Here is a 111,848-nt window from a genome sequence, read left to right as displayed (position 1 = left end):
AATATACTACGTGGCTGGGCAATATACTACGTGGCTGGGCAATATACTACGTGACTGGGCAATATACTACGTGACTGGGCAATATACTACGTGACTGGGCAATATACTACGTGGCTGGGCAATATACTACGTGGCTGGGCAATATACCGTACTACGTGGCTTTGCTATATACTTTGTGGCTGGGCAATATACTACGTGGCTGGGCAATATACCGTACTACGTGGCTGGGCAATGTACTACGTCACTGGGCAATATACTACGTGGACATGCATATTCGAGACTACTCGATGCGTTAGAATCGGGCCACCATCTAGTGTGTATGTATGTATGTATGTATGTATGTATATATATATATATATATATATATATATATGTATATATATATATATATATATATATATATATATATATATATATATATATATATATATATATATATATATATATATACCGTAACTTTGGATGAAAGTGACACAGTAGCTTCTGTATTAACCAAGAAATCAAATCACCAATATTATCACTGAACGTCCGTCCGCTGCAAGACCCCGATTCCTTGTGTGAATGGAGCGGTACTGAGCATGTGCGACCACTGTTCCATATAGGAGTGATGGTGACACATGCTCGCTATCGCTCCATTCACACGGGATTTGTTCCCTTCATTCTCGATATTGTTGGGGGTCTTAGCAGCCGTGCCCCACCGTGATCCTACATGCATCATTTATCCGGTGGATTGGTGATAAATAGATATGAGCAAAAATCTTGATGCAGAGGCCACTTCAATATTTCGGGAGCCCTGCAATCCACCCCTTCACTGACTGAATCCCGGGCTCCTCTTCTGATTTTGGAGTCCTGGCATGATGTCATCGTACGCATCATAGTACCGGGACCACAAATCAAAAGAGTAGGAAGGTAGTCCACAACACTCCCACTTTTGTTCTTACTTGCTCCTTTTTTTTTTTTTTTAATTCTTTCCTTGGTGATTGATGAAAATAAACCACAATCGATAGATGGAGTCAACTCTTCCCAAGGAGAAACCTAAAATCACTTCTTACCTGAATGAAAATGCTGATATTTCCAGCATTACCTGGCTGAGGAATCTGTGAAAAAAAAAATGTATACCGGTAATATATATATATATATATATTTATGTGTTGTGTTATTCCAATGTAGCAGGCAGAAGTTAGACGTGCACAATATGCATCACTTCAGACTGATTTTTAAGGTATTTTGCCAATTCTGAATTTAATTTTCTCTTTGTATCCCAAATTCCGTGCTCATTATTTAAAAAAAAAAAAAAGAAAATGTCATTATAGAGGTCCATGCTCCTAATTTCCAGCATCTCTTTATTATCACAGTCAAATGATAAATTTCTCTTTACCTGCAGCTGCCACCAGAGGGAGCTCACTTGTACGGAATTTCTATTGCCTCCATAGATATCAGTAGGCAGTAAACCCCCAGGCTCCCCCTGGTGGTGGCTGCTGGCAGACAAAACTGTATTTTTTTTTTTTTTTTTGCCTGAAATTTAGAGCTCAATTTAAGACTCAACCTCCACATTTTACCCCCAGATTTTAGAAAGAAATATCTTTGATAACAATGTTTTATACTCTATTACCCCACTTATTCGAAATACTTGGACTGTAAAGATACTGTGCTCTATATATTCATCTGTGTGTGAGCATGATACTGCACAGCATAGAAGTGCCACCATCTGCTGTGAGCTGCTGGGACACGAAATTGGGGAGTGATTACATGGAGCTGCCTGGTACTAATATTATAGTACCTCCTGCAGTTATCTATGAAGATATAAGAGAAGCCGTATACTGTAACTGCTGCTCGTCTCTCGTGGCATCCACTACATTTTTACATTGTGACCAAGATCCAGAAGGTAAAGGATATCATATGAACTTTTTATATTCTGGTTGTTTAGCTATTTTTCTAATATTATTATTATTATTATTATCTATTATTATAGCGCCATTTATTCCATGGCGCTTTACATGTGAGGAGGGGTATACATAATAAAAACAAGTACAATAATCTTGAACAATACAAGTCACAACTGGTACAGGAGGAGAGAGGACTCACAATCTACAAATACCGACATTTATGTAGGATTTCACACTTTACTTGTAAGTAATTATTTATGTAAATGTGTACATGAATTTCATGTGATGGTGCAATGCTTAAAAATAAAAGTAAAAATATATACTATTAAAGGAAGTTTTGTCATCAACAAAATGACCTATTAATTTAATCAGGTTTTTGTGTTATGTATTTTTTTCCATATCACAATCTTTATTTTAATAAGAGATTATAGGTATATATAATACAGATTACAAAATATGTATAATAGGTAAAAATCAATATTATTCTTGCTATTCTCAGACAGGTCACTGTGGATTTTTCAGACTTTAGCTTGCTATTTTTTTTTTTTTTTTAAAGGAAATTCACATGTTCATTAGCAGTAATACACAGACCCCCATCTTTTCTATTGAAGCATCTAATGCGCGTATGCAAAGGTCATTGTGAAAGTAAGAGGGAGCGTGTGAGCTGTGACATCACCTATTGTGAATGGTGGACCCTGTGTTATCTACTGTATATAGAGGTGATATCCGTCATTGTACAGGAGGAGGAGGTGAGCTGTGACATCACCTATTGTGAATGGTGGATCCTGTGTTATCTACTGTATATAGAGGTGATATCCGTCATTGTACAGGAGGAGGAGGTGAGCTGTGACATCACCTATTGTGAATGGTGGATCCTGTGTTATCTACTGTATATAGAGGTGTTATCCGTCATTGTACAGGAGGAGGAGGTGAGCTGTGACATCACCTATTGTGAATGGTGGACCCTGTGTTATCTACTGTATATAGAGGGGTTATCAGTCATTGTACAGGAGGAGGAGGTGAGCTGTGACATCACCTATTGTGAATGGTGGACCCTGTGTTATCTACTGTATATAGAGGGGTTATCAGTCATTATACAGGAGGAGGAGGTGAGCTGTGACATCACCTATTGTGAATGGTGGATCCTGTGTTATCTACTGTATATAGAGGTGTTACCAGTCATTGTACACGAGGAGGAGGAGGTGAGCTGTGATATTGATTGTTGTGAATGGTGGATCCTGTGTTATCTTCTGTATACAGAAGAACTATCTGTCATTGTATTCCTGCCTCTGATGACAGTGAGACTACTGAAAACTCTTCCTGGAAAGACAAGAATATGAGTCTAAAACATTCCCCGGGGCCAGTGAGGAAAGTTGTAAGATTACTGATTTTGTTTTCTAATACAGATTGTAATATGAAGAAAAAAAAATCCATATTGTCAACAATTGTTTAAAAGTTACACGTTGCATTGAAGACTGAGGTCAAGCGTTTACTGACAAAAATTACACTTCTTTTTTTGGGCTGGCAAGATAGCTCTCTTCAAAATAATTAGTGTACACCAACCAAATTCTATTTCATGCGTACAATACCTATTATAATTAGTAATCATTTCTTACAAGGAAGCATTAATTCCTTCATATGGTCCCAAACATATTGAAGAACTCTATCCTCTATTACGCTTCACAATTAGAAATGGGGCAGAATGTAAATCCGTCCCGGATGATGAAGAATAAGACTCTGGGAGAAACACGATATCCGTAAACTGATGATGTAAGGGCACCTGAACATCTGTAGCTTTATAACCCTTAGATCTGTGCATGATTTACCAAAATGTGACTTTTAGAAATGTGAAACCGCAAATTTTAAGGAAATTTTGATTCGAACTTGTCCGGGTCTGATGAATGTAGACGTACAGGTCCGTCACTTAGCCAAGGAAGAGATAGCATGAGGATGCGCTAAGGGAAGAAGACAAGACGGCGGCAGTGTGATGTTCTGCCGGGAAATCTTGGGTCTTGGCATCATGTGGATGTGACATTGGACGTCCCTTCATGGCAGTGGCATTCATTCGTGGTGTTGTTATGGGAGACGATAATCCCCCTGTCACTCTGCAAAAAAATGTTCAGGAAAGAAGGAACATATCAAAGAGATCAAGATGACTTGTCTCCAAGTTCTCCAGATCTTCTATGGTTCCATCTCACAACTTAGAAGACCTTGACGATCTGTTGGAAACATCATGGTGCCAGCTACCAAGGACAACGTCCAGTTCTGGTGGAGTCCATGGCTTGACAGGTCCGAGGTGTTTTGGAGGTCGGCACAACATTAGGTGCCCTGTCCATTTTACGAGCCTGTGATGTGAAGTCCAAGCTTCCACCTCTCACACTGGCGCCTGTCCGCTTGTTATGGATGATAGGCAGGGGAAAGGTTTCATAGATTTCAACATGGCTTGTTACCTTGCTGTTTCGAGCAGAGAGATGGTGGGATGAGATGGAAAGAAGTTTCTAGTAATATCTCATCATCAGGAGAACAGGCTGCAAAACAGGATGTAGCTATTACTATAGAAACGGCGTTATGTGCCATCGCTCGGAGGGTAAGTGGATCGGATGGCGCTGAGTGCTCGCGGAATTCAAATGCAAAATACACATTCTCCCGAAGCGCATAAAATGACGCCGCTAGATAATAGATCCTCTGTAGGTCGTGACGCCTTATTCCTATCTCATGTGAGTGTAATAAGAGCTTCAAAAGCCGAGAAGAGCGAGGAAACGCCAGGAAAACAAGTTGTTTGTTTACAATAATACATCAAGATTCATTGAGACGTTCACGGTGCGGAACGAGAAGAAATGCGGATGAAGCACGAAAGTGACTCTAAAACAGGAAAAATACATATCCTGTATAATCACCCTCCATAGGAGCAATCTGTACACTACATAGGTTCTACAAGAGCCGAGGAACAGTGTTGGGGCAGCCGCTGAAGGACCCCCCCCCCCCCCCGCCATGCCGTCTGCCTTTACTAACGTGTCGCCACGATCCGTGGGGCCGAGCTCGCCGACACTAGTGCGTACCTGTAATAAGAGCCACTGGTGTAACAAGTCCGTTCATCATATTTCTTTCTCCTAAATCTTCCCCCCATCACTTGTGAGGGATATTACTGAGACGTGGAAGCAACCGCAGCAACTCGGCCACAAAGTGGAGACCCCGTAACGTTACAGAGTGGGGGGCCGAGCGCGGAGGAGCAGAGGGCAGAAAGTCACCACCAACCTACTGATTTCATAACTGCACAGTCCAGACCTCCTCTGGTGTTAACATCACCACAAACACTGCGCCCTCGCCCGGAGCTTCATGGCCGAGCCGTATGGCAGCCATACATCACCAAGCACAATGCTGAGTGTCAGATGGAGTGGTGTAAAGCCTCCATGCACCAAAAGCACTTCAGACTCTTGCGCATATCAATCAAACGTTGATTTCTCAGTATCAGAGGAACGGCGCTGGACAATTGAGGAAAATGGCGAGCAGTAAATAGTTTGTGTTTGGTCAGGTTTAGGGAATAAAAAAAATTGGAAGTGTTTCTTTAATAAAAATTATACTATGCTGCAATGGTTCCTGCTCAGTACACATCGGCCTTGCAAGAAGCTTATATAGTGCAGCGACTTTTCATACACCTTCACCTTCACTGTCCTGCAGTTTTAAACGTTGTCCAGCAGACGGCGCCATTGTCAGTAAAGTTTCATTTAAGGCTTAATACAGGGAAATGCTGATCAGCAGGTGTGTGTGTGTGTGTGTGTGTATATATTACACATCAAGCTACTTTTTGCAGATGGATCTGTGAAGACTGCTGTTGAGTGAAGGAGTATACTGTTAGAATTCGATCTATAGCAGGCTGGGCTGCAGTTGAATGTGAGTCTACTGGGACTATGGGAAGGAGAAGCCCAGGTGGCACATCCATGTAAGTCGCTGTGCTTGAACCATACTTGACATCTTTGGTTGTTTTCCAGAACTCTGGATCACAAGACACCCTGTAGATTCGGTGACTTTGGGTTAAATTGTGATGCCTCTGTGTTCCATTTATTTTTTTGGAGTAGTATATAGATAATGCAGAATTCACAGTTCAGAATAGGTTATGTCACAGTTCATCTCCCGCCCTGTACAATGATTCATGACACAGGATCCACCATTCACAATAGGTGATGTCACAGCTCACCTCCTCCTCCTGTACAATGACTGATAATACCTCTATATACAGTAGATAACACAGGATCCACCATTCACAATAGGTGATGTCACAGCTCACCTCCTCCTCCTGTACAATGACTGATAATACCTCTATATACAGTAGATAACACAGGATCCACCATTCACAATAGGTGATGTCACAGCTCACCTCCTCCTCCTGTACAATGACTGAGAACACCTCTACATACTGTAGATAACACAGGATCACTATAGGTGATGTCACAGCTCACCTCCTCCTCCTGTACAATGACTGATAATACCTTTTATATACAGTTGATAACAGGATTCACCATTCACAATTAGTGATGTCACAGCTCACCTCCTCCCCCTACCTGCACAATGATCTATGCACATGCCAAAGAACATGCTTTAATTAATGTCAATGAATATTTCCAGGTTACCGTATTGTTTCTTAAGGTCCATGTGGCTGCAGTAAACTTAAAGAGGTTGTCCATTACTTTTACATTGATCGCCTATCCTATGGATAGGTCATCAATATCTGAATATCTGATCATCAGGGGTCCAAGACCCGGGACCCCCACCAATCGGCTGTTATCGGTGGGGGACAGAGGTACTGTCGTGGCCACGTCTGGGTACTGCACATCAATAGGAGGCAGATGTGCATCATCCTGCGGCAGCCACTGCAGGTAGACGGCAAGTGAGTGCTTCCGGCAGGCGGCCGCCACCTTAATACTATCTGGTTTTGTAGAAAATGTGATATATTTTCATGAAATGGCATGATGTCATATCCGTGTTTTTGCAGGTTATTTTGAGCCTTTAAGAGTATGATTTAACATGAGGGGCTACTGAGCCCCAGGGATTTTATATCTTTAGGCTGCCCATACATATCAGATAAATATTCTTGGATTTACCAACAATCTAACGTGTCTGACGATTTTTGACTTGGACGTGGAAGATGAACAGTCACAGTCAGAGGTGTTTTGAAGCATCTGTCACTCTCCCCATTGAGATAAACAAGCATATATAGTTGAGTCAAGTGTGCATGTAGAGATTGTCGGCGATTCATCCAAAAACTATAACTTTTGGCTTTTGCAACTTAATGCAAAACTTATAACAGGGACCGACCCCAACTACCACGTGCCACTTATAATATTGCTGTCTTATGTGATAAATAGGTTTCCTCGTATTCCAGTCTGCAAATTTACCAAGAAAATAAAACAAAGAAATATTGCCCAAACTAATTTTCTATACAAAATATAAGTATTATAAACATTTTTTAGGAAGTTAGCAATTGATAAATGCCCTTTTATTGTGGACTGAGGCCATCATTAAAATTCCCGTCCAATTTCGGTGGGGTCTGCAGGTCGACAAATATGTATAGAAGCTTCCTAACCCTTCTCCGAGAGATGATGTTATGGAAGATGACAGTTTTGATTTCAGTTGCTTGACCCTTTTGTTCTCCATACATATAATTTGCTGGCAGATAAGTGTGACATCAGCTTACTCCGCTCTCCCCATGAAGGACACAAATGCTCGGCCGAGTGTTGATTTATATGGAGGAGTTGGCGGAGATAGCTGCCGGCTAAACAAGAGTTTGGCCAACCGTTTTCTAAGGCGTGTGGGCATCGGCCGATAATCCGTCCTATTCTAACGATAATGACCCATCGTTCATAATTGTGTACTGTGAATGGGTTGAGTGACCGAACGATGAGTCCAAAAACACTCGTTCATTGTGCGTAAAATTGTTTACGCAAACAAAAAAAAAATCTCATTCATCTCTTGAAGATTGTGTAACGTAAATGGAGATCGTTCGCTCGGTCAACGATGAGATTGACCAAGAAGAGGAGTGGAACCATCGCTATTCAACCGCTTCCTTCACGATTCTTGCCAGTTACGATCGCGTCGTTCATACGATTGTCTGCTCGTGTGAACGATCCTTAAGTGTGCCTTTACTTATCAGATTTGATACTCTTTTGCTCGTACAAATTCCCTTTGGGTTTGGAGTGAACTATCAGGTTACTTAGGTTCATTACCCGCTGGAGTGACATAACACCGTGTGATGCAAGCACATAATTAATAGAATGGAGGTGGGTGGTTGTAGCTCGGGAGATAGCTGCGCTCACAGAGAGCGCTATACAATCACATATAGTGGAAATACTAAAAAAAAAAATAAAAGAAAATGTCTTTTCAACCCACACCGGAACACAGATCTCTTCCTGCTTCCCTGGCGCCCCGTATTGTGCGCTCCCTTTTGAACACAACAAAACCTAATTTTACATATAACAAAAAACCTTTTCTTAACAACAACCCAACACTTTCCCCAGTGTATGACGACATTGGAAGTAAAAAGTGCGAGAATAGAAGCTGCAACATCTGGCCGGTGCCGAGAAGCTGAATTTGCGATGTAAATGTGGCTATTGAATGTGTCTACCTTTCCTTTCTTTATGTGTGGCAGCCAATAATGTATTCTTTTGTTAAGAGCCCCATCCACGTCTTTTCTTCCTAGCGTTCGCCGTGCATCCTGTCTTGTGTTTGTGTCACGCTGCTGTCTTTGTGGGTGGTGATTTACCTTAATGGCTCCTCTTTAAAACACACTACCGGCTGCAAAATATGATTGATCAAGTGGAGTCGGACTTCACAACAAGCCTATTGTGACTCGAGGCAAACAGACATCAAGTAAAGTCCATCAACCAAATTGCATATGATCAGATGAGTAGAGGAATGGGTTGCTGGTCAACAACATGTTGGCAGTTTGGACACCAGGGTGGAGTTTAGCTGCATATGGGTCAGAAAATGCCATATTCTGGTCCAGCCGATACCAAAATTATTTTGCCAGGGCGATAATCCATTTAAGAACTCTTTGTAAATAGTCTTCTGACTCGGTTGACCACCACTTCTATGCAATATGCTTCAGCTCTCTTGGTTTTCCTACCTCTCAGTGCCTTCAAAGAGTTGACAAAAATTTACAAAAACCAGATTAACTCTTGGTGGGAGCTGCCGAGCCTGGAAAGTTACATAAAGTCTGGAATTGTTCACTGCCACTTGAGGATAACTCTGTCCACGTGTTCGATACAAAAATCCCAAATTAACAGAAAAATGGGAAAAAGAGCTACATCTAGCTCACTTAGATTTATGGAACTTCTTTTGGAGGATGAGAAGAATACTCTATCTGCTCTTAAGAAGCAAAAAATATTCTCATCCCAATCAGACTTCTCTTCAAAGGAGCTGACCCTCCAGAATACTTTAGAGCAATTCCATTTAAAGGAGATGAAACATAAAAACTTTGTAAGAGATTTACAAGAATTTTAAGGACAATGAGGCCTACCAACTTTGCATCAATGGGAACGTGGCTAGAAATTTTGATACAGAGCTGTCATCAACTGACACAGTTGACACTGATGTAGACAATCATCCTAGAACCTCACGAGGCAGACAGATGGATCGAGGCAGCAGAAGAGGTAGATCAAACAAGATTTTTGCCGACACGTTTTTTTTTTTTTTTAGACCATTGGTATTTTCTCAGAAACTGAACGAGTCCCAACAACTAGGTGCCACCAATTCACTACAGGTCATCAACCTCTCCTCAAAAAATCTTAAGAGAAGTTGATCTGTACGTCTTAGGTAAGTGTCTCTTTTGTCTCTACATCGGAGTTTAAGGTCTTTGCAGGAGTCGGGGATCTCCATCTGTTTGCTAGAAAGCTTAAGTGGCATAAACATTGCATCAAGGAGGACAAACGTCTTAGTCAGGATATGAGGATCCCGGACTCCCTCCTACCTGACATAAGATTCCTATACAATTTATCTGATGTTCAGGGGCACAGCCATGGGCAGCCCATGTGCACCCTCATATGCGAACTTGCTCCTGGGCTGGTGGGAGGAGACTTTTTGGTGAGACTACAATGGTGGACGCTCATACAATTATTATGTAGTCACTTTATGTTGACGATGTTCTGGTTGTCTGGAAGGGTGATCCAGCCAGCTTTTCTCGATTTCTTACTAAACTAAGTCACAACTCCTTAGGCTTGTCTTTTACATTTGAATGTCACCACTCTGAACTTCCATTTTTGGACATCACTATATGTAAAACATCTGAAGGAATTTTACAAACCAAAATCTTTAGGAAGCCCATTTTCTCCATTGCCCTACTACATTGGGATAGCAATCATCCCACTCCATTAAAGAAAGGAAACCCAAAGGGCCAACATTTCAGAGTTCAGCGTAACTTCCCATTTGACATAGATTTTGAATATCAGGCAAGGGATCTCTGCAAACTATTCTTGAAGAGGGCATACCCTGAGTAAATTCTAAGAAAAGCCTATAATGAGACAAAAATAAGAATAGAACCACTTTGGGGGTAATGGGTCCAAATACGTCCTTTCAATTTTGCAGAAATGGTCAATTCTACAGATGGATGGAGACATTGGTGAGATGGTGGGTTCACGTCCTCTCATCACATTTAAAAAGGGCTGATCTTTAAATAACAGACTAGTACATAGCCATTTTGTCATATACAAGGCCACATGCCACTGTCCATACATACGGAATACATGGGGAAGACAACCCGTGAATTGAGAAGGATTGGTGAACACCTTAGGGATATTGCCAACAAAAAAGATACACCTCAAGATACATGAACATGTCTCAATGGTGACATCTCACGTTTGAGCTTTATGGGGATCGATAAGGTGAGCACCACCCCAGGAGGGTAAGAAATCGGGACCAACGTGTCCTACAATGTGAGACCAAATGGATTTTTCATCTCAAAACCCAAACACGGCTGAGACTTTAATGAGACCCTCACATATAGTGGTTTCTATAAACTGGAAAATACTAGGGAGTCCCAGGGATAGTTGGTGTGGAGTGGGGGCTCCACAATGCTATTTTATTGTGCGAAACCCCACGGTTAGGTAGGTGTCCAGTGTTCGCGATAACAAGGGGATACTAGTGGCTTTTCGTAGAGATTTCCTCCCCTCCCTAACCATCTCCCATTGTAACCACCCATCTGCCCTTTTTTTCCTTTTTCGATTTGATTTTTTGCATATCCAATAAAATCTTATAAGCCCTTTATATTTAATTGCCTCCAATACAATTTTTTTTTATTCTTCCTCACCATGTGGTTGAGAGCTGCCAGAATAATTCTTATCCCGGGACGGGAGGTTGAAATAACTTTTGTGTCCCCTCTCCCATTAGTATTGCAAGGGGATTGTGGGCTCATTTTTTCTACATTTATTATTGCTAAGCCCTCCCCTAAGCATAAAAACTCCTTCACGTGATGTCTTTGTTATTTACATACAGTACGTTACCCTGATGCAGGCGCCAATGATGACTCATGCGGTTCACCTGTACGTTCAATGCTCAGTCCACATCGCCTTATGGAAGCTCAACATTACATCAGCGTTCCACTTATACGCTCCAATGCGCGGCGGAAGTGACGCATATGCTTCAACTGATGTTTACGCCTCAGTCGTGCTTTACCCTATACTAGGCACAGGAAGCAATGTTTCCAATAGCACGGGTTAGGCATGAAAATGGATGCCGGCTGCCATACTAGACACCAGGCATTTTTCTCAAACACTTGGCTGTGGAAATCCATATTTATTCGGACTCCCATGACAGTACACGAGAGAGGGGATCCGCCCTTAAGGAACAGGAAACCTACAGATACAAAAGGGCGGCACCTCTCCCCATGCATCAGTTGGTTTCCTGTTCCTGAAGGGACTGGATGCCTATAGAATCTACAGGAGTCCAGGCCGGCCGGACCGATTCTGGTGGCGAGGGGGTCTCCCACTTCGGCCGGTGCGGGTACCTGAAGTAGTCACGGTGGCCCTGGCAGGGCGGCACGGCGGTGACTAGACAGCGTGGAGCGGTCGCCAGGGGGTGTCCGGTCTCCGGGGCCAGCATATGGTAAGTCGCTCTTCCCGTGTGCTGTGGGTCTCTCTGTGCAGGGGGGGCGCGGCAGCGTCTAGGGGGCGCCGATCGGAACGTAGCTGGCCGGCCTCGGCGTTCCACGATGGCTGCAGCGCTGACAGGAGCGCTGTAAGCTGTGGTGACGTCGGGGGGCGGAGCCGGCGACGACTTCCGGGTCGGTGAGCTCCTGCGCATGCGCAGGGGCTCCAAGATGGCGGCGCCCACCGGAGATCATGCCGCAATCCCTCCTGAGCGACGATTGATCCCTCACAGCTGCGGGAGGGCGGGAAAATTAAACGAGCAAGCTGGGCAAGGTGCGCTGACCGAAGGAGGGGCTTTATAAGGCGGCTCCAGCGGCATGTTCCCGGGTTCTGGCTCCAATTTACTCAAAATGGATTCAGATCAGGATCAGCAAGTGGTGCTGCTGGAACAAGCATCCCAGAAACCCAAGGAGAAGGAACATGAAAAGAGGAGCGATGGTTCGGGCCGCAGAAGCTCCTCCAGACAGGGGTCTGGAGGATCAGCCAAAAAGGATCCCCCTCGTGCTTCGGTATTTCTGGGTGTGAACAGCCACTGGTAAGTGATCTTCGAGAACGTTCACTTAGTGACTAGTCTCCCCTCATATGTCTTATGCAGGGAAGGAAAAACGTCAGTAAGGCGAAGCATAGGGAATGTGCCATCTGCGGGGTTCCCTTGCCTGACTCACACCCTAAAAAACTATGTGACCCCTGTATCCAGAAGACGGTGAGGTTCTGGAAGGAGGGGATGGGGTATAGCATGTAGATTTACACTCTAGTCTACCTTACTTATCCCCGTAGGTAGCCGAAGAATCCTCCTCTATTACGGCCAGTCTCAAAGAGATGATTAGAATGGAGGTTAAGGAGTCCTTTAAAAACCTTTCACAGTCAGGAGGTTCTAGGCAGAGAACTGAGTGGGCATCTGATTCATCTGTGGAAAAGGACAAGTCTGAAGAATCGGACGATTCAGCAGCATCATCCTCCTCTTCGGAAGAAGACGCTGCTCGGTTTTGCCTACCCATAGAAAGAATAGACAAATTGGTAAAGGCGGTCAGAGGCACAATGGGTATATCGGAACCCAAGCCTCAACTATCCAAAGAACAAATGATGTTCAGTGGATTGGAGCAGAAAAAGCGCAGAGTGTTTCCTTTAAATGAGAAAATACAGGATCTTATTAATAGGGAGTGGAGAAAACCGGAGAGAAAAGGCTCCTTACCACCTGCGCAAAAACGTCGGTACCCTTTTGATGACCCAGCAGTAGGTAACTGGGAGAAAGCACCAAAGCTGGATGCAGCAATTGCCAAGGTTGCGAAACGATCTTCTCTCCCATTTGAGGATATGGGAACGCTTAAAGACCCCCTGGATAGGAAAGTAGATACCTTCCTAAAGGGGACCTGGGAAATGGCAGCTGGCTTCTTAAGACCTGCGGTAGCTTCAACCTGCACGGCAAGGTCAATGATGGTCTGGCTAGACCAGTTGGAGACCCAATTAAAACAAGGGGCCTCTAGAGAGTCCATACTCGCAGCATTACCTGTAATCCAGGAGGGGGCGGCTTTTTTATCGGACGCCTGAATTGACTCCGTAAAATTGGCAGCTAGAGCAGCAGGACTTTCTAATGCTGCAAGGAGAGCCCTATGGCTGAAATGCTGGCCGGGGGATATGCAGGCAAAAACAAAGCTCTGCGCTATCCCTTGTAAAGGCGAGTATTTGTTTGGGCCTACCCTGGATGAACTCCTGGAGAAAGCAGGAGATGATAAGAAAAAGTTTCCCAACCTGTTCAATCCATACCGTCGTCCCTTCAACAAAAGAAGGTTCAACCGGGGAGGAAAGCACACCTTTTCACCAGGGAGAGATCGTCCCAGATGGGAGGATAGGCGAAAACGAGGTACAGGTCTCATGTTTCGCCGTAACCAAACGGAAAACAAAAAACAAGACCAATGACTGGCAATTCCAGTGGGAGGGAGACTATTGCAATTCTCGGCAGAGTGGTCGAAAATTACAAACAGCGTTTGGATAAAAGACACTGTTTTCCATGGTCTCAAGCTGGAATTTGTTCATATTCCACAGGACAAATTTAGTTTAACACCCTGGCGCTCATCTCCCACTGAACAATTCGCCCTAGAAGAAGAAGTGAGGACTCTTTGCTCCAAAAATGTTTTGGTAGAAGTGCCGTATTCTCAGGCAGGGAAAGGGTTTTACTCTCCCCTGTTCCTAATCCAGAAGCCTGATAAATCTTACAGGACCATTATAAATCTTAAGGGTCTCAATAAGTTTTTGGTGAAACATACTTTCAAAATGGAGTCCATTAATTCGGCAATTAAGATGCTTTTCAACAACTGTTTCATGGTAGTAGTGGATTTGAAAGATGTCTACTATCATGTACCCATTCATGCTGATTTCCAACGATACCTGAGGGTAGCGATACTAATGGGGGGTAGGATTCAACATTTTCAATTCAGAGCGCTCCCCTTTGGGATCACCTCGGCACCTAGGGTGTTTACTAAAATAATTGCGGAAGTCATGGCGCATTTAAGAGAGTCAAATATCCTTATAGTCCCCTACTTAGACGATTTCCTCATTATAGGTAACTCGGTAGATCATTGTCTGTCACAATGGGAGATTGCTAGAACCAAACTAGAAAGGTTGGGTTGGATCATGGTGCCTTCTGGGAGAAGCGAAGTCTCCCTAAGCTAGAAGATCGTTGGGTACAGCCGGGACCAGCTGCTTCGAAAGCATCACCAAACCAGGGATTCAAGCTTCAGGAGGCTAATTTGCATATTCCAGGTGCCTTCTGGGAGAAGCGAAGTCTCCCTAAGCTAGAAGATCGTTGGGTACAGCCGGGACCAGCTGCTTCGAAAGCATCACCAAACCAGGGATTCAAGCTTCAGGAGGCTAATTTGCATATTCCAGGTGCCTTCTGGGAGAAGCGAAGTCTCCCTAAGCTAGAAGATCGTTGGGTACAGCCGGGACCAGCTGCTTCGAAAGCATCACCAAACCAGGGATTCAAGCTTCAGGAGGCTAATTTGCATATTCCAGGTGCCTTCTGGGAGAAGCGAAGTCTCCCTAAGCTAGAAGATCGTTGGGTACAGCCGGGACCAGCTGCTTCGAAAGCATCACCAAACCAGGGATTCAAGCTTCAGGAGGCTAATTTGCATATTCCAGGTGCCTTCTGGGAGAAGCGAAGTCTCCCTAAGCTAGAAGATCGTTGGGTACAGCCGGGACCAGCTGCTTCGAAAGCATCACCAAACCAGGGATTCAAGCTTCAGGAGGCTAATTTGCATATTCCAGGTGCCTTCTGGGAGAAGCGAAGTCTCCCTAAGCTAGAAGATCGTTGGGTACAGCCGGGACCAGCTGCTTCGAAAGCATCACCAAACCAGGGATTCAAGCTTCAGGAGGCTAATTTGCATATTCCAGGTGCCTTCTGGGAGAAGCGAAGTCTCCCTAAGCTAGAAGATCGTTGGGTACAGCCGGGACCAGCTGCTTCGAAAGCATCACCAAACCAATTTTTGCCTGTAGGACATTATTGCAAGAGAGCTTGGCTGAGTAGATTACACAAGAAGGAAAACACACAGCAAGTCAGCAGGATCTAGGAGCAACATGGCAGATGTGACAACCTACATGGTGAGCTGCAGCATGTGCTACATGTTCACAGATCGACCAGAAGAAGAATCCAATTTCACCTGTCAGAAGTGTAGACTAGTGGCCCTTTTAGAAGAAAAGGTGCGGGGTCTGGAAGAAAGAATAGCAACTTTGAAACTCATCAAAGAGAATGAAGACTTTCTAGACAGAACAGAAGCATCTCTACTGGTCACAGAAGGTGCAAAAAGTGTCAGAGAACCTCCAAAAGCAGATGAGTGGAAGCATGTGACCAAAAGAAGCAAGAAGACCATGGAGAAATCACCAACCACACAACTGAAGAACCGATATCAAATCTTTGTAGAGGATGAAGATGGCACACCTAAGAATGAAGCAATACCAGCAAGCAAAAAAGAAAAGGGCACACAGCAACAAGTGACAGCAAAAACTACAGCCAAGAAGCAACGAAGAGTGGTGGTGGTGGGAGACTCACTACTGAGAGGCACCGAAGCAGCCATCTGCAGACCGGACATAACTGCAAGAGAAGTATGCTGCCTTCCAGGTGCGATGATCAAGGATGTGACCGATAGGATACCAAAGCTCTTCAGCTCCAAGGACGTCCACCCATTTCTTCTGATACATGTTGGCACCAATGACACGGCAAGGAAGGACCTACCGACAATCTGCAAGGACTTTGAAGAGTTGGGGAAGAAAGTAAAGGAACTGGATGCACAGGTAGTTTTTTCTTCTATCCTTCCAGTAGACGGGCATGGCACCAGGAGATGGAACAGGATCCTTGATGCAAACAACTGGCTAAGACGATGGTGCAGACAACAAGGATTTGGATTCCTGGACCACGGTGTGAATTACTGGTATGATGGACTCCTCGCCAGAGACGGACTACACCTCAACAAACCTGGGAAACACACATTCGCCAGAAGACTCGCTACACTCATCAGGAGGGCGTTAAACTAGAAGAAGAGGGGACGGGAAGAAAAACATTAGACTCGAACAAAGACGACCCAGGAAAACATACTCAGAAGGGAGGTAAGAACATTTCTAAAACAATCCACAGTGAGGAGATTGGAACAAAACAAAATCCTCTAAACTGCATGCTCGCAAACGCCAGAAGCCTGACAAACAAGATGGAAGAACTAGAAGCAGAAATATCTACAGGTAACTTTGACATAGTGGGAATAACCGAGACATGGTTAGATGAAAGCTATGACTGGGCAGTTAACTTACAGGGTTACAGTCTGTTTAGAAAGGATCGTAAAAATCGGAGAGGAGGAGGGGTTTGTCTCTATGTAAAGTCTTGTCTAAAGTCCACTTTAAGGGAGGATATTAGCGAAGGGAATGAGGATGTCGAGTCCATATGGGTTGAAATTCATGGAGGGAAAAATGGTAACAAAATTCTCATTGGGGTCTGTTACAAACCCCCAAATATAACAGAAAGCATGGAAAGTCTACTTCTAAAGCAGATAGATGAAGCTGCAACCCATAATGAGGTCCTGGTTATGGGGGACTTTAACTACCCGGATATTAACTGGGAAACAGAAACCTGTGAAACCCATAAAGGCAACAGGTTTCTGCTAATAACCAAGAAAAATTATCTTTCACAATTGGTGCAGAATCCAACCAGAGGAGCAGCACTTTTAGACCTAATACTATCTAATAGACCTGACAGAATAACAAATCTGCAGGTGGTTGGGCATTTAGGAAATAGCGACCACAATATTGTGCAGTTTCACCTGTCTTTCACTAGGGGGACTTGTCAGGGAGTCACAAAAACATTGAACTTTAGGAAGGCAAAGTTTGAACAGCTTAGAGATGCCCTTAATCTGGTAGACTGGGACAATATCCTCAGAAATAACAATACAGATAATAAATGGGAAATGTTTAAGAACATCCTAAATAGGCAGTGTAAGCGGTTTATACCTTGTGGGAATAAAAGGACTAGAAATAGGAAAAACCCAATGTGGCTAAACAAAGAAGTAAGACAGGCAATTAACAGTAAAAAGAAAGCATTTGCACTACTAAAGCAGGATGGCACCATTGAAGCTCTAAAAAACTATAGGGAGAAAAATACTTTATCTAAAAAACTAATTAAAGCTGCCAAAAAGGAAACAGAGAAGCACATTGCTAAGGAGAGTAAAACTAATCCCAAACTGTTCTTCAACTATATCAATAGTGAAAGAATAAAAACTGAAAATGTAGGCCCCTTAAAAAATAGTGAGGAAAGAATGGTTGTAGATGACGAGGAAAAAGCTAACATATTAAACACCTTCTTCTCCACGGTATTCACGGTGGAAAATGAAATGCTAGGTGAAATCCCAAGAAACAATGAAAACCCTATATTAAGGGTCACCAATCTAACCCAAGAAGAGGTGCGAAACCGGCTAAATAAGATTAAAATAGATAAATCTCCGGGTCCGGATGGCATACACCCACGAGTACTAAGAGAACTAAGTAATGTAATAGATAAACCATTATTTCTTATTTTTAGTGACTCTATAGCGACAGGGTCTGTTCCGCAGGACTGGCGCATAGCAAATGTGGTGCCAATATTCAAAAAGGGCTCTAAAAGTGAACCTGGAAATTATAGGCCAGTAAGTCTAACCTCTATTGTTGGTAAAATATTTGAAGGGTTTCTGAGGGATGTTATTCTGGATTATCTCAATGAGAATAACTGTTTAACTCCATATCAGCATGGGTTTATGAGAAATCGCTCCTGTCAAACCAATCTAATCAGTTTTTATGAAGAGGTAAGCTATAGGCTGGACCACGGTGAGTCATTGGACGTGGTATATCTCGATTTTTCCAAAGCGTTTGATACCGTGCCGCACAAGAGGTTGGTACACAAAATGAGAATGCTTGGTCTGGGGGAAAATGTGTGTAAATGGGTTAGTAACTGGCTTAGTGATAGAAAGCAGAGGGTGGTTATAAATGGTATAGTCTCTAACTGGGTCGCTGTGACCAGTGGGGTACCGCAGGGGTCAGTATTGGGACCTGTTCTCTTCAACATATTCATTAATGATCTGGTAGAAGGTTTACACAGTAAAATATCGATATTTGCAGATGATACAAAACTATGTAAAGCAGTTAATACAAGAGAAGATAGTATTCTGCTACAGATGGATCTGGATAAGTTGGAAACTTGGGCTGAAAGGTGGCAGATGAGGTTTAACAATGATAAATGTAAGGTTATACACATGGGAAGAGGGAATCAATATCACCATTACACACTGAACGGGAAACCACTGGGTAAATCTGACAGGGAGAAGGACTTGGGGATCCTAGTTAATGATAAACTTACCTGGAGCAGCCAGTGCCAGGCAGCAGCTGCCAAGGCAAACAGGATCATGGGGTGCATTAAAAGAGGTCTGGATACACATGATGAGAGCATTATACTGCCTCTGTACAAATCCCTAGTTAGACCGCACATGGAGTACTGTGTCCAGTTTTGGGCACCGGTGCTCAGGAAGGATATAATGGAACTAGAGAGAGTACAAAGGAGGGCAACAAAATTAATAAAGGGGATGGGAGAACTACAATACCCAGATAGATTAGCGAAATTAGGATTATTTAGTCTAGAAAAAAGACGACTGAGGGGCGATCTAATAACCATGTATAAGTATATAAGGGGACAATACAAATATCTCGCTGAGGATCTGTTTATACCAAGGAAGGTGACGGGCACAAGGGGGCATTCTTTGCGTCTGGAGGAGAGAAGGTTTTTCCACCAACATAGAAGAGGATTCTTTACTGTTAGGGCAGTGAGAATCTGGAATTGCTTGCCTGAGGAGGTGGTGATGGCGAACTCAGTCGAGGGGTTCAAGAGAGGCCTGGATGTCTTCCTGGAGCAGAACAATATTGTATCATACAATTATTAGGTTCTGTAGAAGGACGTAGATCTGGGTATTTATTATGATGGAATATAGGCTGAACTGGATGGACAAATGTCTTTTTTCGGCCTTACTAACTATGTTACTATGTTACTATGATCATAAACTTTGAAAAATCGAAATTACAGCCCCTAAATGTTCAAAAATTCCTAGGGTTAATGTTGAATTCAGTGACACAGCAGTGTCTCCTCCCTATAGAGAAAATAGACCAAATTCAGAGTTTTGTATTAAGAGCAATCAATGCACCTTCCATGACACTTAGGCAAGCAATGTCTCTACTTGGGTCACTCACATCTTGCATTCCAGCAGTTAAGTGGGCTCAGTTCCACACCAGGTCCCTACAAAAAGAAGTCCTGTTCCATGACAGAGCCTTAGGAGGCGCATTGAATGGAAAATTGACGTTGGGGCCGATAACATTGAATTCCCTTAGGTGGTGGCTAGATAAACGGAATCTATCAGCAGGGGTTCCCTGGATGGTAGATGTCACCCACGTGATAACCACAGATGCCAGCTCTTCAGGGTGAGGAGCCTATATGGGGGACATGGTGGTCCAGGGACAGTGGGAACCCTTCACAACATTCTCATCAAACCAAATGGAGTTGTTGGCGGTTGAATTGGCTGTTAAAAAATTCCTCGTATATCTGCAGGGCCAGCACGTCAGAATTCTGTCGGACAACAGAGTGGCGGTCGCTTACATAAACCGGCAAGGGGGAACTCGTTCCGAAACTTTAATGCAGATCACGGGTCGGTTGTTCCAGGTGGCAGAGCTCAATTTTCTATCTTTGACAGCTCTTCACATCAAAGGAAAAGAAAATGTGGCAGCAGATTTCCTCAGCCGAAATGTGTTAAAACAGGGAGAATGGTCTCTCAACGAGGACATTTTCAAACTTATCGTCTGCAGATGGGGTCAACCAGTGGTGGATCTATTCGCCACCAGAAACAACAGAAAAGTAAAACTCTTTTGCTCCCTAAATCCCAGGGAGAATCCCCTGGCGGTGGACGCGTTTCTGATAAAATGGGATTTTCCACTGGCCTATGCTTTCCCACCACTGAACCTGATACCTCTGGTGGTGAGGAAAATCAGGGAGGATCGAGCGAAAGTCATCCTTATCGCCCCCTTTTGGCCCAGAAGAACCTGGTTTGCCTGGCTCAAGACAATGTCCGTAGCGGTCCCCTGGGTACTGCCAGAGATCCCGAACTTGCTTTCTCAGGGACCGATCTCCCATCCACAAGTGGCGGCGCTCCATTTAACGGCATGGAGTTTGAACGGTCACTATTAGTGGGGAAAGGCTTCTCTCCAAACTTAGTAGAGACACTCCTAAAGAGTAGAAAGCAAATAACTACGAGAATCTACTCTAGGACTTGGAGAAAGTTCTTGACTTGTTCAAAATTTAATATCCAAGACGGGGTGCCAATACAACAAATCTTAGAGTTCCTACAAAAGGGGTTCGAGTTAAAACTCTCTCCTAGTACCCTTAGAGTACAGGTCTCAGCTTTGGGTGCCCTGTTTTCCTGTAATATAGCTAATAACTACTGGATAGCGAGGTTTATGAAGGCAGTTAGTAGATCTACACCACTGCATAAAGACAGAACAGTTCCATGGGATTTAAATTTAGTTCTGTCCTCTCTCACTAAACCCCCCTTTGAACCTCCTGCAGGAGGCCTCGATCAAAATGTTGACACTCAAAACAGCCTTCCTGATTGCCATAACCTCAGCTCGCAGGATATGGGATATACAGGCGCTTTCCAGAGCTCCTCCATACACTAAAATCTTGTCAGACAGAGTAGTCCTTAGACCAGACCCAGCATATCTACCAAAGGTGGCGACACGTTTCCATAGATCACAGGAGATAGTTTTGCCGTCCTTTATTCCTAATCCCTCTAATCCTAAAGAGCAGGAGCTTCATACGTTAGACGTCAGGAGATCTCTTCTTCAGTATATTTCAGCTACTGATAATTGGAAGAAAGATGGGGCACTGCTTCTTTCCTTCCAAGGTCCAAGGAAAGGGTTTAGAGTATCAAAATATTTACTGGCTAAATGGATTAGGGAAACTATCTCTCTAGCTTATACAGCAGGTGGGGGGCCAGCTCCGCAGAATCTAAAGGCACATTCCACCCGGGCCATGGCGTCATCCTGGGCGGAAAGATCTGGAGTGTCAGTGGAGCAGATATGTAAGGCGGCCACATGGTCATCCCCTTCCACTTTCTTTAAACATTATCGGTTGGATTTGGGGTCCTCCTCTGATCTTTCCTTTGGGTTAAGGGTGCTAGAATCTATAGTCCCTCCCTAAGGTAGCTTACATCTCTGTAAATCTCTCGTGTGCTGTCATGGGAGTCCGAATAAAGCATTAAGCTACTTACTGGTAGCGGCATTTTTCGGAGGCCCATGACAGCACCCTTAGTTCCCTCCCTAATCACTTGGGGGTAGCACTTCCTGATATGTATATAGCGTAATATGTAAATCTCACGTATGGTGTCTTATTACAATAATGGGTTATTTTGTTTCAAAATGTATATAATGTATATTTGTGTACCACTAACCGCGGCAGTCCTCTCAGGCTCTGAAATACAACTGATGCATGGGGAGAGGTGCCGCCCTTTTGTATCTGTAGGTTTCCTGTTCCTTAAGGGCGGATCCCCTCTCTCGTGTGCTGTCATGGGCCTCCGAAAAATGCCGCTACCAGTAAGTAGCTTAATGCTATTCCAGCCACCATGGTATTGCAACCACCCTTCTTGGTCTTTACCTCCACCGAAGAATTGATGATGAAATGCGTTGGGAATACCTTGGGGCACTTGTCTATTTGACCATTGTTGAACACTGTGAATCCAGTGTGAATGAATGTATGGAAGGAGAATAAGAGCATGGGGTAATAGATAGATTGTGACGGACCATGGATCTGCAGCGCCCCAGAGTCCTGGTCGTTGCAGTAATGTCGTTCTTCCACCAGGGGGAGTGATGTTACGTCTGATGGCACCAAAGGAGTTCACCTTACCAGGTATCACACAACACACAACACACGTCACACTCCAGTCCACCAGGGGGAGCCTTGCTCCTATCTACTAGGGCACTCCTCACATTAGGGTAAAACTTGTGGATTGGATAGTAAGTTAGTCAGAAGCTGACTGGGCTTTGCCCAGGCAAGACCTGTCAGGCAGGCAGAGGGAAAAGGAGGAACATTGGAGCTGCAGACAGAGGGTCCCTGTCAGGGGTGGGATCCTGACAGAGGCCTAGCAAGACAGAAAGACACGGAGCTGCGCCTGCCCCACGTGCAGCAGCATCCTAAGAAAGGACACGAAGAGAACTGTATTGTAGGGAGTGAGAAACGAAGTCATAGCAAAAGGAGAAGAAAACCAGAAGGAGTCCTGTCCTGTGAGAGGCTGCCTCCTTCTGGAGCACGGACCGGTAGCCAGAACACCGAGGGAGTAATAGACTACGCTTTACTTCAGAGACTGGCAGGACAGTCAATTCCAAGTTGGCTGCCCAACCATACACCCAGGAGGCACGGTGGCAATTGAGGGGGTCGGGGCGTCTCTAGTGTCCCTATAAACAAGCCTCAGGCCATCAGTCATATGAGTTGTCCTATCCATACCATCTGGGGGACAGCGAGGAAGACATAACATCTACAACAGTTGTGAGGACCTTACCGAGTTGCTCAGCAGGGAGGTGCTACAACGCACGAGTGCTTTAGGAAGGCTATTGAATTCCACCTGGATAAGGGATCTCTGGACTTGCCTTCAGACCGGCCGGACTCTGCCTACCCTGTAATCCGGTACCCTGGACTGTGGATGCTGAAGCCTTCAGTAAAGGTAAAGAGACTGCACCCTTTGTGTCCTCGTTATTAGGCGGAGGCATCTATTCTTTTTCAAGTTGGCATCCTTCAATTGATAGGGAAGGACACATCCATTTCTTCTGAATATTAATAAGAATAGAGAATACCCAATGCACCAAGTTATTGTATCCCCACAACAGTTCTGCCACAGAGAGGAAAAAAAGGAAGAGAAAAAGAAAGAAGAGTTGAACTTTTTTTTTTTTTTTCTTTTCTTTCTTTTTTTCTTGTTGTTTTCTTTCACTTTTTCTCGTTATTTTTCCTTTTTTTTTCCCTCTTTCTTTTTTTTTTTTTTTTCTCTCCATTTCTCTTTCTTTCTTTTTAACTGCAGCAGGCAGGGATGCCTGGACGCCTTACATCATCCACCATCACCATCTACACTTCTGGGAAGCCCTGGGGATACACTTCACCTGTCGGAAGGTATATCATCTAGCTGCCATTCCATCACCCCAGCGGACCCCTAAGCAGCGTCGGTCACCCTGACCGAATACCACAGGTGGCGTCACAAACACTATCAATCCATCCAAACTCTGCCTTTTATTGGGCGCCCCTCATAGGGCCACGGGCCGGGTCGGGCCACCGTGACATCCCCGCTGAAGAACCGAAGGACCCGGTACCGAGTACCCCATTGCCCTTACGTGGGGGCGATCCAGACCCCTTTGGAATATTTAGGTGCTATGACTAGATTTAAATTAGGATAGATTAGCAATATGAGGAGACCTGGAAAGTGATACAGGACAAAACGCGTCATAAAGTCACGAAAACCCTTCTTAATAAAATTTGTCGCTCAGCCCCCTCATCCTTCGCTTAGTTGAGTCACAAGTTAAGGTTCAACTGAACATGAAGGATATAGACCTCAATATAAAGCAAATTTATAAAAATTCATTGGAAAAAAATATATAATTTATGTACTAGAATATAGTCAAAGATCAATGTAAGCGAGATGGTCTGAGAAGATCCCAGAAGAACATCAATACTCCTACCTAGAACAATAGCCGGCTGGTTATTGAGATCCCAGCCTAGTAGACATTGACCTATGGATAAACGCAAGAACAAAAACAGGACTTGTTCTTCCCGCACGCTTGCTGTGAACAGACGCATTTCACGGTCGTGGTTGTTCACAATAGACGTTCCTAACAGCGAGTCTTGTCGCACAGTAACTAATGGCATGTCAGTAATTTTCCATCTTTTTAATCCAACAACCACAGTCAACATCTCACTTGTTGACTTTTCTTCAAGGACACTTTTTCTGTAAAAGCAATTCTGCAGGGTCACATGTATTCATCATGTAACCATCAGAGAATAAAAGATCTATGTATAGATGACCTGGTTGCCAACACCACCAATAAGGGGGGTTTCTCTGTGGGACTGATGCAGGTTTTTAATTTTGTTAAAGGAGAAGTAGCACTTATATAAACACATGGTAGATCACTATTTCGAAAAGGCAGTAACCTTCACTAGAGAACGACGTTCTCCTTCCCACGGCACAATAATGAAAGGAGATCTCCACAATGCAAGGGTACTGTGCTGTGTCCGAACAATCCGCTGTAATCTATGGAGAAGCTTAGAGCTGAGCGTTTGTTTTCCCACACTGCCCCCGCAGTGGAAATGGAGCATTACACTATCCACATTGAAATCACTAGGCTATCTCCTATCTCCTGAACAGCAATCATGTGTGAATCCATATTCATCTGCCTCTCACCACGTGCTCTCCTTTCCCTGTCGCTCCTATGGTCACCATTGCTTTTGTCCAAGGTAATATAACAAAAAAAGTCTTATCACGACCATAAAAACGTCATCTGCCGAACTCAAGTTTTCCCCTATTTCGGCTTCATCGTGGGTAATCATAAATGAGTACACCCTCTTTGAAAAATAACATTTTATTCATTATCCCACTAAACACAAGAACCATTTCCAAAATTTTGTCAAGATTGTGCTTCATACATTTTTTTTTGAACCCCTAACATGAATGTAAAATTAATAATATAACTTGATCCAAACAAAGTAAGATGAAAGTGGCACTCACCCCAATGTTGCTGTCAAGTGAAGTCCTTTATTCAAGTATATACATGGACAAACATGAATTGAAGAGACGGCTGGTAGTAAGCAGGGTGCGGGGAGGAGGAAGGGGGACGACGGCCGTTTCGCGCGTGTGCGCTTCTACGGGTCCATGAAACGGCCGTCGTCCCCCTTCCTCCTCCCCGCACCCTGCTTACTACCAGCTGTCTCTTCAATTCATGTTTGTCCATGTATATACTTGAATAAAAGACTTCACTTGACAGCAACATTGGGGTGAGTGCCACTTTCATCTTACTTTGTTTGGATCAAGACGATATTTCTCATAGTTGAGCACCACCCACTAGTTGCGATTTTGGATTGTATGCCGTAGAGATCCCATATTGAATCTCACGTTTAAGAGATCAAGAAGTGCCTTATGATCGCCTAGTTGCCTTCCCACCTCTATTCTTATTTTAATAATATAACTCATTACAAAATCTTCAGTTTTACTCAAATTAATCGATGCAAAAATGAGTACACCCCACATCAAAATCTGTTACATCTTGTATTTGTATGACCTCCATGATTTTTAAGTACATCACCAAGTCTTCTAGGCCTGGATTTAACAAGTTGGCGACATATTGCACAGCTCACCTCCTCCCTCTCCCCCTTTGCCCAGAATACAGCATGCCTAGAAAATATTTCTATAGAAGTCATTAAGTCAGAGTATTGCTTCCTAGATGCTATATGTGACTGCTATACAGAATTGGAAGCATGAGACCAGTGTTATGCTAGGTATAGACAGGGATATGAAAAATAAAAAAATATATCAATATGTCATAAATATCAAAAATTAAGAAAAAAAAAAACACGATTTATACAATAGAGCAATTTTTATGACTTATTCCCTTTTAGGAAACAGTTAAGTGGCATGGTGGTACTATCCAATGCTGGTACAGTATTGCACAAGGGCCTGTAATGGAAGAATATTTAGACATAGTGCAAAGGGACATGTGATCTGTACATGAGGCCCTGAGATAGCTGTAAGTGTAACATGTTGGGTTTAGAAGAAAAATGTCCGTGGCAGCTATTCTCTGCTGGATGAATAGAGGCCTCCTTTACAAGACAGTGCCTAATATGTTACCTCCCTTGGCTTTCCACATCTTTAGATTTTAGTTACCTTTTAGAAATTACTTTTATTGTTTTTCATACCCCCTGTTCAGTTTACAGCCTGAAACAAATGTCAGATTTTTCTCTGGTGGGAGTGTCTCTCCCAGTAATACAGATACAAAAACCGTGTGCACTACTGGAGAAGAATGGTGCTAGGTTAGGTTCCCACACCTTCATAGACTATAAAGAAAAAGAACCCAGCACTCAACTGATGCTTTAGTGCAATTTTAATCGTAGTAGTACCCAATAAACGTTTCGGTCCTTGAATGGACCTTCGTCAGTAACGTACTGTAGAATAATAGAATAGACCGTATGGTCATAGGGTACAAAAAAGCAGCGTCTTATGTGTGAGTCAGATAGGAGCGGTACTGAGGAGACCGAGCTGGATGGTGGTGCTGTCAGACGCGGTGGACAGCACCACCATCCAGCTCGGTCTCCTCAGTACCGCTCCTATCTGACTCACACATAAGACGCTGCTTTTTTGTACCCTATGACCATACGGTCTATTCTATTATTCTACAGTACGTTACTGACGAAGGTCCATTCAAGGACCGAAACGTTTATTGGGTACTACTACGATTAAAATTGCACTAAAGCATCAGTTGAGTGCTGGGTTCTTTTTCTTTATAGTCTCCCAGTAATACAGGCTGGATGTGAGGTCTGTGTGTATTCAGAGTGCTGTTGTCTTCAGCATCCACAAAGCTTAGCTGTCTGCGAAGAGACATAGACTCACACGGAACCGCTTCCACATTGGAATCGGCGGCTGGCTGCAGAGTTTCTACTGGAGCTGCAAAAGGGGACCAAGGAGGATGCAGGAACTGACTAAAGTGGGAGAGCCGCGGGTCCCACTGGGTACCTCCACAGACTTCCGGTCTTCAGCAGATGGTGCTATCTTGTTTTGGAAGAATGATTGCAAAAATACAAGCACTTACTACTAGTCATTAGTTATTATTCCAATAAATTTATGGTGGCAGTCCCCGCTAAGGAGTCTGCACCCTGAGCCTTGTGGAAGCATGTTATACTGCCATAAGGCCTTCCAGTGCATCTGCACTCAGACCAAGGTCCTATACTTTGAAGGTAGAGTATTGAAGGTGGTGTAATCCTTTCCAGTCCCATACTACACCCTACATCATCCACAAAGTTCAAAAGAGAAATACAGGAAAAAAAAAAGAAAAAGAGAGAAAAAAAAGAAAGGGAAAAAAAAAATAACGAGAAAAAGAGAGAAAGAAAAGAAAAAAAAGAGTTCAACTCCTCTTCTTTCTTTTTCTTTCTTTTTTTTTTTTCTCTCTGTGGCCGAACTGGTGTGGGGATACAATAACTTGGTGCATTGGGTATTCTCTGTTCTTATTAATGTTCAGAAGAAATGGATGTGTCCTTCCCTCTCAGTTGAAGGATGCCAACTTGTGCTGAGAGATTAGATGCCTCCACCTAGGATGGAAATGCTTGCAGAAAATGTTAGAGAAATTTAAGGTACAAGATAAGCATGACTTGACAGAACAGCAGTAGGACCCTTGCAGTCATTGTTTGAGAAAAAAAAATCAAAGGAAACTGAACCGAGGACCCATCTGGACTATAAATCAGAATATTCCTTGGCCATGTACGTTGGCGAGCTAGTCTTCAGAAGTGGCAAGAGTAAGATTTACTCCCGTGCTAACCAGAGCCACAGAAAACAAGAAGGAACTTGAATGACCAAGGAGAAGTAAGAAGCTCCCTACATCTTCTCAGAAGGCAGGAGTTGGAAAAGCTGCCTTGGAAGATGGGTCTCAGGGGCAACAATGGCAAAAGCCAAACTATGGAAAGCTGTGATGTGATGTACTCTGAGGTTATTCGAAAACCAAAAAACAAACTGGAAAGCAGATGTAAGCTGAGAAAACGGCTGTGGTGACCCATGGTATTCTGTACTGGTAGAAGGTGGCTCTTCCGTCACCATCCAAGGGATGGATGCCCAGCAGCGGCAAACTCCTGTAGGTACACGAGGCTAAGATGACCCAATTGAAAAAATTACATGCATCCCTGACATCTACACAAAGATTGAAGCCAGCATGTACAGCGAGAGGGACTGAATATTGTTTTTGTTACCTTGAGAAAGGCTCCGAAACGCATTGGAACAATAAAGAATCTTTTTTGGAAAACAAAGAGCTTCTCATTTAGCGCAACCTGTTCAACGTGATATCATCCTCCTCTACCCGTGATTTCATTGTTGTCTCCAAATAACTGATATCCAGAAAAAAAAAAAAACGAATAAAGGACAAAAGAGAATCTTTGGGGTGACCAGGTGACAGAGGAAACCGCCCTATGAGAGCAACATGGCCGACAATGGAAGACTCAGCAGACAGCTACTTCCTTTCCTGGAAACTGGAGACCAAAAAAAAAAAATTGGAGCCCCGGAAACTGAACTAAGAAAGAACGAAGGACAATGACTGCTAATAAGGAGTTCATATTTTATTGAGTAACATAATCAGACAGTGAAAATCTAACAATCTGGATATTTGTGCCATCATAGAACAGTAAAACAATGTGATATTTGTGAGACAAAATCCCCGGTTGCAAAATATATTTACAAATGCAGCAGGGTTGAATTTGCGTTGCAATGTCCGCTCTGGGCAGAAGATCACCGATGTATTGGGCTATCTGACCAGCCGAGCTCCACCTGAAGATCTCAGGAGCTCACTTACGTCTACACATGCAGTAAATGGACAACCATCCTAATTTGACCATTTTGATGCCTCTTCCATAGACGCTGTTGCAGGTCTAAGGCCTCGATCACTTGAGTCTCCATTGATAAAATCCCCCCGGTTCCCCCAGGATGACCGCCGGTACCTGTGCTTGTGTCCTTGGAGCTGGGAATGATTGACAGCTACCTGGATATAATCAATGCATCAAACATTCACTCACATCATGGCTGTAAAAGAGCATTTCGCCCAGTGATTCCCAGCCCCCGGAATGGCGCAGCAGCGGGCAGATAGCTGGCACCTATTTACTGCGAGGATATCCTATGGATTAGCGGGGAATATTAGGGAGCTGGCGGCGGTTGTCAGCCCGGTCTGCAGTGCTGGCTACAGTTTTCATTCATGCTTCTCTTTCGCTCCCTCCTCTCCCATCTTCTCCCTATGTCTTTTTTTTTTTTTTTTTTTTTTCCTATTCAGTAAAAAAACACGTGTGGGTGGGCTCTGCAAGCCTTTCCTATCAATCAAGTCACTGATCTGAGAAGGAGCAGGGGGATAGAAGGGAAGAAGCAGAGGGGGAAGATAGCAGAGAGGTGGGTGTGTAATGGTGGTGGTGATGGTGGGGGGTGATGATGATGGTAGGGAGGGCAGGCAGTAGGAACTCGGAGGGTGTAGTATAGGATAGAGCATCCTTTTTTCGAGCAGAGACTGCAGTCCTGGTTCCTAAAGGATGAATCCCATTCCTGACATATGAGGATCAAACTTCTCACAAGGTAACGTTGCCATCTGATTCCTATTAGGTGCCATCCCTCTGTGTCTGGCGGGCATGGAGATAATGCTCAACCTAATGCATCCTCCACATCCATTTAATGCAGGATTGTATTCACCATATTCACCGTCTACCCATCGCACCATCAGGTGATGCCCATTACCCTGCTCGGTGCCCGGCTTGGGATATGACCTGTGGCTCCATGCACCGGAGGTCCTCTGTGCCATCTACATCTCTGATTAATATTAAGGTCACAGGCGATGAGATTGTCGCTTCTCCTTTACTGGAGGGGATTATTGATCTGTAGGGATCAATGGGATTTTTCCTGACGGCTCAATGTATAGGTGCAGTTATAGGATGCTTATCTGTTACCCCCCGGTTCCTATGGGGGAGCAGCCTGTATATATCCACAGGCAGCTAATTGAGTATTCCCTCCACAGAGGCACCTCCGCAGTGTTGTCTTCTGCTGGTTACATGGCTCTTCTTGCCGTCAGAGAGGTGAGAACATGGTGCAGTAAGTCGCTCTTCATACCTGGTGCCTATGGATGTGACCGCTTTATATGTGACATATAGGATGTAAAGGGCTCTTATGTAGCGTTCCCATCTGTGGTCCCTCTTTGTTACTCTTCACTGTAGTTCTGTCATTCTATTCATGAACAAGGAGGCACAGTATGAACAGGGCTATCAATAAGGTGATACATCAATATATGGTTACTAGTGAGCGCTGCTGCATTAATGGCTGCAATCGGTGGGGGCTCCTGGGATCCATCCAAAATGTAAGACGCTGTATTATGATATGTTGTAAGGCAGGGGGTGGTTATTTATGCAATGGGTGTAAAGTTTATTGCATGTGTCCGGTATCATCCGGGTCAACCGTGCCATATATATGATGATGAGAGGGATCCCAATGTACACACAATGCTATCTGCCTGTCACATAATAATGGCACATTGCTAATTCCCCCGGGGGTAACTTTCTCCTCAAAATGTGCAGCTCACAAGAGCTCAGTACAACCTACATCCTCTCTTCAGTACAACCTCTATCCTCTCCTCAATGTAACCTCCATCCTCTCCTCAGTACAACCTCCATCCTCTCCTCGGTACAACCTCCATCCTCTCCTCGGTACAACCTCCATCCTCTCCTCGGTACAACCTCCACCATCTCCTCGGTACAACCTCCACCATCTCCTCGGTACAACCTCCACCATCTCCTCAGTACAACCTCCATCCTCTCCTCAGTACAACCTCCACCATCTCCTCAGTACAACCTCCACCATCTCCTCAGTACAACCTCCATCCTCTCCTCAGTACAACCTCCATCCTCTCCTCAGTACAACCTCCATCCTCTCCTCAGTACAACCTCCATCCTCTCCTCAGTACAACCTCCATCCTCTCCTCAGTACAACCTCCATCCTCTCCTCAGTACAACCTCCATCCTCTCCTCAGTACAACCTCCATCCTCTCCTCAGTACAACCTCCATCCTCTCCTCAGTACAACCTCCATCCTCTCCTCAGTACAACCTCCATCCTCTCCTCAGTACAACCTCCATCCTCTCCTCAGTACAACCTCCACCATCTCCTCAGTACAACCTCCACCATCTCCTCAGTACAACCTCCATCCTCTCCTCAGTACAACCTCCATCCTCTCCTCAGTACAACCTCCATCCTCTCCTCAGTACAACCTCCATCCTCTCCTCAGGACAACCTCCATCCTCTCCTCAGTACAACCTCCATCCTCTCCTCAGTACAACCTCCATCCTCTCCTCAGTACAACCTCCATCCTCTCCTCAGTACAACCTCCACCATCTCCTCAGTACAACCTCCATCCTCTCCTCAGTACAACCTCCATCCTCTCCTCAGTACAACCTCCATCCTCTCCTCAGTACAACCTCCATCCTCTCCTCAGTACAACCTCCATCCTCTCCTCATTACAACCTCCATCCTCTCCTCAGTACAACCTCCATCCTCTCCTCAGTACAACCTTCACCAACTGCTCAGTGCAACCTCCACCATCTCCTCAGTACACAACCTCCACCAACTGCTCAGTACACAACCTCCATCCCTCTTCTCAGTACAACCTCCATCCTCTCCTCTTCCCATTAATGGACATCTTATTAGGCAGCTCCTTTCATAGTGTATAATTTAATGTAGAGTGGGCACGGAAAGTATTCAGACCTCTTTAAATTTTTCACTCTTTCATTGCAGCCATTTGATAAATTCAAAAGGTTAAAAAAAACAACCTGAAATATCACATGGTCATAAGTATTTAGACCCTTTTCTCAGACACTTATATTTAAGTCACATGCTGTCCATTTCCTTGTTCCTCCTTGAGATGGTTCTACTCCTTCATTGGAGGCCAGCTGTGTGTAATTAAACTGATAGGACTTGATTTGGAAAGGCGCACACCTGTCTATATGAGACCTCACAGCTCACAGCGCATGTCAGACCAAATGAGAATCATGAGGTCAAAGGAACTGGCCAAGGAGCTCAGAGACAGAATTGTGGCAAGGCACAGATCTGGCCAAGGTTACAACAGAATTTCTGCAGTACTCAAGGTTCCTAAGAGCACAGTGGCCTCCATAATCCTGCAGAAGAAAGTTTGGGACCACCAGAAGTCTTCCTTGACCTGGCTGTCCAGCCAAACTGGACAATCGTGGGAGAAGAGCCTTAGTGAGAGAGGTAAAGAAGAACCCCAAGATTACTGTGACTGAGCTCCAGAGATGCAGTAGGGAGATGGGGGAAAGTTCCACAAAGCCAACTATCACTGCAGCCCCCCACCAGTCAGGCCTTTATGGCAGAGTGGCCCGACGCCTCTCCTCAGTGCAAGACATATGAAAGTCCGCATAGTTTCCTAAAAAACCACATGAAGGACTCCCAGACTATGAGAAATAAGATTCTCTGGTCTGATTAGACAAAGATAGACCTTTTTGGTGATAATTCTGAGCGGTATGTGTGGAGAAAACCAGGCACTGCTCATCACCTGCCCAATACAATCCCAACAGTGAAACACGGTGGTGGCAGCATCATGCTATGGGGTGTTTTTCAGCTGCAGGGACAGAAAGACTTGCTGTCATTGGAGGAAACATGAATGCGGCCAAGTACAGAGATATCTTGGATGAAAACCTATTCCAGAGTGCTCTGGACCTCAGACTTGGCCGAAGGTTCACCTTCTAACAAGACAATGACCCTAAGCACACAGCTAAAATAACAAAGGAGTAGCTTCAGAACAACTGTGACCATTCTTGACTGGCCCAGCCAGAGCACTGACCTAAACCCAATGGAGCATCTCTGGAGAGACTTGAGAATGGCGTCCACCAACGTTCACCATCCAACCTGACGGAACTGGAGAGGATCTGCAAGGAAGAATGGCCGAGGATCCCCAAATCCAGGTGTGAAAAACTTGTTGCATCATTCCCAAGAAGATTCATGGCTGTACTAGCTCAAAAGGTGCTTCTACTCAATACTGAGCAAAGGGTCTCAATACTTATTAACATGGGATATTTCAGTTTTTTATTTTTAATAAATTTGCAAAAATTTCTACATTTCTGTTTTTTTTTCAGACAAGATGGGGTGCAGAGTGTACATTAATGAGAAAAAAATTAAATTTTTGGAATTTACCAAATGGCTGAAATGAAACAGAGTGAAAAATTAAAAGGGTCTGAATACTTTACATATGTGAGACTTCTCATTATCTCGTCTACCAGGGTTTATACCATCCATTGTATATAGCTGAGTGCTCACTATCACTTCCGTAGTCTATATAATTCTTTGTATATAGGCGAGTGCTCAGTATCACTTCCATATTGTTTATCGTTCTTTGTATATAGGTGAGTACTCCGTATCACTTCTATAGTCTATATACTTTCTTGTATATAGGTGAGTACTCCGTATCACTTCTATAGTCTATATACTTTATTGTATATAGGTGAGTACTCTGTATCACTTCCATAGTCTATATACTTTATTGTATATAGGTGAGTACTCTGTATCACTTCCATAGTCTATATACTTTATTGTATATAGGTGAGTACTCTGTATCACTTCCATAGTTTATTGTATATAGGTGAGTACTCTGTATCACTTCCATAGTCTATATACTTTATTTGATATAGGTTAGTACTCTGTATCACTTCCATAGTCTATATACTTTATTGGATATAGGTTAGTGCTCCGTATCACTTCCATAGTCTTTGTACTTTATTGTATATAGATGAGTGCTCAGTATCACTTCCATAGTCTGTATACTTTATTGGATATAGGTGAGTACTCCGTATCACTTCCATAGTCTATATACATTATTGTATATAGGTGAGTACTCTGTATCACTTCCATAGTCTATATACTTTATTGGATATAGGTTAGTACTCCGTATCACTTCCATAGTCTTTGTACTTTATTGTATATAGGTGAGTACTCCGTATCACTTCCATAGTCTATATACATTATTGTATATAGGTGAGTACTCCGTATCACTTCCATAGTCGATATACGTTATTGTATTGTAGTGCAGCGGTGTCCTTGCTGTGCAGTGAGAAGGCAGTGACCCAGGCAAAATTCAAAAACAAAACGTGTTTAATGTCCAAAAACTCTCACACAGTGCACAGCACGCTGTATCCTCCGGATCGTAGCCGGGAAAAACAAAAGACAGCCCGCGACCAACTGCCATGAAGGAACTACACCACTGTGTATGCTGGGGTGTCAGGCTTTAGACTCTGCTTGGCCCCGTGTTGCTTCACACAGAAAGAGCTCTGCACCAGTCAACTGCTCGGTCTGCTTCCAAGACCAACACTGACACACCCAAACCCTTCCTGCAGGGTTTTTTTCCTTTCCTCCACTCTGTGGCCATGGGCCACTTATAAGATCTTGGCTGGAGGGGCATCCGCATTTCCCTGTGACTTCCCCGCCCGATGTTCCACTGAAAAACTAAAGTTTTGTAGGGACCGGAACCATCTGGTGACTCTGGCATCCCTCTCTTTTGCGTTTCTCATCCAGATGAGGGGTGAATGGTCCGTTACCAAACAAAACTGACGCCTGAGCCAATAGTCGCGTAGGGACTCCAAGGCCCATTTAATCGCCAAGCACTCCTTCTCCACTATGCTATAATTTTTCTCTGCCGGGGTCAGTTTCCTGCTCAAGTAGGTGACTGGATGCTCATCCCCGTTCACCTCTTGTGACAGCACTGCTCCTAGGCCTACCTCTGAGGCATCGGTTTGTACAATAAAGGTCTTCGTGAAGTCGGGGCTAACGAGGACTGGCTGGCCACACAACGCCGACTTCAGGGACCAGAATGCTTCCTCCCCTTGAGGATTCCATCGGACCATCGCTGTCTTCTTACCTTTTTATTAGGTCTGTTAGGGGTGCTGATTTCCCCGCAAAATTTGTTATTAACCGGCGGTAGTACCCAATGATGCCAAGGAATGCCCTCACCTGTTTGGTACTTAAGGGCTTGGGCCAGTTTTGGATGGCTTCGATCTTGTTTACTTGGGGTTTGATCACCCCATGGCCAATCACGTAACCTAAGTACCGAGCTTCCGTGAGCCCTATCGCGCATTTCTTTGGGTTTGCTGTTAACCCCGCGATTCTGAGCAACTTTAGCACTGCCTGTACCTGGGACAGGTGGCTCTCCCAGGTAGTACTAAAGATGACTATGCTTTGCAAAAAAGAAAAAAAAGAGCATGAACCGCACATCCCAAAATCATACATTGATCTAAAGCCGCTAGGCAAAAATTAACATAACTGAATATAAGGTTTTCAGTTTAACATTCTGATCAGACTGTATGAAGCCCACTGCCCCTTCACGGCAAACCTCGTAGTGGGTCCTATCGCCCTAACGGAGCGGAGCCGTGCGGCGCCCACCGCCACAGCGGCCATGCACCAGCAGGGCGGACGGCCTGTTGCCCCACAGCACCCATGCTGCAAGAATGAGTCCCCAAGACTCCAGACCGCGCCGCCCCACCAGCACAAAGCCACAGCAACAATGGCCGCCACACAGCACCAACACCAAAATGAAAGGAGCACTTAAACTCACCTTCCTCCAGCTCTTCAGTGAGAGCCAAAATGGGCTAGACCCCTTACTTTGCAGTCTCCTGCTAATTAAAATCACCTGAGCCAAATGGGAGGAGTGCTGGTCCAAGAAGAAGACTAGAACATGCTTTGCTGGTGCATGGCTGCTGTGGCGGTGGGCGCCGCACGGCTCCGCTCCGTTAGGGCGATAGGACCCACTACGAGGTTTGCCGTGAAGGGGCAGTGGGCTTCATACAGTCTGATCAGAATGTTAAACTGAAAACCTCATATTCAGTTATATTAATTTTTGCCTAGCGGCTTTAGATCAACGTATGATTTTGGGATGTGCGGTTCATGCTCTTTTTTTTTCTAAAGATGACTGTCATCCAATAGGCCGATGCGTATTTCCGATGTGGTTCTAACACTATGTCCATCAGCTTCTGGAAAGTGGCCGGGGCCCCATGTAACCCAAAGGGCAAGACAACATAGTGAAATAGACCCTCTGGCGTGATAAATGCAGTCTTCTCTTTAGCTGATTCTGTCAGGGAGACTTGCCAGTATCCTTTGGTGAGATCGAGCGTAGTGAAGTACTGGGCCTTCCCCAGTCTTTCAGTTAGCTCGTCCACCCGAGGCATTGGATAAAGGTCAAATTTTGACACTTCATTCAACTTCCTAAAGTCATTACATAAGCGTAATGACTCATCTGGTTTAGGTATTAATACAATGGGGCTTGCCTACTCACTCCGGGACTCTTCAATGACTCCCAATTGAAGCATGGCTTGCCTCCGGGCTTCTGGTACTCTGTATGGTTTCATCCGTACCCTTACCTGGGGCTCAGTGACTATGCCATGTTGTATCACAGAGGTCCGTCCCGGCAGCTCTGAAAATACATCTGTATTCTTCTGCACCAGGGCCCGAGCTTCCCGTCGCTGCTGTTTGGTGTGAGCATTATTTATCTTAACCGGACTCCCTGCTGGGTCTTTATCCAGTGCTGGAGGGTCCCCTATTGGTACGACCGGCGTTGCCTCCGTGACCAAACATTCCCGGTCCTTCCAAGCTTTTAGCAGGTTTACATGGTACAGTTGTTCGGGTTTCCTTTTCCCGGGTTGGTACACTCTATAATTCACTTCCCCCACCTTCCACCATATCTCTTAAGGCCCTTGCCACTTGGCTATGAGCTTACTCTCTGGGGTGAGCACTAGTACCAACACCCGGTCTCCTTCTTTAAAGGTCCTGACAATGGCCCTTTTATTGTACGTGCAGCTTTGCGCAGCCTGGGCATTCATTCGATGCTCTTTTACTATGGGCTGTACGACCGCAATCTGGTCCTGCATGCTTGCCACGTGCTCAATTACGCTTCGAGTGGGCTCCTGTTCCCACGTCTCCTTAGCTACATCGAGCAATCCCCTCGTATGCCTGCCATATAACAGCTCAAATGGAGAAAAACCTGTGGATGCCTGTGGTACTTCCCAAATGGTGAACATCAGATAGGGCAATAACATGTCCCAATCCCTCCCATCCTTGGCAACCACCTTTTTGAGCATGGCTTTGAGTGTCTTATTAAATCTCTCCACCAGCCCGTCAGTTTGTGGATGATACAATGACGTACGAAGCTGTTTAATCTGGCGCAGTTTACATAGCTCCCTGGCCACCTTGGACATGAAAGGAGCCCCCTGATCTGTAAGGATCTCCTTTGGTATCCCAAAACAGGCAGATATGCTTACCTGTCTAACTAGACCTCAATACAAATTCACTAACAGGGTGCAGCGGACCCAAGTAAGATGGCAACTGCACAGGTGCAATAATACCAAATGAGACAGTCAGCCTTCAATATGGGATTGGCCGTGTGGCACACCAGTGCAAAAAAAAAAAATCAGTATGTGGCAATGTTCACACAAGGAATGCAGAGCATCTGGTTCTCAGCCTAGTAATGACGCCCTATGGCAGGCTGTCCAGTGCTAACTATAATGCATCCTGTGTGAACAGAGGCCACAGTTTACAGAGCCATTTGGGTCCAACTGCATCCTGAAAAGATATATATATATATATATATATATATATATATATATATATATATATATATATATATATATATATATATATATATATATATATATATATATGTGTGTGCACAAAAACATATCAATATATGTAAGGTATTGTTTGATATTCTGGCCATAATACGTAAGCAGTTGCCATTTTACTTGGGTCCACTGCACCCTGTTAGTGCATTGGTATTAAGGCCTAGTTAGACAGGTAAGCATCTCTGCCTGTTTTTTCTTGAATATTGGGGGATTTTTTCCTCTTTTTGTGGTTTTTATCTCCTTTGATATCCCCAGGCGACAGAATATTGCAAATTGCTCACGGGCTATTAGTTTGGCCGAGGTGTGTCGGAGGGGTATCGCCTCTTGGTACCGGGTGGCATAGTCTACGACTACTAAAAGGTGTTGGTGGCCCTGGGCAGATTTTACTATTGGCCCCGCCAGATCCATCACAATCCGCTCAAAAGGTACCTCTATAATGGGCAGAGACACCAATAGACTCCAGTAGTTTAAGGTAGGTGAGGTTAGTTGGCACTACAGGCACGTAACGCAGTACCTTTTGGACCTACGCGTAGATACCAGGCCAAAAAAGACGCTGCAGTATACGCTCCAGAGTCTTTTTGACCCCCAAATGCCCCCCCCAGCATGTGAGTGTGGGCCATGTCGAGCACCACCCAACGGTAGGATTGGGGCACTACTAGTTGTTCTACCACCTCATCCCGGATTTTATCAACCCTGTACAGTAACTCCTGGTTGATCGCCATCCATGGGAATTGTCTCCACACCCGGTTGCTGAGCCACCCCATTTACCTCGATTACTCTTTCTCTTGCCCGGGTCAGAGTGGGATCCTGGAGCTGAGCCATCCAAAACTTACCAGGGGACACTTCCAGCTCGGTAATCGGTGTGGTCTCCTCGACCTCTCCTGCCAATACCTCTAAGGGAAACCTATCGGGGTTGCACTCTGTCCCTAGGTTGGCGACCCCTACGGCAGGTATCCCTGATTCGGGATCTTCAGGCTCTGCGCTCAGAATACCAGCTACCCTGGGAGGGTTAACCCTGGTCTCCCACAGGGACCAGAACAGGGGTAAGTCTCTTCCCAATACAGTCCCATACGGAAGAGTCTTTGCTACTCCCACTACATGTTTTATCTCTCCACAAAGAGTGGAAAACGTAACCTCCGCGGTTGGGTACTTTTGGAGGTCCCCATGTGTGCACACCACCCCTACCTTCTGTCCATTGGCATTGTCCCCAGCAATCAGGGACCCATGTACCAGAGTCGCCAGACTCCCCGAGTCCAAGAGAGCATCCGTCTGGTAACCATTAACGTGTACCTTGCATAGCTGGGGTTCGGTATCAGCAGGGCCTGTGGTGGCGGTGCAAACTGGCTGGACATGCATAGATACACGGCGGGTATACCCGCAGTCCACATGGGTTTGGTTGTTAGGGGGCAGTTGGCAATCACATGTCCAGGCTCTTGGCATCCCCAACACTTAACAACTGTGGCACGACGGAACCTTTGGGCTCATTTAGGGGACACTGGTCGGTTGTCACTCTCCTTCCGAGATATCCCCTCGGTACGGGCATGATCCGTATTGGCCCTGGTGGAGGACCATGGACTTTTCCCCAACTCCTGGGCCTTACATGACAGCCGAAGCGGAGCAGTGTCCCATATAAAGTCCTGAGTGGCTTTATATCACCCTATCAGTCCTACCACCTGGTCCAGAGTGCCTGGGTCCCCTTACCCCACCCAATGCTGAATGGCTACTGGCAGAGCTCTCACCAGCCGATCGACCACCACCCTCTGTACCATCTGGAACGGGGTTAAGGTCTCAGGCTGAAGCCATTTTTTAACCAGTTGCAGCAACTCATAGGCCTGAGACCAGGCTGGGCGAGACTCAGAAAAAGACCACTGGAACACCTGTTGGGCCTGTACATATGTATTACCCCCAGTCTGGCGAGGATCTCACCTTTGAGCTTCCCATAGTACAGGGCATCGTCCCGACTGAGGTCCAGGCAAGCCTTCTGGGCATCTCCTGTCAAGAAAGAGGCCACCACTTTTGCCCACTGGGTCACCAGCAAGCTCTCCCGCTCTGCAGTGCATTCGAAGATGGTGAGGAAGGCCTCCATGTTGCCCTCCAGCGCCATCTTCCTCAGTGTTGACCGGACTCTGTCTCGAGCCTCCAACAGGTACGGAACCGTTGTGGTGGGTGCCTCTTGTAGAGCCGCGATCTGCCGCAACAACAGATTATTTGCCTGCTGCCATTGGTTCTGCTCCTGTTGCCGTAGCTGCTGCTCCTGCTGCTCTTTCTGCCTTTGCTCATGTTGTTCCCGCTGGAGCTGCAGTAGCTGCTGCTGCATGAGGGTCAACTGCTTAAGTATTTCCTCCATCTTGTCAGCCGGCCTGAGCTGCAGCGTTGCAGACTTAATAAGCGACATGCAGCACGCTTTGGGGTATGCCTAAGTTCACACTGCCCGCATTCTCCACCATATGTAGTTCAGCAGTGTCCATGCTGTGCAGTGAGAGGGCAGTGACCCAGGAAAAGTTCAAAAACAAAATGTGTTTAATGTCCAAAAACTCACACAGTGCACAGCACGCTGTATCCTCCGGATCGCAGCCGGGAAAAACAAAAGACAGTCCGCGACCAGTTACCGTGAAGGAACTACACCATTGTGTATGCTGGGGTGTGAGGCTTTAGACTCTGCTTGGCCCGGTGTTGCTTCACACAGAAAGAGCTCTGCACAAGTCTCCTGCTCGGTCTGCTTCCAAGTCCAACACTGATACCCCAAACCCTTCCTGCAAGGTTTTTTTTTTTACCTTTTACTCCACTCTGTGGCCATGGGCCACTTATAAGATCTGGGCTGGAGGAAACGGACCGGACCCCACTACCTTCCTGCAGTCCGTTTAAAAAATAAGAGCCCTGCTGGGTTTTCCTGAACAAGCTCCTTGGTCAAAAATAACTTGACCAGGTTCAAACTTCCTTTTATTCTGCCTTGTGACTCACAGGCACCCTGCTGTGAAACAAGGCACTCCAGTGGATCTAATAAGCTTCTGAGCACATCCTGGGGGACACTGTCATGATTCCAATGGCAGGGAATCACAAAAGGACAAGCACCAACGAGCTCTAGGGTGATGGAACCTGAGCTGACCGCGACCCTAAACCTGAACACACAAATAACAATAGCCGGGGAACGTGCCTACGTTGATCCTAGACGTCTCGCACCAGCCGAAGATCTAACTTCCCCTATTAGAAGAAACACAGACCTCTCTTGCCTCCAGAGAAATACCCCACAGAAATAGCAGCCCCCCACATATAATGACGGTGAAATGAGAGGAAGGCACATACACAGTATGAAAACAGATTCAGCAAAATGAGGCCCGCTAAAACTAGATAGCAGAGGATACAAAAGTAAACTGCGCGGTCAGCAAAAAACCCTTAAAAAAACCATCCTGTAATTACTTGAACTCATGTTCCAACTCATGGAACATGAGGAGCAATTACAGCCCACTAGAGCAACCAGCAGCAAAGAAACAATTACATGCAAGCTGGACAAGACAAAAATAAAGCAAAACGTGGAACAAGAAAATCAAAAACTTAGCTTGTCCTGAAGATTACTGAAGCCAGAAGCTGAGGTAACAAAACACTGATAACCTTGATAGCCGGCGGGGAAATGACAAGAAAGCCCGGTTAAATAGGAAACTCCCAAATCCTAATAGAACAGGTGGACACCAGAGACAGCAGAACACAAATCACCCAGTACCATCAGTAACCACCAGAGGGAGCCCAAAAACAGAACTCACAACAGTACCCCCCCCTTGAGGAGGGGTCACCGAACCCTCACGAGAACCACCAGGGCGACCAGAATGAGCCCTATGAAAAGCGCGGACCAAATCATCAGCATGAACATCAGAGGCAACCACCCAAGAATTATCCTCCTGACCATAACCCTTCCACTTGACCAAATACTGGAGTTTCCGTCTGGAAACACGAGAATCCAAGATCTTCTCCACAACATACTCCAATTCACCCTCCACCAGCACCGGAGCAGGAGGCTCAAGCGAAGGAACAACAGGTACCTCATACCTCCGCAACAACGACCGATGGAACACATTATGAATAGCAAACGATGCCGGGAGATCCAAACGAAACGACACAGGGTTAAGAATTTCCAAGATCCTATAAGGACCGATGAACCGAGGCTTGAACTTAGGAGAAGAGACCTTCATAGGAACAAAACGAGAAGACAACCACACCAAGTCCCCAACACGAAGTCGAGGACCCACGCGGCGACGGCGATTAGCAAACTGCTGAGCCTTCTCCTGGGACAACTTCAAATTGTCCACCACATGACTCCAAATCCGATGCAACCCATCCACCACCATGTCCACTCCAGGACAATCAGAAGGCTCCACCTGACCAGAGGAAAAACGAGGATGAAACCCCGAATTACAAAAGAAAGGAGAAACCAAGGTAGCAGAACTAGCCCGATTATTAAGGGCAAACTCGGCCAGCAGCAAAAAGGTAACCCAGTCATCCTGATCAGCAGAAACAAAACACCTCAAATAAGTTTCCAAGGTCTGATTAGTTCGCTCCGTCTGGCCATTCGTCTGAGGGTGGAATGCAGACGAAAAGGACAAATCAATGCCCATCTTAGCACAGAACGTCCGCCAAAATCTAGACACAAACTGGGATCCCCTGTCAGAAACGATATTCTCCGGAATCCCATGCAAACGAACCACGTTCTGGAAAAACAGAGGGACCAACTCAGAGGAGGAAGGCAACTTAGGCAAAGGTACAAGATGAACCATTTTAGAAAAGCGGTCACACACAACCCAGATGACGGACATTTTTTGAGAGACAGGGAGATCCGAAATAAAGTCCATGGAAATGTGCGTCCAAGGCCTCTTCGGGATAGGCAAAGGTGACAACAATCCACTGGCTCGAGAACAGCAAGCCTTAGCCCGAGCACAAACCTCACAAGACTGCACAAAAGAACGCACATCCCTCGACAAGGAAGGCCACCAAAAAGACCTGGCCACCAAGTCTCTAGTACCAAATATTCCAGGATGACCTGCCAACGCAGAAGAATGGACCTCGGAGATGACTCTACTGGTCCAACTATCCGGAACAAACAGTCTCTCAGGCGGACAACGATCAGGTTTACCCGCCTGAAACTCCTGCAAAGCACGTCGCAAGTCTGGGAAGACGGCCGACAAAATCACCCCATCCCTAAGGATACCAGTGGGCTCAGAATTTCCAGGGGAGTCAGGCACAAAACTCCTAGAAAGAGCATCCGCCTTCACATTCTTTGAACCTGGCAGGTATGAAACCACAAAATTGAAACGAGAGAAAAACCGTGACCAACGAGCCTGTCTAGGATTCAGACGCCTGGCAGACTCAAGGTAAATCAGATTTTTGTGATCAGTCAAGACCACCACACGATGTCTAGCACCCTCCAGCCAATGACGCCACTCCTCAAATGCCCACTTCATGGCCAAAAGTTCCCGATTACCCACATCATAATTCCGCTCAGCGGGCGAAAATTTTCTAGAAAAGAACGCACATGGCTTCATCACCGAGCAATCGGAGGCTTCTCTGTGACAAAACCGCCCTCGCTCCAATCTCGGAAGCATCAACCTCAACTTGGAAAGGAAGCGAAACATCAGGCTGACGCAACACAGGAGCAGAAGAAAACCGGCGCTTAAGTTCCTGAAAGGCCTCCACAGCCGCAGGAGACCAATCAGCAACATCAGCACCCTTCTTAGTCAAATCCGTCAAAGGCTTAACAACACTAGAAAAATTAGTTATAAAACGACGATAGAAATTAGCAAAGCCCAAGAACTTCTGCAGACTCTTAAGAGATGCAGGCTGCGTCCAGTCACAAATAGCCCGAACCTTGACGGGATCCATCTCAATAGTAGAAGGGGAAAAAATATACCCCAAGAAAGAAATCTTCTGGACTCCAAAGAGACACTTTGAGCCCTTTACAAACAAGGAATTAGCCCGCAGGACCTGAAACACCTTCCTGACCTGCTGAACATGAGACTCCCAGTCATCAGAAAAAAACAAAATATCATCCAAATTCACAATCATAAATTTATCCAGATATTCACGGAAAATATCGTGCATAAAGGACTGGAAGACTGAAGGAGCATTAGAAAGTCCGAAAGGCATTACCAAATACTCAAAATGGCCCTCAGGCGTATTAAATGCAGTTTTCCACTCATCACCTTGCTTTATTCGTATAAGATTATATGCACCCCGAAGATCAATCTTAGTGAACCATTTAGCCCCCTTAATGCGAGCAAACAAATCAGTCAACAAAGGCAAAGGATACTGATATTTTACGGTAATCTTATTCAAAAGACGATAATCTATACAAGGCCTCAAGGACCCATCTTTTTTGGCCACGAAAAAAAAACCTGCTCCCAAAGGGGACGAAGATGGACGGATATGTCCCTTTTCCAAGGACTCCTTAACATAATCCAGCATAGCAGTATGCTCTGGCACTGACAGATTGAACAAACGTCCTTTAGGAAATTTACTACCAGGAATTAAATCTATAGCACAATCGCAATCCCTGTGAGGAGGAAGCGAACTGAGCTTAGGCTCCTCCAAAAACATCCCGATAATCAGACAAAAATACAGGAACCTCAGAAGGAGTAGATGAAGCGATAGAAATCGGAGGTGCATCATCATGAACCCCCTGACATCCCCAGCTTAACACAGACATTGTTTTCCAGTCAAGGACTGGATTATGAGTTTGTAACCATGGCAGACCAAGTACTAGAACATCATGTAAATTATATAATACCAGGAAGCGAATCACCTCCTGATGAACGGGAGTCATACGCATGGTCACTTGTGTCCAGTACTGAGGTTTATTCATAGCCAAAGGTGTAGAGTCAATTCCCTTCAAAGGAATTGGGACTTCCAGAGGCTCAAGACTAAACCCACATCGCTTGGCAAATGACCAATCCATAAGACTCAGGGCAGCGCCTGAATCCACATAGGCATCGACGGAAATGGATGATAATGAGCAAATCAGAGTCACAGACAGAATGAACTTGGACTGTAACGTACTAATGGCAACAGACTTATCAACCTTTTTTGTGCGTTTAGAGCATGCTGATATAACATGAGCTGAATCACCACAATAAAAGCACAACCCATTTTTCCGCCTATAGTTTTGCCATTCACTTCTAGACTGAACTCTATCACATTGCATTGTCTCAAGTGCCTGTTCAGAAGACACCGCCAAATGGTGCACAGGTTTGCGCTCCCGTAAACGCCGATCAATCTGAATAGCCATAGTCATACTCATTCAGACCCGTAGGCGCAGGGAACCCCACCATAACATCTTTAATGGCCTCAGAAAGGCCATCTCTGAACTTTGCAGCCAGGGCGCACTCATTCCACTGAGTAAGCACTGACCATTTCCGAAATTTTTGACAATATATTTCTGCTTCATCTTGCCCCTGAGAGAGAGCTAATAAAGCTTTTTCAGCCTGAATCTCCTGGTTAGGTTCCTCATAGAGCAAACCCAATGCCAGAAAAAACGCATCCACATTAAGCAACGCAGGATCCCCTGGTGCCAATGCAAATGCCCAATTTTGAGGGTCACCCCGCAGGAAAGATATAATAATCTTAACCTGCTGAGCAGGGTCTCCAGAAGAGCGAGATTTCAAAGAAAGGAACAGCTTGCAATTGTTCCTAAAATTCAGAAAACTAGATCTATCTCCAGCAAAGAACTCTGAAATAGGAATTCTAGGTTCAGACATAGGAGCATGTACAACAAAATCTTGTATATTTTGAACCTTAGCAGCAAGATTATTCAAGCTGGAAGCTAAACTCTGGACGTCCATGATAAACAGCTAAGGTCAGAGCCATTCAAGGATTAAGAGGAGGAAAAAAAAAAAAAAATCAGCCAGGCTGCAATTAAGGCTAGGCAGCAACCTCAGAGGAGAGGGGAAAAAAAAAAAAAAACTTCCTCAGACTACTTATCCTCCTACTTCAGCCCAAACATTTTTGGGCCGGCTATACTGTCATGATTCCAATGGCAGGGAATCGCAAAAGGACAAGCACCAACGAGCTCTAGGGTGATGGAACCTGAGCTGACCGTGACCCTAAACCTGAACACACAAATAACAATAGCCGGGGAACGTGCCTACGTTGATCCTAGACGTCTCGCACCAGCCGAAGATCTAACTTCCCCTATTAGAAGAAACACAGACCTCTCTTGCCTCCAGAGAAATACCCCACAGAAATAGCAGCCCCCCACATATAATGACGGTGAAATGAGAGGAAGGCACATACACAGTATGAAAACAGATTCAGCAAAATGAGGCCCGCTAAAACTAGATAGCAGAGGATACAAAAGTAAACTGCGCGGTCAGCAAAAAACCCTTAAAAAAAACATCCTGTAATTACTTGAACTCATGTTCCAACTCATGGAACATGAGGAGCAATTACAGCCCACTAGAGCAACCAGCAGCAAAGAAACAATTACATGCAAGCTGGACAAGACAAAAATAAAGCAAAACGTGGAACAAGAAAATAAAAAACTTAGCTTGTCCTGAAGATTACTGAAGCCAGAAGCTGAGGTAACAAAACACTCTGATAACCTTGATAGCCGGCGGGGAAATGACAAGAAAGCCCGGTTAAATAGGAAACTCCCAAATCCTAATAGAACAGGTGGACACCAGAGACAGCAGAACACAAATCACCCAGTACCATCAGTAACCACCAGAGGGAGCCCAAAAACAGAACTCACAACAGGACACATAGCGACCCTCGCATATCACACCGGTAACTGCCTCACAGTATATAAGTGAGCGCTCAGTATCACTTCCATTGTGTACAGGTGCATTTCACAAAATTAGAATATCATCAAAAAGTTAATTTATTTCAGTTCTTCAATACAAAAAGAGAAACTCATATATTATATAACAAACACTTGTATGACGATAACACATGTTGCAACAATCTACCCTAAATAATTAACAGGACCATGTGTCTAAATAGTTAGGACTAGTGTGACCTATCATCACATATTGCATAGAAATACCAACAGAACAGATGATCCTAAGGTCTATATTCATATAAAAATACAACTTTATTATTAAAATATAACAGACTCCAGTAATGGGGGAATAGTCACTAGGAAATGTCACACACAGTATAGTGCAAAATTGGCCACACAGGGAACTGAGCTGTAAATAATAATAATAATTTTTATTTATATAGCGCCAACATATTCCGCAGCGCTTTACAAATTATAGAGGGGACTTGTACAGACAATAGACATTACAGCATAACAGAAATACAGTTCAAAACAGATACCAGGAGGAGTGAGGGCCCTGCTCGCAAGCTTACAAACTATGGGGAAAAGGGGAGACACGAGAGGTGGATGGTAACAATTGCTTTAGTTATTCGGACCAGCTATAGTGTAAGGCTCAGGTGTTCATGTAAAGCTGCATGAACCAGTATGTAGCAGTACAGACAGAGGGCTAATACTGCATAAAGTGCATGAGAACATGATGCGAGGAACCTTTTTTTTTTATTATAAATAGGCCACACAGGGATCGTTAGGTTAATGCACTGAGGCGGTAGGCCAGTCTGAACAAATGAGTTTTTAGGACACGCTTAAAACTGTGGGGATTGGGGATTAATCGTATTAACCTAGGTAGTGCATTCCAAAGAATCGGCGCAGCACGTGTAAAGTCTTGGAGACGGGAGTGGGAGGTTCTGATTATTGAGGATGCTAACCTGAGGTCATTAGCGGAGGGCACGGGTAGTGTTGTGAGTTCTGTTTTTGGGCTCCCTCTGGTGGTTACTGATGGTACTGGGTGACTTGTCTTTCCTGGGTTTCTGGGTTCCACCTGTTCCATCAGCATATGGGAGTTTCCTATTTAACCTGGCTTTGCTGGCATTTCCTCGCCGGTTATCAATGTATCCAGTGTGTCTTGTTACCTCTGCTCCCTGCTCCTAGAACCTTCTGGACAAGCTAAGTTTTGATTTTCCTGTTTTGTGTTTTGCTTAATTTGGTTTTTTGTCCAGCCTGCAGATATGTGATTCTCTGCTGCTGGTTGCTCTAGTGGGCTGAAATTGCTTTTCATGTACCATGAGTTGGCACATGAGTTCAAGTAATTTCAGGATGGTTTTTTGAAGGGTTTTTCGCTGACCGCGCAGTTCACTTTTGTATCCTCTGCTATCTAGCTTTAGCGGGCCTCATTTTGCTGAAACTGTTTTCATACTACGTATGTGCTTTCCTCTCATTTCACCGTCATTATATGTGGGGGGCTGCTATTTGCTGTGGGGTATTTCTCTGGAGGCAAGAGAGGTCTGTGTTTCTTCTGATAGGGGAAGTTAGATCTTCGGCTGGAGCGAGACGTCTAGGATCATCGTAGGCACGTTCCCCGGCTACTTTTATTTGTGTGTTAGGTTCAGGGTCGCGGTCAGCTCAGGTTCCATCGCCCTAGAGCTTGTTGTATCTGTGCTTGTCATTTTTGTGATCCCCTGCCATTGGGATCATGACAGGGTAGGGTGGTAGACTGATACCAGGGAGGAGATGTAGGGTGGTGCTGAGCCATGGAGTGCTTTGTGGATGAGGGTAGTAGTTTTGTACTGGATTCTGGAGTGGATGGGTAGCCAGTGTCATGACTGGCACAGGGTAGAGGCATCGGTGTAACGGTTTGTGAGGAATATGATCCTGGCTGCAGCATTCAGGACAGATTGGAGCGGGGAGAGTTTTGCAAGAGGGAGGCCGATTAGTAGAGAGTTACTATATGAGGTATTAATCGTCTCCCTAAAGTATATTACGTTCCAAATTATGTCCTATAGGGTAGATTCCAAATAATGTCATATAGGATACATTCCACCACATATCACCTCAATCGTGCCCATAGAGGCCGCCAGACAACACACTATAATTTATCTGAAGGTAAATCTTTAAATACACATGCAAAGTGCAAAATATAATTAGCAAGAATAATTATTACCAGCAGTCCTGGGCACGATACACAGCTCAGTCTGTGCACGTCCACCCCGACGCGCGTTTCGGACCTTCCTTCTTCGGGGGGCCTGCACACCTCTTGTATGCATCTTGTTTTATATCCCAATCGCCATTAATCCGGTTTGAGCAGCATCACCGTGTGACCGGAAGTTCCTGGACGGAAATGACGCGCCCGTCTCCATGCCAACCGAGGCGGCAGCGTCACGTGGCAGCATGTCCTTTAAGAACACTACCCACAACAGAAAAACGCCGAAAGCCGCCGGGGCAGCAGAAGCAGGATAGATGGGCGCGTACAAGCCGGGAATGCCTTCATCATACCGCTGTCACACAAATACCTAAAAATGTGAGGTTATCATCAAATATCAAAGGAGATGCACAATATATTAACCATAATTAACAATTGATAACTAAATTATAATAATAGCACATTTATCAAAACCGCATCAATCACTTAATAATAATATAATCCGATGTTTGGTATGGTCATAATTCATCCGTCAGATCCGGAACTCCATTGGTACAAATGTATATCCTATTTTCCACATCATTCATATTTTCAAAGGCTGGATATGTCCCCGAATGATGTATTGCAAAAAGAGTTGACGCTGATAATTAAACCGCACAGCAATGGAATTGCATATATTTATATATACGAGGAATATGGCTATATCTGCCAATATAAAATAAACAGTAAAAACAATTAAAACCCATGTACACACACTGGGTAACATTCCAATAAGCAGCAGAGGACCATGTCAAAATTATCCATAAATTAATGGGAAATTGATCATAAGAATGGGGAAAAGGTCATATTTTCATTGAGTCCAGATGGATGGACCATATGAAGGGCCCAAATCCATCTGGACTCCATTTGGGCAAGTTTTTTTGAGATTCCACCGCCGTGGATACTGGCCTCAAGTTTATCGATACCACGGACCCTGAGAAGAATGCCGTCACAGCCATGATAGTCCCTAAAGTGGCGGGGGAGGGTTTTTAACATGGATACGTCAGTCTGTGTCGCTGCGGCTGTGATGCCACGTACATGTTCTCTAATACGTACTTTAAGCTGTCGTGTGGTCAAACCCACATATATTTTATTGAACGGGCATACAGCATAATAGATGAAATTTTTGTCCGTACACGAAATCCGCTTCCTAATCTCGAATTGTCGAGAACCATTTGAATCCATGAATGTATTACAACAGTCAACATTAGGGCAGGCCACACAGCGGCCACACGGAACGCATCCACATCTCTCCACCGCCGCATCAAGAAAGGTAGTTAAAGGCTCACCTATATCGTGACTATGGACTAAATGGTCCCGTAGATTTTTTGATCGCCCACTCAGCCCACTCAGGTAGGAATCTTGAGATGATGGGGTCAGCCTTTAGGATATGCCAAGATCTATCAAGTGCACGTCTCATATGTGGAAAATGATAATGGAACTTGGTTACAAAACGGACAATATCCTGATCTTTATTTACGCTGGCCCCATATAGTAATGTGTGTCTTGAGGAGTACCTCGCCCTATTATATGCTTTTTTAATTTTACGATTACTGTATCCCCGCTCAAACAACCGACGTCTCAGATCTTCAGCTTGTATTGCAAAATCCTCGTCGGTCGAGCAGAGTCTACGTAAGCGCAAAAATAGTCCAGTGGGGATGGATTGAATCATATGCCCAGGGTGGGAGGATGTAGCATGCAGCAGCAGCATTTTAGTGGAGGTGGGTTTACGGAAAATATCTGTTTGTATCTGGCATATTTTTTGAGGAGCCATGTCATCTCCTGGTGTAGGTCCACTGTGTTTTATCAAGGCCAAAGTCAGTTCAGCTTTCTACCAGGACATTTTGGAGCACTTCATGGTTCCCTCTACCGACAAGCTTTTTGGAGATGGAAATTTAATTCTCCAGCAGGACTTGACCCCTGTCCACACTGCCAAAAGTACAAATTCTTGGTTTAAAAACTTTATCACTGTACTTTATTGGCAGCAAACTCATCTGACCGTAACCCCATAATCTATCGGGTATTGTCAAGAGGAGGATGAGAGACATCAGACCCAATAATGCAGACGAGCTGAAGGCTGCTATCACAGCAACCTGGGCTTCCATAACCCCTCAGCAGTGCCACAGGCTGATCGCCTCCATGCCACGCTGCACTGATGCAGTAATTGATGGATGCAAAAGGAGCCCCGACCAAGTGTTGAGTGCATTTACTGAACATACATTTCAGTAGGCAAAATTTCAGATTTTAAAATCATTTTTCAAACTGGTGTTATAAAGTATTCTAATTTACTGAGATTATGATGATTGAGTTTTCATTGGCTATAAGCCATAATCAACATTAACAGAAATAAACACTTGAAATAGATCACTGTCTGTAATTAATCTATATAATGAGTTTTTTGTATTAAATAACTGAAATACATGAACTTTTTGATGATATTCTAATTTTGTGAGAAGCACCTGTATGTCTGAGGCAGGGAATTAGAACAGCACTCCAACTTAGAAGTTTCTGTGGTTCGGTTGATGGCAGTTGAGAAGAGAAGAAATACACAGGCATGTAATTTCCAACAATCTCCAGAGGGTTCTGGAGTGTTCATGTATTTTATACCCTTCATGAATATAGGTGTTCTAGACATATGTGAAGCTGTCGGGTCCGGAGTTCTGTGCCGCATAATCAATGAGGTTTCTCAAATCTTATACACTTAGTCTTTTCCCACCTGTTTTTGGATCCCTGCTGCGATTTTGCCAAGACGCAGAATGTCAGATCTTTCAGCATTTTTGCAACGCTTTTCACCCATCCAGATGAATGGGTGAAAAACACAAGTAAAAACGCTTCAAAAAAGCACATAAAAATTCTAGAAAAACATTCTTATTGTACACAGCGTTTTTCCTGTCACCACCTTTTTTTTTTTTACATGTGTTTTTATCTTATTTTTGTCTCTTTCTGCTATGTCACATTTTAAATAAAGTTGCTTTCTTTTTGATACTGTACTTCCTGACACTTGGCTTTTGTTTGACAAAGCTTTATTGATACAGCCATGTGTGCTTTATATGCTTTTTTAGTGCGTTTATTTTTTATGCTATTCTATGGGGAAAATCTACATAGAAAACTTCGCTCACCCCCAGGAAAAATTAACGTTTCAGATTTCAAACACGCACCGCAGATCAGTTTACGGTGAATTAATAAAAGAAGCACAAGTGGGAAGGAGTTTCTAAAAATCTCATCCACTTTTCTGGAACTGTAAAATTTTCCTTTTTTTATGCGCAGCAGAATTACACAGCGTCAAAAATTGTGAGAACTTATCCTAACAGGGTGAACAAATTGTTACTATATTTTGGACAGTCATCTGATCTCTGTCCCATGTACGTTGTCAGCAGGTCCTTCCGCAGGTCGTAGGATTTCTTCATATGAGTCGCCCACCAGGGCAGTGGGGTACTCAGTACCAGGTTCGGTCGCTTTTAAAGGGGATGTCATGGTGGCTGTAACCCGGTCCGTGGCCCTGGGACTCAATTAAAGGGGAACAGTCTTTAAAGGGGTTTTTGAATAAAGTTTGTTGTGACGCCACCTGTGGTGTTCGGTCAGTGGGGACCGACGCCGCTTAAAGGGATCCTCTGGGGAGAAGGTATGGTGGCTAGATGGTGATGCTTCCCACAGGTGAAGCTGGGTCCCCAGGGCTCCCAAGGTGTGTGGCGATGATGGTGTATGCCGGTGAATGAGTAAAGGACACATCGTTGCAGTCTTTACCTGGTTTACTGAAGTTGTAACAGGCCTCAGTCCAGGGTACCGGCAACATGTGCATAAGAAGTCCAGGCAGCCCAGAAACAAGTGAAATTCCTTTGGCAAGTCAGGTTGGGAGCCTTCCACTTTGCGCTCACTATAAGGCCCTTGCTGCCTGAAGTGTCCTAACAAGGTCCTCGTCCTTTATCTGTCCTGGGACAGTGCCTGTATGATAGGCAGCTTGAGCCTTTCTTTCTGGGGTTTCTGCACAGTGACTCCAGGCTCCAGAATGCTGCTATACTACAGGCTTAATACAGGCAGTATACGTATAGTCCTATGCCCTCCAGTTCTGCTGTGGGGCTTGCAGCTCCCCACAGCCTCGGGCTCCCGGTACCCGTCTCTACGCTTTGGCTCACAGGAGGCCCACTCGCAGCCTCCCTTAGCCCTAAATCTCCTCTTCTCCTTTCCTGTCTCTACTAGATGTCTGTTCTCGCTGGTCTCCTAGGAACAACTGTCTGACTCCTCCTCCAGATTGGGATGCTTATTCAGGGAAGCTGCCCTAAAACTGGGTTTTGAGCTCCCCCTCCTGGCCTGGAGTCAGAAGGTATTGTGTGTGTGGTTACCTGCCAAAGTGAATTCCTCTTGTTTCTAGGTATAGCACTACCCTCCCCGAGAGGAAGGCAGCACTACTGTGGTACCCGAACTCCTAGGGTGCCACACATACCCCTTATAATGTGTCATGGCAGTTTTCCTTCCATTATGAGACTCAGGACCTGACCTACTGCTCATTCTTTCCTTTACCTTGTCACATAGGGGTCTCTGATCATTCGCCTCCCTTTCGGGGGCAGATCTGACCCCGGTCTAAACTGTTCTGTTTATCTTCTGTCTAAACCAGTTTGGTTCCCTCATAACAAACCAATCTTCAGAGATCCCGAGGGCCGAGCTTCAGGAGACGTCTTACACGCTGTGACATTTCATCCCTGATTAGGACACAAACAATTTAAGACGTGTTCTCGCTAACTGTGCTGGGAGGAAGTGGTATCCAATTTTTTTTCCCATTTATTTATTTATTTTTTTTAAAGGCTCCAATTATTGTCCAACACCCCTCTCCAGGAATATCCGCTGGCAGCGGCATAGCTTCACATTTATGTAGCACAAATAACTAAGTATTTCATAAAACTGTATAATTCATCTGAATTCTCTTTTCCCGTGTGTATAATATTCGTGTTATTGGCACGTTCTCTAATTTTTAAAAATCTCGTATTTTGTAAATTTGGGTAACAGATCTCCTTTTATGTAAAAGTGTCCAAAAATCAGTGCCCTCTTGGGGGCTTTGGGTGTCCTGTGAATAGGGATTTGACTGAGTGGGTTTGCTTTACGACAGGTTGCAAATATATTAATTGTTCATAGTCTAGGGCCCTGGGAAAATCGGTCCGATTCCTGCTAATCTCACTCTGATCAATCTCGAATCAGCGTATGACAGCTTGATCAGAGTGTAATCCAATTTTCTCAAATGTGGAGGAAGAAAAAAATCGCCATTTTCTCTATTCTGTCAGTCCGTGAAAAGTGGCAAAAAAGTCACCCCCAGGCATATATAATTAGTGTAATGTGTATTTGGAAGACTGATATTTGTACAAAAAAAAGAGAAAAATCTAACAGTGGTGAAGGACAGAGTGTTTCTTAAACCCGACGCTACAGTCTATGGGGGTGCAAAATTTCACCTCTTCTTCCCTTTCTCCGTCCCACACTATGCAAACCCGCAGTGAGTGACCGCAGTGAGTGAATTTTTCGTGTATTGCTGCACTCTGCATAGGCAGCAACTGAAATGACAGTTTAATTAAGTGAGCTTTGCCTATGTGGAGAGCAGCAGCCATTACCAATATCATCTCCCTGCTGCGCTCTGCATAAGGCCTCTTTCACACGTCCTGATATTTCCGGTACCGGAAAAAAACGGTCCTGGAGATATGTGTGTCCGTGTGTGTAATACTTGCCGCACATGTGTGGCATCCGTGTGCTGCCCTTGTGCTGCATCAGTACCACACGGATGGCCGCCGGGGAAGAAGCGCTGCAGTAAGCATTGTTCCCCGGTGGCGGATGCTGAAGACGGCTCTCATCATGCTCCCCTGCTCTGCCGGCGATCGTCGCGAGCAAAGGAGAATGATGAGAGTTATATTAAAGTCACAAGTATGACAGCAGGTGGGGGCTCCTCACAAACCGCCTGCGATATAGCGAAATAAATTAATGAAAAACCCAGGGTGGGTTCCCCTTATTTTCTTGAACTGACGAGGCAAAACCCTCAGCTGTCAGCTTCAGCAAGGTTGGTTATCAAGTATAGAGGGGTCCCCACGCTGTTTTTTTAATTACTGTATATACTCGTGTATAAGCCGATATTTTCAGCACTTTTTTTGTGCTGAAAACGCCCCCCTTGGCTTATACACGAGTAAGTTGTCCAGTACGCTGGCGGGGGAGCGGTGGAGCAGCGGCAGGAGCTGGCGGCTGTGGCTCAGTGACAGCTGCAGCCGCCGGCTAGCATAAGACCTCATTCTCACCCTCCGTCGCTGCATCTCCATCCCTGCATCTCCGTTGACCCAGCGCCAGCAGCTCTCTTCTCCTTTGCTGAGTGGTCACGTGGTATTGCTCATTAAGGTAATGAATATGTACGCATCTCCACTCCCATAGGCGTGGAGCGCATATTCATTACCTTAATGAGTGGTACCACCTGATCGCTCAGCACAGGAGAGGAGAGCAGCCGGCGCCGGGACAACGGAGATGCAGGGACAGAGATGCAGCGACGGCGCGAGGAAGGTGAGTAGGACGGGGGATGTGAGCCATGCATACAACGCTGGGACGGGGGCTGCTGAGCCATGTGGGATCGGGGGAGCCGAGCCATGCGGAACCGGGGGAGGCATGCATACAACAGCGGGAGCCACACATACCAGAACAGGACGTGGAAGCCACATTTCAGGATAGGACGGGGGAGCTATATATCTGGATAGGACGGGGGAGCCACTTACTAGAACAGGACGGGGGGAGCCACGCATAGCAGGACAGGACATGGGGAGCCATGCATAGCAGGACAGGACAAAGCGAGCCATATACCAGGACAGGGGGAGCCACGCATATTAGGACAGGGATGAGGGGACAATGCATACCCGGTTTATACTCGAGTCAATAAGCTTACCCAGTTTTCCATGGCAAAAGTAGGTGCCTCGGCTTATACTCGGGTTGGCTTATACTCGAGTATATACAGTATTTAAATAAATAATTTAAAGAAACGGTGAGGGGTCCCCCCCTTCATTTTTGACAACCAGCCTTGCTAAAGCTCACAGCTGGTTCTGGTATTCTCAGGCTGGTAAGAGACCATTGATATAGGCCCCCATCCTAAAAACAGCAGCCCGGAGCTGCCCTGAAAAGGCACATCTATTAGATACGCAAATTCTGGCGCTTTGCCTGGCTTTTACCACTTGCCCTGTAGCGGGTTTATATTTGTGGGGTTGATCACACCTTCGTATTGTCAGGTGACATCAAGCCCACGGCTTAGTAATGGAAAGGCGTCTATAAGACACCTATCTATCCATTACTAATCCTATAGTTATATGGTAAATAAAGGCACAGCCAGAATAAAGTCCTTTAATTGAAAAAATGACACAGACTCCTTTAATGATCTCAATTAAACCATACTTACGACCTCGCCTAATTCCACCGAAGCCCTCGATCTCCTGAAATAAAACTAAAATAAAAAAACAACAATATACCATACATATCTGTCGTTCTGTACCACGCCGTAGTCCATGTTTGGGGACTAAATAGTTTTCAACCTGGACGCTGCCAAGAAGCAACCATCCAGGCTGAGAAGCACTGATGAATGAGCTGCTGCGAGTGCAGCATCATTGACCAGCAGGGACAACATCGAGGTTCCCAGCCGGGCTGAACTGCTGTGACCTCAGGACCGTTGGGAAAAAGTCAGTGATGAGGTCACAGCAGTTCAGCCCGGCCTCGATGACGTCACCGCTGGTCAATGATGCTGCGCTCACAGCAGCTCATTCACCAGTGGTTCTCAGCCTGGACGGTCGCATTTTGGCAGTGTCCAGGTTGAAAACTATTTAGCCCCCAGACGTGGATTACAGCGTGGGACAGAATGACGGACAAGTGTGATATATTGTTGTTTTTTTATTTTAGTTTTATTAAAGGAGATCGGTGGAATTAGGCGAGGTCGTAAGTATGTTTTAATTGAGATTATTAAAGGAGTCACTCACTGAATGTAGTATTATTATGGGGGGCACTGACTGTGTTTAATGATGTTATAGGGCACTCACTGCGTGTAACATAATGGGGGCACTGACTGATAATGATGTTATGGGGCACTGACTGCATGTAATATTGTAATGGAGGCACTAATTGTGTTTAATGATGTTATAGGGCACTCACAGCATGTAACAATATTATGAGGGCACTGACTGTGCTTAATGATGCTATGGGGCACTCACTGAATGTAGCATTATAACGGGAGAACTGACTGTTTAATGATGTTATAGGACACTCACCGAATGTAACATTATTATGGGGACATTGACCGTATTTAATGATGTTATGGGGCACTCACAGCGTGTAACATTGTTATGGGGGCACTGACTGTGGGTTTCAATGTTATGTGGACACTAATAGTAGTATTATGGGGGCACGGACTGTGTGTAACGATTATATATTTTTTTTCTATAGCACCGATTACATTTTAGAGGGGACTTGTACAGACAATAGAAGACATTACAGAAAAACATATAAAATCAACAGATACCAGCAGGAGTGAGGGTCCTCATCACGAGGTACAATCTATGAGGAAATGGAGACAGGAAAGGTGAATGGCAAAATAAGCTTGTATTGTACCTTCCAGCTATCAATAAAATACATAGGGGGATTCACATGAACCGGTCACCAGCCAGTATCCGTACAAGTACAGACGCAGAGGGCTATTAAGTGAGTGGAGGGTGTGAACAGATGCCAAGCGGGTCCTGATTTGGAAGAAAATTTAGTGTGGGCAAAACAGGGATAGTTAGATAAGTGAGGTGGGACGATAGACCAGTCTGCAGAAATGCCTTTTCAGGGCACACCTAAAACTTCATATTGGGGATAAATTGAATTGACCTGGGTAGAGCATTCTAGAGAATCGGCGCAGCACGTGAGAAGTCTTGGAGACAGGATTGGGAGGTTCGGATTATCGAGGATGTTAGTCTTAGGTCATTAAAAGAACAGAGGGCGCGGGTATGGTGGCAGTCTGAGACAAGGGAGGAGATTTAGGGTGGTGCTGAACCGTGGAGAGCTTTGAGTGTGAGAGAAATAAGTTTGTATTGCATTCTGTAGCAGATGGGCAATCAGTGTAATGACTGGCACAAGGTGGAGTCATCGGTGTAGCGGTTGGTCAGGAATATGATCCTGGCTGCTGCATTCAGGATGGATTGGAGCGGGGAGAGTTTAGTAAAAGGGAGACCGATTCGTAGAGAGTTACAATAGTCCAGACGTGAATTAATAAGAGCTACAGTAAGAGTATTTGTGGAGTCAAAGGTAAGAAAAGGTCGAATTCTAGAGATATTTTTGAGGTGTAGGTGACATGAGCGAGCTAGTGATCGGATGTAGGGGGGGTGAAGACAAGATCTGAACCAAGAGTGACCCCAAGACAGCGGGCATGCTGCAGGGCAATAATAGTGGAACCACACACAGAAATGGCAATGTCATGCATAGGTGTTAGTAGAGGGAGAAAACACGAGGAGTTCAGTTTTTGACAGGTTCAGTTTCAGATAGAGGGAGGACATGATGTTAGAGACAGCGGTAAGACAATCACTTGTGTTTTGCAGTAATACAGGGGTGATGTCAAGAGACGATGTGTATAATTTGGTGTCATCAGCATAGAGATGGTACTGAAAACCGAATCTACTGATTGTTTTCCAAGAAAGACAGTATACAAGGAGAAGGAAGAGGGGACCTAAGACTGATCCTTGAGGAACCCCAACATTAAAGGGAAAATGAGATACAGTGAAGGAGCGGTCAGAGAGATAGGAGGAGAACCAGGAGAGAACGGTATCTTTGAGCCCGATGAAGCAGAGCGTAGTGAGGAGGAGCTGGTGATCCACAGTGAGAGAGAGATCCAGGAGAATCAGCAGGGAGCAGTGACCATTAGATTTAGCTGTTATTGGATCATTAGAGACTCTAGTGAGGGCAGTTTCAGTGCAAAGAGTGGAAACCGGATTGTAAGGCTGTGTTTTTCGCGATAAAAAACGCATAAAACACGCATACATATGCATCCTATCATTTAGAATGCATTCTGCAATTTTTGTGCACGTGATGCGTTTTTTTCCGCGAAAAAAACGCAGCATGTTCATTCATTTTGCGGGGTTTTTTTCCGCGTCTTTCCTGCTATATAATGCATTGGGAAAGCTCTGGAAAAAAATTCGAAAAAATGCATGCGGATTTCTTGCATAAAATGTCCGGTTTTCTTCAGGAAATTTCTGCAAGAAATCCTGACGTGTGCACATACCCTAAGGATTCAAGAATCAAGTGATCTGAGACAGAGGATCAGCCAGGAGTGGATCAAGCGTTCCAGGAGTTTAAAGATGAAGGGAAGATTACAGACAAATCTATGGTTCGCAGCAGAGTTCTAGTCGAGTGATGGTATTTTAAGTAATGGGTGTAGGTGGTGTGTTTAAATGAGGAGGGAAAGATATCAGATGAGTGAGAGATATAGGGTACGTGCACACGGTCAAGAATCGGAAGCGCTGTGGACGAAGCACATGTCCGCTGTGTCCAAATTGCTGCTGGATAATTGAACACAGATGATTCTGCATGTGTTCATTGAACAGTGCGGTTTCACCGTGAACAATACATCGTACGGGTGAATATACCTTGCGGAGGCTCGCGTCCACAAGATAGACATGCTGCGGTCTGGAAAGGCGTGCCGCATGTCCGTCTCAGCAGGGAAGCCACGGGCGCCGCTGCACGCTTAGTGGACATTAAATTTCTTAAGATCCCATCCACTATGCTGTAACATCTGGACGCTGCGGGTTGGACACTGCTGAAGTACGCAACGTCCAACCAACAGCATTTACTGACCATGTGCACCTACTACCCTAAATATTTTAGTTAGGTGATTGATGACAGTTGGGGAAAGGGACAGGAGGAGATGTGAGGAAATAGGGTCACTTCTGCAGGTAGTAGGACGAGAAGATGCAAGGAGCTTGTTTACGTCTTCAGTGACCGGTTCCAAGACAGAATGTGAGCTAGATGTAGTGCAGGAGGGAGGAGAAGGCATGGCGTTAGGGGATTGGGAGGAATAATATTTTGTGTTATGAGATCACTCGGCATCAGGCAATGTTATGGGGGCATTTCCTATTTCTGTCAATATTAAAACACTATTCGCTGTCTGGTGAAACTTTGGTAAACTCTATGGAGAAATGCCGTCGCTCCACCTTTTTTTTTTCCTGAGAAATTACTGCAGCAATAATCCATTAACGTGGATTGTAATAATCAGAATTAGAATAGGAGTGTTCCTCTTTTAATAATGTCTCTTCTTTCGATTGGCTTGAAATTGGGAAAAAAAAAAAAAAAAAACACATTCATATATGAATGACGCAGGGACCTAATTTACCCAGTGTTGATTTTCCTCTCTGCGGGGTCGCTTTAAATTTACACTGTTGACTCATGACTTTAATGGGACCCTGCTCCTGGGCTGAGTCAGTCTCCGTCTGTAGAGCAAACACTACACATGCATCGACATAAATAGACCTCAATCTTCTGTGCCAGATCCTGAGCCGCAGAGGGACATCAGAGGAAGCCGTGAAACATAAGCAGATCATTCTATACAGCTTTTTTCTAGGGATTCAAGCATGAAAAATTTAGCAAATCATCCAATTCATAAAAGGTTTACCCACTTTTTTTTTGTTTATTAAAATTCATATATTTGGGGCTAACAAATCATTTTTGCTTAAAAATTTTGCACTATTTGGCTTCATTTTTTCCCTGCACATTCATCTTTTATCATCACGTTTATCATGCCACATGCTTAATATTGTTAAATTTGGCAGAATTTGCAGCATTTCTGCAAAACTATAGATTTAGACTTTTATAATGATTTGATAAATCCCCTTGTTCCTTTACATGCAAACTCTAAAAGCAAAAATCCGCACCCCTCCATGTACAGTGAGGATTACATTGTGCTCAGTGATCACTCTCATCCAGATCTGACCTCAACCCAAAGAAGCATTCTCAGCTTCCATCTAAAAGCAGACAGAAAGCTTTGTGGTTTTTGTTTCTGGAAATGCTGCAGTTCTGGCAGTAATCAGCTCAGTCACCTTAGTAATGTACCGGTCATTGGCACAAATGGTGACCCCCAATGTGACGGTCAGTGGGTGACCCCCAATGTGACGGTCAGTGGCTCCTCCTTAATACTAGAGCAGAGATGTAATGTAAAGCATGGAGAAGAAATGCAGAGCGGCAGACTACAAGTCCTCATACACTTTAGGTGAAAGTTGGTGGAATTGGCCAAAAATCTGATGGGTATGAGAATCTTCTGACGTTCCCACAGTAGATGATGTTGGGGGAGAGAATGAAAGGGCAGGTTACATTTCAGCACTTGATCCTGTTGTTGTGAGGGGACATAAGCAGTTGCAAGAGGGGACAGAGGAGTGTAGGGGGAGACAGAGGAGTGTAGGGAGAGACAGGTGAGCAGAGGGGAACAGGTGTGTAGGGGTGGACAGAGGTGTGTAGGGGGAGACAGGTGTGCGGAGGGAGGCAGGTGTGTAGGGGTGGACAGTGGTGTGTGGAGGGAGACAGAGGTGTTTGCTTGATTAGAAGAGGTGTGCGGAGGGGGATAGAGGTGTGTGGAAAGGGACATAGTTGTGAAGTGGGAGGATAAAAGTTTGCGGATTGTGACAGTTGTCTGGAGGGGGGACAGAGGTGTCTGACAATGGCTTTCTGCCCTACACCTTCACAGTGCTGAAATAAAGGTGTGTGTGAACGGTGACAGAAGGGGGAGACAGAGGTGTGCGGAGGGAGACAGGTGTGTAGGGGGAGACAGAGGTGTGCGGAGGGAGACAGGTGTGTAGGGGGAGACAGGTGTGTAGGGGGAGACAGGTGTGTAGGGGGAGACAGAGGTGTGTAGGGGGAGACAGGTGTGTGGAGGGAGACAGGTGTGTAGGGGGAGACAGGTGTGTGGAGGGACACAGGTGTGTAGGGGTGGACACAGGTGTGCAGAGGGAGACACAGGTGTGCGGAGGGAGACAGGTGTGTAGGGGTGGACACAGGTGTGCGGAGGGAGACAGGTGTGCAGAGGGACACAGGTGTGCGGAGGGAGACAGGTGTGTAGGGGTGGACACAGGTGTGCGGAGGGAGACACAAGTGTTCGGAGGGAGACAGGTGTTCGGAGGGAGACAGGTGTTCGGAGGGAGACAGGTGTTCGGAGGGAGACAGGTGTTCGGAGGGAGACCGAGGTGTGTAGGGGGAGACAGAGGTGTGCGGAGGGAGGCAGAGGTGTGCGGAGGGAGACAGGTGTGTAGGGGAGACAGAGGTGTGTAGGGGTGGACAGTGGTGTGTAGGGGAGACAGAGGTGTGCGGAGGGAGACAGGTGTGTAGGGGAGACAGAGGTGTGTAGGGGTGGACAGAGGTGTGTAGGGGTGGACAGTGGTGTGTGGAGGAAGGCAGGTGTGCGGAGGGAGGCATAGGTGTGTGGAGGGAGACAGGTGTGTAGGGGGAGACAGGTGTGTAGGGGGAGACAGGTGTGTAGGGGGAGACAGAGGTGTGTAGGGGAGACAGGTGTGTATTGCGAGACAGAGGTGTGCGGAGGGAGGCAGAGGTGTGTAGGGGTGGACAGTGGTGTGTGTGGAGGGGGACAGAGGTGTATGGAGGGAGACAGGTGTGTAGGGGTGGACAGTGGTGTGTGGAGGGGGACAGAGGTGTGTGGAAAGGGACATAGTTGTGAAGTGGGGGGATAAAAGTTTGCGGATTGTGACAGTTGTCTGGTGAGGGGACAGAGGTGTCTGACAATGGCTTTCTGCCCTACACCTTCTCAGTGCTGAAATAAAGGTGTGTGAACGGTGACAGAAGTGTGCGGAGGGGGATAAAGTTAGGCAGAGTGTGACAGATGTGCTGAGGGTCACATAGGATAAAGGTGTGCAGAGGGTATCAGGTGTTTAGAGGGGCACAAAGGTGTCTGACTGAGGCTTTCTACCCTACATTTTCACAGTGAAATATAGGCGCTGTAAAAGTCCAAAAAAATATCACCAGTGTCCAAATATAGAGGCGATTATAGTGCCCACGTGACTGTGCCATATAGTGTTCAGATAATATTACCATACAGTTTCCATACAATACTGCCATAGTGCCTAGTGATCGTGCCATACAAATATTATCACTTTCTCCATATAATAATAATGCTGCAGTGTCAATTAGAAGTGTCATACAATATTCCAATAATATTATCATAGTGCCCAAATAATGATGTAATAGTGCCATACAATACGCAAATAACATGACCACTACAGCGGCCTAATAACAGGACTGAAGCTAAGTCTTCAAGTCAAATCTTTAATAATACTACCATAGATTGCCCATGTAGAAACTCCATATAGCAGTCAAGTAATAATGCCATATAGTGCTGAGTAAAAGCCTAGAGGTAGTGATGGGCTACTGTCCTGATGGGAGTTGTGGGGCTTTTATCTTGTGACTGTATTGCGCAGTGTGCGGCCATCGTTCATGCTCCGATACTCATGTCCTGGAGCACGTGAACGTCCTTGAGGTCCCGGCCGTATTCTTGAATTACGATAATGCTTCCCTCATGTTTAATTCATAATCGTTTTGGGTTATTGCTTACTCGTGCACTGAACCAATATGGTGACTCCTGTAAGCTGAGGATATCTCCCCGAGGATTGGAGAAAGAATTACTCTTACTGCAAAACAACAACACTGATCATTAGAGTTAATTACAAACACTGGTAAGACGGGCCACCATCATCAAGACAACAACATGATCTTAAAGGAGGGGTCCGAGATTATACAAACATGGCTGCTTTATTCCCAAAACAGCGCCATGCCTGACCACTGGCTATGTGTGGTATTACAGTTCAGACTTATTCACCTCAATACTGCTGAGCTTTAATGCCAGACACAACCCATGGACGGGCAGAGAAGCCAGTCTGAATTATTATTTATCCAAAACTTGAGTGTATGATAGTAGACATTCTGAATGATAGTGGTCATACTGGAGGATAATGGTCATACTGGAGGATAGTGGTCATACTGGAGGATAGTGGTCATGCTGGATGATAGTGGTCATACTGAATGATAGCAGTCTTGGTGGAAAATAGTGGCATTGCTGAATGATAGTGGTAATACTGGAAAATAATGGTCAAACTGAATGACATTGGCCATGCTGGATCATAGTGGACCTACCGGATGACAGCATTTATACTGGGAGATGGTCATAATGGATGATAGCAGTCATACTGAATGATAGTGGTCATAATGGATGATAGCATTTATACTGGGAGATGGTCATACTGGATGATGGTCATACTGGATGATAGCAGTCATACTGGATGATAGTGGTCATACTGGATGATAGCAGTCATACTGGATGATAGCATTTATACTGGGAGATGGTCATAATGGATGATAGCAGTCATATTGTATGATAGCAGTCATACTGGAAGATGGTCTTACTGGATGATAGCAGTCATACTGGAAGATGGTCATACTGGATGATAGCAGTCATACTGGAAGATGGTCATACTGGATGATAGCAGTCATACTGGATGATAGCGGTCATACTGTATGATAGTGGTCAAACTGGATGATAGCGGTCATACTGGAAGTTGGTCATACTGGATGATAGCGGTCATACTGTATGATAGCGGTCATACTGTATGAGAGTGGTAATACTGGATGATAGCAGTCATACTGGAAGATAGCATTTATACTGCGAGATGGTCATAATGGATGATAGCAGTCATACTGAATGATAGTGGTCATACTGGATGATGGCAGTCATACTGGAAGATGGTAATACTGGATGATAGCAGTCATACTGGAAGATAGCATTTATACTGCGAGATGGTCATAATGGATGATAGCAGTCATACTGGATGATAGCAGTCATACTGGATGATAGCAGTCATACTGGAAGATGGTCATACTGGATGATAGCAGTCATACTGTATGATAGTGGTAATACTGGATGATAGCAGTCATACTGGATGATAGTGGTCATACTGGATGATAGCGGTCATACTGTATGATAGTGGTCATACTAGATGATAGCAGTCATACTGGATGATAGCATTTATAGTGGGAGATGGTCATAATGGATGATAGCAGTCATACTGTATGATAGTGGTCATACTGGATGATAGCAGTCATACTGGAAGATGGTCATACTGGATGATAGCAGTCATACTGTATGATGGCGGTCATACTGTATGATAGTGGTCAAACTGGATGATAGTGGTCATACTGGAAGATGGTCATACTGGATGATAGCAGTCATACTGGATGATAGTGGTCATACTGGATGATAGCAGTCATAGTGGATGATAGCATTTATACTGGGAGATGGTCATAATGGATGATAGCAGTCATACTGAATGATAGTGGTCATACTGGATGATGGCAGTCATACTGGAAGATGGTCATACTGGATGATAGCAGTCATACTGGATGATAGCGGTCATAGTGGATGATAGCGGTCAAACTGGATGATATCGGTCATACTGGAAGATGGTCATACTGGATGATAGCGGTCATACTGGATGATAGCGGTCATACTGGAAGATGGTCATATTGGATGATAGCGGTCATACTGGATGATAGCGGTCATACTGGTTGATAGCTGTCATACTGGATGATAGTCATACTGGAAGATGGTCATACTGGATGATAGTGGTCATACTGGATGATAGCGGTCATACTGGAAGATGGTCATATTGGATGATAGCGGTCATACTGGATGATAGCGGTCATACTGGTTGATAGCGGTCATACTGGAAGATGGTCATACTGGATGATAGTGGTCATACTGGATGATAGCGGCCATACTGGAAGATGGTCATACTGGATAATAGCGGTCATACTGAAAGATGGTCTTGCTGAATGATAGTGGTCATACTGGAAGATGATCATACTGAATGATAGTGGTCATACTGGATAATAGCAGTCATACTGGAATGATAGTGGTCATATTGTATGATAGCAGTCATACTAGAATGATAGTGGTCATATTGTATGATAGCGGTCGTCATACTGGAATAATAGTGGTCATATTGTATGATAGCAGTCATACTGGATGATAGCGGTCATACTGGATGATAGCGGTCATACTGAATGATAGTGGTCATATTGTATGATAGCGGTCATACTGGAAGATGATCATACTGGCCGATAGCGGTCATACTGAATGATAGCGGTCATATTGTATGATAGCGGTCATACTGGAATGATAGTGGTCATATTGTATGATAGCGGTCATACTGGAATGATAGTGGTCATATTGTATGATAGCGGTCATACTGGAAGATGATCATACTGGCCGATAGCGGTCATACTGAATGATAGCGGTCATATTGTATGATAGCGGTCATACTGGAATGATAGCGGTCATATTGTATTATAGCAGTCATACTAGAATGATAGTGGTCATATTGTATGATAGCGGTCGTCATACTGGAATAATAGTGGTCATATTGTATGATAGCAGTCATACTGGATGATAGCGGTCATACTGGATGATAGCGGTCATACTGGATGATAGCGGTCATACTGGATGATAGCGGTCATACTGAAAGATGGTCATACTGGATGACAGCAGTCATACTGGATGATAGCGGTCATACTGGATGATAGCAGTCATACTGGAAGATGGTCATACTGGATGACATCAGTCATACTGGATGATAGTGGTCATACTGGAATGATAGCGGTCATACTGGAATGATAGCGGTCATATTGTATTATAATGGTCATACTGAATGATAGCGGTCATCCTGGAAGATGATCATACTGGCCGATAGCGGTCATACTGAATGATAGTGGTCATATTGTATGATAGCGGTCATACTGGAATGATAGTGGTCATATTGTATGATAGCGGTCATACTGGAATGATAGTGGTCATATTGTATGATAGCGGTCATACTGAATGATAGTGGTCATATTGTGTTATAGCGGTCATACTGGAAGATGATCATACTGGCCGATAGCGGTCATACTGAATGATAGCGGTCATATTGTATGATAGCGGTCATACTGGAATGATAGCGGTCATATTGTATTATAGCGGTCATACTGAATGATAGTGGTCATATTGTGTTATAGCGGTCATACTGGAAGATGATCATACTGGAAGATGATCATACTGGCCGATAGCGGTCATACTGAATGATAGCGGTCATACTGAATGATAGCGGTCATACTGGAAGGATGTCTATCCCAGGTTTTACCTGTATATGACAAAAACCTTGAGTCGTCCGCATTGATGAAATAAAATATAGCGTATATTGTAGAATGTGTGTGACCTGATTTAATCACAGCCCCTTAAAGATTAGCACTAATTACCCCATCTAATGTCATTGTGTGAACAGATACTGAGACATTCTCTGCTGCTAATGAGTTTCAAGTGTGAAAAGCAAAAGCGGCAGTGATGAAAGTGGTTTTAAATGCTGCAAATTTTCAAGACAGCAGGTTACTCTAATATATACACTATATGGAGAAAAGTATGTGCCCCCTCCACATCTCACCTCCAGGAGCTTTTCTCACCTCCTCTCCTACATCCATGGACATTAATATGGAGTCGCCGCTCTGCAGATATAACGGCTTCCGCTCTTCTGGGAAGGATTTCTACAAGATTTTGGAGGGGCCTGTGGGAATTTTTGCCCCTTCATCCAGAAGAGCATTTGTGAGGTCAGACCCTGATGTTGGGGGGTGGTCGGGGACACAATCTCCCATCTAGGTGATGAATGCTGTCAGGAGGTAATGTTCTCCTGGAATCACAAAACACAGATTCCGCCATCAGATGTCAGATAGAAAAGTGCGATCCATCACTGCACAGAACATGTCTCCTCCAGAGACCAATAGTGGCGGCTTTACACCACTCCATCTGACGCTCGGCATTGTGCTTGGTGATGTACGGTTTCAATTCAACTGTGGAAGGAGCTATAAAAAAAATTGCAGACTTAGGTGTGTCCAAATACTTTTGTCCATATACTGTATACACATATATTTATATTATCGGACTATCTGCCATAGATGACGGTCATCACTGGACTTGTTTCACCACCTTGCAGCATTATATGGCAGCCATTATTTTGGTTTTCTTATACCCACGTATAATTTGATCCATAAACTACAAAGAAGGCCTTTCACTCTGGACGACTCATGTTTGCTGCGAACCTTTAATGCATAAACACAAATGTACATAAATTAGCTTTAAAAAATAAGTTATATAACTTACTAGCAGTTCAGTGTATAAAGCAGGAAACTCCTTTAACATCACACTTGCCCTTTATTAATTAACGCGCTCTCCTTGATGAGATCATTTTGTCCCCTGGTCCATCGTACAGAGATATCAGTGCTATAAATGGGACATATAGGCTGGGTTGGGAGCGCTTCAGCAGCTTCCGGTTAACGAGAGGGTACTTTTTTGGGTTGTAGCTTCCCCCTTTAAGAGCGTGAATCATGTCACTGTACAGATCCTTTCACGTTGAGGGTCATGCTGAGCGCCAGTTGTGGAACCATTATCTGTCCTGCCGCCAAGAGCTCGTTCAGATCTGCCAAGAGAGTCCTAACAGAAGGCTGCAAAAGACAGCTTGAACCAAGAAAACCAGGCACTGCCGGCTGCTGATTATACACTGTGTATGTAAAACACACTAAATTGGGGACTGTCTTCTTTGCTGACATGAAAAACGAAATGCACTCTGTCAATCACACATGCCTATTAGATGACTAACCCGGCTCCCACACATGACGTGTAGGCTGAGAATATGCTGCCATCGCTGTGCGCTGGTTGTGCACAAAACAGATACCATCTTTTATTTACCTCATCACTGATAAAAATACCAACTTGTGTCATGAGCAGCTTTACGGATGTATCAAAAGTCGGGGATGTTACCAGGATGTCGGTGTCATGGCGCAGGTGGTTTTGAGGACATCAGAGAGCAAAGGAAGAAATATGCGCTTTGGCATTTGCTATTACCCGCTTTAAGTCCAGGTTAGGACTCTCGTCACCTTGGAACTTTACTGGAAGTTTTTGATCTGTCATATTCTTTACGGATAACACATGTTTTACTGACTGTCTAAATTTTATCCAGTTGCCTTCTAGACTGGGAAAATACAATAAGTCTTTTACTGGATGACGAAATTTTATCCAGTCTCCTTCTAGACTGGGAAAATACAACACGTTTTTTACTGCCTAAATTTTATCCAGCCTCCTTCTAGACTGGGAAAATACAACATGTCTTTTACTGAATGGCTATATTTTGTCCATGGGCCACATACCGATTCCATGTGCAGTCCCTTATGCAGTTATTTTGGGATGAATGGAAATTTAACGTAGTTTTCCACCAGTCCTGTCATTAGGACAAGCCTTAACTATGTGATTGATGGCATGTCCAGCCTAAAATCCAAAAAAGACCACAGCGCTTACTGTAGCTTCTTTGCTCCTTCTGTATACTACTATGCCTTGTAATTTCGCTCAGTCCCATTTCTTTAATGATGGGGGTTATAGGTGGCCAAATGCCTGCTGATCAAACAATAATGGTCTATATTAAAAATAGTACATCAACGCGTATTCCTAATCCCAATGGGCTTTCATCAGGGTCATCAGTGACTTTATCCACTTGGTTATCTCTAGTCGTTCTTCTAATTTTAGACTAGTGGTATTGTTATTTATTTATTTTACTCGCTTATATTGCACCATTAATTCTACAGCACTTTACTGACATCATTATACATTATATATGAAAAGTCAGTGCTGGGAACAAGAACGGTACTTGGGTTTTAGCCCACAATGATTATTAGTATGTGTCTAATTTGTAGGATAAGAGTATCTTTGAGCTGCAATACCTTTTGAATAATTTCTAGAGCTGGAGTCGCACCCGGCAAACCCAGGCAAGTGAGCAAGTCCACTACCACTCGGGCTGACTTGGCCAAAATTTCCATTGATGATATGTATGTAGCAGCACTGATGCTGGCTGTGTTAGCCAGCCTGCACCCAAGTCCAATAGCTGGCTCCTGTAGCAGCAGTTTAAACCTTTAGACATGACAGTGGCATGTAAGAGGTTGGAAATGGGAAGTTGGTAACCCCTCTGGGGACAATTTCCCCTCTAAGCTTGCCATCAAAAATGGGTTCTTATGAGATTGGCAATTTTACAATATCACAGTATTGCATTGTATTGCACAATTCAAGTCCCCTAGAAGGACTAATAAAAAATATGTACAAATCAATCAATAAACAATATTTAAAAAAACGTAAATAAAAGTTACTATCACCCTCCCCTTTTATCAGGTTACATAAAAATACATATTTGTCACGTGAGTTAACTGTAACAAGATATAATATGTATCCCATGTGGTGAATGCAAAATGGAAAAAAACAATATGGCAGAATTGCTGCTTTTGGGCTTGGGTCAGTTTGCTCCCCGACCCCCCCCCCCCCCCAAAAAAAAAAAACAAAAACAAAAACAAATAAATAAATAAATAATACATGATATTTCGGTGCTCGGCCCGGATTCAAATACCTGATAGCGGAGCTCGGTGCCGCTGTACACATAGGATCCAATGTCTCTCTCCACTGACACTAATATGGAATTTCTCATTTGTTTCTTGGCAGATTCTTGATCTGAGGACACTGCTCACGTATATGAGGAGCATGGTGAGTTACCCTATTCTTGACCATCTTGTCAATATTTCCATTAACATCTACACAAAATATTCAGTAACTTTCGGAATGTTGCACTTTGTTTTTACTCCAATTTTTTTTTTTTTTTACATTTTTCGGGTTTTTGAAAACAGACTCTAGTTTAGCTGCACCCACTGTCAGACGCCGTGTAACTCAACTCCCCTAATGTCTCATATACTGTTCTGGGTGCACAGTTAGGGCATAACAATGTGTGGTGCGCAGTGTCGGTGCATTGTTTTGTGGTGTTGGGCACTGTGGGGACATCATACTGTGTTGGGGCGCTATGGAGACATACTTTGGAGGGAATACATTGTGTGGCATACTGTGTGAAGGGGTCACTGTGTAGACATCATACTGTGTGAAGGGGTCACTGTGTAGACATCATACTGTGTGATGGGTCACTGTGGGGACATCATACTGTGTGATGGGTCACTATGGGGACATCATACTGTGTGAAGGGATCAGTATGGTTACATCATACTGTGTGATGAGTCACTATGGGGACATCATACTGTGTGAAGGGGTCACTGTGGAGACATCATACTGTGTGATGGGTCACTGTGGGGACATCATACTGTGTGAAGGGGTCACTATAGGGACATCATACTGTGTGAAGGGGTCACTGTGGAGACATACTGTGTGATGGGTCACTGTGGGGACATCATACTGTGTGATGGGTCACTGTGGGGACATCATACTGTGTGATGGGTCACTGTGGGGACATCATACTGTGTGATGGGTCACTGGGGACATCATACTGTGTGAAGGGATCAGTATGGTTACATCATACTGTGTGATGGGTCACTGTGGGGACATCATACTGTGTGAAGGGGTCACTGTGTGGACCTCATACTGTGTGATGGGTCACTATGGGGACATCATACTGTGTGAAGGGATCAGTATGGTTACATCATACTGTGTGATGGGTCACTATGGGGACATCATACTGTGTGAAGGGGTCACTATGGGGACATCATACTGTGTGAAGGGGTCACTGTGGGGACAGCATACCGTGTGAGGAGTCACTGTGGGGACATCATACTGTGTGAAGGGATCAGTATGGTTACATCATACTGTGTGATGGGTCACTGTGGGGACATCATACTGTGTGATGGGTCACTGGGGACATCATACTGTGTGATGGGTCACTGTGGGGACATCATACTGTGTGATGGGTCACTGTGGGGACATCATACTGTGTGATGGGTCACTGTGGGGACATCATACTGTGTGAAGGGGTCACTGTGGGGACATCATACTGTGTGAAGGGGTCACTGTGGGGACATCATACTGTGTGATGGGTCACTGTGGGGACATCATACTGTGTGAAGGGGTCACTGTGGGGACAGCATACCGTGTGAGGAGTCACTGTGGGGACATCATACTGTGTGAAGGGGTTGCTGTGGGGACATCATACTGTGTGATGGGTCACTATGGGGACATCATACTGTGTGAAGGGATCAGTATGGTTACATCATACTGTGTGATGGGTCACTGTGGGGACATCATACTGTGTGATGGGTCACTGTGGGGACATCATACTGTGTGATGGGTCACTGTGGGGACATCATACTGTGTGATGGGTCACTGTGGGGACATCATACTGTGTGATGGGTCACTGTGGGGACATCATACTGTGTGAAGGGGTCACTGTGGAGACATCATACTGTGTGAAGGGGTCACTGTGGAGACATCATACTGTGAAGGGGTCACTGTGGGGACATCATACTGTGTGAAGGGGTCACTGTGGGGACATCATACTGTGTGATGGGGTCACTGTGGGGACATCATACTGTGTGAAGGGGTCACTGTGGGGACATCCTACTGTGTGATGGGTCACTGTGGGGACATCATACTGTGTGAAGGGGTCACTGAGGGAACATCATGCTGTGTGAAGTGAAGTGGGCATTCTGGGACATCTTACTGTGTTTTGGACACTGACATAGGCGTTAAACTGTGTAGGGGGGATTTTTGGGGTGTTATACTGCCTGAAGAGTCATTATACTGTATGGGGGCCATGAAGGAGGTATGAGGAAAGAGGGAACACTATGGACTTCACTAGGGGACTATTCTGTGCAGGAGGACATAAAGGACAGTGCGGGATAGGCCTGCGGTTTAGCACACTTCAATATATATTGCTCTTACCAGTCTTTAAAAGTTGGGTGGTATGTCTATGGGGGTATGTCTATGGGGGGATACATCCATGGCCCAAATTTTAGAAGTGAAGACACGTGAGCATTTTACTAGTATCTTGGGTTTTTATTAATTTATGACTTGTGTAAATCTCGTATTTGTCAGTAGCAGACATCGCCAGAGCTTCTTTCACCAGTGATCTCTTAGTAAAATTGCAGAGTATGTGATAATGAACTACAAGTTATGGAGAGAAAGCCGAGGTGTGATCATAATTGCTCCTTCTTCTCTGCAATTAATGTAATGTCAGGAAATAACACATTACTTATCTCATTTACACTGTGAGTAATTCCCAGGCCGTCCCCATGTGAAGCTTCTCCTGCACCCGCGTTAGGACAATTAAAGGGACCTTTTCCGTAAGGTAATAAGCTGGAATCACCCAGTATCCCCTGCTTGTTCAGTGTCTGCAGAGTTGCCTACTGGAAGTCTCCTTTATATACCAGATACTGCTCCAGGGACTTGAAATGTAACCAAAAGACTCCTTGGATGCTTCTCTAAATTTTCTTGGCCAACCCACTGGGTCCACGACGCAACGCACAACGCAAATAAAAACGCATGCAAAACGCATTGTTTTGTGACGCATGCATCCTTTTTTGGCATGATTTTGGACGCAAAAAAAAAAGCAACTTGCTGTGTCCTCTGTGCCCTGACGCTTGCGCCAAAAAAGATGAATGCGTCACAAAACGCAAGAAAACGCATGTCCATGCACCCCCATGTTAAATATAGGGGCGCATGACGCATGCGTCGCCGCGGCTGCGCCCGACGCAGCCCCGCAAAACGCTAATGTGAACGTAGCCTAGCACTTCTATTTCTCAAAGAATTCTTACTTTGCCTCATGTTTTCAAACCTGCCTTAAACATTTGCATGTACAGTATACACTAAGTCCACCATCAGAACCCTGACTCTAGTTCTGAAGTATATTCTAGAACGTAACGTAGGATCAGTACAGGATCAGTAATGTAATGTAATGTATGTACACAGTGACTGCACCATCAGAATAGTGAGTGCAGCTCTGGAGTATAATACAGGATGTAACTCAGGATCAGTAATGTAATGTATGTACACAGTGACTGCACCAGCAGAATAGTGAGTGCAGCTCTGGGGTATAATACAGGAGGTAACTCGGGATCAGTAATGTAATGTATGTACACAGTGACTGCACCAGCAGAATAGTGAGTGCAGCTCTGGAGTATAATACAGGATGTAACTCAGGATCAGTAATGTAATGTAATGTATGTACACAGTGACTGCACCAGCAGAATAGTGAGTGCAGCTCTGGGGTATAATACAGGATGTAACTCAGGATCAGTAATGTAATGTATGTACACAGTGACTGCACAAGTAGAATAGTGAGTGCAGCTCTGGAGTATAATACAGGATGTAACTCAGGATCAGTAATGTAATGTATGTACACAGTTACTGCACCAGTAGAATAGTGAGTGCAGCTCTGGAGTATAATACAGGATGTAACTCAGGATCAGTAATGTAATGTATGTACACAGTGACTGCACCAGCAGAATAGTGAGTGCAGCTCTGGGGTATAATACAGGATGTAACTCAGGATCCGTAATGTAATGTATGTACACAGTGACTGCACCAGCAGAATAGTGAGTGCAGCTCTGGAGTATAATACAGGAGGTAACTCAGGATCAGTAATGTAATGTATGTATACAGTGACTGCACCAGCAGAATAGTGAGTGCAGCTCTGGAGTATAATACAGGATGTAACTCAGGATCAGTAATGTAATGTATCTACACAGTGATTGCACCAGCAGAATAGTGAGTGCAGCTCTGGGGTATAATACAGGATGTAACTCAGGATCAGTAATGTAATGTATGTACACAGTGATTGCACCAGCAGAATAGTGAGTGCAGCTCTGGAGTAGAATACAGGATGTAACTCAGGATCAGTAATGTAATGTATCTACACAGTGATTGCACCAGCAGAATAGTGAGTGCAGCTCTGGGGTATAATACAGGATGTAACTCAGGATCAGTAATGTAATGTATGTACACAGTAACTGCACCAGCAGAATAGTGAGTGCAGCTCTGGGGTATAATACAGGAGGTAACTCAGGATCAGTAATGTATGTATACAGTGACTGCACCAGCAGAATAGTGAGTGCAGCTCTGGAGTATAATACAGGATGTAACTCAGGATCAGAACAGGATCAGTAATGTAATGTATGTACACAGTGACTGCACCAGCAGAATAGTGAGTGCAGCTCTGGGGTATAGTACAGGAGGTAACTCAGGATCAGTAATGTAATGTATGTACACAGTGACTGCAGCAGCAGAATAGTGAGTGCAGCTCTGGGGTATAATACAGGAGGTAACTCAGGATCAGTAATGTAATGTATGTACACAGCGACTGCACCAGCAGAATAGTGAGTGCAGCTCTGGAGTATAATACAGGATGTAACTCAGGATCCGTAATGTATGTACACAGCGACTGCACCAGCAGAATAGTGAGTGCAGCTCTGGAGTATAATACAGGATGTAACTCAGGATCCGTAATGTATGTACACAGTGACTGCACCAGCAGAATAGTGAGTGCAGCTCTGGGGTATAATACAGGATGTAACTCAGGATCAGTAATGTAATGTATGTACACAGTGACTGCACCAGCAGAATAGTGAGTGCAGCTCTGGAGTATAATACAGGATGTAACTCAGGATCCGTATTGTAATGTATGTACACAGTGACTGTACCAGCAGAATAGTGAGTGCAGCTCTGGGATATAATATAGGATGTAACTCAGGATCCGTAATGTAATGTATGTACCGTACACAGTGACTGCACCAGCAGAATAGTGAGTGCAGCTCTGGGGTATAATACAGGAGGTAACTCAGGATCCGTAATGTATGTACACAGTGACTGCACCAGCAGAATAGTGAGTGCAGCTCTGGGGTATAATTCAGGAGGTAACTCAGGATCAGTACAGCTAATAAGAGAAATGCTAATAAGCAAATTTATATACGGTAAATTAGGAAATTGCAAATATTCTCTGAGTGGTAAAGAAATGCATTGTAACTTTAAATATCTGCAGCAGCTCCATCCTCCTCATCCCCCACCTGGTCTAATCATCTGCACCTCATTGTACAGAGTCCTCATCTGCAGATAATGGAAAAGAAAACACAGCACCCAGTGTCAACACAAGACACAAAGCCTGCAAAGTGATGGCTCAGGGATGAGCTGTGCCAGGATAAATACCGCAAAGTATTTATGGCTTTAATTAATTTTGGAATCCATGCAACAATAAACCAAAAGACAGTTAGTACAGACGCAATGTGTTAACACTTTCCTGCAATTAGCAATTTACATAAAGTATAATACTTGTGAATACATAAAACTTTCTATTATACACTCATCAACATTGAATTTACAACATAAAAAAAGAAAAGTCGTGGAATTATAGAAATCACAGGATGGAGACGTTACTGATCTGCAAATAATGAAAAATGGAAATGCATTTTTTTGAAACATCGGGATTTCGTCAGTCTGGAGTACGAGCCCCGTGCAGAAATCCCGGCACTTCCAGTCTCGGCTGCTATTAGTGAGGTTATTAATGGTCATCTAACGAATGTTTTGCAGCTGAAAACGCTTGGGAAAATCATCAAGATCCTCTGCTGGCAGCTCCTGAGTAATCACCAACCAATGACGTCCCCAATGGGCTCGATGGGAGACAAGTTCGGATACGCTGCAGCCATGAGAACACGTTTAGGCCACGCAGGATGCTCACAGTAGTACGAGCAAGATGTGGCCTGGGGTTGTGTTGAAAAACGGCTCCTGGGATATTGGAGAAATGGCTGAAACACTGGTTCCACCATCAAATCAGTGTAACACTGAGGAGTTAGTGACCCGGAATGAAGACTAGAGGGAGTACGACCAGAGGGACGATCCTTCATGAAGGTCTTTTCCGTCATGACAGATTAGTTTTACAAATAACTTTCTTAGTAATCAGTTGACATATTTGCACTTTGTCCCTCCCGGTCCATTGGAGTATATCATTTATTGGTGGTGGTGATGGTTCAGTAATTTATTCAGTGTCCATATATAGTGATACGGGAAAAATATCTGTTTCTACCGTGTTAGCCAGTAGATTGCAAAATATGAAAAGTGCTCAGGGGTTGATACCTTTGAATGGCTAACTGAAAAGATGGTAGCAAATAGCAATATCAGAGTAATCTCGGAAGATTGCTATTAACATTTTTTCAATTTTCCGTTAAAAGCTATCAACCACTGAGGACTCTCAAATTGTAATAATTTTCATATACATCGGTTCAGTAGTATATAGACGAGGCTCCCAAATGCACAGAATCAAGAATAGCCATGGGAACTGTACAGTTGTCTCAGAAATTACCAGTCTTAAAGAAAATGTGTTATCATAAAATTACCTCTTGATTAAATCAGGTTTTTATGTTTAATGTTTTTTTTTTTTTCTTAGAACTATCTATATTTAAAAATAATAATAAAGTAAAATAAAATCTCCACGTTGGCCTTTTGCAAGACTCACACTTCCTGTTCTGTACAGACAGAAAACAGTGACATGTAAAACCTCAATATATAGTAGACAACACAGGATTTCACAGCTCGCCTCTTCCCTCTCCTGTACATTGACTGATACCTCTGTATACAGTAGATAACACAGGATCCACTGTTCACAATAGGTGATGTCACAGCTCACCTCCTCCTCCTGTACAATGACTGATAACACCTCTATATACAGTAGATAACACAGGATCCATCGTTCACTATAGGTGATGTCACATCTCCCCTCCCCCTCCTGTACAATGACTGATAACACCTCTATATACAGTAGATAACACCTCTATATACAGTAGATAACACAGGACCCACCATTCACAATAGGTGATATCACAGCTCACCTCCTCCTCCTATACAATGACTGATCACACCTCTATATACAGTAGATAAAACAGGATCCACCATTCACAATAGATGTCACAGCTCACCTCCTCCTCCTGTACAATGACTGATAACTCCTCTATATGTGGTGGATAACCGAGGATCCACCATTCTGAATAGGTCATGTCACAGCTCACCTTCTCCCCTCCTATATAATGATATAATTGCTTTTAATATTCATGTGCCCAACGAGAAATAAAAATCTAACATTAGGCCTGGTGGTCAGTGCGACAAATGCAAGATTTGGTTTCTTCTATAGAAAGTGGTATGAAATATAAAATCTGATTTAAACAATAGATCATTTTGTTATGACACAAGAGACTTCTGAATGCTCGAATGAAAAGAAAATGGGGCTCGGTCATTGAAAAGTTAAGGTGCTGTCTGGGCAATGTTACTGTGTACATGCAGGGCCGGGATAAGGCATTTTGGTTCCCTAGGCAAATGTCTGCCATTGTCAGATATACAGGTGCTTCTCACAAAATTAGAATATCATCAAAAAGTTAATTTATTTCAGTTCTTCAACACAAAAAGTGACTCATATTATATGGAGTCATAGAGTCATTACAAACAGGGTGATCTATTTCACGTTTATTTCTGTTAATGTTGATGATTATGGCTTACAGCCAATGAAAACCCAAATGTCGTTATCTCAGTATATTAGAATAATTAGCAAAAAACACCTGCAAAGGCTTCCGAAGTGTTTAAAAAGGTCCCTTAGTCTGTTTCAGTAGCTCCACAATCATGGGGAAGACTGCTGACCTGACAGATGTCCAGAAGGCGTCACTGACACACTCCACAAGGAGGGCAAGCCACAAAAGGTCATTGCTAAAGAAGCCGCTGTTCACAGAGTGCTGTATCCAAGCATATTAATGGAAAGTGGAGTGGAACGAAAAAATGTGGTAGAAAAAGGTGCACAAGCAACCGGGATAACTGCAGCCTGGAAAGGATTGTTAAGAAAAGGCCATTCAAAAATATGGGGGAGATTCACAAGGAGTGGACTGCTGCTGGAGTCATTGCTTCAAGAGCCACCGCATACAGACGTATCCAGGACATGGGCTACAAGTGTCACATTCCTTGTATCAGGTCACTCATGACCAATAGACAACGCCAGAAGCGTCTTACCTGGGCCAAGGAGAAAAAGAACCGGACTGTTGTCAGTGGTCCAAGGTGTTGTTTTCAGATTAGAGTAAATTTTGGAAATGAAGGTCCCAGAGTCTGGAGGAAGAGTGGAGAGGCCACAATCCAAGCTGCTGGAGGTCTAGTGTGAAGTTTCCACAATCAGTGATGGTTTGGGGAGCCATGTCATCTGCTGGTGTAGGTCCACTGTGTTTTATCAAGACCAAAGTCAGCGCAGCCGTCTACCAGGACATTTTAGAGCACTTCATGCTTCCCTCTGCCGACAAGCTTTCTGGAGATGGAAATGTCATTCTCCAGCAGGACTTGGCCCCTGTCCACACGGCCAAAAGCACCAATACCTGTTGTAAAAACAACAGCTGACCTGCTTTACTGCTGGTTGATTTGGTCACTGCGGGCACTGTGACTCCCAGTATCCAGTCACATTTTACCAGTTTGGCCTCCACCAATTAAGTTTGTTACCTCGTCTGTCAATTTACACTCTATTATGTGTTACCAAATTATACAACGTCTGCAACTGCAAATAACCGACTGTGGATCAGGAGGAGACGAGCACAGGGACGGCGTGATTCATAGTTTCGCCCGCAGAATGACTAATTGTGCCTAATTAAATAGTATTCAGATGACTGTGGCATTACACATCGGATATATGTGGGGAGCGGGCACATTTACCTTATTCCCACACAATTTACATAATAACATTACACTTTCTCCAGATTGTGTGGTACCAGGTTGCATCAGTGGCATATATAATGCCCAGGTTATACCATCATGCTCCATATCGCTATATACAAAAGATGTATAACTTATACCAGCTGTACATATATTATTATATGCAGGAGATGCCCAGGTTATACCAGCTGCACATATATAATTATATAAAGGAAATACCCAGGTTATAGCAGCTGTACATATACCAAGATACACAGGAAATATCCAGGTTATACCAGCTGTACATATATGATTATATATAGGAAATACCCAGATTATACCAGCTGTACATAAATATATACAGCTAATTAATAAAGTACATAAGGAGCTTAAAGGGAATCTGTCACCACTTTTATGGCATAGCAGTTAAAGATATCGCCTTATTAAAGGGAACCTGTCACCCCGTTTTTTCAGTAACAGATAAAAATACCGTTAAATAGGGCCTGAGCTGTGCTTTATAATAGGGTATTTTTTGTCCCCTGACTCCCTACCTATGCTGCCGAAATACCTTACAAAAGTCACCGTTTTCGCCTGTCAATGAGGCTGGTCAGGTCAGATGGGCGTGGTCACAGCGCTGTTTCTCCCCCACATCTTGCTTATGTTCCCGTTGGTGGCGTAGTGCTTCTCGCATGCGCAAGTGCTGAATGCACTACGCAGCTGTAGAAAAAGAGCGCGCTCGCCGCTATTCAGCGGTTTCTCGGTGGGCGCGGCCATCTTCCTGAGGCAGCGCGTGCGCAGATGGAGTCTCCTGCTTCCCGGGGCTTCAGGAAAATGGCCGTGGGATGCCGCGCGTGCGCAGATGGAGATTCGAACTCGGCTTCAGGAAAATGGCCGCCGCGATGTCCATCTGCGCACGCGCGGCATCCCGCGGCCATTTTCCTGAAGCCCCGGGAAGCAGGAGACTCCATCTGCGCACGCGTGGCCTCAGGAAGATGGCCGCGCCCACCGAGAAACCGCTGAATAGCGGCGAGCGCGCTCTTTTTCTACAGCTGCACAGTGCATTCGGCACTTGCGCATGCGAGAAGCACAACGCCACCAACAGGAACATAAGCAAGATGTGGGGGAGAAACAGCGCTGTGACCACGCCCATCTGACCTGACCAGCCTGATTGACAGGCGAAAAAGGCCACTTTTGTAAGGTATTTCGGCAGCATAGGTAGGGAATCAGGGGACAAAAAATACCCTATTGTAAAGCACAGCTCAGGCCCTATTTAACGGTATTTTTATCTCCTACTGAAAAAACGGGGTGACAGGTTCCCTTTAAGTGTCTATGCATTCACTACATCATTATAGAACCCCCTGACTCCCCTTGTATACTCACAAAAAATTTTTTTTAATGTGTCCCAGCTGTTTTTTTGTTAATTATTCTAATTTACTGAGATAATGACTTTTGGGTTTTCATTTGCTGTAAGCCATAATCATCAACATTAACAGAAATAAACAGTACATGAGTTACATGAGCTCATGTACCAGGACTACGTTTGCCAGCGCATGCGCACTTCTGTTTTTCGGCTTTGCCCGCAGTTGGACAAAGCGTATTGCGCAGGCGCACAAGGCTATATTTCTGAGCAGGCGTGAGTTGTCGCACAGGACAAGAGGCGTTATTGATGAAGCTGGACGGCGACCAACAGCCGATGGGTGTGATGTAGAGACCCGAAACCCCACCCATCGGACCGGACTGAGAAATTAACATACAGCATGGGACACATTAAAACACGTTTTTCTGTGTATACAAGAGGAGTCAGGGGGTTCTATAATGATGTAGGAAATGCATAGCAGACGCTTAATAAGGCGATATTTTTAGCTGCTATGCCATAAAAGAGGTGACAAATTCCCTTTAAACACCCCAGTATAAAGTACAGGTGCTTCTCACAAAATTAGAATATCATCAAAAAGTTAATTTATTTCAGTTCTTCAATACAAAAAGTGAAACTCAGATATTATATAGAGTCATTACAAACAGAGTGATCTATTTCAAGTGTTTATTTCTGTTAATGTTGATGATTATGGCTTACAGCCAATGAAAACCCAAAAGTCATTATCTCAGCAAAAGATAAGCAAAGGCTTCCTAAGCGTTTAAAAAGGTCCCTTAGTCTATTTCAGTAGGCTCCACAATCATGGGGAAGACTGCTGACCTGACAGATGTCCAGAAGGCAGTCACTGACACACTCCACAAGGAGGGGAAGCCACAAAAGAGCATTGCTAAAGAAGCTGAATTCAGACATCAGCCAAAGAGAGGTATTCACACACGTAGTTTTTTGAGACCACCTTGATGTTGGTTAATGGGCAGATATAATTTGGCCAAATTGTATGCTAAGCGTCTCATTTTTTTCCCAATATTTAAAAGGCCTATTGCTATTCATATTTCATATATTTCACATTGCCATGCTTTAGCATGATAGAGTGCAACTTTTTTTGTATATTGTATATGGAGGTAGCTCATCCTGGTATGCACCTATTCACACCAGTCTGAATGTGCCAGTCAGTTTTTTTTGTCATCTGAGAAAGATCAGGAATCGGCTCAGAATTACACAGAAGGACCTGTTCAGTGGCCTGAAGAGAGCCGGGATCACAGTCTCAAACATTACCATTAGTAATACACTACACCGTCCTGGATTGAAAAACTGCAGGGCACGCAATGTTCCCCTGCTTACACCAGCCCATGTCCAGGCCTCTTTGAAGTTCACCAAAGACCATCTGGATGATTCATAGGAGGCATGGGAGAAGGTGATTTGGTCGGAAGAGAACTAAATTGAACTTTTTGCTATTAACTCAATTTGCCATACTTGGAGGAAGAAGGATGACTACAACCCCAAGAACACCGTCCCAACCGTGAAACATGGTGGAGGAAACATAATACTTTGGGGGTGCTTTACTGCAAAGGGGACAGAAAGACTGCACAGTATTGAAGATCGGATGGATGGGGTCATGTATCGCTAAATTTTGACCAACAACCTCCTTACCTCAGTAAGAGCATTGAAGATGGGTCATGACTTGGTCTTCCAGCATGGCGATGACCCAAAACACAGCAAGGACAACTAAGGAGTGGCTCCCTATGAAGCATTTCAAGGTCCAGGAGTGACGTAGCCAATCTGCAGACCTGAACTCAATAGAAAATCTTTGGAGGGAGCTGAAACTCAATGTTGCCCATTGACAGCCCCGAAACCTGAAAGATCTGGAGAAAATCTATATGGAGGAGTGGGCCAAAATACCTGCTGCAGTGTGTACAAACTTGGTCAAGAACTACAGAAAATGTCTGACCTTCGCAATTGCAAACAAAGGTTTCTGTACCAAATATTAATTTCTGGTTTTCTGTTGTATCAAATACTTATTTCACACAATAAAATGTAATTTAATTATTTAAAAACATACAATGTGATTTTTTTTTTTTTTTAGATTCTGTCCGTTTTTAGATTTTCAGCCCATTGTTTTAGGCTAAAAGTGCCCCTCTAGGCTTATACTCGAGTCATTGTCCCTGGGGGGTCGGCAGGGGAAGGGGGAGCTGCTGCTGTGACATACTCACCTGCTCCTGGCGAGGTCCCTGCATCTCCGGTCTCTTGGCGCTGACAGCTTCTTCCAGCGTTGAGCAGTCACGTGGTACCGCTCATTACAGTAATGAATATGGACCCGACACCACTCCCATAGGGGTGGAGCCACGTATTCATTACTCTAATGAGCGTTAACGGTGACCGCTCAATGCTGGAAGAAGCTGTCAGTGCCCGGAGAACCAGGGAGGAACGTGCAGGGAGCAGGTGAGTATAATGGGGAGGGGGAGCACTGCGCGATATTCACCTCTCCTCGTTCCGTGCACCGCTCCGTCTTCCGCATCCTCTGCAGTGACGCTCAGGTCAGAGGGCACGATGACGTGGTTAGTGTGTGCCCTCTGCCTGAACAGTCACAGCTAGAGGACGCGAAAGACACAGCGGTGCCGGAACGCGGACAGGTGAATACTGCAAGTGTCGGGGGTCTGAGCGACGAGAGGGGAGTATGTCATTTTTTTTTTTTAATCGCAGCAACAGCATATGGGGCAAATATCTTTATGGAGCATCTTATGGGGCCATAATCAGCATTTGTGGAGCACTATATGGGGCAATTATCTTTATGGTGCATCTTATGGGGCCATAATCACCATTTGTGCAGCATTATATTGGGCAAATGTCTCTGTGGAGCATCTTATGGGGCCATAATCACCATTTGTGGAGCACTATATGGGGTAATTATCTTTATGGCGCATCTTATGGGGCCATAATCACCATTTGTGGAGCACTATATGGGGCAAATATCTCTATGGAGCATCTTATGGGACCCTTATTAACCTTTATGCAGTACTGTATGGGACAAATGTGTCTATGGAGCATCTTATGGGGCCATTATTAATCTTTGTGCAGCATTATATGTGGCATATTTTAATATTGAGCATCTTATGGGGCCCATGATTAACTGTATGGAGCATTATATGGGGCTCCTGACTCAATATGGATATTCAAAAAAACACTTAACCTACTGATATCTCAATTAATTTTACTTTTATTGGTACCGATTTTTATTTTTGAAATTTACCAGTAGCTGCTGCATTTTCCACCCTAGGCTTATACTCGCGTCATTAGGTTTTCCCAGTTTTTTTTTTTTTGTGGCAAAATTAGGGGGGTCGGCTTATACTCGGGTTGGCTTATACTCGAGTATATATGATATTTTCCCCACTGAATATAATTTTATGCAGAAAATGCTCAGGTTATACCACTTGTACATATTTATATACACAGAAAATGCCCAGGTTATACCAGCTGTACATATATAATTATACACAGGAGATGCCCAGGTGTACCAGCTGTACATATATATTTATATAAATCATAAAAGTCAATATTAACCCTTCCTATAGGTGGCACTAGAGTCCTAGTCATCTTCCTCTCTGAATAGGTAATATATATATTTAACTTCGCAGAGGAGCATTGCACAGCTTGTAAGACTCCTTACACTGGCATTTCAGTCATGTTACTCTCCACGAGAAGAAACGTTGCCCCTTAGATTCCATATCACTATGTATCAGCTGATGCCTATGTTATACCGGTGAGTTGTTCCTTTGCTGTGTACGTAGTGATTGCTATATGATTATCTTGCAGTGATACATGGAGCGTCCTGTGAGTATAAATGATGCATTAAATAAGAATTGCTCTCTTCCTCTCCTGGTTTTCATGTCAGATGGCTGCGGCTCTGGTGAACAGGAGATCTCCGCATCCTCTTCCCATCTCAGCCCACACTATATGTTCCCTGCGCAGACTACACACATGTCCAGAATGCAAATCTATACGTATGAGTCACCGCGGCGAGGAGAATGGATCCAGCCTCACACAAGGAGGGAGCGCAGCATCTTCAGCCTTGTTCTGTGTGTGCAATTAGACAGATATGTGAGCAGCATCCTGGATCCTGCCGGGGCTGGGGAGAGGACATCTATTTTAGTCCATCTATTCATGCCTGTGGGAGGCTTTGCTGTCACCCCCTTCCCGTATCTGCTGTAGCATAAGCCCTTCCTGACGAATATGCTTAATAATGCTAAGTCACACAGGTAGCTAGGAGGTGTTAGAAAGAATGAACACAAGGAACGAATTAAAGAATGAATATAACTTATTGGTATAAAATATAGAGAAGCATGATAGGTTTTCTGGGCATTGGAGACATGGAACAAACACGGAATATGTGCAGATTACCGTGGAATGAACCAGGGATTGGATTCAGACTGTCATTCCCGCTTCAGTTGAACCACTTGTTAAAATTACAGCCGGTTCGCCGATCCAGGAAAAAACGGTACCCCGACCCAGTGTCATTCCTCTCCTCATCCCAGCAGAGCGACCACATACTCCATGAGACACATCATCCTCTGCAGAGCGCAGTCCAGAGAGTCCGTTAATGGTTGGGGCGGAGGATAGAGACAAAGTCTGTACAGTACAGAGTCTGTCAATGGTTGGGGCGGAGGATAGAGACAAAGTTTGTACAGTACAGAGTCCGTTAATGGTTGGGGTGGAGGATAGAGACAAAGTCTGTACAGTACAGAGTCCGTTAATGGTTGGGGTGGAGGGTAGAGACAAAGTCTGTACAGTACAGAGTCCGTTAATGGTTGGGATGGAGGATAGAGACAAAGTCTGTACAGTATAGAGTCCGTTAATGGTTGGGGCAGAGGATAGAGACAGTCTGTACAGTATAGAGTCCGTTAATGGTTGGGGCGGAGGATAGAGACAAAGTCTGTACAGTACAGAGTCCGGTAATGGTTGGGGTGGAGGATAGAGACAAAGTCTGTACAGTACAGAATCCGTTAATGGTTGGGACGGAGGATAGAGACAAAGTCTCTACAGTACAGAGTCCATTAATGGTTGGGGCAAAGGATAGAGACAAAGTCTGTACAGTATAGAGTCCGTTAATGGTTGGGGCGGAGGATAGAGACAGTCTGTACAGTATAGAGTCCGTTAATGGTTGGGGCGGAGGATAGAGACAAAGTCTGTACAGTACAGAGTCCGGTAATGGTTGGGGTGGAGGATAGAGACAAAGTCTGTACAGTACAGAGTCCCTTAATGGTTGGGGCGGAGGATAGAGACAAAGTCTCTACAGTACAGAGTCCCTTAATGGTTGGGGCGGAGGATAGAGACAGTCTGTACAGTACAGAGTCCGTTAATGGTTGGGGCGGAGGATAGAGACAAAGTCTCTACAGTACAGAGTCCGTTAATGGTTGGGGCGGAGGATAGAGACAAAGTCTCTACAGTACAGAGTCTGTTAATGGTTGGGGTGGAGGATAGAGACAAAGTCTGTACAGTACAGAGTCCGTTAATGGTTGGGGTGGAGGATAGAGACAAAGTCTGTACAGTACAGAGTCCGTTAATGGTTGGGGTGGAGGATAGAGACAAAGTCTGTACAGTGCAGAGTCCATTAATGGTTGGGGCAAAGGATAGAGACAAAGTATGTACAGTACAGAGTCCGTTAATGGTTGGGGTGGAGGATAGAGACAAAGTCTGTACAGTGCAGAGTCCGTTAATGGTTGGGGCAAAGGATAGAGACAAAGTCTGTACAGTACAGAGTCCGTTAATGGTTGGGGTGGAGGATAGAGACAAAGTCTGTACAGTGCAGAGTCCATTAATGGTTGGGGCGGACGATAGAGACAAAGTCTGTACAGTACAGAGTCCGTTAATGGTTGGGGCGGAGGATAGAGACAAAGTCTGTACAGTACAGAGTCCGTTAATGGTTGGGGCGGAGGATAGAGTAAAGTCTGTACAGTACAGAGTCCGTTAATGGTTGGGGTGGAGGATAGAGACAAAGTCTGTACAGTGCAGAGTCCATTAATGGTTGGGGCAAAGGATAGAGACAAAGTCTGTACAGTACAGAGTCTGTTAATGGTTGGGGCGGAGGTTAGAGACAAAGTCTGTACAGTACAGAGTCCGTTAATGGTTGGGGTGGAGAATAGAGACAAAGTCTGTACAGTACAATGCACACTGCATACTCTGACATAGTATCATTTTTCATATGTGCCACCTATGTGCTGCTGCTATCCAACATGATCGTTCAGCGCCACCAACTTAGGACGAGGAAATGAGAGAGGAGACAGGAGGACGTACTCTGCAGACTCTCTTATTCCGCTTGTCTTGCCGCCCAATCTTGCTTGCTCCCTCCCACTTGTCCAAAATGACACCCTCTGCAGCCTCTTCTTTGAGTGATGCAGGGGTGCAGTGAGTGCCTGCCTGGCTGCCAATGATCTAAATAAATAAAGCCGCCGTATGTTACTTTAACATCTTGGTTGGTTCCGTTGCACCGCATTTTCCTATGCAGAGCGCAGCAGTCAAGATAAGTTCATCACGAGATGCCAAAGCTCTCACTATGATGCAGTCTTTGTCATCTCATCTGATTTTCTCTGCATAGGCAGCGTGCAAGATGACAAAACTCACTTTATTATACTGCAAACTTTGTCATCTCAGTTGTTGTCTATGCAGAGCGCAGCAGCCAATTACAAATTAATCTCAACTGCTGCTTCGGATCTGCATAGGCAGCAACTGAGATGACAAATTTGTGAGGCTGAATTTTTTGGGAAATGCTGTGACAGCATTGCTCTGAAGTGTATATTGGGGTAATTGTCACCACGGTATCTGTACTCCGAGAACGATCACTGTGTTATCTGTGATATTACATAGGACTGCAGGTGACGTCTGCTACATTTACTGAAAGGGCAATGTGCTCTTAATTTTACTAACTGTCATTAATTTTATGGATGGGGAAAGGGCGTATTTCTGCAAAATTAGGAACAACTCTTATTAATCCTGTTTTCGAATGGGGTCACTGCTTAATGCTTTGGGTGCGGTCTTTGGACCACTTTTCGATCCATTGACAAACATTACTTTCTAAACCTAAAATCTTTAATTTACTCATCAGGTGTTTATGTGCGGGACATTAACAAATGCCTTTGCAAAGTCCAAAAACACTAAATCCACAGTTACCGCTCTAGCATGATTTCTGCGCACCGTTTCATAAAAACGTATACGTTTCATTTGACAACTTCTGTCCTTAAGAAAGATGGAAGAAGTGCACACTTGTAATAAGTGCATTGTGTAGGCGGACATTCACACTGTGGCCATTAACAGACAAAACCTAGGATAAAAACAATGGGCAATTACCCTGTAAGTAAGTAAGTACCAGTAAGTAAGTAGGTCAGTAAATAGTAATAGTACATGTAAATAACATGGGGTATTTGGTTGACACTGATTTAATCAAAGAAGTGTAAAAGCCATCCCACCGCGACAAGGTGTACGCGATCAGGACCATCCTCTCACTAGTATTTCATCTTTTCCTTTTTTTACGTGGCCAGGTCCATCCATGACAGACGTCCTCTGCAGACATGGGCTCCTTGGACGATGCAGATGAGCAGCACGACCTGCAGGTTGGAATGGACCCATCGCAGGATATGGAGAGGGACACTCAGTACAGCTGGGCCGCGCTGTGGAACATACTGACCATCGGGGGTAGTATCTGTCTGCTCGTCCTTTCCCAGATATTGGTGAGTCAAATGCAGCGGCTATTATACAGTCAGTGTTGCAGTGTAAGGCGGGGGCACAGGGGCAGTTGCCTAGGGATGCCCAAAAATGTTTTAGGTTAGGGCTATGGTTAAGGTTGACATTGGGCTTAAAGACTAGTGTTAAGGTCAAGTGCCTAAGGTTAGGGTTGGATTTAGGCCTAAAGGTTAGTGTTAGGGTTAGGGCTACGGTTAGGGTTGGATTTAGGCCTAAAGGCTAGTATTGGGGTTAGGGCTACGGTTGGATTTAGGCTTAGCGTCTAGTGTTAGGGTTAGGGCTACGGTTAGGGTTGGATTTAGGCTTAGCGTCTAGTGTTAGGGTTAGGGCTACGGTTAGGGTTGGATTTAGGCTTAGCGTCTAGTGTTAGGGCTAGGGCTATAGTTAGGGTTGGATTTAGGCTTAAGGTCTAGTGTTAGGGCTATGGGTAGGGTTGGATTTAGGCCTAAAGGCTAGTGATAGGGCTATGGGTAGGGTTGGATTTAGGCCTAAAGGCTAGTGTTAGAGTTAGATCTATAGTTAGGGTTGGATTTAGGCTTAAGATCTAGTGTTAAGGCTAGGGCTATGGTTAGAGTTGGGTTTAGGCTTAAAGGGCTAGTGTTACAGTTAGGGCAACAGTTAGGGTTGGATTTAGGCTTAAAGGCTAGTGTAAGAGTTAGGGCAATGGTTAGGGTTGGATTTAGGCTTAAAGGCTAGTGTTAGGCTTAGGTCTAAAATAGTCATACAAAAACCCAACAAAAACAGTCAGTAGGTTAGGAAGCACTAAATACATGTTTTGCCCTGGGTGCTCGGAGCACACGCTACGCCACTGGATACAGTATACAGTGGGTACGGAAAGTATTCAGACCCCTGTAAACTTTTGACTCTGTTTCATTGCAGCCATTTGGTAAATTCAAAAAAGTTCATTTTTTTCTCATTAATGTACACTCTGCACCCCATCTTGGCTGAAAAAAAAAACAACTGAAATGTAGAAATTTTTGCAAATTTATTAAAAAGGAAAAACTGAAATATCACATAATCATAAGTCTTCAGCCCCTTTGCTCAGTATTGAGTAGTAGCACCTTTTGAGCTTGTACAGCCATGAGTCTTCTTGGGAATGATGCAACGAGTTTTTCACCCCTGGATTTGGGGATCCTCGGCCATTCTTCCTTGCAGATCCTCTCCAGTTCCGTCAGGTTGGATGGTGAACGTTGGTGGACGCCATTTTCAGGTCTCTCCAGAGATGCTCAATTGGGTTTAGGTCAATTTCGGTTGTTGGATACATAAAATAGCATGCCATCCAGATGATCAGTACAAATCTTTCTCCCCACCCCCCGTCATACTGTACTACAGCCCACTACCACCACAGTTCTGCACGGCTCTCAGGGAAATGAGCAAAATTACAGTGATGTAAAAGCTTATTAACCAGCCTGCACTCTGGTAACTCGGTTTGCGGTGTGTAAGAATACACTAGTAGCTGCCATGCTGGAGTGTATCCTTAATGCAATAGTGGGGACGGGTTGCAAACATCATCATCCTCCAGATGGATCCGAAATGAGATTTTCATACAGACCATCTGGAGCCTGCAAGCCATCCCCAGGATCCAAATATGATCAGTCCCTGAGTCATAGACTCTGATTAATGTGATTGATGTGGGAGCGCGCACCTTGTGTCCGGGGTAAAGCATTCTGCTGGTCAGATTCATTTACCCAAAATGTCTTATTGTAAGTGAAGCAAAGTAAGAAAATAACAATAATTATAGAGATGTCGATATCAATTGCATTTAGAAATATTCATAAAATATAGATCTGAACTTCTTATGCATTTAGGTCGTCACACAGTTGCTATTTTCCAAAAAGATTACCAAATACTGGACAATCCCTTTAAAATTGCAGTACCACCTATGAACACTAGAGGGGGTCCCTTTCCTAAAATATTGCCCCAAGGCGGGGAGAAAATATGACTTTTCAAAGGGTTTCCAGATTGTTTTACTTCTGCGTGATGCACATTTTTGGGCAGTGGAAGTGGTTTACGTTTTCGCACCGCAGACAATACGGGACAAGATCATATTATTGGGTGAAAAAAAAAGAAAATGTCAAATAGGACTCTTCTAAATCTGGAAATCTTCCATGCTTAACTTACATAGACTAACGTTCCAAAGTTTAGGGTCACTTAGAAATTTCCTTATTTTTGAAAAACAAGCACAGTTTTTTCCAATGAAGCTAACATTAAATGATTCAGAAATACACTTTATACATTGTTAATGTGGTAAATGACTATTCTAGCTGAAGACGTCTGGTTTGTAATGCAATATCTTCATAGGTGTATAGAGGCCCATTTCCAACAACCACCACTCCAGTGCTCTTATGGTACTTTGTGTTTGCTGTGTAAGAAGGATAATGAATGGTTAGAATACCCTTGTGCAAGTATGTTAGCACAGCTGAAAACAGTTTGGCTGATTAGAGAACCTATAAACCTGACCTTCCTTTGAGCTAGTTGAGAATCTGGAGAATTTGTTGGTTCTATTAAACTCTCAAAATGGCCAGAAAAAAAAAGAACATTCATGTGAAGCTCGACAGTCTATTCTTGTTCTTAGAAATGAAGGCTATTCCATGTGAGAAATTGCCAAGAAACTGAAGATTTCCTACAACGGTGTGTACTACTCCCTTCAGAGGAGAGCACAAACAGGCTCTAACCAGAGTAGAAAGAGAAGTGGGAGGCCGCGCTGCACAACTGAGCAACAAGACAAGTACATTAGAGTCTGTAGTTTGAGAAATCGACGCCTCACAGGTCCTCAACTGGCAGCTTCATTAAATAGTACCCACAAAACACCAGTGTCAACGTCTACAGTGAAGAGGCGATTCCGGGATGCTGGCCTTCAGGGCAGAGTGGCAAAGAAGAAGCCATATCTGAGACTGGCTAATAAAAGGAAAAGATTAATATGGGCAAAAGAACACAGACATTGGACAAAGGAAGATTGGAAAAAAGTGACAGACGAATCCAAGTTTGAGGTGTTTGGATCATACAGAAGAACATTTGTGAGACGCAGAACAACTGAAAAGATGCTGGAAGAGTGTGACGCCATCTGTCAAGCATGGTGGAGGTAATGTGATGGTCTGGGGTCGATTTGGTGCTGGTAAAGTGGGAGATTTGTAAAAGGGATTGTGAATAAGAAAGGCTTTCACTCCATTTTGCAACGCCATGCCATACCCTGTGGACAGCGCTTAATTGGAGCCAATTTCATCCTACAACAGGACAATGACCCAAAGCCACCTCCAAATTATACAAGAACCATTTAGGGAAGAAGCCGGCAGCTGGTATCTATCTGTAATGGAGTGGCCAGCGCAGTCACCAGATCTCAACCCCATCAAGCTGTTGTGGGAGCAGCTTGACCGTATGGTGCAAAAAGTGCCCATCAAGCCAAACCAACTTGTGGAGGGGCTTCTGGAAGCATGGGGGAAAACTTCTCCAGATGACCTCAGCAAATTAACTGCTAGAATGCCAAAGGTCTGCAATGCTGAAATTGCTGCAAAGGGAGCATTCTGTGATGAAAGCAAAGTTTGAAGGAGAAAATTATTATTTCAAATAAAAATCTTTTTTCCGAACCTTGTCAATGTCTGGGCTAGATGTTCAATTCGTTTGGCAGCTCATTTGATTAATAAAAGTATGAGTTTTCATGGAAAACACTAAATTGTCTGGGTGACCCTAAACTTTGGAACCGTAGTCTAGGGGATAGGATAGATTCCCAGGTAATGATCCTCCCCATTGGCAAAATTCCAGCAGCACAGAGAATTTTAAGAGTTTGCTGACCTTGGAGGAGGTTTGACTAGAAAGAGCAAATATCAAATATTAAGAGCAGGCACAGAGTATTTCAGGGGAGGAGAGCGCTGGTTCAGTGGGACGGCACAGAACTGAGAATTCCATATTAGAATGAGCAGGGCACGACAGCAGCACAGAGTATTTCAGAAGATCTTAAGATAGGTTACAAAGTGTGAGTAAAGGGCTGGGAGCGCAGCAGCACAGAGTATTTCAGAATGGTAGTGTGGGAGGTTGCAGAGTTTAGGTTAAAGCGGAGAAGTTGCAGCAAAAAGAAAGCGTAAGATTGTAATGTATAATCTCCTTATGACACATATATGACCAGAGGCATGACTAGGGGATCAAAACAGGGGGAGGCCGAAAACATTTTTATACACAGTGACAGGTAACTTTCTGATGGGAGACGTTCACTTTTCCTGTCTGTACTATCTGGCCCAGACCACTGTGATGACTTCTCCCACCCACAACTTAGGTTTTGAGTTGATTTCTCATATTTCCAGCACCTCTACCTATTACCAATCTACACAAACTCCTAAGTTATAATTTCCTGATTGCCAAGCAATATTGTCCAGGATGGCTTTTCCCCTCCTGAGTGTCCCATCAGCAATAATGCCCCCTGTCTGTGCCCAGCAAAAAGTAATAATCAATAATAATGCCTCCCAAGTGCCCAATTCACAATTACTAATGCCCCCTCATAATGTCCCCGTCCTGTGGCGTTCACTCAAGGATCCGGGTGGGCCCATCGTCTAAGTGGCTCAGGACCACTGCCCTTTACTTGCCACCTTTTTCCACCAACTTCTTCTCTTTCAGGATTTAACCACCCTGCAGAGTGGATTCTGGACGGTGGAGATGCCCGGCTCTGTGTTGGTGATCGTTTTCTTCGTTGTGGCATTGATTGGCACCATGGTACGTGAAGACTTGGATTTATAATAATCCAATATAATAATATTATGATATAATCGAATCTATAGTAATATCAGGTTAAATAGAGGACGGAGACATACAGGAATCCGCGGCTTCGATGATTTCTCTTCACATAGTCAGATGCATCCTAAAATGATCAATTCTGGAAGGGCTTGTTCACACGTTGCATTATTTATTGCTACGGAAAAACAACGCAGCATTTTATAGTAGCAGCAAACTGAACGCGATTTTTAAAATCGTATCCACGCTGCTTATTTTTTCCTTGCACATTTGAACCTTTGAAGCGTTTTTCAAATCGATTCTTTCAGCGTTTTTCATCCATTGTAATGAAAATGAAAAAAAAAAAAAAAACGCATCAAAAACACTGATATTTTACTAAACGTTTTTCCAGACAGCGCTCTGCAATTCTCAGGATTGTTCAATGAATAAGACGGCAGACGGGTAGAGGTTTTCCAATCAGTTTGGGGGTCTTCTCCGGACAGAGATCATTAGGATGTAGGGGGCTAAGCTTCCGTTCCATTTCCGGGATCTTTTGTAACGAGCAGATACAGGATCAGGACCGGCTGACTTCTGCAATCTTCACATTCACCCCTAGGAAGCAGAGATCCTGATAATTGCGATGAATCAAAACACAAAGAATATAAGAAAGTTCCCGGACTTTTCATTGTGTATCGATTCGTCACCATCAGTAAGATCTCTGTTTGCTGTGGGTTAATGAGGACACTCATAGACAAGCTGTATACTTTGTATAGAACTAAATATCAAAGTCTTATATAACAACAACACGTATCAGCAGTCTACCCTACATAATTATCAGAGTCATGTGTCTAAGTAATTAGGACTAATGTGACCTATCATCAGAAATCATATGAAAATGCCAACAGAACAGATGATACTAGTGTCCATATTAATATAAAAATGCAAACTTTATTATTAAAATACAATAGACTCAGGTTATGGGGGAGTAGTCACAAAGAAAAGCCACACACAATATAGTGCAAGATTGGCCACGCAGGCAACTGAAATTGTGACTATGAGGTATCAATCATCACCCTAAAGTACATCATGTTCTAAATTGTGTCATATAGGGTACATCATATATCACCTCAATCGTGCCCCTAAGACCCGCCAACCCATGCTACATCCTTTATAAAAAATAAGCCTTTAAGCCAAAGCGCAAAATTCAATTAGCAGCAATTATTACCGGCAGTCTAGGGCACAGTACAAAATTCAGTCCGTGCGCCTCCGCCCCGACGCGCGTTTCGGATTTTCTTTCTTCGGGGGGCCTGCACACCTATGGTGTGCATCTTATTTATATCCCTACCGCCATTATTGCGGTTTGAAAAACGTCACCGCGTGACCGGAAGTGACGGCCCCGGCTGGAAATGACGCGCCCGTCTCCGTGCCAACCACGACACCAGGCGGCGTCGGAGTCACGTGGCGGCAGGTCCTGGTTGGACACCACCTACCACGATGAGACGCCGGGGGTCAGCAGAAGCAGGGTAGACACGCGCGTACAGGCCGGGAACGCCTTCACCATAGCGCTGTCACAATAATATCCAATAGTGTGTGGTTGTCACCTAATATCAATGAAAATAAACAATGTATCGACCATGAAATAGAAAATAGAAGTAATAATTCTAGCACAACACGCTTATTATTACAGCAAAAGTCACTAAGTAGCACTATTATCCGATGTTTGATGTGGATGTAGTTTATCAATCAAGTCCGGAACTCCATTGGAGCATATATTAGATCTTATTCTTCACTTCATGTATCAGTCTGCAGATCAGAGCATTGTCCTGTCTGGACTCTGTTGTGTCCACTTGTCGGCTGTATTCCTCTGCTGCCTCGGAATGTAAACAGGATATCTCTCATTTACCGACAGCAAGCAGAGATCCTGAACATGGTGAAGAATTGAGAGGCGATGCTGCAGAGCCTTGGCCCAGTGAAGAAGCTTTATGAGCCTCAATGTAATTCTGTTTCCCGCAGCACAGAGCAGGTTTACAGCTGCAGGGAATGGAGACAAGGACACGTCAGATGCTGCAGAGCCATTTGCATGTTTTTCCTCCGATGTTTGTGCTGCGTGCACTTAGATTCCCTCAACAATAGGGCTTCATGTCGCCTCGTTATGTTCCAGAGCGCTGACTGTTTCCACACTGTTCTACTGCAGCACTTTCAGTAAATGGAATAAACGTCAGCGACTACAAGGCTAAACGGCGGAGCACAATAGGACGGTGTGCGCGCAGGAGAGCGAGCGCATCGGGCCCGTCCCCTAAGGGCACATTTATTCTTCAGCTTCTCCTCTCTCCCCTCTAATTCACAGATATGGTACCTGAAGTCTCACGCTGAACCAGTCCTGTCAGAGGACAGACGCCAATCTGTGAGCCGCCAGCCCTCCTTCACCTACTCGGAATGGACGGATGACAAGGTGGAGGAATTCCTGGACCTCGATCCCGTGCCCGACACCCCCGTCTTTGATTGTTTGATGGATATCAGAGGCGACACTGATGTGGAAACCCTGTCTGTGAAACCCGTGGGGCTGCAGGAAAGGTGAATGCAGCTGTAGATGAAAACTATATGTGACATAGACCAGAGAAAGGTCAACAGGACTGTTATATGACAGCCAGCAAATTACTGATACAAAGTTACATCCTGTATTATACTCCAGAGCTGCACTCACTGTTCTGCTGGTGCAGTCACTGTGTACATACATTACATTACTGATCCTGAGTTACATCCTGTATTATACTCTAGAGCTGCACTCACTATTCTGCTGGTGCAGTCACTGTGTACATACATTACATTACTGATCCTGAGTTACATCCAGTATTATACTCCAGAGCTGCACTCACTATTCTGCTGGTGCAGTCACTGTGTACATACATTACTGATCCTGAGTTACATCCTGTATTATACTCCAGAGCTGCACTCACTATTCTGCTGGTGCAGTCACTGTGTACATACATTACATTACTGATCCTGAGTTACATCCTGTATTATACCCCAGAGCTGCACTCACTATTCTGCTGATGCAGTCACTGTGTACATACATTACATGTACAGTGCAGTGCAGCTCTGGAGTATAAGGCACGATGTAACTCAGGATCAGTAATGTAATGTATGTACACGGTGACTGCACCAGCAGAATAGTGAGTGCAGCTCTGGAGTATAATACAGGATGTAACTCAGAATCAGTAATGTAATGTATGTACACAGTGACTGCACCAGCAGAATAGTGAGTGCAGCTCTGGAGTATAATACAGGATGTAACTCCGGATCAGTAATGTAATGTATGTACACAGTGACTGCACCAGCAGAATAGTGAGTGCAGCTCTGGGGTATAATACAGGATGTAACTCAGGATCAGTAATGTACGCACACAGTGACTGCACCAGCAGAATAGTGAGTGCAGCTCTGTGGTATAATACAGGATGTAACTCAGGATCAGTAATGTAATGTATGTACACAGTGACTGCACCAGCAGAATAGTGAGTGCAGCTCTGGAGTATAATACAGGATGTAACTTAAAATCAGTAATGTAATGTATGTACACGGTGACTGCACCAGCAGAATAGTGAGTGCAGCTCTGGGGTATAATACAGGATGTAACTCAGGATCAGTAATGTATGTACACAGTGATTGCACCAGCAGAATAGTGAGTGCAGCTCTGGAGTATAATACAGGATGTAACTCAGGATCAGTAATGTAATGTATGTACACAGTGACTGCACCAGCAGAATAGTGAGTGCAGCTCTGGAGTATAATACAGGATGTAACTCAGGATAAGTAATGTATGTACACAGTGACTGCACCAGCAGAATAGTGAGTGCAGCTCTGGAGTATAATACAGGATGTAATTCTGAGTAGATGACAAGTAATGCATTGACACTTTGCTCCTGATCTCCTTTATATAAAGAGACACATGAGTTGTATGAATCTTCTCTCCACAGGAGAGGCTCCAACGTGTCTCTGACTCTGGACATGTGTACCCCGGGGTGCACAGAGCCCTACGGCCACATCATGTCTCCGAGGGAACAGTCGACCAGGGAATACCTTCAAACGGCCGGCAGCGTCCTGACACCAGAGGAGCTACATGAGAAAGCTCTGGATTCTTTTGAGCTTCAGAAAGAGTTCTTTGTAAGTCAATATGTGTTTTATGGCAACAAATATAAACCCCAAACCATTCATGGTTCACATTATAGTTATGGGGTGACAGCTATTGGATTCTCTATTATATTTATAATGTGAACCTGTCGCTCATCCACATGTATGTAAGATTTCTATCTAAAGGGATAAGCTGTGCCAAGATACATGTATCACCGCTAATCATCAATGTAAATGATACAATGTTGCAGGGAATCGTTGGCCGATAACACACACAAGCATCCTATGGATTTTTTTTAAGTATGTTCCATACTTTATAGGAATTTCACCATGTAAAATTTTTGCTTTTGTGATTTTTTTTTTTTTTTTTTTATGCTAGGAAATCCCAATGAACTTTGTTGATCCAAAAGAATATGAAATTCTGGGCTTAGTGCGGAAAAACAGATACAAAACCATCCTGCCAAGTGAGTCCAGCAGCAAGGGAATAACAGAATGTACAGCAACATCTGGGACTTGTACACGCTCAGCCTCCCCTGTGCTTTCATATGATCACTAAGGGATATATTATATTTAAAGGATATATTTTTTTCATACATTTTACCTATGAGCATTTGCAACTAGAACCAGCCTTACTGATAATTGACCATAACACATAAGGTAGGTCCACAATGATCCAGTATAGTCAGAGAGGTCCAACGTTCCTGCAGTAAAATATCCAGATTACTTATCACTGCCACCTGTCAGCAGTAATGGGAACTACACTACATACAGTAAATGTATACGTCGTACAGGGCTGAGATCGCTGGGCTCGTGTACACAAGGACGAGCTCTATAACCACTAATATCGCTTTATATTTTGCAGACCCTCATAGCAGAGTGTGCCTTACATCCCCAGACCAGGAGGACGACCCGCTGAGTTCTTATATAAATGCTAATTATATACGGGTGAGCAGAGCAGAACCCTCGTCCGTTAGCTGTGAGTGAGGACTCATTCCCAGAATAGATCCCTCCTGTGCTGTAGCCCATAACTTGTCACGGGCAGTCAGTGCGAGCTCCAGTGCCCTCATAACACTTATAGTTACAGCCACTGTGTGCCCATAACAGAGCCAGCCTCAGTGCTCCCATAACACTTATAGTTACAGCCACTGTGTGCCCATAACACAGCCAGCCCCTGTGCCCCCATAACACTTATAGTTACAGCCACTGTGTGCCCATAACACAGCCAGCCCCACTGCTCCCATAACACTTATAGTTACAGCCACTGTGTGCCCATAACACAGCCAGCCCCTGTGCCCCCATAATACTTATAGTTACAGCCACTGTGTGCCCATAACACAGCCAGCCTCAATACCCCATAACACTTAGTTACAGCCGCTGTGTGCCCATAACACAGCCAGCCCCTGTGCCCCCATCATACTTATAGTTACAGCCACTGTGTGCCCATAACACAGCCAGCCTCAATACCCCATAACACTTAGTTACAGCCACTGTGTGTCCATAACAGAGCCAGCTCCAGTGCCCTCATAACACTTATAGTTATAGCCACTGTGTGCCCATAACAGAGCCAGCCCCAGTGCTCCCATAACACTTATAGTTACAGCCACTGTGTGCCCATAAAACAGCCAGCCCCAGTGCCCCCATAACACTTATAGTTACAGCCACTGTGTGCCCATAACACAGCCAGCTCCAGTGCTCCCATAACACTGATATTTACAGCCACTGTGTGCCCATAACAGAGCCAGCCCCAGTGTTCCCATAACACTTATAGTTACAGCCACTGTGTGCCCATAACACAGCCAGTCCCAGTGCTCTCATAACACTTATAGTTACAGCCACTGTGTGCCCATAACACAGCCAGTCCCAGTGCTCTCATAACACTTATAGTTACAGCCACTGTGTGCCCATAACACAGCCAGTCCCAGTGCTCTCATAACACTTATAGTTACAGCCACTGTGTGCCCATAACACAGCCAGTCCCAGTGCTCTCATAACACTTATAGTTACAGCCACTATGTGCCCATAATACAGCCAGCCCCAGTGCTCTCATAACACTTATAATTACAGCTACTATGTGCCCATAATACAGCCAGCCCCACTGCTCCCATAACACTTATAGTTACAGCCACTGTGTGCCCATACTCACAGCCAGTCCCACTGCTCCCATAACACTTATAGTTACAGCCACTGTATGCCCATAACACAGCCAGCCCCAGTGCTGCCATAACACTTATAGTTACAGCCACTGTGTGCCCATAACACAGCCAGTCCCAGTGCTCTCATAACACTTATAGTTACAGCCACTGTGTGCCCATAACACAGCCAGTCCCAGTGCTCTCATAACACTTATAGTTACAGCCACTGTGTGCCCATAACACAGCCAGTCCCAGTGCTCTCATAACACTTATAGTTACAGCCACTATGTGCCCATAATACAGCCAGCCCCAGTGCCCCCATAACACTTATAATTACAGCTACTATGTGCCCATAATACAGCCAGCCCCACTGCTCCCATAACACTTATAGTTACAGCCACTGTGTGCCCATACTCACAGCCAGTCCCACTGCTCCCATAACACTTATAGTTACAGCCACTGTATGCCCATAACACAGCCAGCCCCAGTGCTGCCATAACACTTATAGTTACAGCCACTGTGTGCCCATAACACAGCCAGTCCCACTGCTCCCATAACACTTCTAGTTACAGCCACTGTGTGCCCATAACACAGCCAGCCCCAGTGCTCGCATAACACTTATAGTTACAGCCACTGTGTGCCCAGACTTGTGTATGTTCCTGTGGGATATTATTGATTGCTCGAAGTTATCTGGGTAACAGAAATTAAATTGATCAAGTCCCTTTTTACTGGGCACCTGCAATGTTCTATGCACGGACAGCGCCACCGGGTGTTTATCATTGTCTTACCCACATATCCGCTCTTTGTTCTGTGTCACAGGGTTACGAAGAAGAGGAAAAAGTTTACATTGCAACTCAGGGACCCACCGTGAACACCGTAGGGGATTTCTGGAAGATGGTCTGGCAACAACATTCACCTATTATAGTCATGATCACCAACATTGAAGAAGTGAACGAGGTGAGTGGCGTCTATACAGTCCTAGATGATGTCAGACATTGTATGGTAAGGACAGAGGAGTGATGGGATACACCCGGGCCATAGTCCAACATCCGTACCTGGCTGCCCACCTACCATATACCCTGAATAATACTGGCATTTTATATATGGCAGAGGCGCCCAGGTGCAACTTCTGCCTCTGCACCCAATATATACCCGCATTTAGACAATGGGGTTTAAAAGGGTTCTTTAAGAATAGAAAAAAAAGTTACTGTTCCCATAGAGTGATTTGTTCATCTCTACGCAGAAATGCACAGAGTACTGGCCGGAGAAACATGGCGTCTATGAGGGTATAGAGGTGACCGTGAATCACATCATTCAGGAGGATGATTATGGGCTAAGACTTATGACTTTAAAGGTAGGAAAACCTACAAAATGGTACGCATACTACCCCTAATCATCAGCCCCTGTACCCTTATAATTACATCCACATTGCCCCTATAATTACAGCCCTAAAAGCCTAATAATAATCTGTATAGAGTCCTCACAATGTCACAATGATAAGCACCATTTAGCCCAACACTGCCCATTATTAGCAAGCATAATAGTAGGCACAGTGCCCAATAATGACCACCATTGTGCTCAATTACAGCATTAGTGCCCAATAATGACACCAACACTGCCCAATATCAGCAGGCATACTATAATAGCAGCCACAATGCCCAGTAATGACAGCCACAATGCCCAATAATGACCACCACAATGTCCTATAATAACTTCCATTGTGCTCAATAATTACAATTCTAGTGCCCAATAATGATACCAACACTGCCCATGATTAGCAAGCATAATAGTAGACACAGTGCCCAATAATGACCACCATTGTGCTCAATAATTACAGCACTAGTGCCCAATGACACCAACACTGCCCAATATCAGCAGGCATACTGTAATAGCAGTCCCAATGCCCAGTAATAACAGCCACAGTGCCCAATAATGACTGCCACAATGACCAATAATAACTGCCATTGTGCTCAATAATTACAATTCTAGTGCCCAATAATGATACCAGCACTGCCCAATATTAGCAGGCATAATAGGAGCTGCAATGCCCAGTAATGACAGCCACAGAGCCAAACAATGACAGCAATAGGTCCCAATAATGAGAGCAATACAGCCCAACATTAGCAGGCATAATATCAGCCGCAGTGCCCAATAATGACCACCACAGTGCACAATATTAGAAGGCATAATAGAAGCCGCAATGCCCAGTAATGACAACCACAGTGCTTAATAAAGACCACCACAGTGCCCAGTAATGACAGCAACACTGCCCAATATTAGCAGGCATAATAGCAGCCGCAATGCCCAATAATGGCTGCCACTGTGCCCAATAATAGCCACCATTGTGCGCAATAATTACAGCACTAGTATCCAAGAATGACAACAACACTGCCAAATATTAGCAGGCATAATATCAGCCGCAATACCAAAGAATGACAGCTACAGTGCCTAACAATGACAGCAATGGGGCCCAAGAATGACAGCAACACTGCCCAATAATTGAGGCATAATAGCAGCCGCAATGCCCAATAATGGCTGCCATTGTGCCCAATAATAGCCACCATTGTGCGCAATAATTACAGCACTAGTATCCAAGAATGACAACAACATTGCCAAATATTAGCAGGCATAATATCATCCGCAATACCAAATAATGACAGCTACAGTGCCTAACAATGACAGCAATGGGGCCCAAGAATTGAGGCATAATAGCAGCCACAATGCCCAATAATGACGGCCGCAATACACAATAATGACAACCATTGTGCCCCAAAATTACAGCACTAGTGCCCAATAATGACACCAACACTACCCAATATTAGCAGGTATAAGAGCAGCCATAGTGTCCAGAAATGACAGCCACCGTTTGAAATGTTGACAACTATTGTGCCCAATAATGACAGCTATAGTGCCCATTAATACCAGCTAAAATTTCGTAAAATGACAGCCATAGTGTCCAATATTTATAGACACAATGCCCAATAATGACATCAACAGTGCCTATAGTAATAGCCATAGGACCAAATAATGATAGTCATGGTACCCAATAAATAGCACCTAATAATAACAGCCACAGTGTTCAATAATGACAATGCTGACATCCAAAGTTCCCAATAATCGCCGCTGTCTCACCAGACATACCAAATGTTCATTGAACTTTTGGGCAATGTTTTAGAACGGTGAAAAAGAAAGGAGTCTGCTGCATTTTTGGTACACATCATGGCCAGACCAGAAGACCCCGGATCAAGCTCCAGCACTCTTAAAGTTGGTGCAGGATGTGGAGGAAGCCAGGAAAAATGGCGAGCCTAATAACGGACCTATAGTTGTACACTGCAGGTGAGCCACAAGACAGGCTTCACTATACCGTTACTGATAGGAATGCTGAATGACAACATATCATGTCTTCTGTCTTGCAGTGCAGGGATCGGGAGAACCGGCTGTTTCATTGCTACTACAATCCTGTGTAAACAGCTGAAGTATGAGGGGATGGTGGACATCCTGAAGACCACCTGCCAGCTGAGGTTAGACAGGTAAGACGATAGCACCCACTTTACTTTGATTAGATGCCCAAATCTTTTGCATTTGGATAGCGATTTAGATTGTGATAACATTCAGTTTCTTGAGCACTTGGTTTTGGACCTGATCATGGGATGGGTGCATCTTCTAACTGTTAGAGGGATCTACCATTAGTATATTGAGAATGGTCTGAGTTCCCAACACTATTGAGGACATGATGGTGGAGGTGAAGGATCCATTGTGCTGGGTCTTCTTATATACTATGCCCTGGATAAGATAAGGCTTCAGCTTGGTGTCTCCTGTGGGCAGCTAGACTTGTGACGATGAGAATGACGGGTGGGTTTCTATAATGCCTAATCCAGATGACTGATACTACATCACTGCTACAATCTGGATTAACCCCCCACCCCCATCATAGCAGTATATTATGCTGGCACTTCCTGCTAGTAACTTGTTGCCAATGTACAATAATTGAGGGTAGGAATTAATTATTACTTACACTTATAGTTGTGAAACAGACTGAGCTATTTCGGGGCACCAAAGATCCAGCCAAGGAAATAGCAATTAATAGTTCTCAGCTCAAATGTCTCTGAATATTCCTGTTATTCACTTTCACAAGGCCGGAGTGAGACCTTCCCTGCATGACGTCCTTTGAAAGCACAGTGCAGCATTTTGGCAGACGTGCAGTTGATCCCTGAATTGTCCCAGGCAGGAAGTGCCGCTTTAATGAGTGGGAGTTAATGGACAGAAAAATGTCTATAGACTGTGCAAAGTATATATGTTGCTATCCTGCTGTACCTGGGCCTCCAAAAGTACGATAGAGCTCTCATCTGTCATTAAGTCGCCTCACTCTCTGATGATAACGCAATGACTCTACTGACTTGTCCTCTAATGATAACGTGATGACTCTACTGACCTTGTCCTCTAATAATAACGAGTTGACTCTACTGACCCTGTCTTCTAATGATAACAAGATGACTCTACTGACCCTGCCCTCTAATGATAACAAGATGACTCTTCTGACCTGTCCTCTAATAATGAGTTGACTCTACTGACCCTGTCTTCTAATGACAACGAGATGACTCTACTGACCCTGTCCTCTAATAATAACGAGGCGACTACTGACCCTCTGCCCTCTAATGATAACGAGATGACTCTACTGACCCTGTCCTCTAATGATAACAAGATGACTCTACTGACCTTGCCCTCCAATGATAATGAGCTGACTCTACTGACCCTGTCCTCTAAGTATAACGAGATGACTCTATTGATCCTGTATTCTAATGATAACAAGATGACTCTACTGACCCTGTCTTCTAATGATAACACGATGACTCTACGGACCCTGTCCTCTAATGATAACAAGATGACTCTACTGACCCTGTCCTCTAATGATAACAAGATGACTCTACTGACCCTGTCCTCTAATGATAACGAGATGACTCTATTGCTCCTGCATTCTATTGATAACAAGATTACTCTACTGACCTGTCCTGTAATAATAACGAGATGGCTCTACTGACCCTGTCCTCTAATGATAACGAGATGACTCTACTGACCTGTCCTCTAATGATAACAAGATGACTGTACTGACCCTGTCCTCTAATGATAACAAGATGATTACTGACCCTTTTCTCTAATGATAACGAGATGACTCTACTGACCTGTTCTCTAATGATATTAAGATGACTGTATTGATCCTGTCCTCTAATGATAACGAGGTGACTACTGACCCTGTGCTCTAATGATAACGAGTTGACTCTACTGGTCCTGTCCTCTAATGACAACAAGATGACTCTACGGACCCTGTCCTCTAATGATAATGCGATGACTCTTCTGATCCTGTCCGCTAATGATAACGAGATGACTCTATTGATCCTGCATTCTAATGATAACAAGATTACTCTACTGACCTGTCCTCTAATGATAACGAGATGGCTCTACTGACCCTGTCCTCTAATGATAACGAGATGACTGTACTGACCCTGTCCTCTAATGATAGCGCGATGACTCTACTGACCCTGTCCTCTAATGGTAACACGATGACTCTTCTGACCCTGTCCTCTAATGATAACAAGATGACTCTACTGACCCTGTCCTCTAATGGTAACATGTTGACTCTACTGACCCTGTCCTCTAATGATAACGAGATGACTCTACTGAACCTGTCCTCTAATGGTAACACGTTGACTCTACTGAATCTGTCCTCTAATGGTAACACGTTGACTCTACTGAACCTGTCCTCTAATGATAACGAGATGACTCTACTGATCTGTCCTCCTTTGATAACGTGATGACTCTACTGACCTTGTCCTCTAATGATAACACGATAACTCTACTGACTGTGTTCTCTAATTATAACGAGATGACTCTACTGACCCTGTCCTCTAATGACAATGAGATGACTCTACTGACCCTGTCCTCTAATAACGAGATGCCTCTACTGAACCTGTTCTGTAATTATAACGAGATGACTCTATTGATCCTGTCCTCTAATGATAAAGAGATGACTCTACTAACTTTGTCCTCTAATGATAACGACACCACTCTACTGACCCTGTCCTCTGATGATAACAGGATTGCTCTATTGACCTGTCCTCTAACCATAATGAGATGACTCTACTGACCCTGTTCTCTAATGATAATACGATGACTCTATTGACCCTGACCTACAGTGCCTACAAGTAGTATTCAACCCCCTGCAGATTTAGCAGGTTTACACATTTGGAATCAACTTGGCATTGTGACATTTGGACTGTAGATCAGCCTGGAAGTGTGAAATGCACTGCAGCAAAAAAGAATGTTATTTCTTTGTTTTATTTTTTTTTTTAAATTGTGAAAAGTCTTTTCAGAGGGTCATTTATTATTCAACCCCTCAACCCACCAGAATTCTGTTTGGTTCCCCTAAAGTATTAAGAAGTAGTTCAGGCACAAAGAACAATGAGCTTCACATGTTTGGATTAATTATCTCTTTTTCCAGCCTTTTCTGACTATTTAAGACCCTCCCCAAACTTGTGAACAGCACTCATACATGGTCAACATGGGAAAGACAAAGGAGCATTCCAAGGCCATCAGAGACAAGATCGTGGAGGGTCACAAGGCTGGCAAGGGGTACAAAACCCTTTCCAAGGAGTTGGGCCTACCTGTCTCCACTGTTGGGAGCATCATCCGGAAGTGGAAGGCTTATGGAACTACTGTTAGCCTTCCACGGCCTGGACAGCCTTTGAAAGTTTCCTCCCGTGCCGAGGCCAGGCTTGTCCGAAGAGTCAAGGCTAACCCAAAGACAACAAGGAAGGAGCTCCGGGAAGATCTCATGGCAGTGGGGACATTGGTTTCAGTCAATACCATAAGTAACGTACTCCACCGCAATGGTCTCCGTTCCAGACGAGCCCGTAAGGTACCTTTACTTTCAAAGCGTCATGTCAAGGCTCGTCTACAGTTTGCTCATGATCACTTGGAGGACTCTGAGACTGACTGGTTCAAGGTTCTCTGGTCTGATGAGACCAACATCGAGATCTTTGGTGCCAACCACACACGTGACGTTTGGAGACTGGATGGCACTGCATACGACCCCAAGAATACCATCCCTACAGTCAAGCATGGTGGTGGCAGCATCATGCTGTGAGGCTGTTTCTCAGCCAAGGGGCCTGGCCATCTGGTCCGCATCCATGGGAAGATGGATAGCACGGCCTACCTGGAGATTTTGGCCAAGAACCTCCGCTCCTCCATCAAGGATCTTAAGATGGGTCATCATTTCATCTTCCAACAAGACAACGACCCAAAGCACACAGCCAAGAAAACCAAGGCCTGGTTCAAGAGGCAAAAAATCAAGGTGTTGCAGTGGCCTAGTCAGTCTCCTGACCTTAACCCAATTGAAAACTTGTGGAAGAAGCTCAAGATTAAAGTCCACATGAGACACCCAAAGAACCTAGATAACTTGGAGAAGATCTGCATGAAGGAGTGGGCCAAGATAATTCCAGAGACCTGTGCCGGCCTGATCAGGTCTTATAAAAGACGATTATTAGCTGTAATTGCAAACAAAGGTTATTCCACAAAATATTAAACCTAGGGGTTGAATAATAATTGACCCACACTTTTATGTTTAAAATGTATAAAAATTTAACTGAGCAACAAAACTTTATGGTTTGTAAGATTTATGCATCTGTTAATAAATCCTGCTCTTGTTTGAAGTTTGAAGGCTCTAACTTATTTGCATCTTATTAAACCTGCTAAATCTGCAGGGGGTTGAATACTACTTGTAGGCATTGTATAATAATGATGAAATAACAATGCTGACTCCACCCTCTGATGAAAATATTAAGACTCTGCTGATCCCACCTCTAATGATAATGAGAGGACTCTACTGACTCTGTTCTTTAATGATGAAATAACTCTGTTGAACCTAACCTAAAATATTACAACTCTGCTGACTCTAAATTCTAACGATATTGACATGACTGTGCTTTAATGATGATAAAATTACTCTGCTGAACCAAAACCTAAAATAAGACAACCTGCTGACTCTAACCTCCTAATGATAGTGAGATGTCTCTGCTGACTCTGTTCTCCAATAACAATGAGATGTCTCTGCTGATCCTATTTTTTTTAATGATAATGAGATGACTCTGTTATCCACAACTCTGCTGACTCTAACCTTTAATGATAATAAGATGACTCTGCTGATCTTGTTCTCTAATGATGAGATGACTCTGCTAACCCTGTCCTCTAATAATGGTGAGATGACTCTACTGAACCTAACCTGAAATAAAATGACTCTGCTGACTCTGCCCTCTAATGAATGAGATGACTCTGCTCTCCAATGATAATGAAATAATTCCCCTTTCCCAGTCATGTAATGTTAATAGGATGACTTGACTGACATTGCCCTCTAATGATAATAAATGACTCTGCTGATTTTGTTCTCTAATGATAAAGAAAACACTATGCAAACCCTGCCCTCAAATAATGATGAAGTTACTCTAACGAACCTCACCTAATATAAAATGACTCTGCTAATCCTGCTCTTTAACGATAATGAGATGACTCTGTCAAAGGTGTTCCAATCTGTGCAGCAAAGCTGATAAGCTGCAATTAATGTCATCCAATTGTTTGTGCTCTACGGGCAGTAATATTTTAGGATTTTTTTAATATTGATCAAATCTAATATTACTAAATATCATGTTTATGACTATATATTTTTTGTAGGGGAGGAATGATCCAGACCAGTGAGCAGTACCAGTTCGTCCACCATGTGCTAAGCTTGTTTGTCAAACAGAATTCTTGCTCTGTAGAGGAATAATCACTCGGTGAATATCGGGGTAGGTCCCTGACAGACAGAAAAAGCTTCATTTAAAGAAAAATGATCAGCAGCGCCGCCCGCCATCAGGCTCCGGGGAAGACATTTTCTCGTTCAATTGCAGGTCAATGGGATTTTGCGGCTATTAATGTAAGCATACAAGACCTTACAAATGACAAAAATGGGACGATCATCACCAAAAAAAAAAAAAATCCGGAATTTCTATTGTACATTGAATCAATCGCATCGGTTTGTAACAAGATTATTATATGAAGATAATTACATTTGTGTTCTTAAGTTTTAGTATTTTTCCGGGGGTAAAAATAATAAATTGCTTCTGACTGCAGTGTTGAACGACGTCACGCAGAATTCTGTAACGTATTGATGCTGACAAGTAATTTTTTTGCCTTTTTTTCTGAACTGTTTTTACATTTTTATCTACCGGATACTGTGTCACATGACTCATGAACGCATCAAACCTCGGTACGGAAAACTCCAATAATTTCATACAGCATTTCGCTTAATACCTCATGTTATAGACAAACTAAGCGGGGGTGGAGGTTGGGTATGGGTCGGAAAATCATATCTCCATCTTGCGCCTTTAACCCCTCAAGTGCCAGAGGGGTGATGGGTTTTAACACTGAATATACCTATACTTTTAGGATGTTTACAAAATATTTTTTATGAGCTTTCAAATTTGGGGACTGGGGAACAGGGAAGATGTAGAAAAAAAGTACAAGTCAGAAGTTTAAAGGGTTGTTCTCAACGTAGGTAAATAAGGTTGAATCACCTTAGAATGTTCCGCAGCTTTCTAATATAACGTTGAGTTTCAGTTCTGGGCCATTTTCAAGATCTCTGCTTGCCTTTAGTAAACGGAAACATTCGTAGTTACATTCAGAGATGGAATACCTCTCCTGAACTTGTCTTACTTCTACAGCTGAGGATTTGTTACAGTACAATTTCTGTGAGCTAAACACAGCAGCTACATACATTAAATTCCAAGCTTTGTGTGCAGTTTCTGAACGTAAACTGATTTCAATGGTCATCATGTAATACTTCATTTTGCCTGTGGAGGCACTGCAGGGAAATTGGACACTTGAGCTGATTGATAGGAATTACTGTACTCAGTTTATCAATGAGCTTTTAGAACCTTTTAGAACCTTTGGAACATTTCATTTAGAACATTTGGAACCTTTCCTTTGGTACATTTAGAACCTTTGGAACCTTTCCTTTGGTACATTTAGAACCTTTGGAACCTTTCCTTTAGTACCTTTGGAACCTTGGGAACATTTCCTTTAGAACATTTGGAACCTGGAACCTTTCCTTTGGTACCTTTAGAACCTTTCCTTTAGAACCTTTAGAACCTTTGGAACCTTTGGAACATTTCCTTTAGAACATTTGGAACCTGGAACCTTTCCTTTGGTACCTTTTAGAACCTTTGGAACCTTTCCTTTAGAACCTTTGGAACTTTTAGAATCTTTAGAACCTTTGGAACCTTCCCAACAAAACTACTTTGTCCAATGTGGTAGGTTCTTTTATACTAGATGAGTTGTTTAAAAGATACCATATGGGACCACAGATTGTGGGAGAACAAAAATCAAGGGAGCTCTCCTGTTGTGGGAAGCCCACCCTAATTGACATTGGGCCTAAATTGGTAACACTAAGACTGCAGGTTCGCCCCCAAATCAAATAAGGATGCAACTGAATGTTTCTTTCTCAACAGTGGACTACGTACCATAGGTGAAGTCATGCTACTGGTGGGATCCCCAGGATGGGAGCAAAGTAAGCTGCTTGTCTTTGATGGTGGGTTTGATGGTACATGGAAGCCGGGTGGATGGGAAAGGGAAACCAGAGTATTGGGTAGGGGGAGAGACAGTTTTTAGGTGTTCTTCATGTTTGCCTCTAAACATAGTGTTTGGTACCATCAGTAAGAAGCTAATGCCTTGCTCCACATATATCCACATATATTGTCATTTTATCATCAGTCAAATCCTCAAAGAAAGTCCAGTCACTCCATGGTAAGAGGCTGAGGGCATGGCGGGCAGGTGACACCACAGGTGACAAAGGAGAGGAGCATCTGACTGTAAAAAAAAAAAAGGAGGTTAACATTACATAAAGTCTTTAATAACCCTTTTGAGTATACGGCTCCAGTGCAGACCTATGAGTCTCCATGGTGACAGACTACAAAAAGAAAATTCGTAGTCTGACCCGGCAGTCATGTATTACTTCACTTTCTCTGTCTCCTTTCCTTGACGTATGGGACTGCATTGAGGCTGTATACACAAAATGGTTGAAGATTTTTTTTTTTAACCAAGACTACCTGCAGAGTTGCTTAATTTTGTATCTTGGATACGTTAAAGCCAGTCATAGGTTGCAAGAGTCCACATACCCTTATATATTAGCAAAAAAACAAAATAGTACAATGACTTCATGTCTCTGTTGTACAGCGCTCATGGAATTTCATCAACAGTGACTAAATAATATTCATTATTACATATCGGGCCTCAAGATTAATCATAGATCCATAATTGGCACCGCGTGTAGAGCACATGATAACGGGATAATATAGGCTTAATGCACCAGTATAATGTCGTAAAGTACGCAACTAATTACACGCCATGCGAACCCATCGTATGAAACGCTTTATGTTTATTCCTATAACCACTTTCTAAGCTTCTTGGTTTCCAGCTGTTTCAAGCCAATTGTATAGAATTTGCAGGTTACAATATGAGACAAATACACCACAGCCTCGTGTCTGCCCCCTCTAATGTTAACCCATCCGACATCATGCCACAGGCGGCACATAGGATGGCGAGGGAAACAACGTGAGAGAACTACTCCATAAAGAGGTGAAACAATCCTGTCTGCTCAGTCCCATCTTCTTACTCACAGGGGCCCACAAGTAATTATAGCAGAAGGGGGCCCCAAGCAAACAATCCGCTTAAAGCCCCTATGGTTATCATAGGGGCAGTATTATAGTAGTTATATTCTTGTACATAGGGGGCAGTATTATAGTAGTTATATTCTTGTACATAGGGGGCAGTATTATAGTAGTTATATTCTTGTACATAGGAGCAGTATTATAGTAGTTATGTTCTTGTACATAGGAGCAGTATTATAGTAGTTATATTCTTGTACATAGGGGCAGTATTATAGTAGTTATATTCTTGTACATAGGGGCAGTATTATAGTAGTTATATTCTTGTACATAGGGACAGTATTATAGTAGTTATATTCTTGTACATAGGGGCAGTATTATAGTAGTTATATTCTTGAACATAGGAGCAGTATTATAGTAGTTATATTTTTGTACATAGGGGGCAGTATTATAGAAGTTATATTCTTGTACATAGGGACAGTATTATAGTAGTTATATTCTTGCATATAGGAGCAGTATTATAGTAGTTATATTTTTGTACATAGGGGCAGTATAATAGTAGTTATATTCTTGTAC

The 111,848-nt window shown here is 44.2% G+C and overlaps 1 protein-coding gene across 1 annotated transcript; it reads left to right on the top strand.

Moving 5' to 3' along the window:
• Window positions 1–29,681: 29,681 nt before the first annotated feature.
• On the top strand, window positions 29,682–111,419 carry PTPN5 (protein tyrosine phosphatase non-receptor type 5). Its single transcript, XM_069738578.1, has 13 exons — window positions 29,682–29,913; window positions 70,549–70,590; window positions 88,423–88,611; window positions 93,230–93,325; window positions 95,670–95,896; window positions 97,297–97,483; window positions 97,830–97,914; window positions 98,313–98,395; window positions 100,402–100,539; window positions 100,826–100,936; window positions 102,758–102,918; window positions 102,999–103,112; window positions 108,304–111,419. The coding sequence occupies exons 3-13, from the start codon at window positions 88,453–88,455 to the stop codon at window positions 108,395–108,397; spliced, it is 1,455 nt and encodes a 484-aa protein (XP_069594679.1). The 5' UTR covers window positions 29,682–29,913; window positions 70,549–70,590; window positions 88,423–88,452; the 3' UTR covers window positions 108,398–111,419.
• The last annotated feature ends 429 nt before the right edge of the window (window positions 111,420–111,848 follow it).

Source organism: Ranitomeya imitator, chromosome 9 (genome assembly GCF_032444005.1).
Source record: "Ranitomeya imitator isolate aRanImi1 chromosome 9, aRanImi1.pri, whole genome shotgun sequence".
In the NCBI taxonomy this organism is placed as follows: domain Eukaryota; kingdom Metazoa; phylum Chordata; class Amphibia; order Anura; family Dendrobatidae; genus Ranitomeya; species Ranitomeya imitator.
The sequence above is the reverse complement of the archived record's forward strand: the minus strand, read 5'-3'. Positions and strand labels throughout refer to the sequence as shown.

Excerpts from the sequence above, each read along its gene's own strand:
- PTPN5 (XM_069738578.1), top strand. The coding sequence starts at position 88,453 with ATGGGCTCCTTGGACGATGCAGATGAGCAGCACGACCTGCAGGTTGGA. Across the intron at positions 88,612-93,229 it reads TCGTCCTTTCCCAGATATTG|GATTTAACCACCCTGCAGAG; the intron begins GTGAGTCAAATG and ends CTTCTCTTTCAG. Across the intron at positions 95,897-97,296 it reads CCCGTGGGGCTGCAGGAAAG|GAGAGGCTCCAACGTGTCTC; the intron begins GTGAATGCAGCT and ends TTCTCTCCACAG.